General features: G+C 35.0%; 4 protein-coding genes across 8 annotated transcripts in view; 1 reads left to right on the forward strand and 3 right to left on the reverse strand.

The window, feature by feature from the left end:
- The first annotated feature begins 24,265 nt into the window (after positions 1 to 24,265).
- On the forward strand, positions 24,266 to 71,736 carry LOC128557179 (E3 ubiquitin-protein ligase XIAP-like). Of its 4 annotated transcripts, none has more exons than XM_053544115.1 (7): positions 24,266 to 24,370; positions 66,144 to 66,232; positions 66,775 to 66,828; positions 67,137 to 67,223; positions 69,200 to 69,259; positions 70,290 to 70,518; positions 71,473 to 71,736. In XM_053544115.1, the coding sequence occupies exons 2-7, from the start codon at positions 66,209 to 66,211 to the stop codon at positions 71,586 to 71,588; spliced, it is 570 nt and encodes a 189-aa protein (XP_053400090.1). In that variant the 5' UTR covers positions 24,266 to 24,370; positions 66,144 to 66,208; the 3' UTR covers positions 71,589 to 71,736. The 4 variants fall into 4 exon arrangements, with proteins under 4 accessions (XP_053400090.1, XP_053400088.1, XP_053400091.1 ...); XM_053544113.1 differs by lacking the exon at positions 24,266 to 24,370 and adding an exon at positions 52,498 to 52,669; XM_053544116.1 differs by lacking the exon at positions 24,266 to 24,370 and adding an exon at positions 52,498 to 52,669 and having other exon boundaries at positions 67,137 to 67,211.
- Positions 71,737 to 79,314: 7,578 nt separating this feature from the next.
- On the reverse strand, positions 79,315 to 91,598 carry LOC123557757 (proline-rich transmembrane protein 1-like). Its single transcript, XM_045349425.2, has 4 exons — positions 91,459 to 91,598; positions 82,746 to 82,921; positions 82,136 to 82,270; positions 79,315 to 80,128 (listed from the first exon to the last, which is right to left on the reverse strand). Exons 1-4 carry the CDS (start codon positions 91,472 to 91,474, stop codon positions 79,967 to 79,969), a joined length of 489 nt encoding a protein of 162 aa, XP_045205360.2. The 5' UTR covers positions 91,475 to 91,598; the 3' UTR covers positions 79,315 to 79,966.
- A 27,832-nt stretch (positions 91,599 to 119,430) lies between these two features.
- LOC123557758 (proline-rich transmembrane protein 1-like) lies at positions 119,431 to 123,943 on the reverse strand. Its single transcript, XM_045349426.2, has 4 exons — positions 123,773 to 123,943; positions 122,375 to 122,559; positions 120,868 to 120,999; positions 119,431 to 120,512 (listed from the first exon to the last, which is right to left on the reverse strand). Exons 1-4 carry the CDS (start codon positions 123,786 to 123,788, stop codon positions 120,345 to 120,347), a joined length of 501 nt encoding a protein of 166 aa, XP_045205361.1. The 5' UTR covers positions 123,789 to 123,943; the 3' UTR covers positions 119,431 to 120,344.
- Positions 123,944 to 139,125: 15,182 nt separating this feature from the next.
- Positions 139,126 to 144,179, reverse strand: part of LOC123557759 (proline-rich transmembrane protein 1-like) — a 21,351-nt gene continuing 16,297 nt past the window's right edge. For both annotated transcript variants that reach the window (XM_045349427.2, XM_045349429.2), the window contains exons 2-4: positions 141,476 to 141,660; positions 140,883 to 141,017; positions 139,126 to 140,668 (exon numbers count right to left, since the gene is read on the reverse strand). In XM_045349427.2, the coding sequence (XP_045205362.1) occupies positions 140,501 to 140,668; positions 140,883 to 141,017; positions 141,476 to 141,660 (488 nt within the window). In that variant the 3' untranslated portion in view covers positions 139,126 to 140,500. The remainder of the gene's footprint in view (positions 140,669 to 140,882; positions 141,018 to 141,475; positions 141,661 to 144,179) is intronic.

Below are 144,179 nucleotides of genomic sequence, written 5' to 3' on the forward strand. Positions count from 1 at the left end.
TCTTTTCTTGTCTTGCAACCACTCAGAAACCTTGAAACGCAGCTATAAAGTACAGACAGTACCTAACTGTTTCAAAACAAAGGTTTGATGTTAAAAAGCTTTGAAATGGATGCTAACATTCATATTTTTCTCAAGAATGTGTGTGTGTGTCTGTGTGTGTGTGTTGGTGTGCGTGTGCGTGTGTGTGCGTGTGTGTGTGTGTGTGTTCGTGTTTAACGTCTTTTTCAACATTTTTTTAGTCATATAAACCACGGTGTCTACTTGTAGCAGTGAGCACAATACCGTTCTTTATAGTGCTGCTTCACTGGAATATCACGCCGTAGACACGTGACATGATACCCCACCCAGTCATATCATACTGACACCGGGCTGACCAGTCCAAGCACTATCCTCTTAATGTTGAGCGCCAAGTGAGGAAGCTACTAGGTGTCATTTTTTACGTCTTTGGTATGACGCGGCCATGGATCGAACCCACGACCTCCCGCTGTCGAAGCGGACGCTATCACTAGGTTACCGAGGCGGTATAATTCTTAAAATGAATATATTTATAGTAATTAAACTAAAATTGCATAGTTATAAATATTAATTTTGATATTTTCGTATAAAAGAAAATTTTTTGATCCAGGAAATTTAACTCTTCTTGAACATGTACATCAAATGGATATAATATATTGGATACTTTCTATTCGGGTGTATTTTAGTTTACATTCAGCAGTGACCTTAACTGCTAACCCAGAGAGCTATATCACGATGTTAAACTATCCTTCAGAAAAACTTTTAAGGGTGGATGTCGGTCTGAATTACATGTCTGTAACATTAAATGACGATTTTAAAAACGTTGGTGTCTAATGAATGCAATTTAGCAACGTTGATCCTGATGGTCAAAATGTAATTTTTGTGATATTTCTTATCACAAATTATATATTTTATTGCATCGAATAATCAATATTTTACATGCTACTTTACTTTTCACATACTGAATACAAAGCAAACTGGCAGGGTCAATGTACCCCGCTCACCACATTAGTACATGTACCTTTTAGCAAAATCTTAAAGATTTTCTACCGACTTATATAAAGAAACATTATCCTCCGATAAAATATTTAAGTAACCGTTGAAAAGAAGAAAACAAATTTCTTTACATCCTAATATCAGTCGGCTTATACTATGGTTCGTGTTTCTGTTTGGGACGTTACTGGTAGGGTAAAGTTATAACGTTTGTGCAAAAACTGATACAAGTGCAAAACTTGCAAGACATCATCATCAGCGCATGGAAACATCAAAAGGTAATCAAATCCAAATGAATTAGTCTTTATTCATGATGACAGCTATCTTATCAATTTTGTTAGTTATTAAAACTGCCAAAATGTAGGTAGAAATCGTTAAAATTGGGACCAACTGTCACAAATAGCTTTCAGTTGTTTATGAAAATTTAAATATTCAAAAAATTAATGTTGAGAGTCAGTATCGAGACAACTTCTTGAAATTTCTTTTATAACCAGTAATGATTTCCAAACGAGATAATTCCGTATTTTTCATAAACCAGAATAATCAAAATATGTATAATTGCTGTTTGAAATGCGGTAGAAATGATCCCACCATGAACGTACCTATGACTGTGTCACGGTACGGACTAGGTCACGTAAGAGGAGAATATGTGTCAAGCAGCCGGTTAGCTGAGTCGGTAGAGCACTCGCCCTGTAAGCGAACGGTCCCTGCACATTTTTCTCACACTTCGACATTTGGCGCACAAGGTGGGACCGTGGCATTCGTGCTTGGTCCATGCAAGCAATATTATGTACCTCCGGAACTCGAGGACGAGTTTTCAATCTGTGAGGGTGTATGTCACGAAAAGGATAAGGTCACGTAATACCCCAGTCACACATACGGCGCGGCTGACTACGTCTAGCCACGGATAGAAACGTAGTAATCCGTATCGATCGGTACCTGAGCCTTACCTCAAAGTAGTAATCCGTATTAATCCGTACCAATCCGTACGGCTCAGGTACGAATAGATACGGATTACTAAGTTTCTATCCGTGGCTCGTCGTAGCTATCCGCGCCGTATGTGTGACTGGGGTATAAGGGGAGAATATGTATCAGGCAGCTGGTTAGCTCAGTCTGTAGAACACTCGCCCTGTAAGCAAGGGGTCCCGGGTTCGAGCCCCGGAATGACAGCACATTTTTCTCACCCTATAACAGCTGGAACAGATGAACCATTGCTTAATATTGGTAATGAAATTGAAAAGTAGATGACTTACAATAGTTGGCCCACACTTATTTAATATTCATGCCAAATATAAACAATATTGCTTCAGGCATGTCAAAGTTATGGTCCGGACAAACAAATCAGGACATACACCAAACAGTCATTTGGACAAGTATGTCTTCACATCCGTAAGCGGTCTCAACAAAAACAACACTGTGGGGTACCATCCAAGACACACACTGACACACACACATACAAGCAGGAAAAACAACAGTCGGGCACGGCCTGCGGCCTGCGGCTAAAATTATACTGGTCACGATAACGTACTTACAGTAAAAGGCGAAGCTCTTTATAAGTAAATGATCTCATGTGATCCATGGCTTACGTCCATCTTTGATGTGATCGTGCACCGGATTTTGTGATAATGTACACGATTGTTGATCATTTAATCAGTCATAAAATGTCGTATAATCTTAAAAATGTTAATATAATAGTTAAAAATGTGATATAAGTCTCACTTGATGATTTGAATACATATCAAGCAGACTTCCTAGGGTAAATGTTCATTTGAGGAATATATTACCATGTTATGTAACTTTAGTGCGATTCAGTATTATTGATATGTCGAACTACATCACAAACATCAGATAGGCCTTTCGATCGGGAATGGAAAAGATACAAGTTAGTGTATTAAGCAACGTACGCTGATCTTGATCACCATAGGGTGATCATTTACATGATTGTGATACAAGTCGAATTTTGATTTTAGAGACAGTATTTTGTTGATACCCACATTTAAAAATTACCAGTTGTTCGTACTTCGACGTTTTATGTAACAAAAATCCTGACATATAATTCAGTGCCCGTAAGAAGCGTACCAAGCCCTCAGTTTCCAGAAAAAGGCATTTACTATGCGAAAGCTGACCATTGCTACACAGTTAAACTGAAAGGACTGACAGGGATTGCTCTTAACGTCAGCCCATTTCGCTATGCTATTCCTAATCCGCTAGCTACTGCCGTCGAAAAAGATACATGACTTCCGAACTTTTCTGAAGCCGACTGATCCAGATAGTTCAGTTACGTAGATTTAGCACGGTGTAGAGGGATGAAGGTGAATTATTTTCATTTCACTCCCTACATTACGCCTAGCAGCGATGACCTGCCGAGCTTCCGTATGGCAGGCACGACGGAAATCGGAGTGGTATAGATTTTACAGAGATGATTGCCTTCACAATGCCCATTTTTTGTACTTTGACATTTTATGTAACAGAAATACTGACATATTTTGTAAGAAGCGTTTCAGTTTCCTGAACAAGGCATTCACTAGGAGACAGCTGGCCAATGCTGCACAGCTAAATTGAAAGGACAGACAGGGATTGTTCCTACAGTCAATGCATTCACTAGGCGAAAGCTGGCCAATGCTACACAGCTAAATTGAAAAGACAGACAGGAATTGTTCCTAGGGTCAAGGCATTCACTAGGCGAAAGCTGGCCAATGCTACACAGCTAAATTGAAAAGACAGACAGGAATTGTTCCTAGGGTCAAGGCATTCACTAGGCGAAAGCTGGCCAATGCTACACAGCTAAAGTGAAAAGACAGACAGGAATTGTTTCTAGGGTCAAGGCATTCACTAGGCGAAAGCTGGCTAATGCTGAACAGCTTGATTTAAAGGACAGACAGGGATTTTTCCTAGAGTCAGCCAATTTCACCATGCTAGGCTTACACTGCTAGCTACTGCCGTCGAGCAAGATACCTATGGCTGTCTTTTTTTCAGGGACTCACTGTCTCCCATATGAGGGCGCGGGGTCTTTGGCGTGTTTGTTATTTAAAGATAAGTGATTGTTGACACCTACATTATGCTGATGCACACATTTAATATGTATTTATCGTCTGTCTGTTGGCCAGTCACATTAAAATATGACTGTTCACCCTTGCACCACGTTGAGGTCGACAGACATCGCAAGGGTATCAGTGTTTTCCATAACTTATATTCTGACATTTTTCATCTTAAATATAAACTTTAGTGCACATGACTCAAAGGTGTGTGCATTTTAAATAAACTCAACCTAACTCAATATTCTGTATGCAAGCCAAATGCAAACTCATATTTTTATGTGCAAGCCAAATGCAAAATAATTTGTAAAAGTTCCCGGGAAAACACTGATAGTCGTCGCACAAACTGTAGTTAGTATCATTATCATATCAGATTTATTCAACAGACTTTTGAGTTGATATGCATGTTCCCTTATCAGAAATATTATACATTTGTATAGCACTACTTTCCTGTAGACTTTCAAAAGCTACTTGTGAAAATATATGGCCAGTTATCCATTTAAACTGTGCACCATAGTGAATAATCACAAGAGTATATGTGGGTGTGTTTGGGTTTAACGTCCTTTTCAAAAATATTTCAGTCATACAAACGTCGGTAATCACAGGAGTACGTGATCGCTTGAGATGATACGTCGTCGACCAAAATCACATAAATGTCAATATTGAACATACATGTCCATTTACAAGAAGTAAGAAACCACATTTATATAGCACTCCTTTTATGTAGACGTTCAGAAAATCGTTTTAAAACAAGCCGGTAAATAATATGTGCTGCTGTCAATTTGATATTTACACCATAGTACATAATCATAAGAGTACATAATACGTCGTTGATCGATTCACATAAATGTCAATATTAAACGTACATGTTCCGCTATCAGACGTATTATACCACATTTATATAACACTCACTTCATGTAGACGTCAACGTTGAAAAGTGTATTGGAAACATAAACAGCGCCCTATTAACAAAAAGTACTTGTTCATACTGTTTATGGTAAGTACTTGCTCACAGGATGTCAAAGATAATGTAAAGATCACATCATGTGATACAATGTCTTAAATGTGGAAAGTCAGCATGACACACTAACTGTGCCGTTTTAAATGTAAGACTAAAACAGTGTCACATACCTACAGCACATTCCATTTCATGACGAACTGATATTTCTGCTGTGCGATTCACAGGTGCTCGTATATTACCACTATTTGTGCGACGACGACAACGACCCAATTAATCAGGCTTTTCACTACATCATATCCGACTCTACTTTTTCCCCTGCTTCTTGTGGGCTTCGGCAGGCTGTTTCTCCTTGCCACTATATCTGGCTCTCTTCTTAAAAAAGTACTTAGGCAACACAGTTTTCTTACGTTTTGTCTTCTCGGTGTCGGTACTATAAGGAATTAAATGACATTAAACAAGTACGGGTCATTCTAACTCAGCATAACAGATAACGAACATTGACAAATTGCTAAAAGAAAAACACCAATGTGATAAATTGTTTGTAAGTATCCAATGTGATAGGCGATTATATATTATATCACCACGACTTGATCCTGCTTTTGATGGTGCCTTCTTCCATACCTTCTGTTTTCGTTGGCCTGATCTTGCTCCATGGCCTTCAGTGACGTCCCTTTCCTCATATTTTCCTTAAATTTAGATAGATAGTCATGTAGCTCTGCACCACATAAGTCAATAAAGTTTATTTACAAATTTAAAGTAGTATTACTTCTAGGAAATTTCTAGGTTATGAATCCCCAAGCAGGCTGCTTTAACACAGGCCAAGGAAAATACTGTGATAATTTCACCTTCAAGTGTGGCCTTTACCACGGACCTTGTGCTGTGGGTTTCGTTTTGAGGAGGCTGCGTTTTTAGTGCGTGGCATTCCCTGTTTGATATTTGTCTTTGTTTTTTGGGTTGTGCAATCTGCATGTTGTCCCGATGAGGATTACAGCTGAGATTAGTTTTACGAAAGTCCATCAATCCGTTAAGAATATAAGCAGCGACTAGGAAAATTATTCGATCTTTGATTTATAAGTGTTACTATGACCTTAAATGTAGTGACCCGGGTCATGTGCTCTGTACCTCCTCTTGATAAGGTAAACATTTGTATCATTTTCATGAAAACCCTACAGGCCGTAGAGCGGACACCAAGCATATTCTTTGCCTTTTACCTCCAAGTGTGACCATAACATTGGACCTAGTGACGCGGGTAGTGCGTTCTGTGATATTAACGATTGATGGAAAATTTTCTGAAAATCTTCAGAACATAAGGAACAGACAGGAGAGATGAACGTATAGGCAGACAGACATGCGTGACTCTAATGTTATACCGTATACTTTGTATATGTAATTTTATTAAAAGTTTAAAAATGTTACAGATAAATATTTTATAAATATTTACTAAGAAATGTCAACAATGAAAATTCTACCACTCTGTTATCACTGTGGACAAGATGATCAAACATATCATGTAGATAAGTCATTACCAATTACGTAAAATCCTGCAATTTCATAATATTATTTTAAAAAATCATGTTTGAAAGAAGTAATATATCCTATGAAATACTTATGTAATAAATCATATTTTGCATAAAAATTATTTATGACACAAATATATTTAGCTCAATAATTTTAGAATAAACTATACAAGAAACAGAAAAGAAAATTCAACGATTGATGAAAAATTGATAATTAGATAAACATTCAGAATTTCTTACCTAAATAAAAAATACGACATGCTTGAAAGACATTATACCGTTCTGGAACAAAGCGAAGGTATTATTAGCCCACTAGCGAATGATCTGTCCTCAGTGACTGCGAGACTTGCTGTTCCTCGTCTTGACCACGGGAAGCAAGAGGATGAAGGTATGCGGAAGAGCCACACACTTGCTATGATGAAGACTATCCTCCGGAAACATGGACTCATGTCTATACAGATGGATCAGCCACATCAAAAATGGAGGAGCAGGAGTTGTCATTCAATACCCATCTGGCAAGAGAGAAATTCTACATGCAGCCTCAGGAAAACGCTGCAGTAGTTACAAGGCAGAGACTGAAGCACACATGAAGGCCGTCTCAATGGTTGAAGACTCGGCAGAAAAAAAGCTCCTCAGTCGTCTTTCTCAAGATGCACTGTCTCTCATGGAAGCTCTGATCAACAATAAAGCTCCGCAACTAGCCAATAAAATGCAGAGCCTGGGTATAACCTGAAAAGTAGCACTTCAGTTGATTCCATCCTATTGTAGACTTCCAGGCAATGAAGAGGCAGACCAACTGGCTAAGCTAGGAGTTCAGAGCAACCAAGAAAACTTGTGAGTTACAAAGAGAAAGTCACCAAAGCACTAACGAAACCAAGGATAGAGGAAAATGCTTTTCATCTCCTTGGTCGGTCTGAACAAGTGATGCTGGTCAGGCTTCGCTCAGGGAACAACAAGCTCAATGCTCACATGTACAAGAAATACAGACTTGCACTATCGCTAATTTGTCCATGTGATGAGGAAGATCAGACTGCGGAGCATGTACTTCAGAGATGTAAAAGGCATGACCAGGAGCTAGCTGTGACTTGGCCGATTGATACCTCAATCCACCTGAAACTGTATGAAGGCATTTAGAATCTGCGGCAAACCACAAGTTTCATCAAGGCTGCTGGTCGGACAGTGTAGTTGCGAAAGAAGAAGAAGAAGGAACAAAGAACAATGGTGTGAAAATACTTGAAAATAGCACCAACGATTTCAGCGGATAAGATTTTGATTTTGTTTTCCAAATAGCTATACAAGGAAAACTAGCCCCGCACCATTGCATCCATGTTTTAAACAAAACAAAATAATTTGAATGAATGTAGAAAAGGATTACCCAATGAACAATGCTTTGAAGTAATACTGAAATCAGTCCAGAAGTTTCAGAGGAAAAAAACTTTTTCAAAAGTTTTCCTTACAGTCATATAGATTTAACTAACCCGCTCCCAGCAGACAGAACAAACTAATAAGGCTTGAAGAAATTTGGTATAGGGGCGCCCAATAACTGTTTGGATAGCCAGCAGTTTTATAGGAGAATACATAAAAAAAATTCCATGAAAAACAAGGTTTAATATCCAACAGCGAAATCCTCGTTTCAAAATCGCAGCCTCCCAAACATTAACACTTTCATACAAAGAAAACACATCAACACACACTCTAGCACAAAGAAAACACACTTTGACAAAACCTGTTATCATTACTAGGGTTCTTAAAAGCTACATATACAAGGCACCCACACAATAAGGAGACATATGAGAAATAAAACTTTTTATTTCACAAGAATAGAGGCTTCCATATACATGATACATATAGCTTTAAACACTTTAACAGCATAGTTTTGTTATTTATGTAGCCATTTTTATCCTTTCTGATTCAGTAACACAGCGATAAAAATCATATTAAAGTTTGAACTAGTTTGATGTTATTTCAGTTTCAAACGTTTTTCACAAAAGCAGTTTTGAAGAAAAGTTCTAATTTGATTATTAGTATAATTTGTAATAATGATCTTAAAAATGAAATATAACATTCATAACATATACAGGATATTTGTTTGTTTGTGTGTAAGATTGAAATATCTTTCATAAATGAACACCAGATGCAAAATTTTCATGAGTGGCAAAGCCACGAGTGAACATGTAAAATATTGTGTTCAGGAGTGAAAGATATTTTTATCTAAAACAATTACATGTAAATGTAAAACAAACATATTTTCTTTTTATTTCATGTTTTGACTAAATTTACCTATTTTCTAGTTTTTCATCAGTGAAAAATATATTTGTTATTTTTCTCTGAAAATACCGGATGAATTTCACTCCAATATTTCGATTATTTACTGAAAAGCATGTAAAAACACTATATATCTTAATACTTACATTCTGTATATGGCTGGTTCCCTTTTGATTCACTACGTATCTAGTAAGATTCGTGCTATTCTCTGGATTATGGTGATCTTGAAATGAAAGGTTAAAATTAGCTTGATTCAAAACAATACACATAGAAAAATAAAAGTGTGTATTTCACATTAAGATTTTCACATGGAAGTATTCTTTAGATTCTTCTGTTTTTAAAGTCTTAGAAAAATTAGACAATTGGAAAGGATATTTCAATGTTTGCTGATAATCTCATAAAAAAGAAGAAAAAACGATTCGCCAGATTATCATTATCGTTAAAACTAATGTTAACCGTTGACACACACTTATATAGAGTACGCACTTAATACTTTAATATTACACAAGCACTTAAGATATCTAAAAGACTTAAAGAGAATTCCTATAGTTTTTTTCCTTTCATAGAATTTTTTTAAATTCACATATATGATAGGAAAATTTGTGCTGAAAAACAATGAACAAATAAAAACAATTGGTCACCAGACTTGTTTTTGTGAAAAATTGTTTTGAACACACCCACTGTTGCTGAAACTGCCAGCGATTTTTCAACATTTTCATAATTTTCTGCTTTTTTATAAATACCAACCAAAATATACATCAAGACAACACAATACGTTTTTTTTTTCTTTTTACAGATTTTATTATATACTTATTTGATATCATAGTCATATTTGTAAAACTCTATCCTTACAATAATGGGTGCAATTAAAAAAAATTGTTTCATATTTACCTTATTTGTGAACTTTTTTCAATGAAAAATACCCATTGTGAAGAATATGTTTTTAAATTTTGAGAAAAACTCTTTCATAGAATTTTTTCCTGTTTTTCTGTGTATAGATAATTGTATTGTGAGCATAAAAATGGCTAAAAATGTATGGGTCACTAGGCTAAATTTTGTCAAGACTGCTAGAATACAACACCTGTTCGGACGGAAATGGCGCGAACCTGGCCAAATTGATTACATGTATGTCTGCTAAAAGTTAAAAAAAAAGTTTTAAAAATTCTTAATTCTTTCTATAATTGAATACTAAATAATCTGAAAGGTGATACTGTCTTATCAGTACTAAGTCAATTATCTTACATTATACACTGTCTTTGTATTAAAATCCGATGTGAAAACACAACCACAAAAATAGCAAGATACCTGTCAGGCATGATACCTGTCAATACAACATAAACCAGTATCAACATTTGATTACTGATAAAACTTATTAAAAATGTTATTTCATTCAAGATTCATCATATTTAAGATTGTCTGTAACATGTTTCAACAAATGTTGACTTCAGTTCAGTTTTCCATAGAAAGTGCCGGCTGCGCAGAAAGATGCGCATAAAAAACTATAGGAATTCCCTTTAAACAAACAGATAACTGATAAAGCTAGTAGGACAAAATTAAATATTGATGCTCTGCATAAAAGTCCTCGAAAACAATTCGATTAAGAATTATAGAATTTCTCTATTCACTAAAATGTATTTCAAAAGGAAAAAGCGTTAAATGAAATTATTGAATAAAGAAGGTGGATAAAAATATGGATCAACCGATATTTGAGCCGTGCCATGAGAAAACCAACATAGTGCGTTTGCGACCAGCATGGATCCAGACCAGCCTGCGCATCCATGCTGTTCGCTTTCAAAGCCTATCGGAATTAGAGAAACTGTTGGCGAACAGCATGGATCCTGACTAGACTGCGCGGATGCGCAGGATGGTCTGGATCCATGCTGGTCGCAAAGCCACTATGTTGGTTTTCTCATGGCACGGCTCATTTATATTTAATGGATATTCTTCCATGGTTGTTACTATGAGCTTTAAAGTGGGAAGTATGTGCACATTAACTACATGTTACAAAATGTCCTTACATATGCATTTCATATACTGTAACAACAAAAATAAAGTGAACACTGCATTTCTAAGAAAGTAAAGGGAGTCTTAGTCCTACTCTAAGCTAAATAGGCAAATCATGTCAATATTTGTAAATATTTGTAAAGTAGTCGTGTAAATATAACTGGGTACAGTATGTTTACATGATTTTCCAATCTTTAGAATTTTCGAAGAACTGAAAATGGTGTGTGTTGATGTAATCATTTTTATGAAATAAAGAAGGTAATAAATTAGTATAAATATAAATTATAAATTAAATCATACAACCTATACGACATTAGGGTGACGTCGTCGTTTCTTTTTCAAATAATACTGAAAAAGCCATACAGTTCAAGCATTGCAAAAATACTCTGGACTCATTTTCTAATTTTATCACAGTATCTGTTTGGTGCCATTTCGAACAATAATAGATTAATTATTATATAAACATTCCCCCCTAAAATATTTCTCCTAAATATTTCAATACTTGTATCCTAGTTAAAGCCGTCCATAGCTGTCAGGCTTACATTATACATTTTCACATAAAAATACGTTTACTTCGTGATGTAATTAATTATAAATCGCGATATTATCTTGTAAAAGTGTTTTCCTGTAAAGTTTTACATCTTCCTTGTTTAGTAATTAAAGACTAAAGCCGCCGACTAGCGACTTTTACAGCAATACACATGCCTATATGCAACATGTAAAAGATAATTTAATCCAGCAGGCAATACTTTCAATTTACGGTGGCATAAACGATAAAACCCTAAAAAAGTATCTCAGAATTCAATAAACTTCATGACCTTTTAACAGATAAAAGTCATGTTTACCTATTTCGTGGATGAATGTTATAAGCGGACAGCTTAACATGAGGATAAACTTTTTGAACAAGTATCTAAGTTTTGATATAGATACTGTTATTTTTCGATGTTTAAACATAAATTAACTTTCTACTATATTCTGTTACGTCTATATTAGTAAATAGTGTTCTTACGTCAGAGGGTAACAATTTCTTGTTACAATAAAGAAAAGTAACAGAAAGACAAACCAGCAACTATTAACAATAATAAAATTTTATTCATGAATTTAAGTAACAATTTAAATACCTTCAAAAATGTCAAAGAGCCGTAAAATCCAATCTTATATGTAAAAATAGTCCAAATCCTGTCCAAGTCAAATTTAAATTCAATCAGAATAAATTCCACAATATTTCACACAGTTCAAAAGTAACTTTAGTATATCCAAAAAGTAGAATTCCTCCCGCCAAAGATAGCTTTTTAAATCCACAGATGTTTAGTACATTTGTAAATCCTTCAAATAATCCTTCAAAATATCAAATATCCAAACTGGTAATATTTTGTTATTAAGAAATACAGGAAAGTTTCATCAATATTTACAATCTAAGTTCTAATCTGACAACACACAGTTCTCTATATAAAGTATCAGGGAAGGTTCAAGAACTTTCAAGTAATACTAAGAATAAAAAGAACATTCTGGAAAAATAAATGTTTGTCAGTATTGTTACAGAACACAATAGAATATTCTTGGCTACAGTAGAAAAGAAATTATTTAAATGATGTCTTAAAACTAGGTAAGTAAAGAATAATTTGTCTCGGGGGAATATAACATAAACATAACAGTGTCAACTATAAAAATAGGAAAAAACATGTACAAAATTTGATATTTTACCAAACTGCAAGCTAGAACAAAGTTGAAACTGAATAGTACACCAAACAGCTGTATTTCAAATAAGAAACAAATTCAGTTTCTAAATTAACGTTGAATTCATTACAAAGATACCTATGTTTGACTTCTTATTGCTTTAACTGTTTGAGAAATAAATATTTGGAAAATAGTCCCTGAAATATTTGCAAAATAAGTCCTTGATGTTTTCAACAAAACAGGCTGTATATCACCCAAACTCGAATGAGTCACACAAAATTTTATTTCTTTCGAAAATCGAAAGGTTGTGGGTGCTTTGAAAGTGCTCAGTGGTACTATGTTATAAATGTAAAAATATTACTTGACATCCGAACAAATTACCAAACATATTGTACCTTTGTCAGGCTTTTAAATAATGGAGAAAATCAATATTCTGCTTGCTATTTAACCTATATATGTGATACTTATTTTATCTAAATTTATCATTGTTCAATGTCATTTGAAAATTATACATTCTGTGCCACGCTTGGGAGAAATGAGCGTATTGACAGATTTCAACCCATCTGTGAGCGAGTGACTTTAAGGCAAACAATACCAAATACTTTTAAAAGTTTCTCAAACGTCTGCTGAACATTAATGCTCTGCATCGAGATTAACACTGTAGTATAAAAAATTACAATAAACATCTCATTGACAATGAGACTTTTAAAACACAAAACATCAGTAGAAGTTTAAAATACGTTTTAATGGAGAACCATTCAATTTTAGATCGACAGGCACAAAATCACAATATTAGAGAAATACAATAATATATCACTTAACCCATGTTTTGATATCAAGAGTAGTAAACATTCTTCTATTCTCCATTATTAATCCCCCGCCGTGGCGGAGGGATTATAGGAATGGTCTGCGTCCGTCTTTCCGTCCTTCCGTCTGTCCTTCCGTCCGTAACAAAATCGTGTCCGGTCCATTCTCCTAAACCCCTTGAAGGATTTTCATGAAACTTGGGTCAAATGATCACCTCATCAAGACGATGTGCAGAACCCATGGGTCAGCCTTGTCGGCTCAAGGTCAAGGTCACAACTCAAGGTCAAACGTTTGAGCCTTCCATTTTGTGTCCGCTCTATATCTCCTAAACCCCTTGAAGGAATTTTATCAAACTTGGGTCAAATGATCACCTCATCAAGACGATGTGCAGAACCCATGAGTCAGTCATGCCGGCTCAAGGTCAAGGTCACAACTTAGGGTCAAAGGTTTCAGCCTTCCATTTTGTGTCGCTCTATATCTCCTAAACTCCTTGAAGGATTTTCATCAAACTTGGGTCAAACGATCACCTCATCAAGGCGATGTGCAGAACTTATGAGTCAGCCATGTCGGCTCAAGATCAAGGTCACAATTGAAGGTCAAAGGTTTGAGCCTTCCATTTCGTGTCCGCTAAACCCCTTGAATGTATGATATTAAGCAACTGCTTGTCTGACAAGGAGATTATTTTTTTACACATATTGAGGCTTTTAGAATGTATATCGCTATCTAAATAACAAGTCTCTTAACTGATATCTACTTTTGAATGTTCTGAATGGTCAACATGTTGGCAAACCGTTTAGTGGGATTTTTTTTTTCATTTGAATACTTTGAACTTATTAGAACCTCTCTGTATTTAAACGGAACAAAATTAAAACATAGTTTGACATATTGCTTATCTTCTAAGTATATTCTGAAATTTCTAAAAACAGGGTTTAATCAAATTGTAATTGTAGAACGTTTTTTGTACAAGTGTGCAGATATAAATTAAAACAGACTACACATTTTTTAATTATTTAAGCATTCATTAACAAACAAAATCACAATTATCAGTTTCAGTAACTGAAGCATTTACAAAAGCATTGTTTGGATAGTTGTCAGTGTTATGACAAAAAAATCTACCAACAATACCAAGTAGTTCTTAACAGCTGAAATGTAATGAAATACAAATGCAGTACTGTTTCTCATTTGCATATAAGTATGTTATTTACTACATCATTAAATGCTGCACATATTTGACACTTCAATTCTATACTGATTAAGAATTAGAATCTGTGTTTATTCAAAAAAGATGTTTTCATATTGGATATTTGTTTATAATTTCATATACTCTCACGGAAAAAGAAATATAAAATGGGGGAAACATCTGCTTATTTGACCTACTAATAATGTAAAACGCGACCAATCATCTCATGTTCTTGGTTAGGTATTTCCGTATTTGGGCAAATGTCGCCTTTAATCTTTAGATTCTATCTTTAGATTGAACACCTCAGTGGGTTTGAAAACGTTAAAATACCTCAAATCAGACAAAATAAGTAAACATGAATATTTAGGTTTATACTCGTAAAACTTTCATAATTTATGTATTATAATCATATCAATAAATGATAAAATGATATATTAAATTTAATAATGTGTAGTACCAATGAATAATAAACTAATATATATTACAGTTTCTCACAAGGAGAGTATCAACTTTTATGTATCTGGTACCGAACTGTACCAGACCGCATAATAGTATGAATTATTATTTCCTACTTGCGGAACAAATCCTCTACTCTAGAAACTGTAAATGACTTGCTTTAAATCCAGCTTATCCAGGATTTCAAGGTACATAATTATTTCTTGCATCACTTCAGCGGTTGGCCAGAAGTGTATTGTTGACGATTTAATAGAGTGTTTGTTTTGTTTTTGTTGGGTTCAACGCCGCACCGACACAGTTATAGGTTATATGGCAACTTTCCGGCTTTGATGGTGGAGGAAGGCTCTAGGTGCACCTCCATACATTATTTCATCACGAGCGGGTACCTGGAAAAAACCACCGACCTTCCGTAAGCCAGCTGGATGGTTTCCTCACATAAAGAATTCAACGCCCGAGTGAGGCTCGAACCCACAAATGATTGGAAGTTAGTGACCTTAACCACTCGGCCTCGGAAGCCCCTTAACCGAGACTGAGTGATCATGAATAGTTCGAAAGTTATTGGGTTATCCAATCGAAAGATCAGACCATACAGATACGCATGTATGTGAAATAAAAATATTTTACGTTTAAAAAAAGTTGTTTTAAATAATAATTTCATTAAATGCACACACTAATTACGATAATGAAAAAGTATAAACGTGCATAGACCACAATACATATGATCACCGAAGCAAGAACATAGTGGTGCATGGGTTGAGAATATAAGATTATTTCACTGGCTGTATGTGCAGATCGGAATATCCGGCTCAAGGGTATCTGTTTAGGAGGTAAGAGACTCCGCGTAAACAATTACCCGAGAGCCGGATATTCCCATCCGCACCTACAACCAGTGATAGAATCTTTTTCTCGCATGCCATTTTCAAGACACAATAGTAAAGTTAAAATAAAAGGAGGAACTACTGTTTTTATAGCACAACACAGGTGAGAACGACATTGACCAAAGTCTCATCAATCCTTTATCAAGGGCTGAGAACTGGTAAAAAATGATGGAGCATATTGACATACATTGCGAAAACTTTTTATAAAATATTATAAAATGTAAAATGTTATCTTATATAACTAAATTCATGGACATTGGCATAATTATCATGAACATAAAGATGAAGAGCACTTTTCGTGCGTCTAAAATCAAACATACATTTTAGTTAATAAAAAAGCCAAGTAGAAAGAAAAAAACCGACAAACGAATAAAATATTTATATAAACAATGTCAAACTCGTGAGTTGATGAGGTTGGAATTAGTTTTCGCATTGCCATTGTTAAAGATTATCTCAATCATACAAAATAATTTAGCTGGCGTTATCGTAATAGAATGTTTTATAGAAATAGAATGTTTTTTAGAAATAGAATTTTTTTTTAGAAATAGAATATGTGCGTTTTTTAGCTATTTCTTTTTTAAAAGTTTATCTCTATAGTTTCCTATTTTTATCACTAAGAATTCATAAAAAGCATTGCGGTAACACAGAGAAGTCCATGGCAAATGGATAAATAATAGAAATCAAGAATGATATTTTTATGTCAGTCTACCAAAATGCCATCTGGTAATTAGATCCTATAATATAATGAAGATAAATGCAAAATAAGACACAATTATATTTACCTGTTCTTCCCTCCATTTTATTGCACAACTTTGTTTTAAGGGCAGAATATGTTTTCCGCACTGCTACACATATTTACTTGAACACGTATCAATTTTGTATTTTAACACGTCGGCTGTCATCGATGACTAAAGCGAATATAGACTTCCAGTTTTATAATCACAGTACACGAGATTTAAAGCAACTAGATGACAGTTATATATATATTTCTAGTGTTACCAACAAACATTTGGGGTCAAGACCTCAACATTTTCTAAATAAACATGGTTTGTTACAATTTGCGCATGTTTTAAAAATATACCTTTACCATCAATTCACGCTAGATACCCGCTCTGTATCGCGTGTGCCCTTGGTACCAAAATTAAAACAATGTAAAATAAGATATACTATTGAGGCAAGCAAATAAATAGAGTTATACTCTCACTAAAGTTCCCTTGAGTGCGTTGTAATCGCGATCTTCCGAGTATTTTGTTAAATATATTAAAGAATTGACTTTAAAACAAAAAGACAAATTCATAAGTAATTCGAAACGTCTTTTCTTTCTACACATGCTGAACAGACGTTGAATGAATATATTAATTCAACGAAATTTGACAAATCTTCTACACTTTTGATTTGTATTTAAACTTTATGTAAGTAGAAATAATCTCGAAACCTGTGCGTAATTCAGGATGGGCTGAACGTCAGAAACATTCCTTGATAACTTTAGTATACGGTGGGCATCTCTGCTATTATTTTGTTTCTTTCGCACTCTGGTTCCAAATGATATTCTTAAAAGTTATTTCACATTCAACAATTTGAATACTTTGATGAGATTTAAACATTTCTTTTACATTTTAAAATGATGTGCAGCCTTGAACAGTTTTCCTGAACGAGGAAGAATAAGATTAATCACCAATTCGTAATAAAATTCAATTTGAAAAGTAAAAGTACAAATATACATGTATATACCATGGAGAAATAGATAAATATTATAAAGTATTACAAATATTCTAAAGTTGTTTAAACTCGCTTTGTTGACCCGTCAGAATTATTCACATAACAATTGACTGTTTAAAATATGATTCAATTTGGAAGATGAAGAAGAGAATTTGAAATAATACATAGAAATTTTAACAGTCCTGTATGAATTGTCTTTCTTTTACTTTGTTGACAAATATGTAAGACATTTATCACTATTACTAATTTATCAACATAATATACTTCTGGGGACAAAATCATTAGCTCAATCGTTGGCTCATTCGGTTTGACTCTTTTAAGTTCACAGGTTAACTGTCATAAGTGCACTCTCGATTGAGCATCGTACTTTCTATATTAATCTATGTATAGTGGACCCGATACAACATACCATTAGGTATAGCATATTAGTTTAAAGTTGTATTCCAAGGCTCATTTTATTTGTAAAAGCTCTTACGTTTATAGGAATACTATTATATATCGTGTCACGAATTAAAGTTTACATCGAAAAGTAACAAATATATATCCAGCAAAACTTGAAAGCTCTGGACATGAAACAATTGAACTTGCAAGATTGAATCAAAATCTGAAATGATGTATTGGTAAATGTAATGATTACATGTCAGTGGGGAACCTTTGTCGGTACTGATTCGTGTAAGATAACAGCGGAAGCCTTCTTACTTTTCAAGGAAAAATATCCTCTAATATTGAGAAAAAATATTTCGAGCTAGTAAAATAGTATTCTGCCAGAGTCATATTTCAGACAAGATAAATAAAGAAACAGCATTTAGAAAATACAGTTTCATTACTTTAATCAACTTGAATGCATTCTAATTGTGTCAGTCACACTACACCGTAAAGCGTTAACGGACGCCAAACGTATAGAAATATTGCGGCAGAAAGTTATCCGGTGACGAAAGGCATCTCCCGCTGCTGCTCGGTGCTCTCGCGATAGGTGCACGGGGCGCATAAAACGCACAAAGACCGCAAGATTAACGCACATATATAGGACGAACAACGTTCAGTTAACGGATATCACCGTACTGGTAACGGATTTGTACCGCGTAAAACGTAAGCACAACGCATGAGAAACTGACAAAACGTTATTGTCAGTTATCGTCCGTTGAACATACATACGTTACATCCGTTGCATGCCCGGTAGTAGTCCGGCCGTGAATCTGGTCCATCGGACAAGAACGGATGTGAACCGGACAAGTATAGAATAGGGAACGCACGAGTAACGAACAAAACGCATAGAGAACGCACGAGTAACGAACAAAACGCATATCAGCGCATTGCTACCGTACATCTAACGGACAACATTGTTGGGTGGGGTACGTTCTAAATGAACATGCTCAAAACCTTCCACCGGATGGAACGAACGTCGCCGGACAAGAAGCGCAGCCGCTGCATGAAAAACGGAAAAGAAACGCATGCGAACGGGCACGAACGGATTGAAAATTTTGCTATACGTTGGACGTCCGTTAACGCTATACGGTGTAGTGTGACTAAGACTTATGAAATTAAACCAATTTTCGGAAAAGAAATCCTGTTACTATTTTTAGTAACATGACCGTCTGCACCTCGGGAAAAACTAAACGGACGATTCTGCCAGTATATTTTTTATTTCAAACACATAGACATATTATTATCTATTGAAAAAAGTGCCCTAAAATTGTTGACAACACGTTCTTCCACCAATAAAATCACGTTATTTCGCGAACCGATATTATCTACAATTTTGGACCCTTCCGTTGCAGTTGTGTTAAAAACTTCCCGAAAAAAACTTACTTAATGTAAACTAAATGTTACACATGACAAGTAAAAAGTTGGACTATTTCTGCAAGCTCTGCTAAGAATCAGCAACTTGAAATATAGATAGAAAAAAAAACAACAATATTTGTAATTCTTTTGAGTGATTCGCTTAAACATGTTTGAAATTATTATAATTAAATGTTAAAAAGTCCTAATTTGGCCATGTAGGTGCCTTTCTCAAACCAAAACCTAGAAAGAAGCCCTGGCAACTCTGCCTTAGTGTGATAGTTTATTTGTCGTTCAGTAACAACTCTGCTTTATCACGCATCAAAAAATGAAGCAGGAAGGGTGTCGGTACTTCAAACTGCCCAAATGTTGCTATGTTTCTAAAACAGACTGCATCGATTTCATCATGTTTATTGGCAATATTCTACACAAGTGTCGTCTGCAAAAACTATTGGACATTGAAAAATAACAGGATTAGTAAACTGTTGCAGGACGAGTAACAGTTTAAACAAACATGTAAATCAAAACAGTCTTTTGCCTAAGGTCTAGTCTGCATAAATTTTTGTCCCACATCTACTTCCGTAGAATAACAAGCGGGCGGAGACCTTGAACGATCCGCAGTTACAATCAATGACTAGATAAATAGAAACAAACTGAAAATGAACATTTCAAAAACTGAATTTAATATTATGTTTGGTAGCAGACCTCAATTGAACAAATGTTTTACAAAGTTGATTAGCATTGCTGCCGATGATATCAGACGTGAAACGCACAATTATCTTGGTCATTATTTGATGAAACCTTGAACTTTAAAGATTATGTAAATAGCAAATATCGTACAGCCATGAATTGAGAACATCCGTAAATATTTAACCAAAGCAGCCACTGAAACTTTATTTTTGTCTCTAGTTATTTCACATTTGGATTACTGCAATGCCATAGTGTATGGTGTAGCTATTTGCGAGGTGCGTGAGATGAATGATAGAAGTTTCTGCACTATTGGTCCAAAACGGTGGAATGAACTGCCGTCAACATTACACAGAAGTGAATCACGTGATACATTCAAACAAAATCTTTAGACACTGTATTTTAGAGACTTTATGGTATTGTTTTACTTTTTATTTTTTGATAATTGTTTTAAATGCGATAACAGAAGGTGTTAATTTTGAAATTATTGTGAGATTTTACATTTCATCATTTATATTTTAAGGCTTGTTAGATTAAATATACAACGCCACTGAATATGTCATTGTGTAAAAACAGGCGTTCAAACAAATTAATCAGTTTAAGTTCCGGTTGTTGTGTCATGTCGTGCAGGATGAATTGTCTCTGAAAAAAAAACTATCATGTTAAAGATAACATCCCCTTGATATATCTTTAACACTTAATTATGTTCCTTAATTTCGTTAAGACAACCGAACAGCGGTACAAAATATAGTGCATTGTTAACTGTTAGTTGATTTGTTCTAGGAGTAGACTTACTGAACTTTTGGCAGGTTAACAGCTTACGTTCTAACGGCCCAAATGGAAAGGTATATGTTCAAAAGTTGGATCCTGGCTGGATCAAAATTTAGACAAAATTATGCATGAAACTGATAAGACATTCTCAGAAAAGATTGACTATTCAAATTGTGTTGAATTAAGTGTCGACCGGTTGGTCATGGATTAAACATAACCTCCAAAAGTAACAAAATTCATGTACATCCAGAAAGAAAAAGAACTAATAAGCAAAGAGGTTGTCAAACTCGTCGAGCTATTACATATCCGTTCAATAGGACTACTCGCAGGCCAAAACTTAACAGTGATCTTAACCACTTCTTCATGAAGGCCCCAACAGTTGAATGTGTACATAAAACAATTGAACCTGCAAATAAAATTAGAGACTGATATAATTTGTTTTGTAAATTGAATGATTTTATGCCAATCATACCGATTCAAGAGGGCTTCTACAATAGAAATTATCTGTACACACCTTGGTCTAAACAGTTTTTTTAGGATACCGATGTGTCCCACTGTGGGTTAATAAAAATATGTTGTGAATCAACAAACAAACTGAGGTTATTTATAAAGGGGAGTGTATAAACCCATTCGTTATACATTATTAACGGCGTGTGTTCTGATTGTCTGCAAAGTTTAATTTTCATTCAAAGACGACTTCTACAGTTCCATTCCTTTGAATTTCGATCATAAATGTTCCTGAAACCTTTCATCAACAACCTTTCAAACTAACTTATAAACATACAAACTATTTGGGTATCTTTTAAATGTATGGCTTATTCCAGAGCAGAACTGCCGAAAATGCAATTAATGTTCCTATATTTCTAATGTTTAGAAATTTAGATTTCCAAATACAACGTCTTTTGGTTTGATATTAAGATTTGATCTGTCCAAAATCATCCTACATCAAACCTGGTGACATGTTTGAGATAAAAAATTAGAAATGGTCTAGAATATGGTCTTTTATTAGAGACTGTAGTGATTTCCGTGTGCTTTGATTTTTTTACAATAATCTGTTGTATATACGAGCACAGGTAACAAATAAATAGACCGATGTATATCTAGGAATGATTTGTAGTCATACTACTGATTGACAGTGAATGCTTATGATTTTATATGATGCATTGCAAAGATTGAAATCTTATTACAACTTGTAATTATCTTGAAATTGGGACTTCTTTGCATTTCGCCCACTGCTTAAAGGGCAAATATAAAAGATCTAATGATAATTCGATTTAATTGGTACTGCCAGTTAGTAAGTTCATACTCTTAACATTTGTCAGAGGTATTTAAACAGTTTTAACCGATTAAAAATGTTAGAAATCTAGATTATATTTCTGGTTACACAAAAATTGTCGCTAGATAACAAAGTGAATAATCCCGGGTACCCTGAAGATGTTACTATCACAGAGTCGTTCCAGGTCACGTAATCTAGTATGGTAGAGTTAAAGTGTTGAATTACTCTACCTAGCTGTAAAATCTGATGCCAAAGCAACTTGGTCGAGTGTCTGCCTGGCTTCGAGACACGGTCAGAATTTAATATTTGTAGTCTGTAACAAAACATATTTGAATGGGACCGGACAATTCTTCTGTTTCACATTTTAGCAAACAGAATATTGGACAATAGTTTAGCAATGAAATCCACCGAAACAGAAAATATCCAATGTATTACATCTCTTTGATGGTTCTGCTGTGTATGTCTACAATGAGTTACATTTCCTGGATCACACTTTCTATATGAAAATATTAAATCCTCATACGCACGTGTGGTCTAGAATAATAAACATTTTTAGGACACCGGCATGCAGTTCAAAGCATTTTAACATTACTATCCCTATTTCATAGAAGTGTTTCAAATTCTTCTATGTGTTACATGTAAGAGCATGAAGGGAAAGGATAAGCAAGACGTATATGCCAAATATAAATTTCGGTTATTATACTATAGTATATTATTTACAGGCGGACAAATTGTGCATATGCGGCTTCTACAGAAGGAACACATACAGCCCACTAAAATCCTGGATATGCTCATATTCCAGCAATATTTGTAAGTATGTAGCCTTCAAAGTAGGCTTAACCGTTATTAATGAGCCGTGCCATGAGAAAACCAACATAGTGGGTTTGCGACCAGCATGGATCCAGACCAGCCTGAGCATCCGCGCAGTCTGGTCAGGATCCATGCTGTTCGCTAACAGTTTCTCTAATTGCAATAGGCTTTGAAAGTGAACAGCATGGATCCTGACCAGACTGCGCGGATGCGCAGGCTGGTCTGGATCCATGCCGGTCGCAAACCCACTATGTTGGTTTTCTCTTTTCTCGTGGCACGGCTCAATTTATTATTTTGGATATAGAGTGTGTTTTAATGATGAAAGAAACCATGTTAGTCCTTTAAGATAAAATCATGCACTGCCAAGTAATGTCTCCGGCATCTTTTAGGTCTCTTTATACTGTTGGTTAAGGTACAAATACACTAGATGTTGACTATGTTCAACTGACTACTTGGAAAACACAATTGCACGCCAGTTACGTGTGACAGTGAGATGAATCTCCGAAGGAGAAATATAAAGTTCTTTCTTTTAGAGAACATGAAAAAAGTAATTCAATTTCAGTTTTATCATTGCCGCATCTAAAATCAGATTTATATTTCAAGCTATCTTTAATAATGGCTTTCAATTTACTTCGGGCTAGATTTAGACAGCTCAGCGTTCATTTACAAGATAAATGGCAATTTATTACATCTGACATGGGAACCTTTTAGTAGACCTTTCTAACGTAAACGTAATTACGAAACGGAATACTGAATCCTTAAAATTTTAGGCTAATTTGTGGTCTATAGGAGACAATTTCATCCAATAATAATGCAATAGTATCTCCCTTAGACCATTATTTGCAAATAACATTTACGGATTCCGTAATCCGTTTCTGATTTACGTTTACGTTAGAAAGGTCTAATACTCGTGTCACACTGTCCGAAACGTAAAATAGAAAAAGCGGTTATTTTGCAGGTCGCTTAACACGACAAAATATATAGCTACTTTTTTCTGTCTTTATTTCAAATGTTACGGATCCACTTTTGTCCGTACAATATAATTTTCAACCGTGCACATGCTTGATTGGTTGAAACGACCTTTGTTCACTTTTAAATTGATAGACAATGGCGACCTCATTTTAAAATCACAGTACTCAAAAAATTGAATCAATGTCTAATTGCACATACTTATTTAACCAACTGACTAATTCCATGGAACGGCCCCGCAACAACCGTTGATGAGATGTTATTGAGACATGAATTGTGTTGTAACGTATCTCTGTCAATCATCGCTCTCTATTGTTCTCATTCGCGCATGTTTTTAATGGAAAATTCTTTAAACAGTGAAATACAATCTCATTTCGCTCCGTCTCTGATATTTATATTTTAACTGCCACTGTAAAAATACCCGATAGTTTATTGGCAAATTCCCAAATATGCAACTGCGCAATATATCATTAATGTCCAAGTGCTAAATATTGATAGTGATTAGATTTTATTGGGCAAGGGACTGTTTAGAACATTAATATCTCATAAATATACTGATATATTTGATACTGTAAGTAAAATTATTTTTATACTGAGTTGTCTGTAGTTAAAGTTTCAAGGAAGTTAAAATAACATTTGTAAAGATTATGTGCATACAACTTTAAAAATGTTGTACATGTAATATACTTATTATATTTTTATAGCATTAACCATGACTTAATTTAAATTTTTGGGGAAAAATGTCTGAAATATTCAGTTGTATTAAAATACAATTGTTTTTGTTGTACAAAATATGTGATTCAGTATATCAATTAATGTAAAGTTAGAATACACTAGATCCTCCTAAAAAGAAGCTTTTTCCGAAAATTAAAGTATACATTATATAGGTCAGTGTGTCATGTTAGTTATTGTCCTTAAAATGATATATCGTACGTACTACAACACAAACATCGATATCTCTTCGTGGAAAAGTATCTATTTTTAGATTTAAACGCTTCCGTGTACGTGTAAACAGTTTCATATACTGGTATTTTCCATGTGGACTACGTTCTTTGCATGTTGCTTTTCCCATGGACTTTCGTCCTTGCTTTTTAATTGTTGCCGTATAATGCTGTCAGTTTCGTCTTTTTGTGCGACAATTAAACGTTATCAAACAACTATTTAAAATTGAGAGCTGTGGAAGCATTTTTAAGAAAATATCTAGGTTTAAGGTCCATGGCGAATTGATTAAATGTTCACTATATTGCATAGTTCGGATCTCACTTGGCTTGTCAAATTATTTCATGTTTGGAAACAATCAAACTGTCTTCTAGAAAGTCATAAGTTCTTTCATAGTCCATCGAAATTCAGAATTAACACTCAACAGTGCAACTAGCCATTCAAACGAATTAACACTGACATACATTTTTGAAAAGAATTCTTATTTGATTGTCTTACAGTTTGGCCTTTTCATTCGTCTCTATTGTGTAGTTATACCCTAATGTTAGCTATATTTGTTTCATGGTATCTAACTTACATATGTAACCCAAAATCTCCAGGTTTTCAGCACGCATTGCCATTTTATCATCTTAGTATGTAACGCTATGCACGTTACCAAGTTCTATAAACCTACCTTAACCCTTTACCCCATATAGATACAACAGTATTGATTACTGATAACCAATACACTCTGTAGCATTATCTGTACACCATCCCAATACAGGTTATTAGAGAAAAATGAAAAATTTATACATGAGTTACTCAGATCAAAATTAGTCTATGAATACTTATTTTAACCATTTAGTATCCAATACAATATTTTTTTCAGAATTAAATTTTCTTCATGATGGTATATTTTTCATACTTTTGTGATAAGTAGTTTTCAAGATAGAAAGCTACAAACCTATAACCTTAGAAAATTATTGTAATTTAGCTGTTTTCAGCATGTTATGCTACAGAAAAAAAATTACTGCTACAAATACACAATTTTATTAATTGAAGGTAAATGTAAGTCTAGAAAGGATTATATTAAGTGATTTTCAAAATAAACAAACTCATCTAATCAGTCATTAAAATCTACACTTGGACCAAATTTGCAGAACATGATAGGTCATAGATCATAAAATTAATTAATTACATAATGTTTTGATAAGAAACATTGATCAAAGACACTTTCTATAAAACTGTGTTGGTCCATATATTAAAATATGATGCAAACAACACTTTAATTGCCTTGTTTTGACAGCTGTGCCCAATAAACAGACTTCCTAGGGGTCCAGGTCAATTAGCATAAATTCCACAAGTGACCTATGGATTTTAGTGGTTGTTATGGTAACCACACCTTTTATTACACTGACCTAAGCTCCAATCTAATGTCTCACTTTTACATAATTTGCCATAATTGAATGTTAGAATGCAAACAATAACATGCTTTTGGGTCACCTGTGTACTTTTCCATTCACCAATAGCCCCTTATTATAAATAAAGTCAATGTGATTTTCAAAAAATGCCACCTGAATTTAAACTGAAAATTACCAATGAATATTAATTATAACAACATGTTTTTCTGAAATTGATCTTTTATTAATAGTTTAAACATCACATATATTATTTTGTTGGTTTCATTGCTGAGATATTTTATTGGTATTTTGCATTTAAATTATCAGTGTACTTAAGTGTGTTAAAACGAGTATCTATGGGGTAATGGATAGATGTGTTAAAATGAGTATCTATGGGGTAAAGGGTTAATTTCATTACAACACTATTGTTGTATCATTTCATAAAGTCTAAGACGATCAGTTGATGAAAGGATTACACGCAACCACAAATACTAATAGCAGATTCGGTTAAGGAGAGGTAATGTCATGTGTTACACCCACGCCATTCTGTAGCCTTCTAAACGTCACCGTATACGAACAAATCGCTTTAACAATTCAATAAGCAGTTAGTTAATTGTAATGGCAGGCATAAAAAGCATGCACTGAATAATGTGCAATTAGGTCAAAACAAGGAAATTGAATTATCTTAATACTAGAGCAATGCATATTATATAACGGAATATAACAGATACTAGAGCATAGCACATACCTAATCTACCTAATAACGGAACATAGCAAATACAAGAGCAACGCAAATACATATTGTCTATCTAATAACAGAATATAACAGATACTAGAGCAATGCATAGATATTGTTTATTTATTACAGAACATAACAGATACTAGAGTAATGCATACATATTGTCTATCTAATTACAGAACATAACAGATACTAGAGCAATGCATACATATTGTCTATCTAATTACAGAACATAACAGATACTAGAGCAATGCATACATATTGTCTATCTAATTACAGAACATAAAAGATACTAGAGCACTGCATAGACATTGCTTTTGCTGTAACTCTGTGATTCCATACCTAATGTTTTTATTTCGATGTAAATGAGATGTGAAACCAAAACTTGTAGTCCTGTTTGGCGCCATATAACCTATACTGTGTTGGTGCGCCGTAAAACCCAAACAAATAAATTGTTTATCTAATTATAACATAACATAACAGAAAATAAAATTGTAGACAGAAATATAATATCCACATATAATGACATATAGCGCAAAATACGGGATACCTAACCCCATGTAACAATTTAATAGTCTTAAGTTGACATACACAGAATGACACACGGTTTTCAAAAAGGACTTTAGGTTTAACTTTGTACACCAACAATGCGTGTTTGAACTAATTTTAATACCAAGCAAGAAGAATTACTCATTCAACACACATATCATTTTTTTTTCTGAAAAGCATTTTATAAATCTTCTTACAATTCCAAAACAGTTACCTCTGTTAAATTCTGTCTAAATTTACTTTCTGTGTGAAATTTTATGCAACTATATTTTTCTCCACAAACACCATTTTATGCATAGTAAGTCAACGCGTTTTCTAAAAAGCAAATAAATATGCATACACATATAATTGAGTTCAATCCATGTCACGCAATGCATAAATAATTAATACATTTTTGGCAAAATTTCTCACTTTGAAATACTTTTATCAATAAAATTATTTAATGTTGAAATTATATATAGGATATTTATTTGTTTCGGTTCTTATTTAAAATATTTTTCACAAACTAGAGGCATGCTTCCTTTCTTTTGAAAAAAAAAAACATTTTGTTTTACTTTGAAAATATCAAATCGTGGGCTTGGTGCATGAATGTTGTAACTACGATTTTTTGTGAAAATCATTTTTTTGCATTAAATATATTATTTTAGACATGTTCACTATATGACAAAATATCATAAACATATTCTCAATGTAACTAGCAAATTTCAGAAAATGCACAAAAGTTGTATCTCAGCTCATATTATTTTTATTGTGCATGAATGTTGTATCTCAACTTACAACATATGTGCACACTGGTACTTCCCAATTGTTCTGTGCATGATTGTTGTAAGTAGGTAAATAGAGTTATAAATAGCACAAAAATCAATAAAATAGTGGACATGAGTGTAGATAATACAGTCATGACTACTTATGACATCATCACTCTACTTATGATTTATGATGTCATAACTTGACCTTATAAGTCCAGATGTATTTAACTTTTATCCTCATAAGTCCAGACAAGACATTTTTTTATCAAGCAAGAAAAAGAGTGGTAACTGGTAAGTTTACTTTAAATTCATTTTATAAAGAATTTTTAATCAGTATAATTATATTTATAATCTTACTATTTAATAAGTTAAAAAGTGATCAACAATTAAAAAGAGGGTGGGTACCTATACTAAGTGTTAGATCTATACTGTAAATTTAGAAACAGATTTGATTTTTTTTTAAGATCATTGCCTTGTATTACTCAATCTTGACGTTATTAAATTATTTATTAGTACTTATGAATACCTTAAATTTAATTGGAAACAAATCCGAATTCAGATTTAAATTAAAATCTGTTCCTTTGCTTTTGATTTAAATTGAGTAATATATAATATAATTATATAATAAATATTATTTTACAGACTGTCTTGCTCCAAGAAGAATTAAAATGCTACTGTGAGACAGTCTATTCAAAGCTAAATAAACACCAGGTACCCAGATTAAATTTAAATCATCTACAGATAATATTTCCACAAATGTATAATCAGTTCTGTTTACTTTCATATTCATAGTTTAATTTTGTACTTCAAGATTTTCTTAACCACTCTGTAACTGGAAAAAAGTACATTTTTAATACATTTTTAAAAAGGCATACATTGTTAAATTCTAGAACTGATATAACACACAAAGTACAAAAATAAATACTGCATTTTTAAAAACAGCTCTTTTTTTAATACTTCAATAATACATCAAAATATATGAGCCACACCATGAGAAAACCAACAAAGTGCATTTGCAGTCTGATCAGGATCCATACTGTACAATTTCAAAATCTACAGAAGTTAGAGAAACTGTAGCAAACAGAATAGATCCTGATTAGACTGTGCATCTGGATTCATGGTTGTCGCAATTGCACTATGTTGGTTTTTTCATGACGTGGCTCATGTTGCTTTACTGCAATCCGTATTAAGGAAAAAAAATTGATTCCAGATCAAAATGTTGGCAACATACCACCAGGGTCACCCACGGTACACTGGAAATGGTAGACAATGTATGGCGAATGCAGTTCAGTGCCTTCTTAAATCAAGGCAAATTGCTCCATCTAAATGGAACAGATCAACAATGGATACAATTCTAGATGGTGGTGACAAACTGTTTTCAAAAATATCAAAGGATAATTCATACTTATGTATTGATGATATACCTAAAGAAATTGATGGTACCTCAATTCGGGTTTCTGAACCTGTTCATGGGACTTTAACACAAAAAGTGTCTGGTCCTGTATTTCTGACACTAGAAGATGGCTTTAGTAGGTTATCATGTGACAATGAGCCCTCTGGATATATACTTACCATGGGATCATCAATACCTTATTACTCGGGTGCCATTATAAAAGAAGAAGAAAAGTATTACTTCTTTGACCCACACAGTCGTTTTGACACTGGCATGTTACATCCTGATGGTTTTGCATGTATGACTACACATAAAACTCTAGTAGCACTTTGTCTCTTCCTAAGACATTTATCTGCTTCACTAGACTGTAAAAATGCACAATTTGAGTTGGCTTCTTTAAACTTCTGGAATTTAGATTACAGCTCTGGGTCAGAGTTTTCTGGATTTGACTCTGAAGATGAAAATATTGCAAAGAGGAAATTGCTCATTGCACAGAATAGGCTTTTAGAAAACACAGACATTTCAGAGATGTCTGATGTAACTGTAGATATCTCGGAAAACTCTGACACAGAATCATTTGATTCTAATTATGTTGATCAAGTATTGGAGACATTGAATGATAGCTCACTGTTCTTACAGTCTATTGATGTCAATGAGTTTGATAATATGTCTGACAATGAAAATGATGATGATGATGAAGGAGCTAATGATGCTGGTGATCAGAAGAATGATGATGATGATAATGATGATGATAATAGTAATGTTGATGAAAATTATGATTACTTTACTGATTTGAAGAATGTAAGTGACACTGATGAGTCAGAGTTAGATGACAATATTCCATTAAGTAGATTAAAGTCTAGATATAATGGCAATGCTAGTACCCCAAACTATAATACCAATTATGACACTGAAGATGAGATACCACTAGCTGCATTACGTTCTGCAGTTCAGCCTAGCAAAACTGTAGATGAATGTATAGAATCTCAAAGGGTAAGTTCTGTAAATCAATGTGAAAACAGTAATTTAAATACTCATCAGCTGCCGAGAACTGAAAATGAAATAATATGTAATATAGAACAAGAGAACATACAAGAGCCTGTACAAGCTAGCTGTGGTCTGTCTTGCTCAGATGAAGGTAATACGGGCCGATTAACATTTCGTAAACGGAAGAGAGATCCAAGCAGTTGGAAACGAAATGTAAGAATGAGAAGAAGAAATGAAGGTAAAAGTTATATTGATAAAACAGGTAAAGTAAGGCCTGCTAAAATCATGGGACAAGGGTGTGGTTTGAAATGCCGTTACAGATGCCATGACAACTTCTCATTTGAAGATAGACAAACTATGTTTCATGCTTATTATCATTTAGACAGCATACAAAGTAAAAGGCATTTCATACAACTAAACACAATCAGAAAAGAAAGGAAGATAAAAACAAAGGAGGTAAGTAGGCGTAATGTTACATATGAGTGGTTCTTGCCAAAACCTGACGGTAGCAAAAAAAAGGTTTGTAAAAAAATGTTTCTTGATACCATTAGGGTTTCAGATGCGACTGTTAGAACAGCCTATGAAAAAGCTGAACTTGCAGGTATTTCAAAAGACAGTAGAGGTAAACACCTGAACAGGCCAAATAAGGTCAGTGAATCACGCAAACAGGCAGTACGAGATCACATTAACTCTTATGAAACTGTGGAAAGTCATTACTGTAGAAAAAACAGCAAGAAAAAGTATCTGCCTTCTGAACTAAGTGTTTCTATAATGCATAAGGCTTATGAAAAAAAATGTTTCAATGCTGGTATTTTTCCAGTTAAAGAGTCCTATTACAGATATATTTTTAATAATGAGTTCAATCTAGCATTCCACAAGCCTCTTAAGGACCAATGTGATCTCTGTAACTCGTACGAAAATGCACCGGAGCATGAAAAAGTCAAACTAAAGGCTGAAATTGAGAGACACTTGAGTAATAAAGAACTTGCTAAAAAAGAAAAGGAAATTGATAAGCAAAGTGCTACAAAAGAAGACAGCCTTTCTGTTGCTGTTTTTGACTTGCAAGAAATATTGCTCACACCCAATGCCTTTGATGGATGCATGTATTATAAAAGAAGACTCAACACTTATAATTTTACAATATATGATCTAGCCACAAAAGATGGGCATTGTTATGTATGGCATGAATCTGTTGCAAGCCGCGGTGGCTGTGAAATAGCATCCTGTGTTTTTTCTTTTCTCAAAACTATGTCCGAAAAGGGAAAGAAGGATTTTATTCTGTACAGTGATAATTGCACATCACAGAATAAAAACAGATTTTTTGTTACCATGCTGTGGTTTGCAATTAACACTTTACAAATTAATTCCATACGTCATAAATACCTAGAAAAGGGACATACTTTCAATGAGGGAGATTCAATACATTCATCTATTGAAAGAGCCACGGCTGGCAGAAAGCCAATTTACTCATCTCCAGAATGGGCAGCCTCTATCAGAATGGCTAGATTGAAGCAGCCTTACATTGTCAAAGAAATGTCCTTAGAGGACTTTTATGATTTTAAAGGAATGTCTGTGCACATTAAAAATTTTGAAGTCAATTCCAATAACGAAAAGGTGTACTGGAATTCAATCAAGAAGTTAAAACTTGAAGCATCACTCCCACATCAGTTTGAGTACCAGAAAAACTATGATGGAGTGTCGTATCAGGTTAACTTGTTTCAAAGGTTGCGGCTTAGAGAAATACCAAACCCCCTCACTCTGCATCTTCAGCAACTTCGATCTGAGTACATCCAAATCCCTTTGGCAAAATATGCTGATCTGTTAAGTTTGTGTAAAAAAAAATACAATTCCAGGCATGCATCATTCATTTTATCTGTTCCTCCCTCACGAGCTTCCTTCCAAAAGGTAATCTTGTTTTGTGAATATATAGTCACATTATGTGCAGTCCCAGATATACTGACTGATAACGTTATTGTATTTATAACAAAAGCAAAGACTTTAAACTTAGTTTTAAGTCAATTTGATGCAAGCTGATTAAACATTTTTTTGAAATGTAATAAGAGATGTTTCTAATCAGTGCTATGTTTAAATAACTTGACGTGACATGTTTCTTGTTGCTATAACAGTGTTAAAATTGTGTTTTAAAGTAACTTTAAAAGCTAGTTTTACTTAATGACTATAAGTTTTGTTACTTAGATTAAACAAAATTAATACAGCTGCTGTTTTGCAATGATTTGTTTGTTTCATTGTTCTTTTTCAGTGCTTTTAGGCATTTTGTACTTTTTACCTTACTGTAATTCTTGGAATTAATCAGGGACAGACCCTTGTATAGGGTACATACAACTTACTAATAGTTACTGGCTGTTCTAAGGACTTAAGTCAGTCACGACTGCAATTATTTCTCTTGATAAAAATGAAAATTTTCCATTCATTGCTGAATTTTGTCAGATATTGTCTGAAATTTTGATGGTTTTAGCAGTGTCTGATATTTTTGCGTGTGACCCTTCCAAGAAACATTTGTATAGTTTTCTTGGCATTGGTTTCCTAATTTTGGTAGTTTATATTGCTAAAAAAAGGATAGAAGTACAATTGTATCAAAACTGTGTACAGAAGTATTTGATTTGTTACTTTTTTAAGGTTTTCCTTGAAACATGAAATACATTTTGAAGAGCTGAACAGACTTTTTTGTCAAAATACATATTTGAATGATCTTAATTATGTCATTCTCATGTCTAATCTGTTTATATTTTATTCCCTGTGATACTCCTGAAATGAGTTGGTTTTAAAATTAAGTTCCACTAGAAAAATGCACACTTGATTTTGTCTTGAGTTTTAGTTACAACATTTGTGCACAATATTTTTCATTAGGATTTCGGCGCACCAATGTTGTATCTAAGTTATATTTAAATATATCAGTTTTGGTGGAAATAATCTGTGTTCTCTGTTTTCTGTTAATAAGCATTTATGATAAAACAATAAATGAATAAAAAAAAACTTTAGTTTTAAATTGATATTTTAAAATAAAAATGTTTTTTCTCTCTCCTGTAAAGTTTTCAAAATATGACTTACAACATTCATGCACCAAGCCCACGAAATATATTCTACAACTGTATCAAAAAGTATTTGAAAATATGTAAAGAATCTGTTTGTGTTTTGAGCTGCAATGTATATGATTCACATAAAATTCCACACAGGGTATGGTGTTAATAAGGTTTACAGTTATATGTATTTTCTAAAAATCTACCGATATCGTTATCATATAGGTCAGTGATATTGTACTTTTTAAATATCAATACTGAAGCCTAAAATAGACATGCATGTGGTATGATATAAAAATAAACAACGTATTTTCGGAAAAATAAAACAGAATATTTGATTTCGCTTTTGCGTTTAATTTTGCAATCTAAATTGGCCAGTTTTAGAGGGTATATGTTTGTTTCAGTGAAACACTGAAGTATTTTCTCCGAGAGAACATTAAGTTTAAGATCACATAGAGAAAAGTCAAATATCATTGTCTGTCATGTTATTCATACATGTCTCATGCTGTTATTTATATGCATTTAAAGATATTGTCCTATCATTTCGGACCTCACATGATTACCTCAGCAGATTAACTTAGAGCAGTTTCAATAATTACGCGTTGACCAGGTCATTTGGCTACAAAATTAATTTTGCATGAAACAAAACAGCCAAGCTTAGTACAAATTCAAAAACAAAAAGTACAAAGTCTAAATTTTAATACTGTTACAAATATTTTATGAATAATGTTCTTTCGATTGCATGAATTGAAGAACAATGTATTGTCAACAGGTACGCAATCGATATCGATTACCGGGTAGTATATTTTGTTATCTTATAATATATCAAAGTATAAAAGGCTTTATACAATGAACATTATTGTCAAATTAACCTTACTGTGAGACTGCGCTTTATATTGCTTTTGATATAACGTCGGCGACAGGTAAAATATCAATATGCTTTTGGGTTTTTTTTGGGTAATTTTCTGTCACTTAGTTTGTTGTTATATATAACTAATATTTTATGAAATTGACAACTTGATATGTATAATTTATTATCTTCAGTTCATGCACACGGAGTAAGTAATGTTTTGATTTCTTGACGATTCAATATTTGAGGTCAATAATAGAAGACACTTTTACGACATAAATTGCAGTTTGTAAGTACCAAGTGTTGATTTGAATACAAAGTCATCTTAAGACGTTTTATATGAAACAAAATATTTTTCTGGTAAAAAATTCAAAGTATTCGAAATTTTAAGTTCATGTTTAAAATTGATAACGAAACAGCTTAAAAAGGAAGTTCATTGGTTTACAGATGAATGCACGTCAGACTCTATTGATTGTTTAAACCAAACAATAAAACAGGCAAAGAAAATTACACTAAAAGTCATTTTGATGATAATTATTCGCTGATTTGATCAGTATTTCAGGCGGAAGTCATTTATAGAGTTTTATGTTATTTCGTGAAGCACACTGTGATGCTCATAAATAAATGTTTGTCAAGTATTATTTACATTTTAATAGAAAATTTGAATGGCTAAAATATGAACTAAATAAACCTTTGTAGGTGTTGCGTTTTTAAAAACGGATCATTGAAGTATAGTCGACAGACCATTTGCATTAAGTTACCTCTTTTTCAATTCCCTTTGTGCTGCTAAAGAACAAATTGTTGTATAATGAGACAAGCTTGTTAGGAGATCACCTTTTGCCATGCCCTTAGGTGATCACTCAGTACAAGTTTAATTGCATATTTTGTTTTATCATAATTATATATCTAAAATTGTCAGAATCTTTCTGTAATATACGAGTCATTCTTTGCAGCTTTAAGCATGTAAATATAAGAGCAATTTCCAAAAGCCTATCGAAATATTTTGTATACTTGCCAGTTTGTCATTCCTAAAATAACAAATACTTATTATGTAGCCTAAATGTATGCCTCAGAATGAGAAAAAAGCATATATTACCTCATTCGTTTGATCCGCTTTGTGTATATGTTATATACAAACATCAAAATATATTCAAAGCAACGACAAGACTTGGACAATCTGACGTAGAAATCTACTCTTACACATTATACCCTGTAGTAAATAATAACGATTAGTTACATAAAATCAACTATCTGGTATTGTTCTCTCAGCGTTCCCGCACGCGTCAGTTGAGTGGCACAAACAAATAAACAGCGGAATAATCCTTGCTCAAAATACATGAAATTACTTAATTCAACTTCTTTTATTAAAAAATATATTTACAAATTGCTTAGCGTTATTTACAATTCCATAAAGCTTTGGCTAGTGGTATACATACATTATGAAGAAGTGTACTAAGGCAGTAAAGTAAAATGCATGTGATATTAAAAAATGCAGAAGACTCCGAACGCACACACATAATTTAATGTGAATGCCATATTACTGACAATTCCAATCGCTATGTTCATCATAACATCAATCCACTTTCGTTTTAAGGAGAAATAATTTCTCTCAGATATGCATAAAACGTTTGTACTCTGAAAGTGACTAGTGTTACAAACGTATTGTCATAAGAATTTTGCAAGATATTATTATAGGTAACAAAAATATTGTGCAGAAAGTAGTAAACCATTGCAAAGCTTTAAGATAATAATACAGAAAATTTACATTTTTTTCATTTTATTTTTACCAATATCTAACCTATTTGCACCCACTTTATCATTTTAAAAAAGTCATATATACATTATATGCCAATCTAGGTGGAAATGAACATGTTGAAAAAATTCAAACAAACTGTGGGCGAGTATCTTTAATAATACACAAACAAATATCCAATACCTGCTGTCTGATGTCACGTAAATGCTCACTTATTCCCTCAGTTTCCCCAACATACATGTATACTGTTTTATCGTATGGTTTGCATAGTAATCCATACACCAGATTGGTATCACTACAACTGGTATGTTCTACTGTCTTGTATGTGTATCTGGCTGTGGTGTCAGATACCTCCTCTTTAAATATCAGCGGGCAAATATGGCAGGAACATGTATCAAGAGAAAATCTAAAAGCCCTGTCAGTTTTGCCATGTACCAACACATCACCATTTTTTTTATCTCTTCTGAAGGCTAACAACGGTGGTTCCTGGAAGACAGTTCTCATACGTTCTGAACTATAGAGTACTTTTGAAGTTTTCACAGGATGTTTCGTATATATGGTAACATTCTGGAATAGGTCAGCACTCATAGGACTCCCTTTTCTTCTGGTTCAGTCTTTTTTGTTTGTAATAATTCCTGCGTATCTAATTTATCGACCCCTTTGCAGCTGTTATTCAAGGTCTTTACAAGTGTATCCTCTTTTTCTTAGGTGTTGTTTAAGTTCTCCTCTGTGTTTAATATGGTCAAATTCTTTTCTAAAAGTTCTTTTAATTCTTATACCTAGGCCATAGGCTAATGCTTTCTTCGTATGTGCCGGGTGACATGAAGTTGTAGAGCTCTCTGATGCTTTTTGTACCGTTCAGTAAACTCTAAACTAACCAGAATGTCTAAAAATTCCAATTTCTGATAACTCAATCTCAGTTCAACTGTTCTGTTCTGGTTAATTCATTTGCAAATTCACTAAATTGCTTCAGCTTTTCATTGCCACCTGTCCATAGCCCAAATCCATCATTAATAAATCTTTTGTAGAACAATAACTGTACCTCGATATTCATCGGTTAAATCTGTTTCTTTATCATTTTCAGCATAATATATTACTTCAGTCAATTGTCTCCCGTGAAGATTCAATATATGGAAGCCACTAATGGAAATGCTCAGGTAAGCTCTTATTTATTTTTTTGTTCTTTTTATTTGTTTGTTCTGTTTGTTGACATACTTTATGTCATATGGTGACTTTCCTACATTTTATGGTAGAAGGAGACCCTAGGTTACCCTCCTGACATGACTTCAGGTATTGGCAGTTATCTTGGGAAAACAAAAATCCTTTCATAAACCAACATCAAATTATCAAAAAAATGTTGGAGTGAAAACAACAGGTCACCGACAATAATCGAGTAAAAATCAGCCTCTGCATTTAATAAAATTTGTAGCATATGTTCCTAAAATATTACCGTTAGACAGTAACAGTTAAATGGTACAAATGTACCATTATGAGAACAATACCACAACTAATATACTGCATGTAGCCTACATTCAGTAAATGTTCTTATTGCTTTTATACGTTGTTGCTTTGATAATTCGTTAATCGTTTTACTATATTTTATTTTAGGATCCGTCCGGTCCAAGTCGGCCTTCCCAGCCGAGCGAAGGCCAGAACAATCAAGAAGTATGTTGTTATATTCATTGAGTTGACATGTTAATTATATTTCTTTGATATTTCAATGCATGTGTATTTTCGTTCAATACATAAGTCTTTAAACAATTTGGCACTGTTATATAATTTTCTATGGATGCGGAAACACAATAATAATGGAATGTGTAGAAATACAAAACGTACTACTTCAGTTACTTACAAGGGTTTAAAAAGTAAAATGCAAAGATGCCTAAAATACCAGCCTATAATTTAGTTCTATGAAAATTGTGATTACATGTATTTCTATTCCATTTTAGGATCCTAGATTGGCTATGCAGCAGCTAAACTCCCCAGCGGTCACTTTTAACTGGAGAGATATAAAATCTAGGACACCCACAGCTAGTGTAAGCGCATATATATTTAAATTATATATCCCGTTTAACATGGTACCTAATGTTATTAATGATTTTATGAACTGTCTGTCGATTGATAATTACCAAATATTCTCTTATTAACGCCCTCGAGGAAGTGGCGGGAGAGGGAGTGCGTTTATCATACTTCTATTGAATAAATTTTAACAATTTATTATAGCACTAAGTGCTGGAAATTGCTTATGGCCTTACTTATTTTACTTTTTAAATATGTGGGGTATGTTAATTAGTGGAATGGCCTGTGTCTTCACTTCTTCATTACTGTTTGTCCTCCCGTTTTTATTTCGACGATAGTGTGTGTGTGTCGGGGAGGAGGAAGGGACGGTAGGGCAACAGTTGAATAATTCTAAATGTACAAAAAATAAAGAAGCAGATAGACTTATTTCGCTTTCAATTCCTGATTTGTGATTTGTGCTATAGTGTTTTGTTTTATGGTCTTCCCTGTTCCAAACAAGAAGAGGCTGCCAGAATCAAAATGTATGTTGTTATTTCGTCTGAAAATAGACAAGCATTTGATTTAAACGTCCGCCCGCTTTTTCTTTATCCTTCAAATAGGTATTCAAGCAATACCTTTCAGCCATATTCAGTAAAGCGGATGTTTTGTGTGTTAGATTTACTTTAATATTCAATTTCCTTTTATACGCTCTGGATTTCCATCCCAATATTGATTAGGTTGAGCATATTCTAGAGGTATTCTTATAGCTATTATTAGTCAGAGATACGAACCCTTGGCGTGACCATTCGTGTTCCTTTCTTAGGATATCGTATTAGGATTGCAGCCGCAGACCGACCAAAATGTCCATTTCAGCAGAGAGGGATTCGTGACGACCGTATTTCATGTAAGTGCTAGTTATAAGATTGAATATTGCGTATACACTTGTAATGCTATTAATAATTATATATAAGCTATTCTTTGAAAATTATGCACACACAGTATTTCGTTTGCAAAAATATATAGATCCAATGCGTTAGTGTGCTTAATTCTAATAGAGGTTTGACCATTTAGATTTTAAATTTAATTTAAAATTCCATTTCCTTTCACAGCCCTGGCTTTCCCTTGCAGTATTGATGAGGTTTATACTATTGTATTTGTATACTTGTTGAAACGTGTTAAGTTGAGCATGTTGTAAATTAATAAATGATATCCTTTTAGCAGATATTAGACAGAGATACGGTTCTATTGTTGCACCAAATACAGGTTATTATTCGTATTCCTTTTTAGCCCTGCAGCAGCAATCCGGACGAATATTCTTTTTCAATGTTCAGACGGATAGTTTCCACAGGCATAGCTGCCATAAGTGCATCATTATGCGGACTATAATTCGCATGATTAACGCATACAGGCTAGAAATGCTATCATTGATTTATCAGTTTATTAATATGATACTTTAATCTTTGTTATTTCCTTTTAAACATTTCTTCTTTTGTATTTTGATTTAGGATTTACCAGAACCGAACCTACCGTATCGGCCATTTCAGTGGCAGTTGAGTCAAGAAGTATGTGCTTACCTTCCTTTCATTATTCTGCAATAATTCAAACGTGATTTATCATGCTCTGTGGGTGGAAGTCTTTGTGTGTGTGTGTGTGGGGGGGGGGGGTGATTTACGTTGCAGTTTTAATGTAATGCATAACTGCCATAAGTGTATCAATATGCAGACTATAATTCGCATTAATAACGCATATAGGCTAGAAATGCCATCATTAATTTATTAATTTGTTAATATAATACTTTGAAATCTTCATCATTTCCTTTTTAACATTTCTTCTTTTGTATTTTGATTTAGGATTTACCAGAACCGAACCTGCCATGTCGGCCAAGTCAGCGGCAGTGGAATCAAGAAGTATGTGCCTACCTTCTTTTTATTATTTTGCAATAATTCAAACGTGATTTATTATGCTCTGTGGGTGGACGTCTTTGTGTGTGTGTGTGTGTATGTGTGTGTGTGTGCTGGGCGGTGGGGGGTGGGGGGGGGGGGGTGAGGATTTACGTTGCAATTTTAGTGTAATGTAGTTCAGATTATTTTATTTATGTATCTGTTACTGATAAAGGTAAAAGCTACAGCAATCTGACTTAAGTACTTGATCTTCTAAACGAAGATCTGAGAACGACCCATTCACATACGTCTTCTGTATATTTTGGATTTCCAGTATTGCTATTTTTATTTTAACCAATCAGACTACTTGTTCGAATGTCAAAGAGTAAGAAAAATGTGCAATCATTCCAGGGCTCGAACCCATGATCCCACGCTTACAATGCAAGTGGCCTACATACTGAGCTACCCGGCTATCTGACACATTACGAGATAAGAATTGTAAATATCAAAAGTCAAGGCTACAGGTAGGCTTGCAAAATGTTGTAAGTTAAGCTCTGATTGGCTAGCGGAATTGTCGTCAGAACGAGGCTATGAATAGGTCGTTCTCAGATCCTATGCGTAGCGTAATAGGAGATGTACTTTAGTCAGATTGAAGCTACAGTTGCCTACATGTATATAGGGTAGAATTTCTTTAAACTTTGTGTACTGACTGAGGGTCAAGGTTAAAGCGGAAATATGTATTAAAAAGCATAGGTGCTCAGGCCTGATCTTGAATTACCTGCCCTTGAAAATCAGAAAATAAAAAAAAGAAACCAATTTTCAAGGGCAGGTTATTCCAGATCAAGGCAAGAGAACCGTGCATTTTAATTGTTATTTCTATTTCAGACTTCATTTGCAGTTAGTATACAAAATCTAAAGAAATTCGGTCCATAGGAAAGACTAGGACTTTGCAGTATCATTTTGTCATGTTCATAAGGATATTTGCAACAGTCTCTATATTGACACGGCTAAAAATTTCTCACTGAAAGAATTCCTTCTTTAAACTTTTTTACTAACAGAGAATCGAATCTAAAACAGAAATATGAAATAAAACAAATCATAGGAACCCATCCTTGGTCATGAATTATCTGCTCTTGAAATTTGGAAAATGCCGAAAAACAATCTACTTTCAAGGGCAGATAATTCAAATCAAGCCTCATTAAAGTGAGAAATGTAACTGATAATGATATTTCATTCTGGGACGAACTAGCATTGCTATAATAAAACTGCTATTACAGAGGGATAGTATCCTTCACAATCATATATTACGTGAAAACATTATTGTGAAACTTTTGGTTTTAGAGTTTTCATTTCAACGATTTTTTCTTTAAAACTTTAGAACTTGTAGAACTCGCATACATTTGCAATTTCTTGTCAGGGCTTTCTCAAAGGTATACGATTATGTATACCGTTGGGAATTTTTTTTTTATGATTCATGGGATATTTCTATAATAATGTCTTAAAGAACCTAAAACAGTGACTTCGCTCAGATCATAGCAAATAATATTTCTACCACTTTGAAACTCTAAATATATAATAAATTACCTTTTATAGACAGACTTTGCATTACAGCCGCCTACATACCTTCGTCACGAAGACTTCAATTTTCTATATTTGCGAAGCTTTCCTACATTTCCAAGTTCGGTGTCAGCCACTCCTTACCTTCGACGACAAAAAACAAGAAGTGCATTGTATAGTATCTTCAGCTACGAAGGACGATTGGCAACATACTTTGACTGGCCAGTACCTTTTCTTGCTAAAGAGGCCTTAGCTGAGGCAGGATTTTGGTATTATGGTACGATTTGGTATTTTCAAATTCGAAATAGATTTATCTGTACAGTGTATGGAATGCTTCTATCAGCTTAGAAGTTACAGCTCTACTTAATTCAATTGATTTTTTATTTCTTAGTGTTTACATTTTAACTATTAAAGTGATAGTTCTATTAGTAAACATGCGTTTCTGGAATTTATTTTATTTTACATAATTTATCTAAAACATAAAATGCCACTAACTGAAATAAATACGTTTTTTTTTTCATTGAAATGCTTGCTAATGCGTTAGCTTGCCTATAATCCAACGATGTACTATGCTCACCTTTCACTTAAATTATGTATCTTTAGATTCCTCATTAAATGTGTTTAATTAGGCTTAGGTTTTGTAAGTAGAACTGCAACCTTTATAAATGTCATATCTATTTATAGCAGATTGGGCCTCCGTGGCCGAGTGGTTAAGGTCGCTGACTTCAAATCACTTGCCCCTCATCGATGTGGGTTCGAGCCATCCAGCTGGCTTACGGAAGATCGGTGGTTCTACCCAGGTGCCCCATCGTGATGAAATAATGCACGGAGGGGCACCTGGGGTCTTTCTCCACCATTAAAGCTGGAAAGTCGCCATATGACCTATCATGTGTCGGTGCGACGTAAAATCCAAAAAAAAAAGAGAAAAAAAATTATAGCAGTTTGCTAAAAGCTTCCAGTATTGTTAGTAGTATTACGTATTCCTAAGTTATGCATTTATTAGTGTATAGTGTGTTAAAATAGAAAATAGGGTGAACAACCGATCAAACATAGCGACAAAAATGAAAATGTTGCAGGATCGGTTTGATTGAGTATTAGACGATATTGGACATAGATGTTTCCGACCACGCCTTAAAACCGAACTTAAAATTGGATAGTGGAAATGGATGCTACCGTCTTTGCACTCTTATATACAAACTATAGTATCTAGTAATTGATAATATTTTTAAATACATGTATGACACTTGGGTATAATATATCTTTATTACACCTTTTTAACCATTTTCTTCAGGCATGGATGATTACGTTGTTTGCACAAGATGTGGAAACGGATTACGCAACTGGCAATCTGGAGACGACCCACGTCAACAACACTTGGAGCTATTTAAATCCATTTGTTTTTGAAGTTTCGTGTTTAAATGAAATGCCAAAATAAAAAGTTGACATTTTTAATTTTCTACTCATTATGTTTTATTTTATAATCGGTTATCCAGTCTCATTTATTTTGTTGTTGTTGGATTTAACGTCGCACCGACACATGATAAATCATATGGCGATTTTCCAGCATTAATGGTGGAGGAAAAGCCTAGGTGTCCCTCCGTGAATTATTTCATCACGAGCGGGCACCTTGGTAGAACCACCGACCTTCCGTAAGCCAGCTGGATGGCTTCCTCACTTGAAGAATTCAACACCCCTAGTGAGGCTCGAACTCACATAGACGAGGGGCAAGTGATCTGAAGTCAGCGACCTTAACCATTCGGCCACGGAGGACGCTAGGAACAATTCCTGACAGCCCTTTCAACTTTACTGTGCAGTAATGACCAACTTTTGCATAGTAAATGCCTTTTTCTGGAAACTGAAGGCTTGGTACGCTTCTTACGGACACTGAGAAATATGTCAGGATTTTTGTTACATAACACGTCGAAATACGAACAACAGGCATTTTTTTAAATGTAGGTATCAACAAAATCCTCTCTCTTAAATCAAAATTCGACTTCAAAATCCTGTAAATGATCACCCTATGGTGATCAAGATCAGCACGTGTAGCTTAATACACTTGTATCTTTTCATTTACGATCGAAATGCCTAACTGATGTTTGTGATCTAGTCCGACATATAAATAATAACAAATCGCACTAAAGTTACATAATGAACATGGTTATAAATTCCTCCAGTGAACATTTACCCTTTGAAGTCTGCTTGATATGCATTCAAATCATCAAGTGTTTTTGTTTGTTTCATTCGGGTTTAACGCCGTTTTTCAACAGTATTTCAGTTATTTAACGACAGGCAGTTAACCTAACCAGTGTTCCTGGATTCTGTACCAGTACAAACCTGTTCTCCGCAATTAACTGCCTACTTCCCCACATGGATCAGAGGTGGAGGATTAATCATTTCACGAATATTAAATAAGTGTGGGCCAATTTCTGTAAGTCATCTACATTTTTGATTTTGTAACCAAGCAGTTAAGCAAAAGGGCATCTGCTCCAGCTGTCACAGGGTGAGAAAACTGTGCAGTCCGTCCGGGGCTCGAACCCGCTACCCCTCGCTTACAGGGCCAGTGCTCTACCGACTGAGCTTACCGGCTGTCTGACACATATTCTCCACTTACATGACCTTGTCCGTACCGTGACATAAACCCTCACAAATTGAAAACTCGTCCTCGAGTTCCGGACGTACATAATATTGTATGCGTGGTAAGATGGACCAAGCAAGCATGCCATGGTCCCACGTTTTGCGCCAAATGTCACAGTGTGAGAAAAATGTGCAGTCAGTCAAGGGCTCGAACCCGGAACAGTTCGCTTACAGGGCGAGTACTCTACCGACTGAGCTAACCGGCTGCTTGACACATATATTCTTCCCTAACGTTTACGTGACCTAGTCCGTACCGTGACACAGTCATAGGTACGTTCATGATCATTTCTACCGTATTTCAAACAGCAATTACACATATTTTGATTATTCTGGTTTTTTTAAAAATACGGAATTCTCGCTTTGAAATCATTTTTGTTATAAAAGAAATTTTACGAAGTTGTCTCGATGCTGACTCTCAATATGACCCTTTTGACAATTTGTGACATTTTGTCCCAATTTTAACGATTTCTACCTATATTTCGGAAGTTTTGATAACTAACAAAATTGATAAGATAACTGTCATTATGTATAAATAAAATCTGGAAAGTAGATCCCTCGGAAGCACCGAGAACAAGGCAAACAGTGAAAATTGCAGACTCGGTTTGATTGAGTCGGTTCATGAGCAGTAATGGAGAATGCAACACTGCCCACGCCCCCTAGCTCACGCAGTATTCAATCTTCAAATCTAAATGAGTTGAAATCAATGATCCCGAAGGACCAGAAACACAGCACTTAACACCCGCTGTTGTGAGGTAAATAAAATCTGGAAAGTAGATCCCTCTGAAGCCTAATTCATTTGAGCATGATGCGCTGACGATGATGTCTTGAAAGTTTAGCACTAGTATCAGTTTTTGCACAAACGTTATAACTTCTACCCTTCCAGTAAAGTCCCAAACCAAAACAAGAACCATAGTCTAAGCCGACTGATATTAGGATGTACAGAAATTTGTTTTCTTCTTTTCAATGGTAACTTATTTTTTGTCGTAGGATAATGTTTCTTTTAATAAATGAATAGAAAATCTTTAAGATTTTGCTAAAAGATATTATATGTACTAATGTGGTGAGCAGGGTACATTGACCCCGCCATTTTACTTTGTATTCAGTATGAGAAAAGTAATGTAGTATGTAAAATTAATATTGATTATTCCACGTAATAAAAGATCAGATTTGTGATAAGAAATGTCACAAAAAATACATTGTCAATATCAAGTTCAATCAACGTTATGCCAATATATGGCTAAATTGCATTCATTAGATACCGTATATCGGTTTAGTTAATTCTGTGGGTTTTTATTTCTGCTAAATCTGCGGATCGAAGCTGTCACGCAGAAATAAATTCCGCACATTTAAACTATCAGCAGAATTTTTTGACGCAGAAATAAACTTTGATATTTCGCTTAATATAAATGACCCGTTATCTTTATATCACAAGATTTTCGTCTGCTGTCAAGTTATTAACACCGTATCGATGGTGGTTGATTGCTTTTGTTATTGTATCAATCTATTGAAAAATTAAGTAGACTTAATTATTTATGTGTGTTGCAATTGTTGTTACTGAATGGACTGTGAACGGACTATGTACTAGATTTTGCATTTGTATAGATTTGTAAATAAATCGTACTTTTTTCTACCAGCAGTGTTACATTTTATGAAAATGTCTTTCAAAATGAATAACCAGTACAAGACCTACAGTATTTATTTTTAACTCTGATATTTGACCATGCACGGTAATGAAAAGAAATCAGATTTAAATACAAGTCAGCCTCGCCAACTTCACTGACCTAGATTCAGACCAAGATAATGCCACTAACACATAACTGACGAGAACGATGTGCATTTGAGTCGTTAATCAGGACGTTGTAAATGCGATAGCCATTTCCCATGCACAGAATTTACTTCCGGTTTATGAAAACCGCAAAAATTAATTCCTGCTTTTCTCGAAGGTCGCAGAAATAAAAAAAAAAACGCAAAAATAAACTAGGCCCATTTTAGAACAAAAACGCAGACTGTTTTGCCCGCAGAATTAACCCGCTATACATTAGCAACGTTTTTAAAATCGTCATTTAATGTTACAAACATGTTGTTCACGCTTAAAATTTTCCTATTTCCTAACGGATAGTTTAACATCGTGATAGTTCTCAACCTTTGTCTAATCAGAGAAGGTCATTACTGAATGTAAAAAAAAAACACTCAAACAGAAAATATCTTTATATTAGATGCCTTTGATGTACATGTCAAAGAAGATTTACATTTTCTGGATCAAACAATCTACAAAAGGGACACATAAAATTGAATGACTTATTGAATTACTTATCTGTGTAATTGCTTAAAATGTTGTCTTGTTATATTTTTTTTTCAAAACTGTAAGGCATACAGCTCTGTGTAATCGTTTAACATGTTTTTTTTTCAAAACTGTAAGGCATACAGCCCTGACATTTTGTATGTAACCTTGTGTAGCGTTCTCTACTTTGATAATTATCATGGCACTAGATTCTACATATGAAGAGTTAAATTTAAAAATACATAAATTATCTGTATTTTTTTAAAAAAAAATTCGTGTCAAAATGTATGCGGATATTTTGAATGTTAACTGCCCAGTTTATTCAAATCTAACTTCCCCCTGCTATTCTGTATCAATTATTTCATATAGTGTAGTAAATATGTGGCTTAACTTTCCTTTTTTTCTTTCTTTTTTTTTGTTTTGTTTTGGTTTTTCTTGCCAAAATATGAAATGACGATGTTACCCAAGTTCTTCTTTATATCTTTTCAGAAATGACTATGTCTCAGATATTTGTATATAGCATCATCGAATGGTCCTCTACCATGTTTATTAAAATCATGTCACTTAGATTTTACATATTAAAGCTGAATATATTCTAGAGACATCTGTCTTTTTGAATAGTCTTAAAATACAGACTTTGTGCGTAATATTATGTACTGTCCACCACGTAATGTGTACTGTACTTAATCAATCTATGTATTTATTTTGTTTTGTTTTGTTTTTATTTTATTGTTGTGTGTGTTCTTTCTTTCACGTAGTAATTGTAACATGTAAATATCTTTATTGACAAAAATTCAAAAATCAGACATACATAAAATCAGTATAGTATATATGTTACACTGCGTACAATAGCTCCCCGTATTTTTTCATTTATAATAACCTTCAGCTGAATCTGAAAGTGTATTAACTATAAAATTAAGTGCACAACTAAAATACTTCGCACGCAATATCTATATCAGCTCCGCTCATTTTTTATAAAAAAAAAACCCTGTGGGGTGTTGTCGTCACTTGATCGTCGGCGTCGGCGTTCGGTGTCGGCGTTGGTCAAGTTTTTTGTTTAGCTTTTTCAACCAGTGTAAGAAGTACAGCTTCGAAACTTTGCACACTTGTTTACCATCAACCAAGACCTATAACTCTTATACGTATTTTCTGAGAATTATGGTCCTTTTCGTACTTTGAGTTTCTTGGTTAGAATTTTGTTTGTTTAAGTTCACCTTTTCTCAAAAGCTATAAAAGCTACAGCTTTGAAACGTTGCACACTTGTTGAACACCATTGGGAGTCTATGTAGATTAAGACCCATAACTCTGATATGCATTTTGTCAAATTATGGCCGTTTTTATACTTTGAAAATTTGAGTTTATTGTTAAAGGTTTTGTTTACCTCGACTTTTCTCTAAAACTAAGAGCTACAGCTTTGAAACTGTGTACCTTTGCTTATCACCATAAGTAACAATGTAGTTAAATGTAAAAATATTAGAGGCGATCTTATTTTACTTTAAACAATTAGAATTATGTTTTGTGTTACTATTACTAATAGTACTCTTAGAAATACTTCTTAGAGATTTGAACATGCTATAAATCTGACCTATGCTGGAGTTGGACATTTTAGATACGTTATTTAAGAAACATGACATAAAAATAAGATAGAAATTGGTCAAACTCCCGAAATTCATATAATAAGCAAATTAAAACTGTTCACTATAACAACTTCGAAGCTACATTAATTTTATTATTATTATTATTATCATTATCATTATTTACTCCGTATTAACTTGTCCTGGCATTACGCCTTTACATTAATCTCTCACGGTATGTTTTTTATCCCTCAATCATTTTCATAGTTATATGTCACGATGTCACGCGGGATTTTGTGGTGTTTCCATATATGAGTTCCACCAGTTTTTCTCCGTCCTGGTCATTGTATTACCGTTTGGTTTCAGGGATGTTCCATTATCATTTTCTTCAATCATGAATATCATATTACTACTTTATTCATTCCCTGACGCCAATCAACATATGACACGTTTTTGAAATGTGTACGTCTTTTCTTACAACCACGTCTCTTTGATGGTTTACCTTTTTCTTCCCTGTCTGAAATTTTATTGTCTGGAAATGTCGAGTTAAATCCAGGCCCAGTAAGTCCAAACTCAGATCCTTACACCAAACTTACTGGCGCCGGTTATGCATCTAAATATTCAAAGTCTGAAGCCGAAGACTGACATTCTTACTGTTGAAGCCGAACCATATGACATACTAGTTTTCTCAGAAACTTGGCTAAACTCTAATGTAACAGATGAAGATCTTTACATTCAAAATTTCAAACCACCTTTCAGATGCGACAGAAGGGATCGAGACGGCGGAGGGGGTCGCCATTTATGTCCGTGACACGACACACGCTGTTGAACGTAAAGACCCACATATGGATAACATTGAGGCCCTTTGGGTAGAAGTCTATGTTAACCAGCGAAAACTCCTCATAGGTGGAATTTACCGTCCTCCGAATTCTAATAACACTCAGTGGCTTAACATGGTACATAGTCTTGACCAAGCGTTCAATTGTCATTTCGATGACATGCTAGTTACAGGCGACTTCAACGTCAACATCTTGGCCTCTCCTTCAATAAAATGAGCAGAATCATTGACTCTTATAACGCCGAGCAATTGATTTCGACTCCTACATATTTTACTGAACACTCTTCATCTTTTCTCGATCTTATGTTTGTCAGGAACCCCTGCCACATTCTTTATAGTTTTGTCGCTGATCCCTTTATTCCGGATCTATCCCGCTTTCACTGCCCTACTGTTACTGTTTTCAAATTCCACAAACCCAAACAGTCAACTTATAAACGGCACATTTGGTTATATGATAAAGGGGACCATCCTAAATATAGAAACAATCTAAACACAACGGACTGAAACTCCTTGTTAGATTGCGATAATCTTTATGAAACTGCCGATAAGATAGCTGATGCTATTCTTAGCGCAGCTGCTGACAGCATTCCGAACAAATCGATAACAGTTAGACCTGACGACGTCCCATGGATCAATAAAGATGTTCGTTTGATGATACGTAAACGAAATCGGGCTCACACACTAGCAAAGACTTCCAATAATGAAAGAGCATGGGCCAATTTTCGCAAAATTAGAAATGATACTACCAACCTTATCCGAAAAACAAAGAAAGAATACACAGAAAAATTAATGGATGAAATTAATTCCGAAAATACTAATGTTAAAAGATGGTTTAAACTTGCTAAAATGTTCTCAAACAAAAAATCTCCCCTAATTTCTACATTAATAGACAACGGTACTGAAGTATAATTAGACAAAGATAAAGCTGAACTACTTAACACTTTCTTTTGTAATCAGTCTACTTTAGATGACAGAAATCACACACCTCCTACTATACCTAACTCCACTCATTCGGTCTTGTCAAATATTTCTGTAACAGCCGAGAGGCAGCTTTAATAATAGATCCTTCTAAAGCTAGTGGTCCAGACCTTGTCAGCCCAAGAATGATCAAAGAAGGCATCCAGAAATTAGCCGGTCCACTGTCATCCTTTTTTAACACACTTATCTCTAACTCAGTCTTCCCAACTTCTTGGAAATGTGCAAACGTTTCTCCAATGTTCAAAAAGTCTGACTCATCAAAACCAGCTAACTATCGAACAATATCTCTTTTCAGCTGCCTAGGAAAACTAATGGAGCGTTGTATCCATAAATACTTCTACAATTACCTTATTTCTAATAACTTCATCACACCATTCCAGTCTGGATTTGTTAAAGGCGACTCTACAACAAACCAATTATCGTATCTCTACAACGTTATTATAAAGCTTTAGACGAGGGCAAAGAAGTTCGTGATGTCTTCTGTGACATCTCTAAAGCATCTGATCGGGTGTGGCATCGGGGACTCCTAACTAAACTATCGTCTATTGGAGTACAAGGCAATCTCTTGAACTGGTTCGAATCTTATTTATATGATAGAAAGCAACGAGTAGTTCTTGCTAATGCTTCATCTGATTGGTCTTCAATAAATGCCGGAGTCAAACAAGGATCTGTCTTAGGCCTTCTTCTCTTTTTGCTCTACATAAACATAAACGACATTGTTGTTGACATAAAATCCAATATTCACCTATTCACCGACGACACAAGTCTTTACATTGTCGTGGAAGATCCTTTCATCCCTGCTGCTGCTCTAAATGAAGACCTGTCTCGAATCACCTCTTGGTCAAAATTATAGCTTGTTTCTTTTAATCCAGCCAAAACAGAATCTATTGTCTTCTCACGGAAACGAAACAGACCTTTCCGTCCAACTATTTTCATGGACCAGATTCCAGTAAACATGGTAAGAACACACAAACATCTTGGCCTCACTTTGTCTGACGACGCCAAATGGTCTTCCCATCTTTCATCGTGTCTAAACAAGGCATGGCAGAGAATCGGAATACTCCGATCGCTGAAATCTCACTTGTCAAGAATAGTCTTGAAAAAATGTATATTTCATTTATAAGACTACTCTTGGAATACGGAGACATTGTTTGGGATAACTGCACGAACGAGCTTAAAAACGATCTAGAAGCGGTACAGATAGTAGCAGGAAGAATTGTAACAGGGGCTACGCAATATTGCAACTCAGAACGTCTCTTGAAAGAATTAAACTGGGAAACTTTGTCTGAACGGAGAAGAAAACATTGGCTAATACAGTTCTATAAGATGAAAAACAGCCTCATTCCTATGTATCTACGAGATCTCATTCCCAGCCATAATATTCAACCTTACCATCTCCGTTCGATTCACAGCATACCTTTGATCCATACAAACACCCAGTCTTATGCAAGTTCTTTTTTGCCCACAACAATCTGTCAGTGGAACGCGCTCTCTTCAGATGTCCAAAACGCCTCCTCTTTTTCTGAATTTAAAAACAAACTTTCTATTTGTAAGAATAGCTCCAAACCACTCTTTAACATCGGGGTACGTAAGTACCAAATTCAGCATACTCGCTTACGACTCGGATGCAGTTCTCTAAACTTTGAGCTTCATCGTAGAAATATTGTTGAATCTCTTCTGTGTGAATGTGGTTCAGTCGAAACTCCGCTTCAATTTCTCCTTCATTGTCCGAGGATTCACCTCCCACGTCAACGGTACTTATCTGATCTCCCATGTGGAATTACACTCAATAATCTTTTTCATGGAGACGAGCATCTTGCATACGAAACCAACAACTTAATCTTCCTACGTGTCCAGAGCTACATATCGGCAACTAAAAGATCTGACATATGACGGGGACATATTTGATGGTTTTCTGCATTCCTTTTATCCCTTGAGTGACATCATGACCCATACCAATTCACAAAATTTTGTTTCTTTTTATATCATATTCACCTCATCTCCTAGTTTACCTTACACAAAGGAATAACAAAGATAAAGTTATTATAATAGTTTTTGCGGTAAACGTAATGATATAAATCCTTTTTGCGAAAGTTTCAATTAATAACTACTTTCACTAATTTACATTACTTTCCGGTCGAATAAGTGCGATGATAATTAGGCCAACTCCACCATAGAAAGGAATTAATATAAGCATTTACTTGTTTGTTTTCCAGTCCAACATTTCACAAATGTATTTGGCACATGTATTTGATTATGTAACTTTATCAAAAGAAGTAAAAATATGTTTAAACTAAAATTGAATGAATTAGTTCACATGGAGCGTTACCGCAACAGCCGTCGATCAGATGTTTTTGAGACACGACTTGCGTTGTAACGTACATGTACCTCTAGTCTTTCTAGTTTTCACCTCCGCCCATAATTTTCTAATGAAAGGTAAGACAATTTTTTTTTGAAACAGTTAAACACTTAGTCTATCTCATTTCATTCAATCCTCGATATACATACACCGGGTAGCTTATTGGCAAAGTTCCTAAGTTTGCTACTGCGCAATATATTTTTAATGTCCACGTCATGCAATGTTTGCTTAACATGGATAGCATTTAGATTTTATTGAGAAAGGATCTGTTCAAGAAATTGATATCTCATAATAAACTGATATATTTGATACTATAAGTATATAAATCATTTTGTAATGTGTTATCTTGAGTAAAGAGCATTTCAAGGAACTAGCTTATATAAGATTTGTAAAGGGTATGTACACACAACTTACGTAGTTATTTTCATTACTTTTGTATTATCATGAGCCATTGTTGTAACGATACTGCTTTGAAATGTGTACATGTTGTTTATAGATAATGTGTCTTCCAATATCAATGACTTCATTTAAATCTTTGGAAAAATTAAATGTCTGAAATATTCAGGTCTATTTAAAATTATATTATTTGATTTTTTTCTGCAGTAAATAGTGCATGATACAGTTTATTAATACATATAAAGTTATAGTACACTAAGATCTTCATATAGCCAAAAACATTTTCCGAAATTCATATAGGTCAGTGTGCCAAGTTTATGATTATACTCTAAAAATAACGACGCATTTGATATATAAATATCGATATCTATTTCCTGAAAAATATATTTTTAGATTTAAACATTTTATTTCGTCCGTTCGTGTTGTTTGCCAGAATACCGACTAGATATGATGTTTTAAAAGTCTGTTTTAACAAATTAAATATATGGTGACTCGCAAATAATCACCCTGGACGGGAAAATCCAGTCTCACGCATTTACATCAACTGGCAGCCAAGTACGCAAATCTGCATTTTCATCACATCACAGTTTCTACAATTGTGAATGGGTGTTCGTTAAGTTATACAAACACGATACGACACTCAACAACTTTTCTAACTCCACACCCTTTTATCTTTGCTTAATATACTGATTTAATTGAAAATAGGAGGCAGTGCTCAATAATAGTTTTATTATGATTAAACATAAAAATGATAACTCATTTTTTTGCGGTTTGATGCAGCCTCGCTTATGTCGTGAAAAGACTGCAGGACTCGTGAATATATCTCAGTACAAATTTGATAATCTACTAAATAAAACTAGAAGATGCTTTTGTAGAAAAGCGCATGTCTTCCCGAATGCATAGTCATATAGGCAGGAAGTCAGTAGGGGACAGGAGCAAAAGTCTAAACGACACTGATGGCTGGCTGCAATAGGAATCATCTATTTGGCATGTCCATCAAGTTTCAACATTCTGGGCTAAGTGGTTCTTAAGTGATGAATTGGAAACTGTTTTTCATGTTCAAGCCACTGTGACCTTGACCTTTAATCGGGTGACCCTAAAATCAGTAGGGGTCATCTACTCTGGATGTCCAATCATCCTATGTAGTTATGTAGTTATGTAGTTTGAACATTCTGGATCAAGTGGTTCTTAAGTTATTGATTGAAAATAATTTTCTTTGTTCAGCCCCCTGTGACCTTGAATTTGATGGTGTGACCCTAAAAACAAAAGGGGTCATCTACTCTGTAACTTCTATCAACCAATGAAATTTGAAGGTTCGAGGTCAAATGGTTCTCAAGTTCTTGACTGGAAATGGATTTTCATGTTCTGTTTTTTGCAACCTTGACCTTTTATAGAGTGACCCCAAAAACGATAGAGGTCATCTCCTATGTAAGTCTTATCACCATATGAAGTTTCAACATTCTGGGTCAAACGGTTATCAAGTAATTAAACGGAAATGGATGTCCATGTTCTGTTTGCTGCGACCTTGACCTTTTATAGAGTGACTCCAAATTCAATAGGGGTCATCTACTCTGCATGACCAATCATCCTATGAAGTACAATTCTGGGTCAAAAAGTCCTCAATCTACTGACCGGAAATGTTTTTCCATGTTCTGGTCCCTGTGACCTTGACCTTTAACGGAGTGACCCAAAAATAGGGGTCATCTACTTTGCATGACCAATTATCCTATTAATTTTCAACATTCTGGGTCAATTGGTTCTCAAGTTATTGATTGGAAATGGTTTTCCATGTTCACGCCACTGTGACCTTGACCTTTAACAGAGTGACCCAAAATCAATAGAGGTCATCTACTCTGCATGACCAATCATCCTATAAAGTTTCAACATTCTGTGTCAAGTAGTCCTCAAGTTATTGATTGGAAATGGTTTTCCATGTTCAGGTCCCTGTTGCCTTGACCTTCAATGGAGTGACCCCAAAATCAACAGAGGTCATCTACTCTGCATGACTAATTATCTTATGAATTTTCAACATTGTAGGTCAAGTGGTTCTCAAGTCATTGATCGGAAATGGTTTTCCATGTCCAGGCCCAGTGACCTTGACCTTTAACGGAGTACCCCATAATCAATAGGAGTCATCTACTCTACATGACCAATCATCTTATGAAGTTTCAACATTCTGGGTCAAGTGGTTCTCAAGTTATTGATCAGAAATGGTTTTCCATGTTCAGGTCTCTGTGAGCTTGACCTTCAATGGAGTGATTCCAAAATCAACAGAGGTCATCTACTCTACATGACCAATCATCCTATGAATTTTCACCATTCTGGGTCAAGTAGTTCTCAAGTTATTGATCGGAAATTGTTTTCCATGTTCAGGCCCCTGTGACCTTAACCTTTAACGGAGTGACCCAAAATCAATAGGGGTCATCTACTCTGCATGACCAATCATCCTATTAAGTTTCAACATTCTGCGTCAAGTGGTTCTCAAGTTATTGACCGGAAATACTTTTCCATGTTCAGGCCCCTGTGACCTTGACCTTTGACGGAGTGATCCCAAAAGCTATTGGGGTCGTCTACTCCATAAGTCCTTCACCCTATGATGTTTGAAGGTTCTAGGTCAAATGATTCTCCAGTTATTGATCGGAAAAGAAGTGTGACGTACGGACGGACGGACAGTGCAAAAACAACATGTCTCCCCCAGAGGGGGGCGGGGGCTGGGGAAGGGAGACATAATTAGTATTCGATGTCAGGATAAGAGCATACTATATCCCTTGAAGGCTGTATGGTTGGAGGAAAAAATTTTAATCTCGCAGATGGCACCACTTACCGCATAGCGGCCAGCAGGAAGTTGCACTTCCTTTTTAGGTAACCATCACACTGGCCATAGCTTTATCAGATCAAGTGGTGTCAACGTTGTTTGAGCGACTAACTTTACCTAGAATAATGGAGAAATATAGCCGATTGTATAACTTTTCGGTCTTGTAAATATGATTTAAAGGAAATTCTACCCGTTATATACCGAACTGAATGAAAATGGTGGGTGCACCTGGAGCGTAAATGTCTCCGTTTCTTAGCACATGTGCACATTGTGCCGTTTTTTCAAACACTTCTGTACAGACCGGCGGAAATTTTTGTCAGGTTTTTTTTTTGACAATATCGCATTAAATATAGTGCTTATCGGGAACAAGTTATTATTAAAACACTTCTTATCTAAAAGGCTAGGTTTTAAAAGAAAACATGTTTATTTTCATAGAATTATTCGGGATTGTTTCAGAAAAAAAACGGCCGAAAACTGACTGCAACGCAATCAAGTGGATGCCGTTCTGTGTCTTACTTGCACGGTCTTTTGTTTGTTTTGGGTTTAACGCCGTTTTTCAACAGCATTTCAGTCATGTAACGGCGGGCATTTAACCTAACCAGTGTTCCTGGATTCTGTACCAATGCAAACCTGTTCTCCGCATGTAACTGCCAACTTCCCCACATAAATTATCAGAGGTGGAGGTCGAACGATTTCAGACACAATGTCTTTTATCAAATCGTCACGGAGAACATACGCCCCGCCCGAGGATCGAACTCGCGACCCTGCGATCCGTAGACCGATTTCGGAATAACGTTTTGATGTATTGTCTCTGCAAGACGGGTTTTATATGAACTTAAAATACATGTCATACATCATCATTCACATGGCTTAAGATACATAAAACTAAAAGGTGATGAATTTGGTCCCATTTTTTACTTTGAATTTCGGGATAAATGTTTGATGCACGTCAATAGTAAAAGGATTTGACCTAAACCTAAACTGTTTTCCAAGTTTGTTGTATTGATCACATTTCAATTAATGCTCTAGTTTCCTCAAATATGTCTCATTTTACAAATATAAATAGATATAGTCGAGCGAACCGTCTCCTTTGACATCTCTTGTTGGTATTTCGAATATTCAAAAGTTTCAATATACTGTTAATTGAACAAAGTAAAATACAGCTATTACGGTAATTGCATGATTTTCGTTATTAATTCGCAATTTATATCGAATGTATCTACTTTTCTAATACCGATATCAGTTTTTGACTTTACAACAACACTAATTAATCGATATTTCAGATTTTATTCGTATTAAGAATAGTATAACGTCACATTTACTTCTTTTATTATGGATGTGTCGGAATTTCATATTTCCGATATTCCGGTCTCAGCATAAAAATCCCAGCCTGGTATTTATTTTCTGATTATCCCGGAACTGTACCGGGAATTCCGCTACATACATCGCGATCCCACTATGCTATACGGGAATCCCACTAATATCCCGGTTCTTTGCAAAATAATCCCGGTGAATGAATGAATTCCCGGCGGGATTCCGACATCCCGGTGGAATCCCAGTGAATTCCACTGGGATTCCACTGGGATCCCGCATGAATTTTCTATAGGGAACGCTCTCCTTATCCGTCGTAAAGGTCATTAGAACCTCACACAGAATAACTTTAGAACGTTCTATATAATTCATTTCTAATATATTGCACTTTTGCATTTTAATGTTCGCTTAACATTTAGACACATATTTTTGCAGACATTGTCAAAATATCAAATGAAGCAAAAATGAATGTATCATCAACTCCCTTTAAACAATGCACTGTTATTTTAAAAACTGACAAAAATTTCCTCCCCCCGCCGGCAGATATCTCAGCTAAATGGACACATGTGCTAAAAAACGGAGACATCTGCGCTCCGGGTGCATCCATCGTTTTCATACAATTCGTTATAAAACGGGTAGAAATTCCGTTAAGACTGTAAATTTATACAATTGGTCGTATTTATCCATCAGTTCTGCGTACAATTCGCCGCTCAAACAACGTTGGAACCACTTGATCTGATAAAGTCATGGCCAGAGGGATCATATATTAACATCTACATGAATTTACATCCAACTGTTTTTCATTGTTGTTTTTTATAATCTATGTTTGTTTGTTTGTTTTGGGTTTAACGCCGTTTTTCAACAGTATTTCAGTTATAACTGATCATCCTGATCATCTAATAATTTGTCTTATGTCATTGCTAATCTTCAATAGTTTATAGAAGAGGTAATAGAGGTAACTACAAACAAGAGCACCGCCATGCGGGTGCTGATGCTCTTCTGATTTTTTTTGTGTAATAGAAATATTGTCCTACCCATGATTTTCTAAGTCTAAAAAGGGCCATCATTCTTGCAAAAAGCAGGATAGAGTTATGTTTCTTGATGTTTAGTGTCCACTTATGATGGTGAAAAACTGTTGCAAGTGTTAAAGCAATAGCTTTGATAGTTTATGAGAAAAGTTGACTTAAACATAATACTCAACCAAGAAAATGATTTTCTAAGTCCAAAAGGGGCAGTAATTATTGCAAAAAGCAGGATGGAGTTATGTTGCTTGCTGTACAGGGTCAGCTTATGATGGTCAACAAGTGTTGCAAGTTTCAAAGCAATAGCTTTGATAGTTTAAGAGAAAAAGTTGACCTATACATAAAACTTAACCAAGAAAACTGATTTTCTAAGTCCAAAAGGGGCAATAAATCTTGCAAAAAGCAAGATGGAGTTATGTTTCTTGATGTACAGGGTCTGCTTATGATGGTGAACAAGTATTCCAAGTTTCAAAGCAATAGCTTTGATAGTTTAGGAGAAAAGTGGACCTAAACATAAAACTTAACCAAGAAATCTGATATTTTCTAAGTACAAAAGGGGCCATAAATCTTGCAAAAAGCAAGATGGAGTTATGTTTCTTGCTATACAGGGTCAGCTTATGATGGTGAACAAGTATTCCAAGTTTCAAAGCAATAGCTTTGATAGTTTAGGAGAAAAGCTGACCTAAACATAAAACTTAACCAGGCAACGCCGACGCCGACGCCGACGCCGACGCCGACAACCGCTCAAGTGATGACAATAACTCATCATTTCTTTTTCAAAAAATCAGATGAGCTAAAAAGTGTGGTGTGGGTATATTTTAAGTACGATAATGACAATAAACTATTGTACGTTGAATGAAAAATATGAAATTTAATAAAAACGTAATCATACATAATGTAGGTCATATCCCAGTGACTTCTCAGTATATTATACACATTCAGTGTCACTGGAATGAAAAAAGTAATGTTCTAGAATGTTTTAGAATGTATGCAGACTGACGAGAATGCCTGTTACATGTATCGATACCTAGTTGATCAGGGTTCATACAACCAGACAAAAAATTCAAGGGGTTTTCAAGGAGTTTTCAAGGACTTTTATTACGTTTTCAAGGATAAGCAAAAAATTGAACAAGCACTTATTACACACGAAATGACTGGCTTACAATTGGTGAACACTTCATACATCCAAAATGACTATCACGTGATATAAGTTTTTCTATAAAGTTCCAATTTGCAATTGATCAACACTTTATCACACACAAAATAACTGGCAAACAATTGATCAACACTTCTTACATCAACAGCGACTTATCATGTCATATAAGATCGTTTTAGGTGCCTCTGGCTGCTGGGGGCGAAGGTGGAATAGTAAACATAAAGAGTGGCCGTGGGTGACTCTCGATCAGGTACATTTTTCTTGTGCTTCTCAGACTTGACGTGCGATTTCAGCGCCGAGTCACCCATTGAACTGTCAATAACTTTGTTACAATATTTGCACATGGCTTTCCGTTCGTTTTCGAGCTCGAGCAGCCATGGATAGGATACAAGCCACTTTTTGTTGAAAATACACGACATTTTCTTCGATATCGGTAACGGAAATGGTGTCCGTAATTTTTAAACGTCGTAATTTTCCTAGTCCCGGTCTATTTAAAACCCGTATCGTACGGTACACATAGGTTATGTAGACATAAAACTTGGCGATGCGTACATATAACAAAGCGTCTTTTACGATCCTTTTTTATTAAGGTGACCAAAATTTCTGAAGAAGGAAATTCAAGGACTTTTATCATAAAATCAAGCACTTTTCAAGCAGTTTTCAAGGCAAGAAACGAATTCAAGGAGTTTTAAGGAGGTTTTTGCAAATTCAAGCACTTTTCATCTAGCAGCTTGAAATTCAAGGAGTTTTCAAGTCTGTGCGAACCCTGTTGATAGATTTTTATAATGTTCCGTCAATTGGATTATTATATTTCATGGAATTGACTTTCTTTATTTGGCCATTCGAAAAGGTGTTTTTATAGCTTTTAAAATATGTCCGGTCTCATACTATCATATCTGTATTATGTGTGTTGAAATAGGTATACAATCGGGGTCATTTCTCACTTTTTGAATTCCGTTTTCTCAAATTTGGCTCAATGCATTAGATTTAAACAATACATAACGATATTTGGCTGCATTATACCGTGTTCACACTAGCAGAACGGTTTTATTTTTATTAGGCACTAATTGGTTATAATTGGTATTTGACATTCAAAACCCATCAAAATATAATCTAGTTTGCGTCCACACTAGGCAAAGAAATGTGGTTTAAATATATACATGCAATGTTGGAAGTTAACAAATATCTTGCAATAAGCAAAAAAGGTTACAAAGAATTGAGGCTAACAGAAACAAGAAGGGGTCATCAATATTTAAACTTCTGTGTTCATCTAAGAATTTCTGTTCATTCCATCTATTGTCCATTTTGAGCGTCAGCATGACTCCATATTCTCAATTTAATGTTTTTGTTTCAACAATAGTCCAATTACTTATGCCAGCCACAGCATCAATTGTTTGATACAAAGAGAAACACATGGTATTCTTCCTGCAAAAGGTAAGATCTGTGGATTTGGGATTGTAAAACCAGTTATAACCCACATTTGCGTTCACATTTGTAAAATAATGTAGCATTACTTTTTAATGTAGTATTAAAACCACCTCCCGGGGTAGTTTTAATGCTACATTACAGAAACCACTTGACCTTTACAAAATTCACGTTTTACACCACATATAGTGTGAACGCAAACAAGTTTAAAAAATAAACCCAAGTTAATGTAGGATTAAAAACGTAGTCTGAACACGGTATTAGTTTCATAGAAATTATAAAATCTTTCAACCGTGACATGTGCGGCTTTAATACCTTGCTAGAGCGAGAAATATCAATTTTTATTTTATTTTTGTAGTTATTCTAGCATTTTATTCACCCTGAGAAAACAACAACAACAACAACAACATAATTTATCTATTAAAATTGCAATGGTTACTAGGACAAATATGCAAGAGTGCGATCGCGCAATCTGCAAATTTCAAGCCGGACATTCACTCAGACACGTAAGTAAATCAGCTTTTATTTATATAACGATATCATGGCTTGAAGTATTTACAAAATGAATCTATTCACAATAGATTATAATACAAATGTACATTTATCTGTGAAGTTTTAGTATTAGGTTATTTTCTTTACAGATGGTCCGAGACTTTGGCAGACATGTGTCCACTTTGGATAGCCTTCGACAGTACTTTCAGGGCACAGGCCAAGTTGATGATGAGCCAAGGCTGCCTCGCAGAAAGGTGACAACGCCTGCACAAAATGTGCGGATCGTTACAGGTTATCTTCGAGATCGTTCTAGACCGCGACATGCACTGCGAGGGCAACTAATGGAAATCATACTTGACCCGTATGTCGTCAAACAGTCGTCAGCCGGTTCCGCGAACAGGGAATAAGGGTAGGCGGCCTTTCAAGGGAATTTTTCTGACACCACGTCACCGGCAACAGCGGGAGGGATGGGCCCGGCGGTACCAGCGTATGACACGGGCTGAGTAGTCAAATCTCCTGTTTATGGATGAGAGTCTGTTTTACTTGTACCACAAGGACGGAAAGATGCGAATGTACAGACGTCTAGGTAAAAGATTGAACGACGCGTGTGTGTTTCAACGAGACCAGTATAGTGGTTGTATGGGCCGGAGTGTCGTTACACACCAAGACAGACTTAATAGTTGTTCGCTGGAATCTTTTGTGTTTGATCCATTGTGTTCGTGCATAAAGATTATTGAACTCTTACATACAAACAATCGGTAAATGAACACTAAAATATTTATTCAACACTCTCAAATATTGTTTCATTCGATTTTGGACGTTTGGTAACACTTTTTTGTCACGCCACTAAAATATTTTTTTCTTTACGTCAACTTGTTTTCTAATAATCCTACATCAAATTATTTAACAGGTATCGATGAGAAACTGAAGGCTTTTCCGTATTAAGTTAAATCAGATTTAGGTATAACATCGCCGGCTTTGATAACATACCTGTGGATTTATCAAAAACGACACAGCTACTGTAACCCTTATACTATCTTAATTAATGTACTAGAAGTACTAGAACATTTCGAACAAATTGGTTGAAACGGGTTATCGCTTCTGTTCTTAAATTATCTACGCTACGTGATTCCATTTTAAACAGATGCATCGGCTCAGCACCGACAATGGTTAAATTTCATTGTAGTATTTCAATGATATAATTAGTAAATGCTGCGATAAAAATCAAATTAAACGTGTGAAAAAAAAAACAACCCTTCAGTAAAGTGAAAAGCGCAAAAGATCGTTTTAAAGCTTTTCATACATTATAGAAAGAAGAACACTAAGAGAGTCAAGAAAGCTAAAAAACAGGACATATTTACAGCTAAAAATGAAATATTTTAGAAAAAGCGTGACCATATTATGCAAATACACTAAAAATGTGGTTTAAAGTTGTTTAGTGCAGTGGTGTCGTTATATAAGTATGTACATTGATATATTAGACTGAATGCTTTTGACTCTTCATAGTTTGATGTTAAATATGGCCGAAAGCAAGACTGACCTTTAGCTCACAATCTGTTCATTTATATCATTAAATTACTGCCGTCAAAGAGCTACATATCGGAGGTATTACTGTTGATGCAGTAGTATGCTTGATACAATATGTGGTTACTGAAACTACAGGTACTTTACAAAAGTCTTTAAATGTTTGATGTAACAGCAACAACATGACTGTTAATACTAAAATATTAAATAGTGTGCATTTCAGGACAAAAGCTGTTTCATTAAAAGGTATGTGATTACTCTAGGCACAGTATCACTAAATTTCGTTGGTAAATACTTCTAGCTTGAAATGTATTGAATGCTTCTATTTAACTATCAGCAGTTTGAGATCTTGGACTTATTATTTCTAACTGTAAATGTTTAAGGTTTTATTTTGCAACTTCTCAAAGTTATTTGACTCTGTGGTGTGGTAGGTATTTAGTTATACAGTATCAATAAAGGGAGATGGTTCTCATCCATCTATTCATGCCATCTACAATAGGACGATGCGGTACTTTTAGGGGGCGGAAAATGTACTCCTGACGAAAACATGGGATGGAAGCCATTCATAGTTAGAAAATGGGGCACTATTGTAAGACAGCAATGTACAATTTTACGTATGGATGAATCGATGCAAAATAAGGCTTTTTGTTGAGTTAATGAAGCTTCAGGTATAGATTTTAAAAATAATACATTTCTAGTAAAAAAATATCAAGTATTAATTTTGAGCAGTTCTATAATTTAACATTTGGCTTTTGATGTTATTTGGTGAACATATCTGTAAATAATGAACCTTTACGTACAATTACTGAAGAAACAAACTTAAGCAAAACTTAGAACATAAAATTTGTTTGGGACGTACTTTATTATTGAAAGTTATACGACACTTGTTGTGCCTCCCTATTATTGAGGTGCAAATGGCCAAATTTAGGTGTGGAGTTGCATCGATTGGTTAGGACGTGGGATTTATCAAAACCTTTATGTGAATGAGAGAACTTGTTTTGATTGTATAAATACAGTTGAAGATGAAAAACATGCTATGTTACACTGCAATATGTGTACAATATAGAAACAAAAACTTTTCATAAGAATGGTTTTAATTAGTTGTCTGACAATGACAAACTTCACCAATGAAAATTTAGTAAAATTTACAGCCAGGCAATGTCTGCTATAGTATGTAGTAGTTTAAAACAAAGAATACTTGTATTATATTCTAAATAATAGTTGTCGTTTATTTGATACATTTACGTAGTTATCACTGTCAGTTTTTCATTGATAGGAAAACAACACATGTCCAACGCATATGACCATTTGGTAATTATGCCCCTTCTTAAATAGTTCTGTTAAAGACTTACATATAAACTTATAAGATTTGGTTTGAGCTCTATATGTAACCCGGCTACAAAATATTTGGAGTACCTTAATGTCTGTTTCTGGCAGGAGTGTGTCAGATAGTCGTGCATACTGTTTTATGGCAGTTTCTGATGTGATTTTATGGAATTTAAACATGATAACTGTTGTAATAGAATTTTATAGGTATGAGAAAAGGCGCGTACTGTCAAATTCCAGATCAGTTTCTAGTACCTGAAAATGAACTTTTATATCCTTATAAGTTTAGATCTAGGTGTATGTTATGCACTTGCATGAACTGTTGTAACTTTTAAATATGGATAGTTGTACAGCTTTACTTCATGCGTTTTAGAACTTTCAATTTAACAATTAGTATAAAATAGGGTTATCATAAGTAGCTAAATCCTGGTTGCTGTATTCGGCTTAAGTGCATTTTTTGCCAGATTTGATCTCACGCGGCGCGAAAGCGCCAAGTGTGATCCGACCTTGCAAAATCCATGAGAGTCGAGTTCAAAATCCCAGATCTAGATAATGTTATAATGACCCTTTTATTATATAACTCCACCTTTTTGTTTGGTGTTTTGTTATTGAACGAAATCTTCAATGATTATCGATGTTAAAATTGAACTTGCAGTTTTTATATGTGCTATCTATAGAACTGTGTCAGGTCATGCAATTTAATGAAAGTAGTCCGGCAACATACAAAACAAAAAGTACAATACGGAATTTGTTTCTGCCAGTTCAAATTTACTTTTTCAAAATATGGATTTTTACAGAATTTATATAGATATATAATAAATGCTGATATTTGAAGTCAGTTGAGTTAATCGCATCCGTATTTCTTTGTATTCGCACACTGTACCCACATTTTCCCAGTACAACCAATAGCCTCAGATTTGGTCAGCATTTTGAAGTTGCATACAAAACTGTTAAATGACTGCAAAAGTGCTTGATGTTTTAAATCGGTTGTGTAATCAATATGTTGGTGCGTAGATTGTTTATCTGTTTTATTAACTTTCATCTAACATTCCCCGTTCGTATATAATTGTATCTTATCAATTAATTTTTCTCAATTTTTTATTATATGTTAAATCATTAATTTCTTTGTAATCAGACGTTACATATATACGAAATATACCACTGATTATATCATTCGCGAAGTGTTTAAAGTGCCCTATTGAAATACAATTAATTATTGTTAAAATCGAACACAGCATATATCTAGTTATAATTCGAAGGGTTAAAAACATTTTCCGAAAATGTATCGAACTCTTATTATATAGGTTAGTGTGTCAAGCATATGTTTGTTCTCCAGAAAAATAAGTCATGTAACAAAAGTAACTACGCATGGAAATGATATTGATATCAATATCTCTTCCTTTAAAAAACGTTTTCTCTTATTTGAGTTTGTATTTTTAATCATTCCACTCTCCATATGTTGAAGCCAGAACAATTTTTTTTCAAGCAAAACCAAAGTGATGGTTTTTCTTTAAATCCCAGCACCCACTCTACCATCCTCCTCCCTCTCCCAGAATAACAAATGGTCGTCCCCTTACAAACAATCATCCGAGCTTAGAATACCTCGTAGACGTGATATTTTACCCTCAAATACGTAATAACTGAGTAACACACAATAGAAATTCATCGTAATGATATCTATACAACGATACATAGCTCGTTCAATAACTTAGAATCACATGAGACTCAGGAGTAACGAAATTCACAATGTTCCAAACAATAAAATATACAAAGCAATGTGTTGCGACAAGACAACCGAATTTCTATTTTCTTCATATCATACAAAATGTGAGTGACTTAACGTTTTGTAAATTTTAACACAATTTTATCTCTAATAAACACTAACTTGATTGCTGTTAAAAACTTATCTCGTGTGCCCTTGGTACTAATGAGCAACACAATTTCTCAGCTCGGACTTTCATGTTAACTTTGAAAATAATTTAGTGTTCTTGTTGAAGTTCGAGAGATGTATGAAAGTTTAAGTCAGTGCATGTGTAGCTGTGCCATAAAACGAATAAATAGCTGGAGGATTCTTTGAAAAATTCAAAGTCGTTAATTGAAACATAAATCGTTATTATTTTTCAGTTAAGCTTTTGAATACCATCAACATTTTATTTGCCAATCTAATAGGAGGTAAACTTACATAAAATATTTCATTTGATCAAGCTATATTTTAGTCGTTAACAAATATATTATAATTGCTGCCATTCAGTATTAATATCTCTATATTGTCTTGAATAGTTAAGAAATGTTTAAATGATATTGCATTTCTTGTATAACTGCATAGTCTTCAAACATTTCTACAGCGCTTTCTTAAGTAACTTTGACATGACTGTAGTAATATTAATTTTCATCCATTACAGACAAAGTACATTTGGAGAAAAAGATAATATTACGTGTACAATAAAAAGCCTACAGCATTGGTAAAATGACGGCACCGGATGCAAACCAGGTTAGATTTTATCATATCTTTCCTTGATTCTAATGGAACAGTTATAGTTGTACAGGAACTGGTTTATCTAAGAATATTGGTATAACCCTTCGGTTTTAATACTACTTAATTTCATCCTCCACCTCTGATTCATGTGGGAAAGTTGACAGTTACCTATGGAGAACAGGCTTGTTACGGTACACATTTCAGGAACACTGGTTAGATTAACTGCCCGCCGTAACATAACTGAAATATTGTTGAAAAACGGCGTTAAACCAAAAACAAACAAACGTCTCTTCTTTTTTTTTTGATTATTTAAACAATAAAACTTTCGAGTATCCATCAATATTCAAAATCAATTAATCATTTATACCACATGTTCTGCCAATTTCTGTTTCTGTTAACTATTTTCTTTAAGGAAAACTACAGGGCATGAAATTATAAATGCTGAAACATTTTTTGGCATGTGGTCAAGACATTTTATCATTGATCTTGTAAGTAATTGATTTTATACGTAAGATTACAGCTTAAGATTTAGTTCAGTGATACATTTTTTATTTCAGGATCTTCTAGGTATGCCTTCTTCTCACCCAATAGTAGAAGGGCAAGAACAGGAAGTAAGTTGTTCAATATCTCCTTTTATAATAGACAAAATAGTAAATGTCATACCTGACATTTCAGTTGTAAGTAACTTGTTGAATTAATTGAAGATTTGAAATTTTGTAAGTAATAAGGCACTATTTGTATGTTTTATAGAAGAGATTTATATGGAGATTTTAGGGACTGAGAAAGTGAGAGCATGTAAATATTTTAAGCTGTATGTTGTGTTTATCTACTGAAAATATTAATGTGCATGAATAGCTGATACCAAAGCTTCCTCAAAAGCATTTAAATTTAGTTTAATATGTCTGTTTTTATTTCTTAGGGTCTTCATCTGGAATTGCAGCAACCAAACGGCCAATTGGTCTCTTCCACCAGAACGTGGACGAACATAGCTTCTGTACGTGCAAATGTATGTAACAGGTGTCTATAGACTTTGTTCTGAATCAGCTTAAGGTAGTTCTTCACGTTCGGATCGAATTTTTTTCTACAATGTAGAATTTTATTAAACCTTCATTTTTCAAAACTTCAGAATGTACTTAGAAAATTCAGCCAATGAAACAGATAGGGTCATGTGCTCGATTTTTTGCTAGGCTGATTTTTTATTTTTTTGACCTCACACAAGTTTTCATGGGAAAAAGCAGTCTATTGGAAAATCACAATTTTGATAACATTTTCGTGAATAGACTTTTTTCTACATTGATTTTAATGAAACTTCCCACAATCGTAAATGAACACATGACCTATAATATGTTGAAATGATATGTATAGGCCCGTGTCCTTGTTTTTGAGATGTTTGTCCATGATTAAATAGATCCGCACATTTCAAGCTGACTCTAAGACATTTTTGTTTAGAATTATTGAACGCATCAGACGTTTAATATCATATTATAACTTTAGAAAGATACTAGTATTGTTACCGTTGTAATAAATTTACTCATCAGTTGCCAGGTATTCATAAAATGATTTTCATTTCCTTACGCCGAGTCCAGGCTTTATCCTAGTACGTTATCCGGATAAATGACGTTACGCCATTACTTCCAGTTTATCAAACGTGCAGAACTACCTTAAATAGATACCATAACGATATATGGTCTAACTGTTTAAAGCTCCGTTATAATATATCCTGACAATATAGATACTTGACCTAGTTTGATCATATTTTGATTATAAATGTTGCCATGAAACGTAATACACGTAGTTAATAATAAGATTAATAAGCCAAACAAAAGTCTATAATGAATTTAGACAGAATTATGACCTCCTTTTAAACTCAGAAATTAAATCATATTTTGTATTTATGTGCTTAATACTAAGACACATCAATTGTGCCAGCTTTAAGCAATATAACTTGTAAAATTGAAACTAACATCTCATGCACTTGGATATGAATTTGACTGTTCAGTTATACTTATTCGAAGTAAGCAATATTAAACATTTCGTACACTGAGTCGTGAGTAGCTGTGTAAACATTTTCAAATATCATTTGGGTCCAAAATTGTTTTGTTTTTGGAGATCACAATGCACAGTAAATATTTTTCCTAGTTTATGACGTCAATTTCTGCATACTGACATAAAAATAAGATACATCTGTATGGTAGCATCCCAATTAAGTTTCCATTTCTAGAAATTCTAGAATTTAAATTAAAAAATATATATATTTAAAATTCTAATTGTTGCAAATATAGATTGACATGTCAGGATAACAATACTGACATATTGTATACTCTAATGCATCCAGCCTTTTGAAGGAATTATGTCAAAAATGGTGAATTTACTTCATAAACAACATTCGCTTTCGGAAAGTAGGGAAAACTGTTCATGAAAAGTTAGGATTATGATATTATGTGTTATAGTAGTAGATTCAATCAAGTATGTTGTCTTTAGTGTTATTTATTTATTTATTTTATTGGGTTTAACGTCGCATCGACACAATTTTAGGTCATAAGGCGACTTTCCAGCTTTAATGGTGGAGGAAGACCCCAGGTGCCCCTCCGTGCATTATTTCATCTCGAGTGGGCACCTGGGTAGAACCACCGACCTTCCGTAAGCCAGCTGGATGGCTTCCTCACATGAAGAATTCAACGCCCCGAGTGAGGCTCGAATTCACATCGATGAGGGGCAATTGATTTGAAGTCTGCGACCTTAACCACTCGGCCACGGAGGCCCCTTTAGTGTTATTATCTTAAAAGTCAATATATATCAAAATACTGCTGCACATGAAAGAAATGTATATTTGAACTAGACTAGTGTAATCACTTAAATAACTTGATTGAACATTATTGAACATTATGAAATGTAAAGTAAATCAAAACGCACATTTGCTAGCAAGCAAGAAGACAAATATCCTTGAATGTTATTGGCTAGGATTTTCTACTTGCACTGCAGCAACAAAACGACCCACTGGTTTCTTCCAACAGAGGCATATCCTGGACAAGCATAGCTTCGGTACGTAGTTTTTGTATATCTTTTATAATGCTATAGGGAAAGGCAATGCTATTCTTGTGTTAATTTCATCTGCCAGAATTTCTAAAATCATTCAAAGAAGTGAAAGAATTTTCAAAATCGGCTTAAGAATGAGACAGTTATAAGCGTTTTAATATCTGATCAAAATGGCGACCATTTTGTTTCCATGGCAACAAAAATCAAAATGGAGGATTTATTAAATTTCTAGATACATGTTTGACCTGTATTTACATATTTCTGTAAAATTTCCAGCTATAAAGAAAGAAATTACCATGTTTTACATCTGACACTCAAGAAACATATGAAAATAATCAATTTAAAAGGTTATTTGCTAAATAAAGATTTCAGCAGTGTGTATATGACGCCACAAACACACTAAAATGGCTGTCTCCATGATCAAACTGCCATATCTTTTTTTTCAAAAGTGGTCCGATTTTAAAAAGTCTTTCAGCGTTATGAAATGCTTGAAGTTGGCTTTCATATTAAATCAACTCATTGTCAGATATTCCTTGTCCTTTAACAGTTATTGTGCAATAGTAACATTAATAAGAACTTGCACTGACAAACAGTCAGGCTTAATCTAACGGTTGAAAATGTTTAGTTAAACATTTTAAATTTCAGTAACATAATATGATTGTTCACATAGCTAATGCATCAATAAAATCATGGTTTCTATATGTTTCGGAAACTGTCAAAATCTAAATAGTTATGCAAATATGTTGGCGTTACGGGTGCGGAGACACGGTAACACAGTAAAACGACAACTAGAATGACATTTTTGCCCGCCATAAAGAAACCTCGACAGATAAATCCACCGTGTTGATGACCTTTAGTCGTTATAATTTTGTGTGAAACAACCGACAAGACAAAGTTATAATGTCATTTTTCATGACCAAACTTATCCCATTTTCATTTACATGGGTTATCCAAAACTATTAGTTATTTTTCAGCTTATCTGTCACGATTTATATCAATCACCTGTCAGTCACAACTTTTTTAATAACATACACAGAGAAACTATGTACAGCCTCCATTCACTCGATCTGACTACTTGACTCAGCCTGAATTGGGAAATGTACAAACACTCAGCAATTTGAACGCTCCGAGCCTTCATGAACGAAATCGAAGATGTGAATTGTATGATATTTCCAGCTACGAAGGAAGACTTGACACATTCTTCGACTGGAAAGTACCTTTCCTTGATAAGGAAGTCTTGGCTGAGGCTGGATTTTGGTATACTGGTAAGCTTTCATTGATAATTTAAAAAGGTATACTAGTACAAATTCATCCTCATTGAGTTATATTTACCTACTTGTAGCGAAAACGAAATGATGCTGTATTGGCTGTACTATTTTACGTTGTTTTATACGATATTTTAAATCAAACTAATGCGAAGCAAATGTGTGCTTTAATCAATTAAAATACATCGAATTGGTTATACGCCGTGCACGAAATAACTCACTCGAACTACACCCTCGTGATCTTATTCTGTTGGACTTATTACCATTTTGTTGCGTTTATATTAATTATATCTCACTATTGCCATAGACTGCTTAAAATAAAACACTTGTGCAACCAAATTAGGGATATGATCTCAATTGTAATTTTCTAAACCACACTTATGCAACTTCACAAACAGGAACGTAGTACTACAATATTTAACGGGAAACTCTTTCCGTTTGTAACGTGTTGATGTCACTGACCTTGTATAAATTCCTGTGTTCAGTACCAGTAGTCACTTATTTAACAGTTAACCCTTACATGCTGGACATGATTGATTCTACCTTTGCGACCAGTGTAGATCATGATCAGCCTGCACATCCGTGCAGTCTGATTACGCTATTCAGTCAGTATCTTTTTAGTAAGCCCCCCTTTTAACAGTTAATGGAACTGTCCAAATGGAAGGATGGACAAGTTCATTATTATAGAAATTTAGCAGGGTGAGGATTAACTTGAATACATGTTTCAGAGATAGAAGATGAATTCCTTCAGATGTAATTCAAATCGTCACCTCGGGTCTCCTGGGGATCAAACTTGCGATCATTAGACATATGTACTCTCCCTGCTCTACCGAATTTCTAATCCACCAACGTTTACAAAATTAAATTTAATTTGTTTATGCATATACCTTATTGAGTTACTTCAAACATTTAAGCAAATCTAACAGCCATCTTTTAATGGTAATTTTTTTTCAGGAATAAATGACCGTGTCGTATGTGCTGAATGCGAAGGAGAATTATGCGAATGGCAGTTGGGTGAAGATCCTAGACAACAACATGATCAGCTGTTTAAATTCATTTGCTTTGAATGAAAAAAGCTTTAAAAGCAGAGAAAAATTTAAAGCGGTTCTCGGAACAGAGAATCATTTTATCATTTATTAGAAAAATTAAACCAAAATCTTAGTATTATTTAAGAAAATTTTTAATGCAAAAGTTTATTTGAAAATAAAACTGTAGCCATTAAACAAATAGTGTTTCCTCTTAACCTTTTATCTATGTGGCGTTAAGAAACTAATACCAGACCCCCAAACACGATTATCATCGTTCGCCTCTATATAATGTGGTGTCTGTATAAAGGTGTCCGTATAACCGTTTTCTCTGGGATCGTCAGATTTAATGACTCTTTAACGTAAAGAGTCACCCGTAATTCGACTTCGTGTTGTTATTATATCTAGTCTTTTGGGATCATTGAATCAATTCAATGTTCATTTATAATACCCGAGTATCAAGAATATATTACCAATGTGGTTGATGCATTACAAGTTGTACAAAATATGTTTTACGTATCAGGTTGACATAATCTTAGATTCCACCAATACTTGACAGAGATTTACTTTGACGTGAACACATTAGTAGAGATATGTACACAACTTCCGAGAACGAAAGGATAACCACGGAAGAGGTTTGACCATGAACAGGCTCCACTTGACTTACGGAAAGTCGATAGTTAATCCAGACAACTGTCTGCAATTGATTTTAGCAAAGAGCCTTGGGTGTTCCGTAACCTTTAATGATGAAAAAGCGTCAAAGTAATACGCGTAGCATGCTGAACTCATAAATATACTTAATACATAATATCTCTAGATAATAAAAGTAAAGAATAGTTCATGCCCTATATTTTGAAGATATTAAGCTTTATTTTGTTGGGTTTAACGTCACCCCAACACAATTTTAAGTCATAGTGCGACTTTCCAGCGTTGATGGTGGAGAAAGACCCCGGATGCCCCTTCGGGCATTAATTCAGGCATTAATGGATGGCCTCCGCACGTGAAAAAGATTCTACACCCAACGCGAGGTATAGAACCCACAGCGGTGGCGTACAAGTGAGTCCCCAATATTTAGCTTTATATAAAATACGTTATTCCATATTCGGAAGATGTTAAGATATGGCAAACAAGCATACAATCGCAGTAATCTGCATGTGGACAACGCGAGAGGCAAATCACGTTCTCCTTCCCAATAAAGTTGAATGAGTCATTGCTTGGTGTGAATTTATTTGAATTAGTAATGTAAATTTTGTGAAACTATACCGTTTGTTTTTAAATTTACTGCAGGTCTCATTCAAACTTATATACTGACCTTTGCTTTACACAAACAAGTTTTCAGGTTAACAACGTTTATAACGTTGAGTAGTGCATGATTTTTATAGTGCTATTTACCCGATTCATTATTACAGCATTAGACTATTTATTCGGGCCCATGTAAAGTTACTGTAGTGGTTATCTCCCATTCAGTGTATGTTAATGTGAATCTCAATATATTCTATATAATTCTGCTTATAGATTATTTCAATTGTTCCGAAACGGCTGTATAACATTCTATGGAGTTATTAAACAAAAATTGTAGAGAACAAATAGTATCAAATAACTGCAGGATTTCTTAATTTAAAGTGAAAGTAGAACTGTCAAATTTAAAATTACAAAAATGTGCAGCTATCATGATTTAATCGATTAGTGAAGGAGCAAAATGATCAGTCATTAAATCCATTACTTTTACTAGCAAATGAACCCATGTTACTAGAGCATTAGAACGTTATTGAGTCCTGGTCTGGCTGCACATGTTTCTCATCTTGTGGCAGAAAGAAAATTGGATGTTACCCTCTTTTTACGTTTTAAATATTTGCTGTCAGCTATGAGTGTGTCGCGATATATAATTATTGTTTATAAATTCATATAAATTTAGGATAGTCATATCGTTATATATCATGATTTATGAATAGAAAGATTGTTTTAATTTAAGTATTGCAAATTTCTCCTCATTCAGGAGGGGATGTACAAAGTGCAATAATTATTTCTCAATAATTAAGATTTACTAGAGCGTGTAGTGAAGTTGCAAAATTCTAGAACGCAATCAGTGTAACACCAACTACGCAACTATCATAAACTGCAAATGATTTAATGAATTCTAATATCGTAACTAAGACTTACTTTTAACACATTTAAAGACAATTTCGCAACAAGGTAAACAGTCTAGTCAGTATTCTTAAGTTAACGTTTCTTCGGCGGTCTCAAAAGTTATCCCGGTACTTAAGGTGGTGCTAGTGCGCGTAAGGGGTACCTTCTCTCATGAACAGACTCAAGCAAAAAGTATATTCATTATACACTATTACAACAGAAGTCTGTAAATGTCGTGTAGCGATCGTTAAAAGTCTTCCTGTATAAGGACTTAGTGCAGTTAAGTTTTCTATATATATTTTCTGGTCTTTATAAATAAAACAATACAGCCAATGTTTCTAAATGTAGAGTCGTTTAAGATGATGAAAGAGGGCGTAAAGGTGTTTCTTGTTGCATTGATTCAAGTTAATCGGGCCTGCGATCATTTACTTGCGAGAGCTCTTCTATGCTCCTGACAGATCTTCTTAGACATGCTGCGGGTATGTTATATGAGAATTATATATTATTCTTCGCCAAAAGCAATGTTCTTATTGTCTTTGATTGCCTCTGACGAAACCGGTGAAAGATTTCATAATATGTAATTCTTTATGCCCACAAGATGAGTCGAACCCTTAATGGAGTTTCTCTTCTGCCTTCTGCAAATGCATAGACTACATGCGTATATTATTTATTAGGTTTTTGTTTTTCATGTTGTTGTACACGAACATTTTTGTGGTTTACATATCGCACCTGTTGGTATCACCACGTTTGTTATGATATCACATGGCGGGGATTACGTTTATTTACATTGGCCTTTACCTTCGGGACGTGGGTTAAGATGTGCGTTAGGAGGGATGTGCGTACGATTTTCTGATTACCCTGTTAAACTGCCATGTGGACTTTTCCTAGGCGTGTCCCACGGTGCTCGTTTCTTTGTTTTCTAACTGTGACATATGGTTTATGTTTTTTGTGTAAAACTTAATCATTAACACATTCATACATACAATTTTCGTTGAGGCTGTGTTTTTGCAGCTTTCGAAAAATTGACTATGTATTTTTCATATGAACATTTTCTATTACTATAATCTAAAATTAAACTTTCTGAAAAGACGAAGGGCAAATGTAATAGGTATCTACAAATTCGCTATCTAAAAGTCTATATAACGATTCATACTTCCTTGTTGCTTAATACTAAACACACGTCTTAATGGTGGATCCCCGAATCGACCTTGTTATATCAAGTTTTCATGGAAGACACGCCTGACATGCTCGCAGGTATGAGATAAACTGTTGCAATCATTAAAACACCGAGTAATAAATCAAACTTAGGCATGTTTACAAAATGCATTTACATCGACGTGCAAAAAAAACACTAACCTGTTGATATTACAATATTTACCAAACGCTTAACATTATATGTGGAAGTACTTTGTTTTTGTCGGTCACAAGAGTCAAATCGCCTCAGTTTTAGTCATACGGGGACTCTTCTAGCTTTTGGCGGTGGAGGAAGACCCTAGGTCCCGCTCCTAGCGGTGTTTTAGGCATGGTTGTGCCGCCTGCCGTAAGCCAGCTGTATGACTTCCTCACAAAACAAACTTCTGCACTCAACACTAACCATTCCGCCAAGGAGACCCCTACTTTGGTATTGATGTGTTCATTAATTCTGCTACGATTGTTTTTAAAATAAATATTTTTATTTTTTTTGTGCGAAAAATCATCATCATCATCATCATTGTCGTCGACGTCGTCAGTAGCAGTAATAACAATATTATAATAAACAGCAACAGCATTGCAACTAAATGTATGACAGTTATAATTAATATCGGATTGGTTGACATCGTAGTACAATGTCACTGTGTGAAGAATTTCGATGATAACATAAATTAACAATCTCCTATGACATATGACTGTAATGGGTTATCTTTGTTAACAGTCACGCTTTCATTCAGCACAAAATCTCTTTATCTCAACATCCAGTGACTTTACTCTTCCCAATTATACAACCTTATTTTTTACCTCATAGATTGTGTACTTTCTTATTCGTGACGTGACAAGAATCATCGTTAAAGAAAACCAAGCAAAACCAGTAAAACCGGAATATTATCTGTACCACGCTCGTATGTCCAACATTATTCTGGAGGATAATTCCATAAGAGCAACCGGTGGCGATAACATATAAACTCAGATAAAACAAAAATCAGATATGTTTGTATAAAAAATTGATGAAATCAGTAGCAAGGTGATGAAGTTCATTTGTTTGTATCGAGGTTTTCGTCACAACGGCGTAAATTTAGGTCGTAATTATGGCGAGTGTTTACAAAAGTATGTGTAGGATGTTCCAGGGTAACCATGCGAAAATTATTTCAGGCAGTGATATCATCTGGGTAGAACCACCGACCTTCTGTCAGCCAGCGGGTTGTTACGTTCTCACATGGAATACAAATGTAATTCTATACCCCAAGCGTGGTTTCAATCCTATGGCGATAAGGGATATGTTTCTTGCCGTGAGAGACCTTAACCAGTTGTCCAAGGAAGCCCCCATAAAGCAATGATTTAGATGATTAAGATAACGACAAATATGATTTTAACATTTTATTCATAAAAAATGGTATTTGGAAAGTACTAGCTTACAAGATAATTTTCTACATGTACTGATTTATCAAAGGACGTGACATGTAGCACTTTTATTGAAGCTGTAAGACCCTCAGAAGCTATAAATGTACTTGACAATGTAGGGCAAATAACATTGATTCAAGTCTATTATGTTTTCGTTGCATGTTTCTAATGTTTATGCAGAGCATATAGGCACATACATTTCTAGTATTATATGTATCATATTGACCAAAACATTTTCATTATAGAAAAGCCATTACAAAGCGACTGGTTTATCTTAATTCTAATAATGTATTTAGACAAATGTAGTTGGAGGGTCCGAAGAAAAGTTCTGTCATTGCGTTCGGTTTTTTAGTGCTACGTTTAATATTTTTTTATATAACAATCCTTCAAAGTTTTTCCCCTTTACCGAAACATATTCTTGCTGCCAAGAGAACTTCTGGGCTTATATTTCTTTCCTGAAAGCATTTTGTTAAGCCTTGGAAATACAAAATCACATGGACTCAGGTCAGGTGAATAAGGCAGATGGTTTACAACTTCCCTCTTTTCAGAAGCCCAAAAAACAAAAAAACTTCACAAACTCGCACTTGTGAGAGGAGGCGTTGTCGTGTATAAGATGGACTACTGACTATCCTTTGCTTGGACGTTTCTTATTGTAAAACTATTTCACTTTCTTCACTACGGAGATCTTGTAAAATCGTCCAGTGACTGTATGACCAGATGGACAAGGCACTTGAACGACTGCCCACTAGAATTGAAGAAAATTGCGTATCTTTTTCGAACTTATGGTTCTCTTGGCAATACAGTGGCGGTTTTGATCTTTTCGCTTCCATTGCTTATTATCAGCCCTCCTTTGTGACTCAAACATGTGCACCCAGGCTTCGTAACCTGTTAGCAAGTTCAAAATAACCCGACTATCACAGCTTTTGTATGTTTTCAAAAATTTCCCGGCACATTTAAGGCGTTGTTTCTTTTGCTGTTTAGTTAGCAAACCTTTCTCAGATCCAAACGCTCTTTCAGAATTGTTTTCACACTACCTTCTGATATGCCAGTACAACTGGCTATATCTTTCACCGCATCCTGTTCGACTACAGCTTTTACAGCAGCGATGTTTGCCTTGGTAACAGAGGTTTCAGGCCTACCAGAACGGGTATCATCTTTGACAGATAATTTCCCACCGCAAAACTGTGCGCATTGAAATGGCCTGAGGTCCATATATACCACACAATTAATCAATGATATGCTTTGAATCTATATCAAGCCTAATGCGGCATTTGATATAGCAACGAATTTCAATCTTTTCGTTGATTTTACAATGTGACAAGTAAATTTGGTCCGTGTATACGACTGCATGTGATAGATACAGTACGAGTTTTTCTTTGAAGAAAAACGAGTAACTGTATCTGACTTATGCGACGATAATTGTACAGAATATATTAATGAATGAATGAATGAATAAACAGATAGAAATATTTTTTTTCGAAAGATAAACATTAAATTATTATCGTGTGCCTTTCTAAATATACTGTATCAGCTAGTGGTATAACCCGAAATTTTCGTGCATTCAAATTTTAAACGGATGGCTGTACATGTTTGTACATTGGTATACACATGATACATCACAACATAATATACAAGTTCTTAAAAATGACAGACGCTTTTTTTGACGAGGAAACGAACGAACAGGACGAAATCCTAGACCTCATAGTACCATCCCTGACTGTTTACATTGAGGCATCGGAGCTCCGTTGCTGGATGTGTCTTTTTGTAATGTAGTTACGATATATTTTCTGTTTATAGATATTACGTTTAAACAGTTTAATAGGGGTTTGTTGCGAATTTAACAGGTCTAGGAAAGTGGTATATTTACAGATGTTCTGTAAATTTACAGATAATCTATAAATTTACAGATTTTTCAATCTATAAATTTACAGACTGCGTGTATGAAAACAGATGAAATTATATTTATTCTCAAAACCGCAGATTGGAATCAAATGGTTTATTTACAGTATGCATAAATTAAGGTCATTTGTGAGTTTCAGCGATTTTAGTTGACTTTGAGTTTTTGGCATTTTCAGAAAAATCAATGTCAACAGAAATGACTGAAAGTTTACAACTGCATACCATAAGTAAATCAATTAATTTCAAGCTGCGATTTTGTGTCTAAATATAATTTCAACAGTTTTCAAACACTTGATCTGTAATTTATAGATTAGAAAAAAATCTGTTAATTTATAGATTATCTGTAAATATACAACTAACCTGTCTAATCTTGGACTTCGTAAAAGGGGTCTATAATATCTATTAGCAATACACTCGCCTTAAATGTTTTAAAAACAGCCTGTTAAACGGGAAAAGGCCACAAGAGGTAAAGTGAGCTATGTAGGCTCACAAAAAAGAATGATTACTAAGCTGGTCGCGGGTTTTACAAGTGTGTAAAGCAAAACACTATGACATTCATTCCTTTAATATGAATAATATTTGATTAGGTCTAGAAAACAGTTGTTTGTTTTCGCTAATCTTTTGGTAATCTGTGTTCCTTCAGTAAAGTTCGGTTATGTTCTGTTCTGTTTAATAAGATTGGATTTTTCTTGTAAATTTACGTTACACAAGATTATTAGTAATTCTAATATGCTTGTCTCTGTTAAAACAAGCTTATCCTAGAATGACATCACGTTAACGTGCGGTGACGTCAACGTTTATGTTGCCACCAAAATGAGCGCTACTACATTTTATTTATTGTTTTAGATTAAGGGCATATTAGAATCGAAATAATATATAGCAAACCGTGTTTTAACACTATTTATACACTCGGGCGGTAATACGTCGTACAAATAAGTTTTGCGCGTGATTGACAGGAAGGCAACAGTACGATGGTGAAGAACGAAGATGCGATGGCGAAGCGCGACAGTACGATGGACTGTCACCATCATACTGTCGCGCTCCGCCATCGGACTGTCGTGTTATCGTCATCGTACTGTCGCGCTTCGTCATCGTACACTAGTACATTCGCCTTCTTAGGGAGCAGTCGCTGGCCTTAACGGAACATAGTAGTTTTCACATGGCGCGGCTCACTTAATTTTTAATTTGTCAGGTATTGCAGATGTTCTATGCCGACTGCGGTCTAAAGCTATCATTGCCGTTCTGTTTATAAGTTGAAATTAATAACTCTTTCTTGTGTTGTTTAAAAAGCTTTATTTGCATTGCAATTCTAAAATATTGATACCTTCAACAGAAGATAGCCAAACATTAATTCACCTTGAAATGGGACATTCTTCCATCAGGCACAGTTTATGACTTCGTTCACGATTTTCACGTGCAGGTAGTTAACTGATAGAGTCCGTTCATACAAGACAGTTCTATTTATAAAGTGTCCGCTTACAACCGTAAGAAGACACTTTTACAATAGCTCTGCTGTGGGGTATAGTCGTATAAAAATATTTTACACAATTATCTCTTATTGATAAAGAAAAAAATGATGGTATTTCCTTTCTTGACGTGAAAGAAATGATTAGTGAAAATCCGTCATCATAAAGTTCATATTAGCAGTATTTCCAAACAAGAAACAATCGGTATGAACCTACCAGCCGTAACACGTCTTTATGAAGTCAAAAATCCATCCACATATGTAAAATTTTATTGTGATAAAAGAGGTCTGGTTCTTCGTATGTTTGTCTGATATATTGTCATATCACAGCTCGCAATTAATAATTATATCTTTCATTTGCATAAAGAGACACTCGAAGGACAACAACAAGGGTTATCCAAATAACCCCTATGATAACGCTGGAAATCATTAGGTTTCTCGCTTTATTCGACATGCTTGTTGCTCCAGTCATATCACCCTCAGCCGCCAATTGTCTTGCCTTCAAAATGGTAGAAATAATAAGAGGGTCATTATGACTCTGGATCGCTTACCTGGGTAATATGAGCTACATGTACGAAATGTCAATCTGATGTTTAAATATTTAGAAAGTAGGTCAGTAGGTCACATTCATCGTCACTTATAGTCAGTTTTAATGTCGGTGGGCAAAACTGTACATGTCATTCAAATTTCAAGACTGTTTCTTCATAAAGCAAGAAAGCAGGTAAGTAGGTCACTTTCATGGTCACTGAAAGTCAGTTTTTAGATTGATGTGCAAAAATGTACATGTCATCCAAATTTCAAGACTTATCTTAAAAAAAAACAACAGTATTTTAACTGACCAAAATTAGGTAAGAAAGCCAAGGTCACAGCCAAGTGATCCCTAATCACTTGGCTACATCAGATTATTATATTAAAGAAACAGTCTAGAAAATATGATTTGATGATTTTCAAAGTATTTTCCTATAATTGACCTGCGGAGCGGAGCCTCTTTTCACCCCAGGGGCATAATTCGAACAATCTTGTTAGATATAAACTAGGCCATGATAAAACCACATATCAAAGGCCTATGCATTGAACTTTCAGACTAGAATACTTTTTAACTTTTATTCCTATTTAAGTCTTTGTAAATCTTAGGACACCCTTGGTGGGACCTCTTTCCTTCTTAGGGACATAATTTGAAAAATTGATGTAGAGGACCATTAGGCAATGCAAATATAAAAAAAACTAGGCCTTGCAGTTACAGACTTGAAGATTCTTAAAGTTTTTACCCATATCAGTATAATATTATGTAAAATGTTTGACCCCTGGGGCAGTGCCTCTTTTCACCCCAGGGTGATAATTTCAATATTTCTGGTAGAGGACCGTAAGGCAATGCTACATACACAATATCAAAGGCCTAGGTCTAGTTGTTTCCTATTCAAGTCTATATAAACCACTGGACCAAGACCTTTTCCCTATATAATCCCATGTTAACCATGTGATCATACTTGACCTAGGCCAAGAAGATTTTCTATTTCTTTCCATGTATAAGACCATATAAACCATGAGACCCCCGAGCGGGGCAACATTTAAACCGAGGGAGATAATTTGAAAAATTTTAGTCGGGGACAATTAGATGATATAATATACAAAATGTCAAATCCCTAAGCCCTGTGGTTTTGGACAAGAATATATTTTAAAAGTTTTTCGTACGTAAGTCTTGGTAACCCGTATGACCCTAAGGGCGGGGCCATATTTGCCCTAGCAATTTTGATAGGGGCCATCCAAGGATCATTTCTGTGAAGGTAAGTGTAAATCCGCCCAGTGGTTTTAAAGAAGAAAAGTTTTGAAATTTACAATGTAGTTATATAGGGAAAACAAGCCCCGCCCCTTTGATGGCCATATATTTAACCGAAATAGAATGCCTTTAACAATTTTGGTAGTGGGTCAGCTAGAAATCATTATTAATGTTAAAAGTATTTTTGAAACAGTTTCTGACAAGAAGATTTTTCTTTCGGTTGCCATGGCAGCGAATGTTCTGCTTGTATTTCAATTGTTTAAGCAAGTTTTAAATGGGGCTACCCAAGGATCATTCCTTTGAAGTTTGTCGTTACGGTATGTCTTCCTAGTGGTTTTGAAAAAAAAAAAAGTTTTTTGTTTTACAAATCGTTGACACATGACGCACGTCGGACATCGAGCGGTCACAAAAGCTCACCTTGGGCCTTTTGCTTACGTAGCTAATGAAAAGAGATCACATAAATTAATCTTCATTTAATAAACTTTAATAAACATAAAGTTATTATTAAAGTTATAGACAAAAAGTTAAACTTTTTAAGACAAATCTTGTATAACAAAAAATGTGCCTTTGAACAATGAATTAATTATATTTAGCTCTCTGCTCGTTATTGATACTTTAACGTTCAAATTACGTTCCTTAATAGGTTCTTTTGTTTATAGAGTAGTTTGTTACACGAACGGTTGTGTCTATAGCATCAGTTTTAAAAACTGTGTTTCAAATGCTACTTACCTGTGATGCGTAATATATAGCACAAAGACCAGTTGGCCAGAAACAACAAAGACAAGCAAAAATAGACCCGATCATGTAATCTGGGGTCCGTGGCGTTATAACAATGTGCCCGGTATAGCCTGGCTGAGTCACCACCTGCAAAAAGCATAACCAATGTTTAATAAATAAAAAAATAAATCAGTTTAAGTTTTTACATGACTCTGATTTATACACTTATCATCACTCCGATCAAAGTTCTACAATTGCATTTCAAAGCACTACCTGCTCCCCAAATAGACATTTTTGTCTTCAGTTTGTTCAGTCATATCTGATATTATACCGGTATGATGCATTATGTTCGTAGTAAACGTCGTATAACTTGTAGATCTACCTGCGCCTGCGCATCTGCTAAAAAGTTTGTAAACAGTTACCACTGTGATGTTGAAAACCATAGTTTTCACAGAGAGCAGTAGCCTGAGTACTTGTAACTTTCTAGAATTGCACAGAACTTGTATTAGTAAAGAAGAAACTAGTTTCATTAAATAGCATTTCATTATTTTGTGAAATAATTCGGAGAAAATAACTGACATAGTTTTCTTTTGCATAGGAAAACTAATTGACATTAACAAACCACTGCTGTTGTCGAGTTTTGCGAAAACCCGTATCCTGGCTGTGCTGGATAAGCTCCACCGTGTGGAGGATACGCCCCGGTCTGTGGTGGATATGCATTGTCTTGTGTTGTGTAAGCTCCCCCAACATCTGTTCCAGAAAAACCCTTGCTAGGGTCAGGGTATGGTGGAGGATTACCTAATTAGAAAGAAACAAAAAATAGAATGAAACATGAATCTAAATGAATATGTCGTCGCACTTTTAATAAATGTTAAACACCTCTTTAATCTGTTAATTGGTTGATTCATTAAATTCGAAATTTTATTTTTATATAAGCAATATATTGTCTTATAAGTATATACATCATTCTTAATTATTTTCAATAATCGACTACGTTTACAAATCCGGTGCTAATGGGGTCGCCATATGACAGACTTAAAAGTAAATCTTTTCCTACTTTAACTCAGGAATGTTATTGCTGGTCCACTGCGGAATTGAAATTTATTCTATGTAGATGTGAACTAGCATTCCACTTGAGTTGATTTGTTGGGGGCAAGAAGGTTGTTGCACATTCTAATGTCTCTCATGACCTAACCAAGAACTGGCTCAGTCTAACCGAGATAACTGACGTTTTGCTTCCGAAACATATTCCTGTTAGTTCTTCTAAATGAGTGCATAAAATGCAACCTCTGAAGAGAAACATACTTTTGGAGATACAAATATTGAGTGGTATGTAGAGGTTAATGTTCTGGAGAGGTAAAGTTAAAAAAAAAATTTCAGTTTAGGGAACTTTTGATGATGTTGTTATAGAAAGTTTTGTTTTTTCTTAAGTGAGGGCCGATCTGGAGAGGTTGTATGGTATGTTTAAATGGTATATTGATCATAAATACGTGAACTTGATCAGAATTTTAAATGTAAAAGGTTTTAGGTGTCGTTTTATATCTATAGATCGCAGTAACTCTGCATCACACGTCTGGTCACTAGAAGTAATCTTCATAATTATTCAAGTGTGTTTATTTTTCTCAGATTCATTAGAGCTGACAAATATTTCACCTAGGTAACACGCACATCTTTACATTTTAAATAGCATTGCTAGATTTAAGTATCTTAGGCAGGTTGTAAAACATTGATTTCTGGCTACTTCACTAGGTACTTTTACATTGGCCTTAATTCTGCATGGTAAACATGTACCTCCAGCACCCAGTTGTATAAAGCTTGGTCAAATTGGTTAAACACTAATAGGTAGGGGGCCAATAGGGTCTACCATGCACCCCCCCTCCCCACTAGACTTTTTTTCATAGGTACCAAATTGTCCGGCAGGACCAACCCTTTCGAAATAAAAAATGTTCCCATGAAAAAAACTCTTTTGAACTATATAAGATTTCACTGTTTCCATAGCAACCGTTCATTTTTGGAAAATACGACCATATCTAGAGGATAATCAGTCATATCTTGGTCAGTTTTGGTGATAAAGCAATAAAAATGGTGTCAAAATGGAGCTAAGACATTGGCGTTTAAAAATCAGTATTTTTTTTATTAATTAACTAATTTGCATATTCATGAATATTAATGAGATTGTTACAAAATGACAACATTTTATTAGAAAATAATATTTTTTTAAGTTTTAAATCAGTTTAAATGTATCGAACGGTTTTGATTTGTTCTGAAAGTCTCTCAGTGTTTTCTTAAATAGTATTTTGTAACACTGATGGTAACATTTTTACTCCAAAGTAGGTATGTTTAGCTAATTTGCATAATATTAACCATAACCATAACCAACATCTTAGGAAACAAGATACCAATAAAATTATCATTAACCAATTCTAATTAGCTAACCAGTTCATTTACCGAATTGTATAAACCAAGATAACCAAATTGGTAAAAACTAACCACTGGTTAATTTAACCAATCCGTCCCGTCATATATGGTATTTTGATGCTTCCGGTGACGTAATTTCCGCGGAAATGTCAAGGCAGAAGACAAAACAAAACATGGAAGCTCCAGCAGCAAAGAAACCAAGAGTCAGAGCAAAATGCATTATGGACATATATGTATTATGATCATTAAGACCAACCACAACCTAGTGGCATACTTTCCTCTCCTACATGAACTGCGTGAAAATCATTCTGATAATCATGATTTGTATAATACTGCTTCTTTAAGACGATATGTAGACAAATAAGGCACTGCCTGAGTTAATGAATGTTATCAACTTAATCTCCAAACTTCTTCAGTCAATCGTTTTCAGTATAGTGGCTTCGGTTCTTAAAACATAGATAGATAGGCTAACTGTTACACTGCAGAAACGAAATGCGGTCTAAACTCTGTGTATATATTGCTATAAATCTGAGCCGCGCCATGAGAAAACCAACTTAGTGCGTTTGCGACCAGCATGGATCCAGACCAGCCTGTTGCAATCAGAGAAACCGTTAGCGAACAGCATGGATCCTAACCAGACTGTGCACAATGTTGGTTTTCTTATGGTGCGGTTCATATTATTTCAATTATAATACATTTAGAAATTCAACACATTGTGTCCTGGCCTTATATAATATTATGTCACTGTCAATTAGAAACTATATACTGTTTGTGTAAATCAATTACCATCATGAATACAAAAGAATGGGCTACAGTTATTATAAGTTAAGTACTGCGGCTCTTCAAAGCCTATTGCAATTCGAGAAACCGTAAGCGAACAGCATGGACCCTGACCCTATTGCGTGGATACACAGGCTTGACTGGATCCGTGCTGATCGCAAAACCACTATGTTGGTTTTCTCATGACACGGCTTCTCTTAATTGATATATCATAGATAGATGTATGTGAATTTTCCCATTTGAAAATAACTGTTTAAGAAGAATTACACTGCAAACAATATCACTCAGAAACAACATATGCACAGTCATAACTGAAATGAAGTTAGTTTTAATATTGCGTCTTAAAAGTTTTCTTTCAACTCTTTATAACTGCAAAAAGCACCCAGATGCCAAAAAAAAAAGTTGAGTGCGATCAGTATTTGCTGTCGTACAGTCGATTCATTCATCCCATGTCGAAGTCGATCCCCAATGAGGTCCTCCAGTCTTACCAAATTATCAGATCCAAATCTGTAGCGTCGTCGAAGTTCCTCGTTGACCAATGTGTCAGTTTGTCTGTTTATTCGCCTAAACTGTCTAGGCGTTTGGTATAAAGGCAGCCATTTTGTATCTTGGTTAACTTTTAACCAGTGTCAGAGAGGTTGGTTAAACTTAACCAGAAACTTGCTCTGGTTAAATCTAACCAAAGTTTTGTAGAATAGGAAAACGAGGATTTTAAACAAAATGATAATCTAACCAGCAGGTTAACCTACTGGCTAAACTTAGCCAGGCTTTATACAATTGGGTGCAGGACGTCAACTTACTATTAAAATGATTTTGGTGGTATTTCTTTGCCTTAATCAATCTTAATTATGTTATCTGACTTACGAACATCATTTAAGGATTTAAAAAAGCGATCGAAAAAACATAAAAGTACTAAAGTACTATTTTACCTACAGTAACAGGTTATTGAATAATTTATCTGGCTTGTAAGTAGGTGTTTTGCTATCATCAATATTGTCAAACTTGTATTAAAGACCACCTCTGAACAGAGACCACCTGGTTATAAAGACCACATGTTTTGTTTCCCATTTTAACATTTACAGTTTATTTCAACCTGTGAATAAAGACCATCTCCCAATAAAGGCCACGTCTTGGCTCTCCCAGTGGTGGTCTATATAGACAGGTTTGACTGTTAAATTTCATAAACAATAACCAGGCCATTGTTCACATACTGAAATTATCAACAATTAATGTTCATGATTGCATAATTGTTCTAATACATGGACTTTGTTCTTTACAATTAATTAGATCTTGGATCTACTGTTTTAGTTTAAATTTACATTAAAAAGAAGGGTCGACCAGGATAGTGTGTCAGTAAGCAAATAGGACTTGAAGAACTGTGAAATCGTGAGATATCTTGGAGGATTTCCAAGTTTCATGAAGGCGGACATGCCCCATGAAACTGCATTTTTTTAATTATTTTTACTGGTCCACTTCCGCCAAAAAATTGAACTAGAACTATTGAGCTAATCTTGCGAACTTACATATTTTCATGTAATCTTGAAGTGTATTGTTGCACCCGTCTAATAAAAAAAGCGTTGCAGCTTATTATCTGAACATTTGTATTCAAAGACTACATTAAATTTTTAATCGTCACACATTCAGTTAAAGACAACAATTTTCAAGCGACTAGGAAGTTTGCATAAATATATTATCATCATACTTTTTGTTAAAAAATTTCATGAGTAAAAACTTAAGCTTAATGTCACTTCATATTTTAGTCAGTCGCAAAAAGGTAATAAAGTGTACTACCAAATTTAAAAAGCACTCCTTTATGATGCTCCGATGAGGTCATCATACTGTTTCAGCGTTTTGAATCCTGCAGAGGGCAACGATCGACAGTGCGATTACACTATTCGACCACACAAGAACACGATGTCGCAGAACAGCATTAATATCGCGTCATCACATCGTCTTGCCGTGCTATCCTATCGTGATGTCATGCTGTCGTGTTCCCGTTCTATAAACAATACCGTAGAAGTGGGCAGATGCACGTTTGATCTTTAGAATTATTGCGAAAATACCGTAGAAGTGGACAAATATACCGTAAAATTGGGCAGATTGGAATTCAAAAGCATCTGCCCAGGATTACGAAGTCTAGTGCATATCGTCGACTTCAGCATCGTGGCAACATTACACTATCGCGTGATACTATTGTGGTACTGCCTCGACCGCGACGTTAAAGCATCACGATATGACAGTCCGGCAACATAGGCGAATGCACAAAAACACGATTCGACAACACAAACATTATGATACAATAACTTGTAATTTGTTATGTCGCATCGTGTTATCGTGTTGTTTCATAGTGTTGTACTGTCCCGGCGCCTTATAGTTTTATCGCCCTGAATTATTCAGCACACGACAATATGATGGCCCTTTTGGAACTTCATACTCAAATTTTCTAGTCTTTTGAAACGAGATTTAGTGTCAACGTAATCAAGAATTCTCGTATTGTTATCGTATTCTGTCCTTGTGGAATAATAATTTTCAAAAAAAACCTTTACAAAACAGGTTTGAAATTCAGTGTTATGGTAAGTTATACAATCACTGCGGATATCATATTTTGTCTTTGCATTGGAGACCTGCCATCTAATTAAGTTATTTTTATTGAAAATTGCCTGACCCACATTGATAGTTGAACATACACTATTGGATCCATTATCAATCAGCACACAATTAACGATTTTTATTGTTTATATTATATTCATACATTTGGAAAAAATATGTCATGCTTATGGGAATTATTTTCTATTTGACTAAATTGTGTAACGTTCTGAAATTAGAGAGCCGCTTCGTTTTCACACATCTTTACATTAAAGCCTGTTTTACGACAACGTCTATTTTATCTACTATCTTTAGTGAAGAATTATGCCAAAACTATTCAATATATACTCTTATCTCTTCCTAAACATTTTAGGTTATTTGTTAATGTCAACCGATATCATATGTACTGTGTCTATAGCCTACTTTTGCTTCACCTATTAAATGATTATCACTACAACGTAAACTTTATCGTAAATAAATGTGTGGGAGTAATGGGGGCAAGGGACAGTAGATTTCAAAACTTCAAAAATCTGCGCTGATACCAGTGCGAAAAAAAACCCCATAAAAAATCCAATTTTGATCAATTCAAGGCAAGTGTTGAGCGAATGTATTGCATAGACTTAGCACTTCCATATGTGACATTTTCAGCCTGCCGATTTTGTTGCTTCTGTGATAAAAATGAGTAAAACGCAAGTTTCAGGACACTAAATTTTGAGACAAAAATGGCCAAAAATGCACACTGTGCGCGACCTGTTCCGTATTATCTGCAAATGACTGACCTAAAACACATGCATATTTTAAAAGCATGTGGCCAGTCGAAAATAATGGTGGGAAGAAAAGTGTCTCATACCGTTTACTTTTTCCGCAAATTTGAGCTGAAGCTGGATGGATGGATGAACGTTTCCATTTCGTCTGACTTCGTTACGTCAGGTAAGGATTTAGACCCGGCCGTCTACACGGAGCTAGGAAAATCGATTCAAGCACATATTTATTTTACACAATAATCACTCATACGCAGGAATCCTTAGTTCTATAAACATCATAAATAATTAGTTGAATATATATGCCTAAAAGTACATCTGTCTATTTTATTTAAAAAACGTACCCGGGCCAAATGCGAAACTGGCCCCTGCCACTTTAAGATTTTTCAATTTATGACCAGAAGCGGATTTTACTGGTTCTGAACTTTAATACATCTTTTGCGAATACAACCAGACAAAAATAATTTCAGTAGCATGAAAAGATGTCTGTATGTGAGCGTCTAAATTAGCATACCCCTCTCGCGCAAAATGAGCCAAAATTTGCAATTTGTCACTACGAGACAAAAAATGTAAAATACGTCCCTTTTTATCATTTGCTGGCGTAATTTAACGTATTCCGTCATTTAAAATGATATAAAGTAATTTTCGCATCATTTTGCGAAAACAAAATGCCCCACCCCCTATTTGCCTATTTCATGGGGTCCCTACCCTCAAAGCATCCCTCTGATTGACGAAATGCAGAGCCGATTGGTTAAATATGCGCTACGTGGGTTAAGAATAATGAAAACGATATTTTTACCGTACTAAAACACTGTTAATGGTGGTAGAATTCTAAAATAACGGATGTGCAGATATTGACTTTCATACCTTGATGTGTCCTCATCGTAACATCTTTGAGCTGCTGTGCCGTCAGTTAGCGTTTTAAGTCCCTAGAAAGTTTAAGATATCGATCTAGAGGTTCTAAACTATGTAAAACCGTGAAAAATTAGGAGATTTTTCGAAATTTAATTTTGGCCGAATTCACTTACGTGGGCAAGGGACAGTAGATATCAAAATTCCGAAAATCTGCGCTGATACCAGTGCGAAATAAAAACCCATAAAAAAATCCAGTTTTGATCAATTCAAGGCAAGTGTTGAGCGAATGTATTGCATAGACTTAGCAATTCAATATGTGACATTTTCAGCCTGCCGATTTTGTTGCTTCTGTGATAAAAATGAGTAAAACGCAAGTTTCAGGACACTAAATTTTGAGACAAAAATGGCCCAAAATGCACACTTTGCGCGTCCTGTACCGTATTATCTACAAATGACTGACCTAAAACACATGCATATTTTAAAACCATTTGGCCAGACGAAAAAAATGGTGGGAAAAAAAGTGTCTCATACCGTTTACTTTTTCCGCAAATTTGAGCTGAAGCTGGATGGATGGATGACCGTTTCCATTTTGTCTGACTTCCGTTACGTCAGGTAAGGTTTTAGACTCGGCCGTCTACACGGAGCTAGGAAAATCGATTCAAGCACATATTTATTTTACACAATAATCACTCGTACGCAGGAATCTTTAGTTCTATAAACATCATAAATAACTAGTTGAATATATATGCCTGTAAAGTACATCTGTCTATTTTATTTAAGAAACGTACCCGGCCCCTGCCACTTAAATGTAAAACACTCAACCCAACATGTTATAGATATTTGAAGAAAAGAACAAAAAATATAATATTAGAAGTATTTTCAAGTATACATAATTAAATTTCGTTTGCAAATTTGTTTGTTTCAAGTTTGATTATGTCCCAGAGAAGTACTCAGTAAATGACACATTTAGGCATTTGAATAGTCATTCGTGCACAGATTTATTCGGTTATTTCGCTAAACATAATTATTAAGTGTAAATAAGTTGCATTCACAAAAATAATTAAAGAAATCTATAACATTTTCATTGTTTTAATTAATTATCTTTTGGCTATATATCCGCCCCATGTGGTTCTGGGACGATCTGTATATGAAAAGAATTGGAACCACTGCCTTACCCTTGCATGATCGTAAGAGGCGACTAATAGGGTCTTAACACTTGGTTTCGCAGTAACTCTGTGATTCCAGCAGGTATGCAAATTTTGATTCCATACCTTATGTTTTTATTTCGATGTAAATGAGATGTGGAACCAAAATTTGTAGTCCTGTTTGGCGCCATATAACCTATACTGTGTTGGTGCGCCGTAAAACCCAAATAAATAAATAAATAAATTTGGCTATATATATTAAAAGTGACAATATTTACATTCGCCCTATTCTTTCCATTGAAAATGAACAGCAAAAGAAAGGCGCGAAGTTTACGTCCTCGCTGCTTAGTGAAAACCGACCGCGGTATTGAAGTCAGGAAGAACGTTCCTTAGATGACATCGCAGTCATTCCGTGTGTTGAACAGAATGACCGGGAAGCTGATTTTAATGTTTAATATCACAAAATATGTGCATTTTATAATATTATCTTGTTTACAAATGGAAAGGAGACATAAGGTAAAGATAAGAAGTGAAGTTAATTTTTGGTGTTCTTGCAACATAAACATGATTCGCGATTCATGAATTTGTCAATCCTATTCTGTTGCTAATTTCGCATGAACGCCGAAAAATAAAAAAAAAAATCGTTTCTTAATTGGTTGATATTTCTATAGACATATTGTCATATTTAGCTATCTAGTTAAATACTAGTTATATTTTTGTGAATGTCCATATTGAAATATGAACATATTTATTAACATCCTTTACTTTAAATTGTGTGTAGTTAACCAACCTGATCTGTCTGTCATTTTTTTTAATGCATCCGGAATTTAGTAAGCAATCTATATCTTATAACGACACTGTATAACTGCGTTCGGTTGCAGCGCTATTTTTTAAGTAAAAAAGTATTTCGCAATGAAATGGGACAGTCACGGAATATCTTTTATCGTCAAAAATCGCTGATACAGGCTGGCAGATACTACCCGTACATAAATGATTGATAACAATATCACTGATAATGAGGACATTTTTCGTTCTGAGTGAAAATAAATTTAAAATGTAAAAAGTATTGTGATTAAATAAAATCTGACTATAAAAGCTACCTGTTTCGCCTTAATACAGAGCGAAGCTGATCCCTTACCACGTGAGCAGTAATCACTACAGCACTAACTGTGTAAAGTGGTTCCATCATAGTTATTGATAATGGGAACTTGTTTCCTTTTAAAGTTACAGCTTTTTAATAACATATTTTGAAACAAGACGATAAGCGTATCGCCTCCAAGATTTTTGAAGTATATCCTTGTAACATGAGCAAACAATCTATGCGCTGTAAGGTCTAAATCATAGTAACATGTATCTAAATTATAAATGAATCATTACAATAATAATAATTATAGCAATAATAAAAACTTTATTAAAGGAGAATATCATATTCTGTTAAGCAAATTTAACAAAGGATCCATTAAATATGTTACATAGACATGCAGCTAAGTGAAATACATGAATTTAAATAACGTAACCGTAATGAATATACTTTTTGGTGGTATAAACAGTATGTAGTACAACGAAATTCGTTTCTTGTAACCCTAATTTTTTTTTGTGAAAGCGTTGAATTACAAAATTAGCATTCGGAATTTGCTGATTATTTTCATTTTCAAACTACGAGATATTTCGCACAGCCAAATTATTGATTTTGTTTAATTTGTGTTAATTCCGAAATTTAACCTTTTCCACGTTCTAAATATATGTCATTTCTTCAGTTTACTATACTTCAGTGCTCTGAACAGATTACTTGTTTAGAAGATACTCCGAGAGAATAGCTTCAACTCTTGAAAATTGTGATTTAAAACTGGTACATTATACTAGCAAGCCCAGGTTAAGCATACTAAGGAAAAAAATCAACGGCAAACACAGTAAAAAAGGCGAAAGACCTTCTGTTTAGTTGCAAAAGTACCGTAATGAAACGACTAAGGAGATACAGAAAATATGAACAACTCCATCAATACCTCCGTGATATAAAGAGATCATTCTGTTTGAGATTTTGAATAAAAACAATTCCATTGTAAACTTTCACTAGATTAATTTTCACATATGTTTTTTTTTGTCATAATGAATCCATTGTGCCTTATACTATTTGATAAACCCTGGGATTCGCGTGTTTACCAAAACGAGAGTAGTTCTGCATAACCCCGTGGACATAAAACTGTCAATTATGAAATTACCAATATACCATGTTGGTCTTAACAAAAATATTTTCAAATTAGTTTTCTAATTAGTAGGAAATTGTACTGGCCATAAGTCTCATTAAAGTGGTCCTTTTAGATAAAAATTGCCACTCTACTGCGTTTATCCCATATAATGATATATTATATACAATAGGTGCAATAGGTTCATCAGATAGTAACAACAACATTGAGAGGCAAAACAAAATTAATTTGTGTTCCTTGAATATTCGAAACGTAATTTGGTTGTGTTTAAAAGGCCGTTTTGACTTTTATACATCCCTGGGTAAAGTTTATCTTGTTTGTTTCTCATCAGTACAAATAAACCCTTACCCTGCTAAATATCTATTATGTACTTGTCCATTTTCAATTGGACACTACCAGTAACTGTTAAAAGGGGTGCATACCAAAATGGTACTGACTGAATGGCAAACAGTGTAGATGAAAGACCAACCTGCACAGTGTAGATCATGATCAGACTGCACGGATGTGCAGGCTGGTCTTGGTCTACACTGGTCGCAAAGACAGATCAGCCGTTGCCCAGCATGATAATGGTTAAAGTTCTCTTTGTAACGACTTGAAAGCTGCTATCAATTTTATATATATTTACATAGTTATTTTTCTCTTATCTTATACCGTTAAACATATTCCTAGTTCTCCTTCATTTTGACATGTCCTTAGATTTCAATGAAAACATTTTTGTAACATTCTTCAAATAAAACTCACAAGAAATACAAGCAGTCTAAATGTTAGAGGTTGATATTTCGCTTTTTTTTGTCAACATCCATGATTAAAATGATTTTATATTTCGCAATTTTTTTTATCAACATCCATGATTAAAATGATTTTATATTTCGCAATTTTTTTTATCAACATCCATGATTAAAATGATTTTATATTTCGCAATTTTTTTTATCAACATTCATGATTAAAATGATTTTATATTTCGCAATTTTTTTTACCAACATCCATGATTAAAATGATTTTAAAAGTGTTGGTTGGATGGATGAACACCAATGCATATGGACAGAATTTGTTAATTTTGTGAACAAACATATTCAGCATTCAATTATTTGAAATGAAGAGCATAAATAACCTAAAAAACAAATGTACCTCAGTATTAGAGTGTTTTAAAGCAGCAAAAATATAATTTAGCCGTGCCATGGGAAAACCAACATAGTGGGTTTGCGACCAGCATGGATCCAGACCAGCCTGCGCATCCGCGCAGTCTGGTCAGGATCCATGCTGTTCGTTAACAGTTACTCTAATTGCAATAGGCTTTGAAAGCGAACAGCATGGATCCTGACCAGAATGCGCGGAAGCGGCTGATATCCCGGTCGCGGCTGATATCCCGACAAGTATTCAGTGCTGGGTGATTTACTAAAATTGGTACTGTTTCCAGCAGTATCGGCCTAGACTGGATGCTGGGGAGATAAATATGACACCTGCCGTGGGCTCGGCTGGAAATAAGTTGTTCCGTCCATTCCAGGTGGGGGCTTTCGTCGACTACCCACGTTAAACAAGAAACTTTACCTTTTTACCTTTGTAATTGGTTGCTTATTACAGATGACCGCTAGAACAGGTACAACTGTGGTAGTAGATACAATGCTTTTGAGATCCATGAACAAAATAAATTTTCTGTAACGACTTGATTTATCCATGAAAATCGCATTTGTAAATTTGATATATACAATAATAGTCTATTGTTTAAAAGTCAAGATCAAATAGTCAAAACCCACAAGTAGGAAAGTTATTCATGACAGGTATGCTCAGTAAATTTTATTTATTTTAACAATTCAAATCACACTTGTATGGTGGTATATTTAAAATATCTTTGCGAACAAATAAAACCTAAAACGATTTGATGATGAAGTAGGTCCATTCCATTGTTATCATGTATAGCAAAAAATGAGTTCGTGATACATTCCCGCCCCTGCTTCTTGCTACCCGTAGCCCCCGCAAAAAAAAAGGATTAAATTCGGGATAGATTTGAATTGTAACACGTCACACTATGCTTGCCAATGAACATGAAACAGGAAGTTCTTGAGGTGCTTAAACGTGGATAAATATAAATTACCGTATATTAAGTACTTTTTTCTGCGGGAACTTTATTTCTGCGTTTTCTGCAGAAGACAACAAGACTGCAGATTTAAAATCCGCAGAAAATGTTTTCCTGACATGCCGTGATACGATGATACAAGCCACCATGATTATAATCAGGTTAAGTATAAGACGATGTCCGATAGCGTTATCGGCTTTTGTCCCACATGTAACCGAAGGCCGACTAAGCAAGTTTCAAAAGTTTAGTAGTAACGGTTATATGATAGAACTGTTTTATTATTGTTTTGCTGTTGAATGAACATAATAAAAATATCAAATTTGTTTAGATTTTCGTTCACTATTGAGCAGTCAGCTGCCAGTTTCAACTTTCTTGAATTATGTGACAAACACAATCCATTGTATCCTTTGTGTCTGTTGTTAACCGATCCGTCTGGTGTTGGTCATATTTACCGTTATTTGTATGGGACTTGTAAAATGCGTGATTAACAAAAATTATCATACTGTTACAAGGCACAGATGAAAATGTTTGCAAAATATAGATTCAAGCATTTTTCGTGTCTGTTTGGCATGACTGTATTTTATAAAAATGACTGTTTTTCTTGCGTTTATATTTAACACGCTACATTATGTTATGATGACGATGTCACATTCGTATTCGTCAACTTTTATTTTCAATCCGGAAGCCAACATAATTGTCAAAATAACAACAAAATACGTACCTGTCCATTTGAAATTAATGAAACAACCGGTGAATACAGAACCGCAGAAATAAATCATATCAACGTGAGAAAGAAGACACTGCAGAAATAAGGTACGCAGAAATTTAATACCACCTCATTTTTGAAAAAAATCGCAGAATAAGCACGCAGAAATAAGTACTTATACGGTAGTGCATAATACAAGTGGATGCGTGTTGATTTAAGTTTGCAATCGAAAATGTTTTAGAAACAAACTTTAAAGAATGTAAATGGCATTGAACCATCTCGCATTTACCGATCTGGGATTGAAATCTAGCACTCATTATATGAGGCTGTTATTACGTTGACTTTATTTTTGTTGACAATGTGTAGTATTACATCTATACTTTCACCTTTATTGTTCGTTTGATTTTTTCTTGTTCAAAGCTCGTAGCAAAGAAACGGAGTTACTTTTGATAATGCATCTGTCAATCTGTATATATCTGCTGGACTTTTTAACATAATTATTTCTTTTAATTACGATGTGCGGATAATTTATCTGTCATCTTAAAAAAAAAATATCCGAAACGTAGCAGTTTAATCTGTCATTAAACGAGATCATGGTTGTAGTATGTTAACATCCGTATTCATTCTCTCCCATGTGCCGCAATTGTTTGTTTGAAGTGTAATTTGTTTTTAAATCGATTCGTTCATATCTTTATTTCAGATCTTTATGATCTCAATAAAATTGAAATGTTTATTTAAGACGTTTTTGAGTTTGTTTTTCGAAGGTACACGTACATTACTTTTTATTTACTCCATTTCACTTATTTGTAAAGAGGATCTTTCAAAAGTTCTGATATTTATCAATTTTAGAATTATGAAAACTTGTTCTTTTATATAAAATCATGTCTTAGTTGTAATTACACCATTTAATGTCTGCTATGTCTTGTTAAACCTTAATTATAATTTCGATAAACATTCTAAATAAATGACAATAGAGACTTATATGATGTAAAAAAACAAAGACAAATATCAAACGGAATGCCACGTACCAAAAACGCAGCCTCCCCAAAACGAAACCCACAGCACGCAGACGTGCACACGCATACATGTAAACGCTACCAATCGGGGATTTAAGTTATAAACCTACCAACTGGGAACTTCTTTATTTCTGCAGCTACAGTCATCATATTTCTATCAACTCTTATTCTTATTATTTTTAAATTATCCGAGGCTTTAGATTAAAGCTATCTTCAATTGTTAAGCAATGAGTTTTTTTCACATTCAAAACGGGGAATTTTGTGTTTAAACCAACTGAGGTAAATGTGTAACAAACCGGGTGTTTGTGTATCGACGAAATGTGGAACTGTGTGTTTCAACAAAACGGGGAATTAGTGTAAAGACTAAATGAGGTACAATTGTATAACTAAACCGGTGCGTGTGTATAGTTGAAACGAGGAACTAGCTAGTAAATATGGGATACGAACTGGTCCAAAACTCTCAAAAACCGCATCTTGCGGTTTAAAAGCGCATCATGCGGTTTATAAAGCGCATCTTGCGGTGCCTAAAACGCAAGATGAGCTGGAACAGTTTTGAACCGTTTGTGCGTGAAATACTGACCCGCATGACCCGCATCATGCGGTTTACCCGGCTTTAACCGGATGCAGTATAGTACGGTAGGGTATTGTTTTTCTATCAACCAATGAGAAAGCTCGTTATTCATTTGAGCGCGATTTGCGAAAGACTGAACAAAAAAAAAACAACAAAAAAACAAACAAAAACAGCCAGCTAATATCAAATAATGACAAATCAAAGTAATGGACATCGGAAACTTCCTTGTGCGAGTTCGAGTTGTATGGGATCGATCAATAGGTCACTAGAAGTGTCACAGTCTCTAGATGCTTTAGACAGCGCCATTGTCCGGATGGACGCGTTGATTAGAAATGTCAACAGAATGACTGTATCCTATCCCGGATTAGTCCAAATAAATTTTACTCGCGAGTTGAATATCCAGGCCCGTAGCCAGAGGTAAAAAAATAGGGAGGCATTTGGTAGGGGGGCCGGGGGTGTGCTCCCCTTGATTTTCTTTTCGAGGGTGCCATTTCGTGCGTTTTTCTGCATTTCAAACACGTTTTTGTTACTTTTAAGATACCGATTTCGGAAAAAAATAAATGACGTTAAAAAGATTCGCGTACATTTTAATTAATATAGTTAATACAGATCTACAGAAAAATAAGAGTTTTGAAATAGCCAACGTATTTGCGATTATTGTCACTCTAAAACGCTAATTTAAAGGCATATGGTCATGTTTGCTTGGTTCTTACATCTTCAGTTGAGTAAATGTATATATGTTCATGTATAAACTTTTTAGCATGGCTGACGTGAAACGAAAATTTGAAAGAAGCAACACAGTTTTTGCATATACAAATACAATACAGAAATGTAATACAAAATTAATGTACTTAGTACATAATATATTTTGTCAATCTTCTTAAAATAATATTACATCTTTGAAATTCACCACTTGGATAAATAGTGCGTATCACATGTCAGATCTAAAAGATCAAATGTTGTCATAACGTTATACTTATAAGTTAATCGAAATCTAAATTGTCACCCATTTATATAAAAAAAGTATAAACGGGAAGATTCCATACTTACGAACAATCAATAAGTGTATCTGATATAAATTCTTAACTTTTAAGTGACCATATATTTTTGAGAGAAATCTTACAACGATGTTTTGAAATGCTGTACGTAGATCTATAATCGTAACTGTTTAGAAATGATATGTTCAAAGGCGTGTTAAGAACAAAACCGCATGATTGCAAGACTTCATTCTGTTGTAATGTCAAAATGAATCAATTTAGAAAATATATCAACATTCAGTCAGATAAACGCCACGTTTTATTTAGGTATGCATAACATAAAACTTCTTTCGCAAGAACATGAACTAACTGACAGCGACAGTGTAAGCTGGAATATAAACTAACGGGCGCATAGGTTGTGCGAAAACTATGCTATATAGCATGGCCGTAGCGACTATTGGGGCGACCGAGGCACTTGCCTCGGTCATAGAAATGACACTCTGCCAAATATTTATGTTTTTTATTACTCGAACAGTACTGTTATAGTATTTTAATTTTTCCATGTATTTTTCCATATTCCGGTTTGTCGTATACAGCTCCTCTGTCCCAAGGAGCTATATACGAAAACGTGTGTCGAATACAGCACCCCGGGAACTATACCCGAAGGGAGCTATATGGGATGTGACAAATATGTCTTCAATTTTCATTTTCGAATAGGTATGTTATATGACAACAGCGTAAAACACGATACGACGTTATAACTATGTGGTATTTGTGAGATATTTCAGTATCATACTTCAGTTGGTGGTCATGTGATATATTACTGAATGTATGTATTATAGAAATGTATATGCTGATGCTGCCCACATAAAGTGGGACTCATGCTTATTTGTAAATAAACTAAACTAAACTAAACTGCGCGCATTTTAGATATCTTAATGAAAGTGGTCTCATATTATAGAGATAGTATCCAAATTTTAAATTATGAAAAGCAATTGAAAAATTCTTGTTTGTTGCTTATATATAACATGCAAGACCAAAAAATCTTGAATTGATCATTTTGAGCATGTTGTTTTAATGTTTTTTAATTTCCATGTAGCCGCTCCTGCAGATAGTCCTACCTATCAAGCTATTGATAATTATTGCGGGAATAACTTCTCTCAATGACGGAAAATTGTGAGATACATGCATATTGTATGATATCAGAAAATGGTGTAAGTCTAATAAAATAAATTCAGAGCCACTATTTAATCTGAAATTTAGATATGATGTTATTCGAACCATATCATATATAAAAATAAGAAAAACTATTCAATATTTACTATAAAATTAACATTACATTGAAATTACTTTTCACTAAGCTGTGACATACAGATGTATGGATGAATGCAAGATAGGATTATTATCTGAGTCATTGAGTGTTGTGGTCTCTCAAGCAAGTTTGACTGTACTTAAAATTCTAAGTATAGCACTGAAGGCTATGTCAGCTTGACATATTAAGATATAATTTCATGATTCAGACACGAAAGTATAGAAAAGAAATTTTAATTATCTTCAAACGATTTACCAAATATAATACTAAATCAAGTTTTGCAGTCATTAAGTTACACTTGCATCGTAATCTAAACACGCTAAATGAAACAATATCCCTATCCACAAGTGGCTACCTCTAGTCCGGTTTCCGGACCTCCAAACAACCCGTACTGGGCAGGCTAGAGGTCTGGTAATCAATATACATGTACTATTATAAACTGTAATACAGTACCAGCGTATAAGGTACGTAATTGCTGGTAAGGTAATTGCTGCTAAAAGTTATGATTAGTTGTCTTCAAGTTGCCTTTATTACGTTTTTTTTTGTAAATATTTTATGTATAATAAGCTCTCACTTGAGTTCGATACATATTGAATATGAAACTTTAACAGCGATTTCCGGTAGTCACCGTTATTTATTTCCTCTCACTGTTTGGAAAAAGTAGCTAAAAATCCTATATGACAATGGGAAAATCGGAGTCTTCTATGACAAAGAGTTATCACTTGCAAAGGCCGTGCAATATGTAGTTCAAAGCTCAAATTATGATGTCAAAGAAGTAATCTTGAAAGGTCATGAGTGTGTTCCTGAGGCAAATAGTACCAAATGACCCATGCTGAATTTGCCCGAGTTAAACAGCACTTATTTGATAGTTTGAGTACCTTAAAGAAGATTGTTTAATTTATTATATGCTGAGACAGCTAATGTTAACTTAAGAATTTAAAAGGTGTATTAGCACCGAGGCTTCATCCTTTTTACAGGAGGTGCAAAATTGTTGCACAAATTCTTGCACTAAAAGGTCCACGCATACAAATATACATGCACGTACGCACGCACGAACACGCAAAGCAAAGCAAGACGGTGCCCAACTAGTTTGTTCTTTGTGCCCACTTGTTTTATTTTTTGTTTACCGCTTTGTTAATGTGTTTCTTGATTATTAGATCCTAAAGAGTGAGGTTGTTCACTGTTCAAGCTTTCTGACCATTTCTAAACGATGTTCCCATTTTCAGCGTGCCTTTTGTCCGTAGAGGTTTATATGTTATGTATATGTTTATTGTATTGTGGTGTGCACTGGTATACCGACTCCACGTTTAGATACTGAATTAATTTTAGATATTATTAAACATTTTAATTTGAACATTTGGTAAATTTCGTTTAATTCGGGACCAAAGGAGTAACAACGACTAAGCCGTTTTAATTGCCACGTTTTCACCAACAGGCGTAAGACGAATCCAAAGCTAGGCGTAAACAGGCGTAACCTGGTTATAACAATGAGTACAAGTTGTCAAACAATACATATTTCTAAAGTAGAAATCAATATATTTTGCTAGAATGTGTTTTGTATAATAATTTATCTGAAAAATCTTAAGCCGTATTTTTATATAAAAAAAAAAGACCGAACATACACAAATCAACTGAATTGAAAAAATCTGAAAACATAACTTAGGTCATTAAAAATATATCGCGACGTTGAAAACAAAAAGTCTTATGTTTCATTGTTTAACCCACGATGAGTAGTCTCAATTCAAATTTCATATTTTGTCTTTGTAATTGCACTTTTAACGTACTAGAACTAAAATACATGGTCTCCTGTCACAACTTTGCATTTGTTAGGAAAACATTTGTGAAACTAAATACTAAAACAGCGAAACTATTTGACACAGCGAGGTTTATTTCTCATGAATGTACCCTTTAAGCGTATATCCGCCATTGACAATCATTTTCGGAATGTGTTGATAATTGTCAAGTTTTTAACTCTGTATCCGGGATTATTAACTCTTTTTGTTCACTTCATTGAAAACAGAATCCGGGATCATTAACTCTTTTTGTTCACTTTATTTAAAACAGAATCCGGGATCATTAACCCTTTTTGTTCATTTCATTGAAAACAGAAATTTTGTAAACGCATCTACCCACTCGGTTGCAAACGACCTTTAGAACATATTTTATTTTGTTTTCCCATACAAATCACAATATTTTACTGACGTATGTAATTTAGAAATATTAGATATTTACGGATAAACGCTGAATATAATCTCTATTTTGCAAATGCGTCTACCCGGATGAAATTTTATTAAAGTGTCTTGCAAACTATTCAAAGCCTGCAATAGCTGTATCATGTAATGGATCTTGAGTATACATGCAATGAGATGTTGATATAAATAATACAAATATATGCTGTAATCCTGGTTGAATGAAATATTTTAGAAGAACCTTTGCAAGCAAAGAAAATAATACCAGACTCGATTTAATTAAGTCTAATAATAGGAGGTATTGAAATATATAACACCCCTCATGCACCCTTATACTGGCTTAATCGGAGTTTACATTGAATGGAATCTGCAACACTGCAAGTACGCCCACCTTGCGCAACCAAGCAGACATAAAACATACTTGGTTTAATAAATTCTGACCATGAAGTAATGAAATGTTGTGCACAACCCTCATGCACATGAGTAGTGAATAGTTTCTTTGTAATAGGGTCTAATATATTGTTCCCAAGTTTTGCAATAATTATCTTCCTTGAAACAAACTAGCAGACATTTAATGTACCGAGTTTCTAAATATATTATAGGGATAGTTTACAAAATTAGCCAATAACAAAATAGTAAAGATATAAAGACAGTAAGTCTTGGTATAATTCTTTAAACATTTAAAGATTACATACATTATTTGTCAATAAATAAAATTTCATGGCACTGTGAGGAACTTTTCCCTAATCTGTAGTAAGTTTAAGGTTAGGAATGACCCTCAAAATGGAAGCTTGGAGAGATAATGTGTACAGTGTAAGAAGCATCTATGCAATAATTATTCCAGATATGTATTTGTCTGTCAAGCAACAACTTAAAATAAAAGATGTTTCTTAACATAACTGGTTATTTAACTGAAATGTTTAAATTCTTTATTAACCCGAACAAAATACTCTAATGTAAAGGATATGAATCTGCCATGACCTAGCTGCACGTTTTTTTTATCATAAATTGTTACTTGAAACCTTGAAAACATAATATAAAGATGGTAAAGAGACAAAGGGTCGCCTTTATATACGTTAGACCAATTTGAGATGTCGCCATTAAATGTAACATAGGATCCAAGGTCCTTATCTCACTTGATCCATTTACGGATGTACGATCGAATTTTTTCTAACGTTAAGAATTTTTTCATACTCTGTGAGCTTGAAGAACATTAGTTTTCAAGACAAACAAGAGAAGGAAAAACATAGGTCACCGAACTCGTTTTAATTTTATAGGGCATTTACTACACCCACTGTTTAAGAATTTCTGAAATTTTGTAAAATTGAAAAAATGGTTGTACTTTATAAAACATATAATATCCCATTTAATGTCATAGGGATTTCATGTCTTACAGGTTAATATGAATACAAGGTGATGTCAGTATTATATAAGCATAAATGTCACAAACAAATCTCTTTCATTTTTACATGTTGACATAATTACCCCACCCACTTTGTTTTCAATGGAAAAAATATATTTAGATCTACAAAAAAATTTCTGACGGTAAGATTTTAAAAATTATTTTGCAGCTTTAATAACGCACAAAAATGCTTTAAAATGGAAAGAAAAAAAGTAGGGGTCACCGTGCATCTAAGAGATTTGTTAAGAAAAAACGGTCAAAAACTGGTGAATTTTGATATTTTGTGTTCTTTTTTATTTAATCAATATTTTCCAGATAAAATAAAGAGATATCTTGATTTTTTTTATTTCAATTATAGCTTATAATTATATGTATCAGTTAGGAAAATATCAAAACGAAACCTGATCTACTTTCATAGATATTTAAAATTACCTACACCTACCCCGTTGTAAAACTTACGTCAATTTTAGACAAATGCCAGCCAAAAATAAGAGTGAATTTTTTTTTTGCAAAAAGCAGAATCTATTTGCTTAAATGGTACTTAATTAGCCATATTTTAATGATTTAGCATTAATTTTCGGCAAAACTTCTGTTGGAAGGCAATATTTAAAGAAACATTTTTCAAAATGGCGGATATCCTGAAAAAAACGCTCGTACATCCTTAAGGAGACGTCACGACTGAGATAGTTTAGCATTATTACAATACACAGTCGGTATTGAAATTGTGTTTCCAATACATGTGATAATTAGATAAATCCTCAATATCTATGTGAAAATAAGGGATGTGTTTTGTATGATTGCAACACTGTGAGTTGCTCTAATTACTGACAAATGACTGAAACAATAGGAATTCGTACGAGAGATGGATAGACAAAACAACAGAGAGGTAAAAATATATTCTTTTATTGTTTAAATGTATGAGTTGTAAGCTACAATAAAGAATACCCATTTTATGAAAATCAAACTGGAAGTTAGAAATAACAGAAAAAAATTAATTAGGTCATGAGTCATCATATACCTGTCAAAATTTGTCATTAGTTTTCGCGAGCTGTCAAACTTATTTTTATCTCTCTATTCTGCAAATGCATTGTTTTTGAAAGTATCTTGGACGGATATTGTAATGTGCAACTTACTTTATATTCCACATTAATATTTGTGCTTGAAATTGCTTTGTTGAGCTCACCGATGTCACATATGAATGTCTATTGTTTTAGTTTATTGTCTGTTATAAAGGTATCAAATCTCAATATTAAGATATAAGAATTGTTCCTTTCTGGTAGACAAAGGAAACTATTTGGTTGAATCATGATATAACGGTTTTTGGAAAGAACTGAATATTCTTTGTTTTTTTGTTATTCACCGGAAATTCAAAAAGTGACATCACCTTAAGCTTGGTTGAACCGTAATTTTCACACAAATGAATTCGTCACACGTGTGAAAATTTTGTACGAATTCCCCACACACTGCGTAACAAATACGTACGAATATGTCACAAGTAGGTATTGTGAAATTTTCGAGCCCCATTTTTAACCACCTCTTAGTACCAACGAAATTTTCACAAATATGTCACACATGTGTGAGGAATTCGTACGAGTTTTTCACACATGTGACGAATCTGTGTGTGAAAATTACGGATCAACAGAGGGTCAGAATAGCAGAATAGCAAAACAACTCCAGCAGAATAGCAGAATAACTCCAGCAAAATAGCAGAACGACAAATTTCAAGGGCATATTTGGGGGGAGAGGGATCAAGGTCAAATTTATTTGTTTATTTATTTAATAGCAACATTCTTGGTCGCAAAGAATTGCAACAAGGATTATAATTAACATTTTATGTATAAGAGTATTTATTTTATCATATTAATTACCGCCAACAATAAATCTGATTTTTTTTCCCTGAAAATGTCCAATCGGATCTTTTTCCAGCTTTTAAAATGGGATTTTTTTTATTTATCGCTGAATTCGTCTCAAACCCAGACAAAATTACTGTACAACAGAAAACTTAGTTAAATATACAATTATAATTCTTTGATAAAAATTCGGAAAAAATCCAGCACGCCGAAAATTGGGAAAAATGTCCGACTGGATTTTCAAAAACTCATATCGGACACCATATATCCAATCGAATTTTCGATCGTACAACATTTTTAATTGATTTCTTTTTGTACATAAATAATTTTGAAATATTACAAAACTCATTCATTTATTGCTCAATGGTCCATAAACTATCATCCAAACATAAATAGAAGTTTCTAAGTCACTTAGAAATGGTAGTGAAGTTTGCCAAAATCCTGGTTTTGCAAAGATATCCTGGTGGCTGTTAATAATAACTGAATGTGGCGCCAACTGCTTTTCGGCGCCATAAAAATGTAAAAGGCATTCTGATTGGCTGATCGTAAAATTGGTAACATCACCGGAAATGGAAGATAAAAAACCGCATGATGCGGTTTATAAAAAGAACATGCATACAGGTTCAAATGTATAAAAAGCGCATCTTGCGGTTTAAAAGCGCATCTTGCAGTTTTAAAACCGCAAGATGCGCTTTTAAACCGGAAGATGCGGTTTCTAAACCGCAAGATGCGGTTTTGAGAATTTTGAACCAGTTCGTACACCATAATTACAATGGTGTATGCGGAAGCACCTGTTACATAACATATATGAGTAAGTCAGTCGAGGGATTTAATTTGATTTGATGGGTTTAACGCCATTTTTTAACAGTGTTTCAGTTATGTCAAGTGGGCAGTTTACCCAACAAGCGTTCCTGGAAAGATCCACTACTTGTACCCATCCTCCGTAAGAAACTGTCATCTTCCCTACATGAAGTGATACGGTCGGTTGCAGGGATCGATCCCATGCCCCTTAATCAGTGAGAGATTACAGTGATTTTAAGTCAGCGACTCTAACCACCCTAACATAGAGGCGGTCAGTCAATAGAGGAAATTCTATATTCTGTTTGAAAGTACATGTAGTACGTCAATCCTTCGACATTCAATCAAAATTGTCTATGTCAAATGTTTACATTGATAGAGCACAAAACAGTATCTATTTGTATCAATTTCATGTTTCAGTCACTTTGCATTGCTTACAAGAATTGCTGAACTTCGATATTAAGTAATATTGTATATTGTAGTTCCTTCTTCATGTTTTAACTAAAATTTTCCATCAGGCATTTACAAAGCTGTGCTAAGCAGACAATTTTTCCTTCAATTCTGTCTAAATATAAGAATTGATTTACAGACACAATATTGCAGACCAACATGCTACCATTTGCAGTTGTATTCTACTCGTTCCAATGACAGGTGTTGTGTTCCTACCTTTGAAATATTGTATTATTATACAACTGTATATACACTGTATACATTATATGGATTTAAACTCTAGTGCCGTTTGCTATTTAATCATGATACGTTTCAAAAAGTAAGATATTACAAAATGGTAAAAAATGACGTTCCCAGAGTAGGATATGAACCTATGACCCTCGCTGAGAGTGAAGGCAAATTTGTGTTAAAATTAAGACGAAAACAATAGAGTTATCGAGGTAATTAATTTGAATAAGATAGTACGTTACCTTAAATCAGGAAGAATAACAGTGACAAAGCATTTATTTTTATCCGACAACAGGCTAACGAAAACTTGATTTTCTTAGAAAAAGACTTTTGCGCATATTTGCAAAGTAAAATTTCAGGTTTGATATGTGGAAACAAGAATCAAATATCGGGGAATCGTTCATTCAACCTCCGCAATGATACGCAGTCCCTGATTTTGACATGAAAATCGTTACTTCTTGCCTGAGAAAATCGCAGTTAATATTAACAAGGAATTAAAGAAACAGCATTTTTGGTTACCAATATATTTTCGTATAAGAAGTTTTTGTTTCTATCTTATTTTTAGAAAACCAGGCTTCACTAGTACGTTTACTTTACACAGTTAATCTTTCAGAATTTGTGAGGGTCATAGGTTCGGATCCCACACTAGGAAAATCTTTTTCCCAATTTTGTGTCGATTTTCCTTTTTGAAACTGAACATGATTTAATTGCAAGCAATACTTACTAGAGTTTTAATCACGAAAAGGTATATATAGTATAATTACAAAAGTAGGAGAATGAAAACTGAAGAAACAGATGAATTTACCGCAATACAAAGTATATTAGTATTTTCTATCAAATGCTTTCATGTAGTAATGCTCGTGTAAAAATCATTCTGATCAAGGAAGAGTGAAATGAATCAATCATAGGTATTTTAAATGCATTTGATATTGTTTTTGTTTTATCTAAACTTTTATGTCCTAAGTATTTTCATGATTATGACATATTTGTGTTTCCCAGAAAAAAGAAGTATTTCAATGCTATTAATACCAGTAAAGCATATGTATGTCACTGTCAAAACTAAAATAAATGTACTTGCACCCATAATAAATACAGCGTTAGTGTGTCATCGAATAGGGAAATGTCTTATTTTGTGGTCAGATACATGAATAAAGTATGAAATAATCTTAATATATGTAACAATAAATAATGTCGTTATGTATTTGAAAGCTTTCTACTCAATAAAAATCTATATGCATTCCGGGGCATTTTAGGAGCATTTAAGAACACTTTTTTCCACTGCAATTCTATATAAAGTATACCCCTTATGTTCCATTTTTATGAGCTCACCTGTTGAATTGGGAAAAATGATGAAATTTAGTTTCCTTTAAGGTAATTATTTCGAAAAAACAACATTTTCTTTCCTTCTTCTCTTTCTTCCCTATTTTTAGGATTTTCCGGTGATGGGGGAAGTGGGGATGGGTCCGGACCCCCGGTCCCCCCTCTGCATCCGCGCATGAACTTTTTTGTTTGTATAATTCTAAAAGCGATAGTTTACAAAGGTATAGTAGTCGCAACTTGACCGCGATGGTTGACCTTTGGCTGATTATTCATATCGATTATTTCATTGTAGAAATAAGGGGTGCTTAGGGTAACCGTGTGTATTTATATGGAATTAGTTTGTATACAGTGCAGTATCAAAGTATGTATACTTACATTTGACCAGTTAAAACTTTCCAATACACTAATTTATATTTACACAAATCTATATTTCCATTTTCTCGTGCAGCTCGTGTTTTCACTACACTCCTTTTCAATATTAGGTTGTGCCTTATTATGTATTTTAATACAAAGGTCAACCATCGGGGTCAAGTTGCGTCCACTTTTTTTTTTTTTTTTTTTTTTTTATAAGACGTTTATTAAAATACAGCAAATTATAGACGGTTCTGTAGAACTGACAATTTTTCCACAGGATATATCTGTCCGTAACGTGAACATCTAATTTTATTAAGTTTTTTTTTGTATTTTTTTTTTTGCATAAGAATATAAGCTTAATATTGTTTTGTTGTTGGTTTTCATGTGTTTAGTTGATGTCTCACGATCTCCATATTTTGACAAATGTTAATAAACCCGTGCAGCCGCAGCATTATCATTTTATTAGAACCGTCGTAAACTACAAATATTGTAACACATTCGGCGCCATAAATGTGCAACACATTTCGTAGCCTATGCTTTGCTGAAACATTTTTGTAACATGAATATCTATACATGGCGATCGCTGAACAAAAACCGCGCGAAAATAGCATGAAATTCCGTGTTAAGATAATTGCATGAGTTAGTTATGATCTAGGCTTGTTTAAACAGTATTAACAACGTACTGGAGTCAGATCCTTGTGACCTTTTCTTTGATTTGTGGTAGATAATATCACTCAGATAATGTACTAGTGTTATGATTTATGTGGTCTCTAAATTCTACAAATACTTCATAAATAAAACTTTGTTAAAATATCTCGGCTTTGCAGTGTTTATTACTGTTGACATAGATAATTGCATTACTAGTAGACAGCTGATTATATAAAAATCGTAGGAGGTAATGAACATAAAAAATGCAGCCGTTTTGAAAATGCAGCACAGTAATTTGGGAGGTGTAAGTATTATATCTACTTTACTTTTGGGAGACCAAAAACTCTGTACTTTATTGCTAAACTGTTGGAGTGAAGTTAGAGGTACGAAACTTATTTCTTTCCCTTAACCAAAAGAAGGCCTTGAGAGACATGCAAACTTTGGCCTTTTAACAATAATAAGCATCTATGTCGGCTGAAGATGAAAAAACCCGAGACCCTAAATTAAACGGTATTAAAAAGGCAACATATGCAATGTAAAACTCAACTTTGTACTCAAAGAAACCGCTATTTGGCGGAGACAAATATAAGTTAGTGCGAATATTTACAAAATACATGAATAAAACATAGCTGAAAATATAATTATTGCATTTCAAAAAAACTAAGGTACTGGCTTTGTGAATGAACAAGTATTGTTCAATTAGTAGTCTTATATGGCCAAATTAAAAGAATTGATTTGGCCGACAACCTTTTTTTTTCGCTAGAAATTTAGTGTAAGGTTTATTTTCTATCGAAAAATCTTAAAGTACTGCTGTACCTATACAGGAAATAATTAAGATTATTCGATAGCTTTTATTGATATGATCAAAATACCACTCAATTGTTTTATATATAGATGAAGGTTTGTAATGTTGAAGAATTTAAAAAGAATTGGCTTAATTATGAAATCACACATAATCCCCAAACAGGGCACAGGAACCGTGTGAATCTCGCTGAAATACCAGTGACTGTTCGGGTGCCCCTACCTGACCCTATAAATAATACATAGCAAGTTCATTGAAAATAAGTATTCATGCCGGATTTAAGTTGCAAGTCATAAATTTCAGTTTACAGGTAACAGGCCGTTTGTATACCGAATAAATTACCACAAGTAAACTTAAAATGAAGAAATAACTGATATCAATAATTTAGAAGAATTAACGAAATATAAATAAAGATATACATGATATCAGGAATTTAGAAGAGGTAACGAAATGCAAATAAAGTGGAAAAAGTATATTTATTCGAACAAAATTTGTTCAATATATTCATATTGCTTTTCTTTTAGCGGGTTCAAACGATCTTTTTAACAACTATAGACTTTGAAATATAGCTGTAGTGGTGTCATCTGTCAACATATTGCATTAACCGTTGTGAATTCTTTATAAATCTAATACTGACAGATATTTCCGGAAAAAGCAATGTATATATAAGCACCGCTTGAAGTATGAATATATATTGATAGATCATAAATAAACTATATTTTTTGAGTGATGCGCCTGAATATTATAATATTTTCAATTCAATATTTCTATTATCAAACATTTAATTAACATGGCAATAACAGCGAAATGATGAAACGATAAGCCGGACAAGACATTCGGAAACACAGATATATAATATCGTCTTGTGAAGGTGAAAACATATATAATTGGTAACTCATTAATTATCAACATTATAATTTCACCCATGAGCTTAAAATGACGAAAACATGTGTAAGATCAGTGATAATGATTTAAACGTTGGAGTGTATGTACTACGAGTTGTATACAGGTCAACTGGGGAACTGCAGAAAATTGCGAAGGATACACACTCAGGTAAAATTCTAATTGTGTGTAAGATATGTGTATGACTAGAACCTGCAAACCGGGGAATAAATTTCTATCGCTCAGAATAGGCTCAAATTCCGAGAGATGACTAATTTTAAGGTCGGGATTAACATGGCATTGTTAGATTGAACTGGGGAATTCCCCGGTTCGTGGCGTATCCCCGGTTTGTTGGTGTGTATTCATACGAAATTACCCAGTTGGCTATGTTTACAAACACACCACAAACACACACACACACACATACACGCACACACACACACAAAGCCAACACAAGAGGACAAAACGAACAAACAAAGGAACACAGTGGGGCACCGCCTTGGAACGATCAGTGGCTAAAACACCACTGGGGAGCTTAAACCGATTTATGGTGCGCATCCAACCTCACTCTTACCCCCACCATGTTCCAAAGACACGGGACAGTGTAAACAAGCAAATTCGATGAATTGGTATCCCCCGCCAAAAGGGCTTGTGGTGAGGAATGGCAACAAAATATATCCTGCAAAAAGTTCAGGATGTTACTTAGAAGCAAATAATTTCATTATTGATTATAAATATTGATGGAAAATTAAAAATGAATTATTTTTTTTTAAATGGGTGGGGGGGGGGGGAGCGGGGTGGTGCGGGGCGGATGCATGATCGGGATGGTGGGCATGACTGAGTGGAGAGTGAGGTTGGGCAACGGTACAACTTTGCATGTTGATAAAATATTCATGGAAGATTTGAAAAAAAAAATAAAAAGGAATGATTTTTTTTTGGGGGGGAGGGGGGGAGGGGGATGGGGGTACCAAGGCAAGGTGGTGACCAGGTGTGGTTACACAACTTCACATGTTTATAATAAATGTTCATGGAAATTTAATGAAATTCTACCAATTGGTTGGTTTCTTATGTACAAATCTGTGTATTTTTTTAACAATTAAAGGGCAATAACTCTAAGGGAAACTGAATCCAAAAAAAAAAAAAAAAAAAAAAAAAACGGACGGACATTTTAGGGCATTTTTCAGTAAATAAAGGGCAATAACTCTAAGGAAAATTGACCAATCAAAAAAAGAAAAGAAAAAAACTTGACAGGCATCATCGCAGTATGTTGGTTCATGTTTATTTCAAGTTTCTTGAAATTCTACCTGCTAGTTACTTAGAAATGGCTGCGGACGGACGGACGCACGCACGCACGGACGGACAACGCCATTTCAATACCCCCCTCCCGATTTCATCGGCGGGGGATAATAAAAGTAATCCCCTCCAGGTGAATCTGTAACACACGTAATGGAAACAAAAAGGCATAGCATGTAAAACACAAAAATGCTCGTGTATAAATATATAAAAAGCAAACCTTTAGAACCAAAAACGTAAGTCATTTTGTTGACCAACTATAGACGAGGTATTGTGGTCACTAAGGTATGATGCAAGGAGTCAAGAAAAGTGCTTAAATTTCATAATGCAGGATTACCAAAATTGAACAGGATCGTCTTTCTTTGCATTTGAATAAATATTGCCCTCTACAATTTTAGTTGTTACTTTAACACTTCTATTTCGCTATGAGCCCAACCGCTTAGCTCAATAGGGAGAGCGCATATCGACGGATCTCGGGGTCGTGAGTTCGATACTCGGACTGGGCGGATGTTCCCTGTAACGATTTGATAAAATACATTGCGTCTGAAATCTTTTGTCCTCCACCTCTGATTCATGTGGAGAAGTTGGCTGTTACTTGCAGAGAACAGGTTTGTACTAGTACACAAAAATGTACAGAATCGAGGAACATTGATTTAGTAAACTGCCCGCCGTAGGTACATAACTGAAATATTGTTGAAAAATGGTTTTAATCCAAAACAAACAAACAAACAAACAAACAAATCTATTTCGCTATTTAGAGCAATATCGATAAGGTAAAAGTGTTCTGCAGAGTTAAAAGTCCTAATTGATATTGATTAACTACAATAAAATACGAATACAAATACATATAAATTATTCAAGCAGAAAACATTTCATGACAATGTTTCTAGCCTACACAAATATATGTACAGTGTAAACATAGATCTCCGAAAAACTAGAACTAGGTGGTGCAAAGAAGAATTTTCAGGACAGATATATTCAGTGAAACATTACCAGTCATATAATGGCAATAAGTTTCTATGTTTTAACAAATCAACAACATTTATATAGTTATTACTATTTTGGAAAACCCTAAGAAATACGAAACTTGTCATAGTGACAAAGCTCTATCCCTTGACAAAGTTACAACTGTGAAACCAGGTTCATCACTGTAGGAGACTTTAACAGTCACTCACAAAGCTGGGGATATGACCACCTGGATAAACGTGGAGAGGAAGTGGAGACCTGGCAAGATGATAACAAGCTCAACCTCATCAACAAGCCAGATGATCCCCCAACTTTTTACTCCAGAAGCTTGCGAACAACATCAACCCCTGATCTTGCTTTATGTACTGATGACATACATGGACATGTCAAGCGGGAAGTCAATGAACAACTAGGAGGTAGCGACCATCGCTCAGTCCAACTTACTATGGACCGTATAGCCTCTACTTCACCTAACATCCCCAGATGGAACTACAAGAAGGCCAGGTGGACCTTTACCAAAGTCTGAGTGATAGCTCTGTAAAGACATCAAGTGGAAGGTAGAGACATCAACCGGTTGTCAAAGACTTCAACGCCATATACTTAAGGCTGCTTACAGCGTCTTTCCCAAAGGGGGAACAAGAAAGGACTATAAGCCCTATTGGAGTGATGAGTTGGAGAATCTACAGGCAAAGTTATCAGAAGCCAGGGAGGAAGCAGAAAATAGTCCCTCACAAGAAAGTAACCTCTCTGTACAGCAAGCCAAGGCCAAATTCCTCAGGCACAAACGGGAAGCACAGAGGAAGAGCTGGAGAAACAAAACAGCCTCGCTCAACCTAGAGCGAGATGGCCAAAAGCTGTGGAGATTGACGAGACAGCTGAACGATGAAGAAACAGGAAGATACTCAGTAGCTCTAAAAGAGAATGGTGAACTGTTGATGAGTAAACAAGCGGCATACACTTTTGCCTCTAACTATAAAGATGTTTCCAACATCCACATCAACAGGGAACGGCAAAAGGAAGTCCGAAGAGAAAAAAGGGAAAGGCAGACAAGCCAAGTGACACCAGAATGCATGAAGCAGGGTCTTAAACTGCATGAGCTACAGACAGCTCTTAGCCAGTTGAAGACAACGAAGTCTCCTGGACCAGATGGAGTCACAAATGAAATGCTGACCCATCTAGGCAGTGAAGCAATTTGCAAACTAATGGAAATCTACAACTACAGCTGGACACAAGGACTGCTTGTACAGATATGGAAAGAGGCAGTCATGATCCCCATCCTAAAGAAAGGGAAGGATCCAAAGAAGGCTGCAAGCTACCGCCCAAGCAGCCTAACCAGCTGTGTTGGAAAGACCATGGAGAGGATTGTGAATGCACGCCTGAAGTGGTACATGGAGACTAACAACCTATTCGCAACGCAACAAGCTGGCTTCAGACAATTCTGCTCCACTGAGGACCAGACCACTTACCTATCGCAAGAGATAGAGGACGCCTTCCAAGAGCAGAAAGTCGTGCTTACAGCATGGATTGATCTGCAGAGGGCGTTTGACAAAGTCTGGACTGATGGCCTCCTCGTCAAGCTGATGAGGACTGGAGTAGGAGGTCACATGCTGAGGTGGATTAAGTCATACCTCCACAACAGGAGAGCAAGAGTCAGTTTAGAACATGCCAGTAGGAAGTTCCTGTTGCGTCATGGTGTCCCACAAGACGGAGTCTTATCCCCTACACTCTTCTTGCTTTTCATCAATGATCTGGTGTCTGAACTACCGAAAGGAGTAAAGGCTGCTCTCTACGCTGACGATCTGGTGTTATGGTGTAAGGAAGAACATGCCACTACAGCCACATACAGGATGCAAGAAGCCATCAACAAGCTTTCAGCTTGGGCTGAAGACTGGTGTGTATCGATCAATACAGAAAAATCGTCCACCACACTATTCTACCTGTTGTCAAAGCAGAGGGCGGGAAAAATCAAGATGGGAAATACTTAGCTGATTAAAATACCTCGGAGTGACCTTTGACAAACGGCTAACCTGGAAGCCCCACTTTAAATTCAAGCAGAAGGGAAGGCCCGTAGGAAGCTTGCCATGATGCGCAAACTTGCTGGAACAACGGGGGGAGCAAATGAGCAAATACTCAAGACAGTATATCAGGGAACAGTGAGACCCCATTTAGAGTATAGCTCAACTGCCTGTCCACAAACTGCCAAAACTAACCAACAGGCTTTAGACAAGGTCAAGAACCAAGCACTGCGGATCATGACAGGTGCTACAAAGTCTACACTAATCTCCTTCATGGAGAAGCTAACAGGCACACAGCCGTTACAAGACAGAAGACATGCAAAGGTTTTGCTTCAAGCAGAGAAGTTCAGGTCTTTTCAAGACCATCCCATGAAAGCCAAGCTAGATGGCTACACAAAGAATCGGCTCAAACGTAGCAGCTTCGTACATGAGGCAAAGAAACTCAACCGAGAGTTCAAAACTGAGCTGAACATACCAACGACTCCCCTAGGTTATGAATACATTATAAACCCACTAGCGAATGATCTGTCCTCACTGACTGTGAGACTTGCTGTTCCTCGTCTTGACCGCGGGAAGCAAGAGGATGAAGGCATTCGGAAGAGCCTCACACTTGCTATGATCAATGAAGACTATCCTCCGGAATCATGGACTAATGTCTATACAGACGGATCAGCCACATGCGCCGTCAAATATGGAGGAGCAGGAGTTTTCATTCAATACCCATCTGGCAAGAGAGAAACACTACATGCAGCCACAGGAAAACACTGCAGCAATTACAAGGCAGAGACTAAAGCACTCATGAAGGCCGTCTCAATGGTTGAAGACTCGGCAGAAGAAAGCTCCTTAGTCGTCTTTCTCACAGATGCACTGTCTGTCATGGAAGCTCTGATCAACAATAAAGCTCCGCAGCTAGCTAGGAGAATGTAGAGCCTGAGTATAACCTGCAAAGTAGCACTTCAGTGGGTTCCATCCCATTGTGGACTTGCAGGCAATGAAGAGGCAGACAAACTGGCTAAGCTAGGAGCTCAGTCAGAACAACCAACAGAACCTGTGAATTACAAGGAGAAAGTCACCATCATCAAGGCACTAACGAGACCATGCTTTTTATCTCCTTGATCGGTCTGAACAAGTGATGATGGTCAGGCTCCGCTCAGGGCACAACAAGCTCAATGCTCACGTGTACAAGAAATACAGACTGACATTATCGCCAACTTGTCCATGTGGTGAAGAAGATCAGACTGCGGAGCATATACTTCAGACATGTAAAAGGCATGACCAGGAGCGAGCTGCGACTTGGCCGATAGATACCTCAATCCACCAGAAATTGTATGGAGGCATTGAGGATCTGCGGCAAACCACAAGTTCCATCGAGGCTACTGGTCTGACAGTGTAGTCGCGAACGATAAGAAGAAAGAAGAAGAACGAAGCTTGTAAGCAAAATATATGAATTTAGCCAGGTTGTAAATAAACTTTTGAGATGCTGCAGACATTATAGATTCAAACTAAATGTTGGCCAATGACAGTAATAATGTTTGAAAAATTTTCTTATAAGATCATGATAACAGATAACGTTTAACACATTAACTCAACAGATTTCATTGATTCTACAAGAAATATAAGGTGCCTTTTCCTGCTACATCCAATTCACTAACAGTATTTGTATTCTAGTGCACAGATTCACTTGGAATGATCTACATACACCTGTTTGCTATCAACTGGCAAGACAAAATGAGACAACCTGATGATTAAATGGGTATAAGGAAAGGTGAAATGGAGATTCTAACTCCGTGCAAATACTAGTTTACGTTTTAACAGCTTTCGAGAAGTGTACATAACTTCCTTATTTTTTTATGATTGTAATGAATCATCATTATCATCGTAAGTAGCAGTAATAAAAGCATTATCAACAACAGCATTGCGACTAAATGGAAGACAGCTAAAATATCGAATTTGTTGACATCGTAGTGAAATGTCACTGTGCTCTGTGACGTATTTCAATGATATCTTAAATTGAGATAAGACTGCGATGAGTTATCTTTGTTAAAAGTATAAAATCTATTCTGTCTCAATTTCCTGTTACCACACTCTTCACATTAAAACAACCTTATTTTTTACCCCATAGATTGTGTATTTCCTTATTTGTGACGTGACAAGAATCATCGTTAAAGAAAACCAAGCAAACCAAGTGAAACCGGACTATTGTATGTACCATGCTCTAGAATGAATAACATTTCTTCTGGAGGATAGGTCCGTAAGGGCAACCGGTGGCGATAACATCAGATATGTTTGTATGAAAACTTGATGAAATCAGTAGCAAGGTGATAAAATTCATGTGTTTGTATCGATTTTTTAATCACAACGGGGTAAATTTAGGTCATAATTATGGCGAGTGTTTACAAAAGTATGTGTAGGATGTTCCAGGGTAACCATGCGAAAATTCTTTCAGGCAGTGATATCATCTGGGTTGAACCACCGACCTTCTGTCAGCCAGCGGGATGCTACTTTCTCACATGGAATACAAATGTAATTCTATACACCAAGCGTGGTTTCAATCCTATGGCAATAAGGGTTATGTTACTTGCAGTGAGAGACCTTTACCAGTTGTCAAAGGAAGCCCCCATAAAGCAATGATTAAAGCTACAGTCACACATACGGATATGTCCGTGCATTGAAGTACGGTTGGGATTGGTCTGTGGGGGCGGACACGAATAAGACACTAAAATTGAAGAAAATTGCGTACAACATCCTTTTTGAAATTATGGTTCTCTTGGCAATACAGTGGCGGTTTTGGTATTTTTGGCTTCCATTGCTTATTATCAGCCCTTCCCTGTGGCTCAAACATGTTCACCCAGGCTTCGTCACCTGTTAGCAAGTTCGACATAACCCGACTTTCACAGCTTTTGTATGTTTCCAAAAATTTCCAGGCACATTTAAGGCCTTGTTTCTTTTGCTCCTGTTAGCAAACTTTTCTCAGGTCCAAACGCTTTTTCAGAATTGTTTGCACACTGCCTTCTGATATGCCAGTACAAACGGCTATATCTTTCACCGACAATCGCGCATTCTGTTCGACCACAGCTTTCACAGCAGCGATGTTTGCCTTGGTAACAGAGGTTTTAGGCCTACCAGAAAAGGTATCATCTTCGACAGATAATTTCCAACCTAAAAACTGTGCGCATTGAAATGACCTGAGGTCCATATATACCACACAATTCATAAAATATATACTATGAATCTATATCAAGCCTAATGCGGCATTAAATATAGCTACCAATTTTAGTCTTTTCGTTGATTTTACAACGTGAAAAGTAAATTTGGTCAGTGTATACGACTGCGTGTTTTTCAATTTCAAACAAGAAAATTCGATGAATTGGTATCCCCCGCCGAAAGGGTTTGTGGTGAGGAATGGCAAAAAAATATATCCGGCAAAAAGTTAAGGATATTACTAAGAAGCAAATAATTTCATTAGTCAAAATCAATTTAACAGAAAATGAATGCTATTTTTTGGTGGGGGGGGTTTGGGGGGGTGAGGGGGGGGGGGGGTGACCGGGTGAGGGTACAAAACATCACATGTTGATTATAAATATTGATGGAAAATTTAAAATGAAAAAAAAAAGGGGGTGGAGGGGGGGGGGGGGGGGGGGGGGGGGGGGTAGCTGGGTGATGCAGGATCGGGGTGGTGGACATGACTGGGTGGAGGAATGAAGTGGGGGAACGGTACAACTTTGCATGTGGATAAATATGTTTGAAGGTTTGAAAAAAAAAATAATAAAAAGGAATGATATTTTTTTTAGGGTGGGGTGGGTGGGGGGTGGGGGTTGGGATGGGGAGAGGGTGTGACCAAGGCAAGGTGGTGACCAGGTGCGGGTATACAACTTGTTTATAATAGATGTTCATGGAAAAGAATGAAAGAAGTTTAATGAAATTCTACCAATTGGTTGGTTTGTTATGTACAAACCTGTGGATTTTTAAACAATTTAAGGTCAATAACTCTAAGGAAAATTGACCAATTAAAGGAAAAATTGCAGGCATCATCGAAGTATGTTGGTTCATATTTATTTCAAGTTTCATGAAATTCTACCTGATAGTTACTGAGAAATGGCTGCAGACTTGGATTTTTCATTAAATCAAGGGCAATAACTCTAAGAGAAATTGACCAATCAAAAAAACTTGACGGGCATCATCACAGTATGGACATTTTTGGGCATTTTTCATTAAATCTAGGGCAATAACTCTAAGGGAAATAACCAATCAATAAACAAAAAACTTGACGGACATCATCGCAGTAGGTTGGTTCATGTTTATTTTAAGTTTCATGAAATTCTACCTGCTAGTAACTGAGAAATGGCTTCGGACGGACGGACGTGACGGACGGACAACGCCATTTCAATAACCCCCTCCCGATTTTATCGGCGGGGGATAAAAACTCGGTCATTTGAAAAGCAATTTGCACGAAATAAACGGATATCGTTAGCTATTGGACACACCAGTAAAGTGCAATGAAGCGTTTTAAAAAATTGGGATAAAACTACGGACGTCTATTAGTGACAGAACTTTCTGCAGGATCCTTGTATTCACATTTTGTATGATTTTAATAACAATATTTTTGCAAAATAAGGGATGGTTGCTATCAACATTAACTATACCGAGTTGAAATAAAACAACTAAAAGTTGACAACCATGTGCAAATCAAACATAAGTCAAACAATGATGAATAAAAAAATTAGTAATACATCTTTAATGGATCTCAAACAGAAGCCTTGAACGTCTTTAACTATCAATGAATGTCTTATGAACATTTTTGTCATACACCATTCTTATGGATAGTTTTAACTATAGTAATAACTATGAATTATTTTACTATGTCGGCGTACCAGACATTATTAATGAATAATATTTTACTGTAACATAGTTACGTTAAACGCCATCCACAGCAAACACGTGCTTTTATAAAATTTGAACCATGACGAAATATCTCAAAGCACATAAAATGCATTACATTTCCAAACTTTGAGAAATAAACGAAATGTACTGGGCATATTTCAAAGATGCTCTAAAAAGAATGAAAACTATAAAACACAAACAGTATCACAGAATGAAAGATGTATTTACGAAATGATTTAGGACTTCAAGTAACAAGGGCTTCAGTTGAAATTCTATCTATGAAGACTGAATATTGGCTAACACATAAAAAGTTATTCTTTTTCAGAGATATGTTTAGATAAGATTTCTTATATATATTTGACTTACTTTAATTAGTGATTTGTGTGAATTATAAAATTAATAAAGGCTATGTTTTGAAATATTCCTTTAATACAAAATTCTAAATCATTCCGTAAGTGACGGTTTATTCATTTATCTCTTATCTAACAACAAAATTACTGAATGGCATTCCCTTTCTTGACGTGAAAGAAATGATTAGTGCAAAACCGACACCATAGTGTTCAATTACCAGACAAAAACAATCACTATCAAGTGACTAGCTGTAGCGCGTCTTTATGAAGTACGAAGGCCATCTAAATATGTACTTTTGATTGTGCTGAAAGAAAGGTCGACTGTGAGTACGTATTCTTGATATGTCTGTCTGATGTATTCTAGTAGTACCATGGTAAAAGATCCCATTTAATAACCATACCTGTCATAAGTATTTGAATAAACAACCACTTGCAGAACAATAACAAGGGCTATCCAAATAACTCCTATGACAATGCTGGAAATCATAAGGTTTCTCGCGTTATTTGACATGCTTGTTGCAGCAGCCATATCACCTTCCGCCGCCAATCTGCTTGCCTGCAAAATGGTAGAAAGAATACGTTTGCGAGATCCCACAAAAAGGTAACATGATGACAAAAATAATAAAAAAAGATCACATGCAAACATTAATCTTTATTTAATGAAAATAAAATAATTACAAAAGTTATAACAAAGATTAAAAGACAAATCTTGTATTATAAAACGTGCCTTTGAATGATGAATTAATTAATTTATATTTTACTGTCTGCTCGTTATTGATACCGTAACTTTAAAAGTACGTTATTTATGTGTCATTGTTTATAGAGTTTGTTCCACGAATGGTATTGCCTGTTTTATGGATTAAAAAAAAAACAACATTTTCTTTGAAAGTGCTGTTTCGAAAGCTACTTACCTGTGCTGCATAATATATAGCACATAGACCAGTGGGCCAGAAACAGCAAAGGCAAGCAAAAATAGAGGCGACCATGTAATCTGGGGGCCTAGGCATTGCAACAACCTGCCTTGTATTAGGCTGTGTCATTACCTGAAAATACAGGAACCAATTTATAAAAAACGAAACTATATACGAGGGGAGTTCGAAAACTTGCAAATGACACGTTTTCTCCGAGATATTAACGACAAATTGCTAACTTTTTGTCTAGTTACCTTTGAAATATTCCCCTTTAGCCAGAGCACATTGTTTCAATATTTTAATCCAATTTTTGAAACCATTTTTATACTCATCTTTTAGTACATTCATAAAAAATCTAGAGAACTGCAGACCCAAGTGCGCTTCTGGACCTATATCTACTACATGAAAGGAGCTTTTTTTTCAATTTCATAAAGAGGAATAAATCGCACGGGGATAGGTTTGGGCAGTATGGAGGGTGCGACAATACATTGACCCTCAAAAACTGTACTACAGTAGAGAATTTGTGGGACGTAGCATTGCCTGGTAACAAATTGACATGTTTGTGACCGGTTTTGGACGTACTTCTTCATTTTTGTTAGCATTTGTTTTTCAGAACCACATTCTTATAGACGCTACCAGACACACCTCTAGCTTTTGAAACAGCAAATTACATGTTGTCCCACAATTTCTGAGAAAATGGCGTAAAACACCTTCTTTGTTATCAGTGTTCGTTTAGCAATACTTAGCACTTTTGGCATGTTTCAGAGCCTGTATCCTGACGTACAGTGGACTTTTATATAACCCCTGATTTTAGCAACAGTTTCTATTCGTTTACGAACCATTTTCAACGCAGTGTCTATGAATGCACCTAAAACAATCGAAATTGCAAAATATACCGGTCGGTGTATTTCAATTATATTTATACACAATGTACAGTGATGAGCAATCATGCGTTTCGTATTGGTTTTATACAGGTAAATCTCGTGATATTCAAGTATACAGTGCGTTTGCAAAAGTGTTCGAACTCTCCTCGTAAGGTAAAGCTAATACATGACTACGATTGGTACAGCTTTCATCACTCCGATCAAAGTTCTATAATAATTACATTTCACAGTCATAGTTGCTCTCCAAATAGATACTTTAGTCCTAAAATTGTTCAGTCATAATTATTTGATTTTATATGTGGCACTATATTCCTAGAAAAAATCAAATAAATTGTAGATCTACATGTGCATCTGCACAAAAAGTCAGTGAACATTTTTTACAATTTGATGTCGAAAACCATAGCTTTCACGGAGAGCAGCCGGAGTACATGCGACTCGACTTGCCAGGATTGCAAGGTCCCTTACAAACTACATGCTTATATTAGTACTGTAACAGAAGAAATTTGTTTTATTTAAACAAATGACATTTTATGGTCATGTTTAAAATATTTTGTTGAGTCTTTTGAGAAAATAGATAACTCAGCTTTCTTTTGAATAAGAAAATAAATGTATCATTCACTCACCACTGCTGTTGTCGTTTGTTGCGAAAAACCGTATCCTGACTGTGCTGGATATGCTCCACCTTGTGAAGGATACGCCCCAGTCTGTGGTGGATATGCATTGCCTTGTGTTGTGTTAGCCCCTCCAAAATCTGTTCCATATTGACCTGAAAAGCCTTTGCTAGGCTCAGGGTATAGTGGAGGATTACCTAATATGAGAGAAATGAATATCATTACATACGGAACTAAATAATTATATTGTTGCACTCCTGATAAAAGGTGATAAAAAGTAAACGCCTCTTTAATCTGTCAAAAAGAAAATTTATATTTTTAATCGGATGATTCATTGAATTAGAATCTTATTATTTTATCACCAATATATTGCCGTGCAAGAATATGTAAAATTATTTATACTTTTGGATAATCGTCTACAACATGTATGTAAATCCGCTAATGGAGAGTGTGGGCGGGGGAGGAGGGGGAAGGGGGGGGGGGGGGGTCATCAGGGGTTCTGTATTTGTCATTGCCTCTTAGATTCAGTCAATCAAAGTCTGCATTTTGTTTGATTGAATGCAATCCATGCTTTGATAGGATCTACTTATAAATGTTAATATGTGTCACAACGGCAGTCTTTGAGTGCCATATGACGGTTATAAAAACTCTTCGCGTACTTTAATTCTGCAATATTATTTCTTGTCCATTGCGGCATTCCATTCAATGTAGATGTGTAATAGCATTCCACTTGACTTGATTTATAGGGGGCGTGAGGGGTGTTACACATTCCACTACCTCTCATAAACTGACTCAGCCAAACCGAGACCACAGCGGTTTTGCTTCCAAAACATATTTCTGTTGATTCTACTAAATGTGTATATATATATTTCAGTGGTATGTTAATTATATTTAAGTGAACTTGATCAATCTCTTAAAAATAAAAACGCTTAGGTGTGTTGTCCTATAGATCACCATTCATCACTCAGTAACTCTGAATCTTAAATTTGGTAAGTTATCTTAATTTACACATATTTCACCTAGGAAACACGCGCATATTTCCATCTTAAATACCATTGATAAATTTAAGTATCTTACGCAGGTTGTAATATATTGATTTCTGACTACTCCATGACTTTGATGACTAGTTTGCCTTTAAAACTATTATTTTCGGTTATTTCGCTTAAACATATTATTATAAGTGAAAAAAAATGTTGCATTCACTGAAATAATTCAATAAATCTATAACAGTTTCATAATTTTTGTTTCGCTAAACTGACATAGTTTGATATTTCTTTAGACATAATGTTATATTTCTATAGCTCGTTAAATATTATTTATATTTTCGTGAATGTCCATATTGAAATATCAAAACTTTACATATGTATTAAATTAAATATTATTTGATTTAAATTAGTGTAGTTAACAAACCTGATCTGTCTGTCATTTTATAGAAAAAAAGAATCTATCCGTAGCTAAGTAAGTAAAACAATTTATATCTTGTGACAACACTATATAACTCCGTTCTGTTGCAGCGGAGATTATTTCGCAATGAAATAGGTCTGTCACGGTAGATGAACAAACAGCCTTTATCGTCACAAATCCCTGATACTTGTTTGCAGCTATTAAACCATGTAATAAGATACTGTCCGGCATTGATAATAAGGAAGTGGGAATGGAGTTACCTGTTAAAATACTGTTACGTTAAACGAAACTGACTAAACTACCTGGTACACCTGCACGTGACCTGTGATCACTACAGCACAAACTTTGTAAAGTAGTTCCATTAGAGTTATTAATAAAATAATAAAAACACTACAGCACAAACTTTGTAAAGTAGTTCCATTAGAATTATTAAAAAAATATTAAAAACGGTGTTTCTATTTAAAATTGCAGCTTTTTTAATAATATATTTTCGAAGTATACCTTAGTAAAAGGAACAAAAAACTATGTTTTGTAAGCTCACATCTTAGTAACACATCTTAATTAAATTAATATAATAATATTATAGCAATAATAATAGCTTTATCTAAGCTGGATAACATATTTTGCATAGCCAGTCTTACAAATATTACATAGACAGCGAAAGACATGAATTTAAATAACGTATAATGAGCAGACTTATTTTTTGTGGCATAAACAGTATGTTGTACAATGTAAAGAGTTTAAAATCTACGCAGTATCTGAAGTTATGTACAAGTGGTTCAAGACTTTTTTTGGTAAACCCTAAAAACGCTTACGTGAGAAAAGTACAAAAGAGCGTTGGATTACAAAATCAGCTGTCAGTATTTGCAGATCATTTTCAGTTTCAAGCCATACACAACCTCTGATTATCATTGCGGAGAACTTTTCCTGTTGATGTATCCAGAAAATTGACCAATATTATATGTGTTAGAGTTGTCAACATCTACTTTCATATTTTGTCAGGTAGCCCCTTTTGTAAGGCCACCTGCTGTGTTATATTTACAGTCAGATCGTAGTAGATGCCTGTACATGCAACAACAACATTTGGCAGTTGAGAACTTTTCTCATGATTTTTTCTAAAATTCTTCAAAGTTTTCTGACGCATATTCGGGAGAGTTGAGCCAACAACATGATCTTTAGCACTACCGTTTTTTCCGGACAATAGGCCGCTGCACCGTATTGGCCGCAGCCGTATATTTTAACTAATATCAGAAATAAAGTTTAAGGTATAGGCCACTCCGGCATATTGGCCGCGGCCTATACATCGCAATGCGGCGATGTTATTATGTTATGTTATGTTATTTATTTATTTGGGTTTTACGGCGCACCAACACAATATAGGTTATATGGCGCCAAACTAGACTACAAATTTTGGTTCCACATCTCATTTACATTGAAATAATCCGCCGAATGCAGTGAACTGTAAAGTCCGAAACGTAAGTTTTGAGCTGTTTTTAAAGGCCCTCTCGGCAAAATTGTCCATTCTGTACATTTTACTTGATTCGATCGGATAAGCAAAATAGGGCTACACCGACGAGAAAGAGAAAATTGTCTGAAATCGACACTAGAATATCCAGCGCTAGTCCATCTAAAAGAAAACGTTACACCACTGAGTTCAAGCTAAAAGTGGTTGCATACGCTGAAAGGAATGGAAATCGGTCTGCTGGTCGCTACTTTGAGGTATGTACCGGTAAACACTGTCTAAAGTTAACGAGTTTCAATCACCGATAAATGGTTCAGTTTACATATATATATTGTAAATATTTCAAAGATTAAAATTCTTTGTTTATGTAAAATTTCTGCACAACAATTTTTATAAACATGGTAATCAGATTACACATATTTGACGCAATACCGGTAATCGTCTGTTTGTGTCTATTCATCTATTGTCTACAGAACAATAGAGATGCGAAACAACTGGGCTAATTTCACAGTTTGTCTTTTGTTGTCAAATACACGCCGAAATCGTGGAGATTTTACCGAGATGTTTATAACTTTTGAGATTTATAGGCCGATAAAATCGTAACTTGAATTTTAACAGCTTTCAAAATGCAAGTGAAAAATTAAGACTGTTGTACATTTGTATAGGCCCAATGAAAGGCCCATTTAAATAAAAATAAAATGGCGTATAGGCCGCTTCGAACGCAAAGGCCGCTCCCTTGAAAATTTGACTTTTTACGTATAGGCCGCTGTTATGTAACGGCGGGCAGTTAACCTAACCAGTGTTCCTGGATTCTGTATCAGTACAAACCTGTTCTCCGCAAGCAGATCTGCGCTCTCCCTACGAACTAAGCGGGCAGGCTTGAGACTAGTTCAAACTGAAACAGATACCCCACTGTAATTACAGATACTGTAACACCGTCAAATGGTTTTGGATTCTGCATGACTTCAATTAATATCTGGTGAAGAACATTCGTCTAAAACATACTATTGATACTTCATCGATAAGTTTTACACTGCCAATCTCATTCCGCTATCATGTATTTAGATGTCCAGGTCTAAGAGGTTTGTATTATAACTTACTGTTAGCGGGAACTTTCAATGCATTGTGTAGTACTGGCCCTCTGATCTTGTTGGAGCCAGAGGAAGAATTTTTCTAGTACTGTTTATTTATGTATTTCATTGCTGTATTGTACAGGGCTCGAACAACAAAACTTTTTCCCACACCAGTTCCTTCACCAAAATATCTATATACTGGTTCGTCAGAAGTTTTTTAAATGTTGAATAGTGTCACATCTTTACACTGTTAAGGGATTGCATAAATTCTCTTTGTTCATCAGGCAGCTCATGGAATTCATGCAGATCATATTTTAATGTGGAAATTAGCAAGCCAACGTCTCCAGCAATGTTGTGCTTCATCTACTACAGCAGCATATGGATCGAGGTTCTGTCTACAATTCTCTATCTGAGAAGAATGATAACTACTGTTTCCACAATTTGAAAAAAATGTACCTCTAAATGTCAGGTAAATAATCCAATGGAACTGCCGTGGACTAAAAGCAAGTTTTAATGAATTTTTCTCCTGTTGTTAAAATTCAGTCCCTCCTTGATATGTCTTATGAAAGAAAGTGACAATACATCCTTTAAATATTACTCTACTAAATGTATAATTTTATCAATACAGAATACAGAAAGAGCTTTTGGTGGAACATCAAAATTAATAATAAATAACGTGTGTACGCATAGATAAATTATTTTGGTTGCTACTATTCATCAATTGCAATATATGTAACTATGCATTGGTCTATTACAATTTGTGTTGAGAACTATAAAACAAGCAAATAAAAAATTCTGGCATTCGTGCGTGAGTAAACATAATTCTATGTCAACGGTTATAAAAGTCTGGGATATGATTCGTAAAATAATTGGAAAAGCATGAAACTTTCACTGTTTTTCATCTAGTATCTAAATCCGACCGGTCTGTTGTATCTACCGTATTGGAAATACACTTAACCAAGCAAAAAACTCATTGCAATATATTTTGAGGGTTGCTGCCAACAAATCTAACCATTCTCATAAAACCGAAGTACTTCTATTCATATGAAAGAAAACCAAAAAAAAAAAAAAATAAAATAAAACCGTTTAGATTTCGTGACCTTAAATTCAATGATATATAAGAAAAAATCAATTCTGGATACACAACCATGGACCCTTACTTCCCCTACAGTTCTTTTTTGAGATGAAAACTGCCTTCAAAAAGTCTGAAACGAACCCTGAAATATTCAAATTCAAACACACCGTTTCGATTTTTCCTATATGAAATGTATTTATTTCTGTCTTCTCGTAGGAAGTACTAGTGTTGTTTACTTAAGTATGTTCAATGCCAAAATGTTTAAGATAGTTTTCTCATATGATTCTCCGTCTCGTCTCCGAAAAGCTTATCCCCTTTGACAGACCTGTTAAATTAAAGTTCAGAAAGACAGTAAAGCAATATTTTCTATATTTATGTCTGCTAGACGCTGATGTAATATTTCGCTTCTCTCCTAGTACACGTCATATTATGTATAAGTTTGAAGAAACAAACTATAAGTGCGTAATGTTATTAGCGCTTGAATATGAAATGCATAAGTAGCACAAGAAATGCTTGTGATTACGAAACATTTGTCAGTTTTACTGTCAATCATGTATGGTACATGTTTGATTTAATAAAGAAAACAACCAAAGTTTAACACATCAGCTGTATTAAATGAAACATAATCATTCACTCATTACTGTTCGATTGTTCGTTCCCTAGATTTCTCCAGGAATAGCTCCACCTATTTCGAGAAACATACACCGTGTGGAGGAGAGGCATTTGCATGTGTGATATGAGATTTGCCTTAAAATCTGCTCATCTGTTTTCAGTTGGATGATTACTAGACGTGTGTCAATGGGACACTGGTGACCCCGTTTCCTCTCACTAAACGGTCATATACAACATTTTGATAATGCAAAACTGTCCTATATTAACAATGGTTTAGGATCGATTCATCCGGAGGTAGGGTATTGATGTGTGATATAGATACTTCAAAAGATTACAAAGAAACAAAACGATGAAAGAAGCATAAAGATTAAAACATTTTAGGAGTGGAGGGAATTGAGTAGGATGGATTAAATCCTTAATACAAACCCCAATACACAGGCACGTGCAATACAAACGTTTACGCCCTTCAAGAATATTTAAGACTAAGTTTCCGGCCTGGTTCAGAGAAATACTAAACAGAAACCAAGTTGCACTACTTCACATGCTGAATAACAATCCTATATGGTCTCAACGGAAAGCATAAGAAACAAATAGAAAAGTCCAACTGGAACAACCACATTCAAAGAACGCAGCCGTCAACACAACAGTCCACAAGGAAATATTTGTATATAAAACTGTATATACGAACAAAGGAACTGAGCATATATACACAGCAGCACAAACGAACGCTTTAATAACGAAGAAGTGACAAATATACGCGAAAAACATACATAAAGATGGAAATAGGGCACCGCCTTGGAACAGCCGGTGGCAAAACACTACTGGGGAGTTTAAACTACTTTACTGGCACAAAACCTCACTCCTTAATATCCTCTATATGACAAGACAGTGTAAATAAAATTGATCCACACCAAGTGAATCCCTAACACATGAAACAGTAATCACAGGAACTATTCGTAAACACAAAATATTCTAGTTTTTTTTTTGTAAATGTTCTGCTCAACCCGGGTCATAGAGGGTGCGGAAGGTAGCATCCGTTTCCACTACCGTCCATGAACAGATTCAATCAAACCGGGCCTGCAGCATTTTCGTTTATGTCGTGTTTATGTACAAGTAGATTTTTAACTTTTTCTATTTCATGTAAAGATGAGATATATAAATCAAAACACATGTAACTATAAACATATGTACGCAATGATTTGCAGACGCCTGAGCACCAAGGGAAACACCATTAAAGGCATGACCAAGCAGGACAAGGGACAAATATCAAACCAGTCCTTCCCAAGTGTGGAATTTAAGAGCTAGCTACCTGGAGTCCCCCACCTGTCCCGTCATCGCACAATCAAAGAGGAAATAGTAGCGACCAACTGTCAAGGGCTGCAAACTAAACCTGCAGTGTGTCTCAGAACAATAGGTCATAGCCTCTAGCAATAAAACGTTTGATGAACTTGATAAATAATGGTCGGAATTGGCTATGCCCTAGAATCTTACAAAGTTTGTAAATCAAATCTCCATAAATATCTGGTTGTTAAATATCTTGTGGCAGAAGAGTCTTTAGATTACTTTTCAATTTAATCTCTAATTCCGAATTACGGTAATAAAATTTAGCAACGATTTACGAAGTTTATGATAACGGTAGCTTTCCATAAGAAGATAAATAGGTAAGGGTAGATTTCTAGGATGCATAGAGCACCAGAAACACAGCCTTAGAGTCACGCATTTGCAAAGTAGACCCAAAACAAAAAGAACCTGTAACGGAAAAATATTATAAGCTTCAAAACTCAAACATGTACATTTTATAGAGGGAGTTGAAGGGGAAAAATTGAACAAGGATTACTTTTCATAAGGGAATGCTACGTTCCTCAAGAAGCTTTCTGCTTATAGCAATATTACGTAGACTGATGTCTAAACCCCAAAAAGTGTGAGACGGGGTACATCTCCATCAAGGTGAGGGAAGTTGACACTATCAAAAGTCATCCATCTTATCATATACTTTTGTACGTATAATACCACTATTACTGGAGAGAAGTAAATCTAAAAACAAAGCAAGGTGTCACCGTTTTAATTTTATTTAACTGAAGCTCGCTAGGATATACATTAGCACCTGTAGGCGCAAAGTACGGATGATCCATGTTGAAGGCTAGATCTCTTTGTATATGAGATTGGTGAAAATGTTCCCAATAATAGAATGTCTTCAAACTTTGGATATTGAATGACAACCATCCTAGAAACAAAAGTATGCAATAAAAGTCATATGTCACCAGTACTGAAAAAAGAGTTGTCTGCCCTTGAAAACAGCTTCACTCTCCCCCTCCCCCACCCCCCCCACCAAAAAAAAAAACCCGGTTTCCAAGGGCAGATAACTCCTTTTAGCTCACCTGAGCAATGCTCATGTGAGTAATTGTGATCGCTCGATGTCCAGCGTCTGTCAGTCTTTCTGTCGTCTGTCAACATTTAGCTTGTGTATGCGAGAGAGGCTGTATTTTTCAATTGATCTTCATGAAATTTGAGTAGAATAATTGCCTTGATAAAATCTAGGTCAGGTTTGCATATGGGTCATCCGGGGTCAAAATCTAGGGAACTAGGTCATATAAAAGAAAAACCTTGTATAAGCGATAGAGGCTGTATTTTCTAATTGATCTTCATAAAATTTGGTCAGAATGATTGCCTTGATGAAATCTAGGTCGGGTTTGAATATTGGTGTTCTTGGGTCAAAAACCAGGTCACTAGGTCAAATCAAATAAAAACGTTGTGTATGCAATAGGGGCTGCATTTTACACAGGATATTCATAAACTTTGTCAGATTTGCTGCCTTGATGAAATCTAGGTAACGTGCGGCCAAAAACTAGGCACTAGGTCAAACCAAAGAATATAATTGTTTGAGACCACATTTTTTGTCCAATCTTAATGAAAATTTGTCAGAGTATTCGTTTTTATGAAATCACTAGGTCACATATGTTTACACTGTTATTGTATGTTTCTCAAGCAAGTGAGCGACCTAGGGCCATCTTAGCCCTATGACCTTTACTGCATTTCTTTGTTTCTTAGCTGATTTTCCTTCAATATCCAAAGTTTGAAGGAATTTTGGGAAAATTTCGCTCAGAGATCTAGCATACGCCCTTAATATATCGTGAAGTGCTATTAAAGGCATTGATGACTGTTTGTTAATTTTTAATGTAGGCTTTACGTCATATTTTACACATGAAATTAAAATGTAAACACGACAAAATGACGAATGTCCGATTCGAACCTGCATCAAAAAGGTTTTACTTTAGTGACAGGCACTGCTTGTTACCAGTTACCAATGCGCTGTACTTTGTAACTGAATATTACGTAATTGATGCAGGATACACTGATTTACCTATATCGTTTAGTAAACACTGTGGTATCAAGTGACATCATAGTAATTATCGAAAACAAAACACAGTAGGTACCTTGATCTGCCTTGCGCGTTATCGTTTATCATCTTACAGTCAACTTTAAATTAAATTTTCACAACGAACTAATAAACATTTACGGATTAAGTCTACGTGGACTGTGGACACCTAAGGCGATAGGTTTCTCAAGGGGACCGTCTCAACATAGCTTAATTATATTATGTGCGATATGAAAAAGTGTTTATAACGGTAATAGGGTTTGAGTTATTATATCATCACTATGCGGTAGGTGATATAAATTTGGATGTGCCTGTTTTTAGCTCGACTTTTCGAAGAAAAAGTACAGCTATTGCACTCTCTCCGGCGTCGGCGTCGGCGTCTCCATTGGGTTAAAATTTTTGATAAAGTCAAATATCTCTGAAACTGTCAAAGCTATTGACTTGAAACTTAAAATACTTATTTACTATCAAAGTCTACACAAGGAAGAACAATCCCCGTAACTCTGATTGAATTTTTACAGAATTATGCCCCTTTTTAATTTAGCATTTTTAGGTTATAGTTTTTGATAAAGTCAAATATCTCTGTTACTATCAAAGCTATTGACTTGAAACTTATAATATTTATTTACTATCGAAGTCTACACCAGGAGAAATAATCCCCATAACTCTGATTGAATTTTGATAGAATTATGCCCCTTTTAACTTAGAATTTTTGATTAAAGTTTGTGATAAAGTCAAATATCTCTGTTACTATCAAAGCTATTGACTTGAAACTTAAAATAGTTATTTACTATCGAAGTCAACACAAGGAAAATCAATCCCTATAACTCTGATTTGACAAGAAATTATAACTCTATGTGGTCACACCTTTGAATTATCTCCTTTTGACACTTCTTGACCGGATGATAAACTAAATAAGTATTGAAGATACCAAGTCGTAACTTTATACAATGTTAGACCTCATTGAAAGGAAGTGCAGTGACAAGGAACCATAACTGTAGTTGGTCCCATTTTTAATAATCTCCATTTTTAAACCTTCTTTGGGGCATAACTCGAATACTATGCAAGAGAGATTTCATACTTACAAACTGATAGAAGTCAGTGAGAAGGAGTGTAGGGACAAGGAATTATAATCTAGGCCGTCCCATTTTTTAATTATCTACCTTTTTGAAAACTTTATACTTACTCTAGATGCCACATTTTCTTTATGAAATTTAATCCAAAGACAGAACATTTCTCTTTTTAAATGTATAAAAAATTAAAATACAGTTATCTGGGATATAAAAGTCAGTCGATAGGTCATATCATAGAAATACCTTTTCAACAGTCTGAATGCCTAGTTTCTACGTAGATGTCTGTGCATCCCTTGTGTGTAGAAGAAAACATAACGGATTGAGTGTATAAACTGAAAACTGTCAACAAGAAATGAATTTCATTTAATTCATTTTTATGCCATAATACAGTATAAATCGGAAGATTTTTTATTTTGATTATTTTCCTATCTTTGGTTCATTTATCTAGTAAAAAAGCTGTCCATCTCTTCGTCCATCTACTACTGACAAATTAAAACAATAAAGTTATACGAATACAAAGTCTTTAACGCGGATAATACAGAAATAACAAGTGCTCCGCCAAGCGGGGCAATATACGCCAGAAGGATTATATCAGGGGATGGGAGTAAAATTTAAAGAACTTTACTGTTGAAGCCCAAACGAAAAGGACAACAAAGGGAAGAAATTCCCCGAAAAACTCTAAGTCCACTAAATCATTACGGTACAGATATGTCAAAATACACCTTAACTTTGCAGGTACCATCCATGTTGTACCACAGAAAAGTGGTATCGGTTTTTTCCCTACGGCCAATAATAAAAAATGTTACAAAATAACCTATTTATAGTAACATAAAAGGGAAGTAATTCAATAAAAAATATTGTAAGTGAACAAAAAGTGGGTATGCCAAATAAACCCAAGAGCACCGCAATGCAAAGCAACATAAACACAAAACAAAGTCATGTGACCATTGATCCCTAAGTGTGACCTTGACCTTGAAGCGAGCCATGCGCTCTGCACGTCGCCTCAATGTGGTGAACATTTGTGCCAAGTTTCTTTAAAATCCTTCAAGCAGTTCAACAGTTACACATCGCACTCGAAACAAAGTTATATGACTTTTGACCCTTAATGTGACCTTGACCTTGTGTCTAGCCTTCTAAAACATGCGCTCTGCACGTCGACTCGATGTGGTGGACATTTGTGCAATGTTTTCTTAAAATCCCTCATACAGATCAAGAGTTACAGAGCGGACACGAAACAAAGTCATATGACCTTGACCCCTAAGTGTGACCTTGACCTTAAAGCAAACCACCTGATACAGGCACTCTGCACGTCCTCTTGATGTGGATAACGTTCGTTTCAAGTTTGTTTAAAATCCTTCAAGGAGCGGAGTCGACACGAAATTGTTAACGGACAGACGGACAGACAGACAAACAGACAGACAGCCAGAAGAAACCTGTGGTATCCCAAAATACGTCCTTCGGGCGTATAATAACAACAAAGGAATGGAGACGCAAGATATTACGTTTTCTACAGTTTTCACAATGTTTTACTTGCTGACCTACATTTTGATCCCAACTGACCCAGTTTAGATTTTTTCATATTGGACGACGACGATGGAATACGGATACATTACGATCAGACTAGCACATCTTTTCAACTTTGTCGCAGATCTACGCGCAACTTATAATATTGAAGAACATTTCAGGAAAGTGTTATGACGCTAGATCAAATACTTCTTGCGATATGTATAACAAAACATTTCTCTGGCGAACAGACGGACGGACAGACAAATCCAAATATTATCCTGTGCAGTGACATATTAAGCCAGACCTTACCATCATTATAGAAATGTTTTCCTACCAAACACAAATTAAAATTATCATGTTGAGACGGTCCCCTTGAAAAATCGATCGTCCTAGGTGTTCACAGTCCACGTAGACTTAATCCGTAAATGTCTAATAAAAGGAGAAACACTAAATCAGTACAAATTATCTTTGAAATAAATAGATAGGTCATATCCTATTTATACCGTATTTTCAAATTCATGCATGCATTTAAGTTTGGAAATATGCTGGGATGGTAAACAAGTTCACCATGTGCAGAATTTGTCTTCATGAAATGTCGTCTACAAAACTGTCATAAAAACATGTATAGTCATATTGAGTATTCATGTGATTGCTGTGAGTGCTTCCAGTTTGGATTTGCCAGTTTGAAGGAATGTTTCCTCCTGGTTTTACCTATATATTTGTTTCCAAATCTTAACGTCACAGCTATGAAAGAAATATAATCTTTAAGGAGATTCTTTGGAAACACGGTATGCAGCCAAGCAAAATAATAGCAGACCCGGTTTGATCATGTCTGTTTTGAGAGATAATTGAAAGGGCAATACCCATCACACTTAAGCTTTATTGCATGGATACTGAATAGACTCTATGGTCCAAAACACCAAATCCAAGTACCAGGACAAATTATACAATTTACAGCCAACATAAGGCCTTAAAGTATTGTTAAACCTCTGGTTAAAGCCGCGTTAGAATAAGGACGAATATCCTTCAAGAAAAGCCACGTTTCAAAAACGCAGCCTCACCAAATGTTTATCCAGCACACAGACGCACACACGACCAACACACACACACACACACGCGCGCACACACACACGCACGCACGCACACACACCAACACAAAGTTAACACACTAGAACAAAACGAACAAATAAAGGAACACAGTGGTGCACCGCCTCGGAACGGTCTGTGGCAGAAACCACCACTGGGGAGCTTAAAACTTATAACGGACCTTGTATTGCCACAAACACCTTTGGTCTAGAATCAATTGTTTTGATACTATTTGTTCTTTAATCCCTGGGAGCTTCGTTACAAGAATACTGTCAACCTCCTCGGTAGCCTAGAGCGCCCTGTTCGAGTGCAGGAGGTTGTGGATCCGATCTCTGGCCTTGTCAAACCAAAGACGTAAAAACGAAACTAGTTGGCCCGGTGTCAGTAGAATGTAACTGGAATGTGACTTGGTGGGGTATCATATCACGTGTCTACGGCGTGACATTTCAGTGAAGCAGCAATATAAAGTTGGGAATTGTGCTCACTGCTACTAGTATAAGACTGAAAATTTGTTGAAAAAGACGCTTTACAGGAACACACACACAATGCAATGTTTTGAATTTACATCTATATATTTATGATAACTAACAATTTGTGATAAGAAACAGTAAATTTTATTAAGAGGGGATGTATCTCATGCAACATATTGTGAGATATGAATTTTAATAAATAAGGTTACTGCAACGTACGCATTCAGTATATATCACCGCTAAGGTCCTTTGGCTACTGCAAAATAATTCAGCAATTTAATATAGTAATCCAGACTAAATTACTTTTAATCAATCGACCTGAACAGTCAGCTGTTTTGTTTGGTTGCGTTCTATTCTTTCAGATGTTTATTAAATATCACAGCGTCACCCTTGAAGTGATATGTGGCGGTCTCATCTGTTCTGATTATTTGAAAACACATGTTCATTTAGATATTTCCTAATAATGGAGTTCAACTTCTAGGGCCATTTCGTTTGACCCGACCCGGGGCATGTCGGTTACGTGAGCGGCAAGAAAAAATCTTGCCGGTTTATTAATAAACGAACGTTTCGTCGTACGCCGGCCACGTGAACTGTAAATACAAAAAAAATCCAATTTATTATGATTTTCAATTGAGGCCTGTTCCAAATAAATTAGCCAAAAAAATCTTGCAGCATGTTTCTACATTTACTGGTACTAAACCCAAATTTCAAAATGTTTACACGATTTTATATCGCGGAAATAATATTAGTTTATTTAGCTTATTTCGCAAGACCGTCGCACATCGACATACGCCGGATAGACCCGGGCAGTGCCGGGAAGCCAAACGAACGCCCAGCCGGTTTGCCGCGGTGAAACGGCGTACGCCATTGGCCCCTAGAGTGAGTGAGGGATGGTGTACATTATATTGGCTCACTATGACCGAGTATGCTATCACATTTATTGACTGAAAGGATCTTCTTAAAGAAGTTATTACCAAGCACAACAGCAGTCTAAAAATGCCGAGCGGCGTCCGTAATATGTTTGTTCGTACTTGGAATACTTGTAATATCTTCTGGTCTTTAGGAATCAAAGAATCTAGCCAATATATTTATTCGTTTATATCAAACCAAGTCTGTTTTTCTCTATGTTTCAAAAGGATATATGGATGTTTTCTGAACACTTGGTAGTATTATGTTTTATGGCAATGTTCTGATTGTCATTGTTTGTCTCTGACGCAGCAGGTATTCCTTACAGCCCGCTTCGTTACTTATCTTCAGGCATGTTTCTTCTGACACTGAAGTGGCTACGATGTATATATGATTCCTTAGATTTTTGCAGTTCATTTAGTTTTACACGAGCATTTTCGAGGTTTATGCATCGTGTCTTTTGTATCATTTCTATTCTTATGGATTCACCTGGCCGGGATGACGTTGATTTACAGTGTCCAGTACCTCTTGCATATGATGGAGGTTAAAAGTGAGCTTTCGTGTGCACGATTATCATGTTTAAACTCCCATTTGATTTTTATTTCACTGACTACTTCATGGCTGTGCCACCCCCATCCCCGGGGTTCATTAATTTGTTGTTGTTGTTTTTTGTCTTTGTTCTCTAACTGTTTACTGTGTCAATATGGTTTTATAAACTTGTCAGTCATTAACATATCCATATATACACTGTTGTAGCGTTTTAGAAGTTGTGTTCTGGAGCATCCGAAGAATTACTGACAATTTATCTTTCATATGACCATTTTCTATTACTGTATCTAAGTAAAGTTTTCAGTGAAAAAAAGAGGGGGAAATGTAAAGATATTTACAAATTCGCAATCTAAAAATCTATATAAATGCGTCATACTTCCTTGTTGTGCAGTAATAAAATGCGTTTAAACGGTGGATCCTCTAATATACTACGACCTGTTGATATCACGTTTTCATGGAAGTCACTTAAAAGTGCTGTACTTGTCAAACAAGAATAAGTAAATATGACAATAATAATATGCAATATGCACGAACCACTACAGTCATGTCCTTTTGACTACGAAGTGATAAATCTTACACTGTAATAACAGGATCATTGAAAACTATGAAGTAAAAAAAGTCATGTAATTTATATTTTCTTTTTCAGCCGACGATGCACTTTCAAATGATACCAACTTTGTATGAGCTTACCAGGCATCAATATTTGATATAATTCAATAGCACTTTTATATAGAGACCGGGTCGGTGGCCTAGTGGTAGAGCGTCCGCTTTGAGTGCGGGAGGTCGTGGGTTCAATCCCCGGCCGCGTCATACCAAAGACGTAAAAATGGTACTAGTAGCTTCCTCGCTTGGCGCTCAGCATTAAGAGGATAGTTCTAGGACTGGTCAGCCCGGTGTCACTATAATGTGACTGGGTGGGGTATCATGCCACGTGTCTACGGCGTGATATTCCAGTGACGCAGCACTATAAAGTTGGGCATGTGCTCACTGCTACAAGTAGACACCGTCGTTTATATGACTGAAAAATTGTTGAAAAAGACGTTAAACCCGAACACACACACACACTTTTATATAGAACTTGCTTATTTGTGGATCGGATACCTTAAGAGTTTAAGTCATGAGGACTTTTCTAGCTTTTGGCGACGGAGGAAGACCCTAGGTGCCACTCTCGGTAGTGATTCGGGCATGGGTGAGCACCGGCCTTCCGTAAGCCAGCTGTATGACTTCCACACATAATGAATTCTACACTCCAAGTCAGCGGCATTAACCTCTCCACCACGAAGGCCCCTACTTTGGTTCAGTTGACGTCGGTAATAATGGGATGACTATCTTTGTTATGATTATTTTAGACTAGTATTTTTTTTTTAATAACAGCATTATCGTCAACAGCAACAGTATCGCAACTAAATGTAATACAGTTGTAATATAGGATTAGTTGATATCGTAGTGAATGTCACTGTGTGACGCATTTCGATGATAACATAAATTGACAATCTCCTTTGAGATAAGACTGTGATGTGTTATCTTTGTTAACAGTCACGCTTTAATTCAGCATAAAACCTCTTTCGTCTCAACTTCCTGTTACCACAATCTTCACATAAAACTACCTTATTTTTTACCCCATAGATTGTGTATTTCCTTATTCGTGACGTGACAAGAATCATCGTTAAAGAAAACCATGCAAAACCAGTGAAACCGGAATATTATCTGTACCATGCTGTAGAATGAACAACATTATTCTGGAGGATAGATCCATAAGGGCAACCGTTGGCGATAAGATATAAACTTAGATAAAACAAACAATCAGATATGTTTGTAAGAAAACTTGATGAAATCAGTAGCCAGGTGATAAAAGTACCTGTGTTTGTTTAAGGTCATATGGCGCGTGTTTACCTACGTTTTTATATCTACCCTTACCTAAATCTGCCCTTACCTATTATCTTTTATGTGTATGATGTTCTAGGGTGCCCCTGCGAATATTATTTCAGGCAGTGATATCATCGACCTTCTGCCAGCCATCTCACATGGAATACAAATGTAATTCTATACCCCAAGCGTGGTTTTAAATATTATGGCGACAAGGGATATGTTACTTGCAGTGAGAGACCTTAACCAGTTGTCCAAGGATGCCCCCATAAAGCGATGATTTAGATATTTAAGATAACCACAAATACGATTTTAACATTTTATTCATAAAATCTTGATTGGAATGTACTAGCTTAGAAGATAATTTTCTAAATGTACTGATTTATGAAAAGACGTTGAATGTAGCATTTAAATTTAAATTTCATCAAAACAGTATGATTCTCGGAAGCCTTAACTGTAATATGGCAATTTAGGGAAAATATTTATTGATTCAAGTCTATTATATTGTTTTACTTGCATGTTTCTAATTTTTATACAAAATGAGTCCTAACATAGCAGAAAAAGTGTTATAATTTTATATTGGCCCACACATTACTGTTATTACATGTACCATACTGACTAAAACATTTTATTGTAAAAAGGCATTAAAACAGGCGACTGGTTTATCTTACATTCTATTTAGACAAATATATTATTCACTTTCTGTATGATTATCATAACAATACTTATGCAAAATAAGGAATAGATGCTATCAACACAAACTACACCTAGATGAAATTTTTAAAAAAAAATGTTGACAACCATGTACAAATCAAACATAAGAAAAAATAATGACCAATGTTGATAAAATTCTTTAATGAATATTACACAGCAGCCGTCAACGTCTATAACCATCATTGAATTTCTTATGTATATTCACATGGATAGTTTTGAAACTATAAATTATTTTCCTAAGTCCACGTATATGTTATATTTTATTGTAACATAGTTAAATTAAACGCCTGCCACTGTAAAACACGTGGTTTCGTAAAATTTGAACCATGGCGATTTATCTCAAAGAACATGAATGGTATTACATTTCCAAACAATAAATGAATTATACTGGGCATATCTAAAAGACATCCTTAGATGAATGAGGACTAAACTAAAAAAATCTAGCACAGAACGAGAGAATATTTACAAAATGATCAGGATATAAAATGTACAAAGGAGTTCAGTCGGAATTCGTTTTATGACAACTGAAAATTGACTAAGACATAAAAAGATAATCTTTTTCCAAAGATATTTTTAGACAAGACTTATACATATTTGACACTAATTAGTAACTTTTGTGAATTACAAAAGTACCAAAGGTTATGGTTTGAAACTTTCTTTTTATTACGAAATTCTGAAATATTTAATGAACGCCGGTTTATTCATTTATCTCTTATTAAAAAACAAAGACATTTAATGGCATTCCCTTTCTTGACGTGGACGAATTGATTAGGGTAATACCGTCGTCATTAAGTTCAAATCAGCAGTATTACCAAACAAGAAACAATCGGCATGAACTGACAAGCTGTAGCGCGTCTTTATTTATGAATTCAAAAGTCCATCTAAATATGCATTATTTGATTGTGCTGAAAGAATACCGTCTTTATAGTATGTCTGTCTGATATATACTCCCATCACAGCTCGCATTTAATAATTGTAACTGTTATAAGTAGTTGAATAAACAACCACTCGAAGAACAATAACAAGGGTTATCCAAATAACTCCTATGACAATGCTGGAAATCATAAGGTTTCTCGCATTATTTGACATGCTTGTTGCACCAGCCATATCACCCTCAGCCGCCAATTTGCTTGCCTGCAAAATGGTAGAAAGAATACAATTGCGAGAACCCACAAAAAAAGGTAACATGATAATAAAAATAATAAAAAAAGATCAAATGCAAAAGTTAATCTTCATTTAATGAACATAAAATTACTAAAGTTATAAACAAAAAGAGTTTGTTACACGAACGGTAGTGCCTATTCTTGAAAAGTGCTGTTTCCGAAACTGTGTTTCAAAAGCTATTTACCTGTGATGCGTAATATATAGCACATAGACCAGTTGGCCAGAAACAGCAAAGACAAGCAAAAATAGAGGCGACCATGTAATCTGGGGGCCGTGGCATTACAACAACCTGCCCAGTATAACCTGGCTGAGTCACCACCTGAAAAATACAGGTACCAATTTATAATAAACGGAAATATATTATATGGTAAAGTTTATACATGACTCCGATTGGTGCAGCTTTCATCACTCCGATCGAAGTTCTATAATTACATTTCACAGCCATAGTTGCTCTCCAAATAGACACTTTAAATAGTCCTAAATTTGTTCAGTCATATTTAATTTTATATTTGGCATTATATTCCTAGTAAACGTCGTATATTTTGTAGATCTACCTGTGCATCTGCACAAAAAGCATCTTTCAAGGAGAGCAGTAACCGGAGTACATGTGACTTAGCAGGATTGCAAGGTACCATGCAAACTACATGCTGTATTAGAACAGAAGAAACTGGCTTTAACAAATAGCTGTTTATGGCCATGTTTCAAATATTTTGTTTAGTCTTTTTAGAATGGCTCAATTTTCTTTTGAATAAGAACATCAATGTGACATTCACTCACCACTGCTGTTGTCGAATGTTGCGAATACCCGTATCCTGGCTGTGGTTGATAGGCTGCACCTTGTGGAGGATACGCCCCGACCTGTGGTGGATATGCATTGCCTTGTGTTGTGTATGCCCCTCCAAAATCTGCTCCATACTGACCAGAAAAGCCTTTGCTAGGCTCAGAGTATGGTGGAGGATTACCTAATTCAAAAGAAACAAATATAGAATGATATATGGATCTAAATAAATATATTGTCGCATTTTTGATAAAAGATAAACACCTCTTTAATCTGTCAAAAAGAAAATTTATATTTTGAATTGGTTGATTCATTGAATTCGGAATTTTATTTCTTTATAAGTAATATATTGTCTTGCAAAGTATACATCATTCTTAATACTTTTGGATAATCGTCTGTGTTTACAAATCCGGTGCTAATGGGGTCGTGGGCGGGGGAGGATGGGGGCATCAAAGGTTCTGCATTTGTCATTACCTCTTAGGTTCAGTCAAACCTAATCTGCTTTTTGTCTGCTTGATTGCAATCTATGCTCCGAAAGGATCTACTTATAAATGTTAATATCTATCACAACGGCTGTCTTTGAGTGCCATATGACGGTTTTAAAATGTCTTCGCGTACTTTAACTCTGCAATGTTTTTTTCTGGTCCATTGCGCAATTGAAATCCATTCAATGTAGATGTGTAATAGCATTCCACTTGAGTCGATTTGTAGGGGGCGTGAAGGGTGTTACACATTCCACTACCTCTCATGACCTGACTCAGAACTGACTTAATCAAACCGAGATCACTGAGATAATTTGCTTCCGAAACATAAAAATAATTATTAAAGTTGGTTCTACTAAATGTGTACATACATTTCAATGGTATATTAATCATAAATACGTGAACTTGATCAATCTTTTAAATGTAAACGCTTTCAGTTGTCTTGTCATATAGATCGCAGTAACTCTGCATCACACATTTGGTTACTAGAAGTAATCTTCCTAAATATTCAAGTGTGTTTATTTTTCTCAGATGTATTAGAGCGGGTAACTACTTCACCTAGGAAACATGCACATCTTTTCATCTTAAATAGCATTGTTAGATTTAAGTATCTTACGCAGGTTGTAAAACATTGATTTCTGACTACTTCACTAGGCACCTTTACATTGGCCTGATTTCTGCATGATTCACTATATCAGTTATACCTCCAGGACGTCAACTTACTATTAAAATGCCTTTGATGGCTTCTTTGCCTTAATTAACATTAATCATGTTATCTGACTTACAACGAAGAAAAGAACATCATTTTAGGATTTAATAAAACAATCTTAAAAGCATAAAAGTTCTAAAGTACTAATTTCCCCACAGTATATTTATCTGGCTTGTAGATAGGCTTTTTTGATATCATCAATAGTTAAACTTCATAAACAATAACCAGGTCATTGTTCACATTACTGACATTAAAATTAAATTTCACGATTGCATAATTGTTCTAATACATGGACTTTGTTCTAGTATACAAATAATTAGATCTTAGATATACCGTTTTTGATTTCGTTATACATTAAATACAAGGGTATTACACGCCTCAACACGTGTATCATTGAAGGTTCCATGTTCACCGCCGTTTGAATACATCTGCGGATGTCTCTAAATTGCTTTTTGTACTTTTAGCATGTGTAAATGTTGAGTTCTGCTCAACCCGGGGCTAGAGGGCGTGGACGGTAGCATGCATTTCCACTACCGTCCATGAACAGGTTCAATCAAACCGAGCCTGCAACATTTTCGTTTCTGTCGTGTTGAGCGACCTGTGAAGTTTCCACTTTTCTCTATTGTACAGGGTACTGTGATCAATAAGCAGATAAAACTTGTTAACCTGATGTGTTAGCCTGATGTTCTCAATGTTATCTGTGAGGTCATGAGATAACTTGGGCGATTTCCAAGTTTCACTGATGACGGACATGCATTATAAAACTGCATTTCGAAATTATAAAAATCTATTACATATTCACCCCTTGCATATTTGTAATCAGTTGTGTGAGGATATTCCAGAAAATAATCTTTTCTTTAACACTGTCTATGATTTTAGAAGGTTGTGCAATCCATGCGCTTAAACACCTGATACTATGTTTCAAAGTCATAGTGAACGTGATACAGATATATAAGTGAACTAGGTCTATGTATGGCATTTGATTGACAATTTCCATGCGATACACTATTTCGGCATCCTTCTGTCATAATAGAAAGCTCTTTTTTTCATAGCAACCGGAGAATGCCGAAAAGCTTATATACGTTAACGAATGGAAATATCGATTATTGTTACGGGTACACTTCCGTAAATGTTCTGTACTGGAAAAATGGCATATTATCATGTCCGTTGTTGTTCATTTGGGTTTAACGCCGGTTTTTTCAACAGCATTTCAGTTATATAACGGCGGGCAGTTAACCTAGCCAGTGTTCCTGGATTCTGTACCAGTACAAATCTGTTCTCCGCAAGTAACTGCCAACTTCCCCACATGAATCAGAGGTTGAGGACGAATGATTTCAGACACACTTTTCTTTTATCAGATCGTCACGGAAATCATACGCCCCACCCGGGGATCGAACTCACGATACAGCAATCTGTAGATCTGCGCTCTATCTATTGTGCTTAGCTTGCGGACTCATATTATCTTGTCATCTTGCAGTGTTTTGTTGCACCCGTCTGATAAAAAAGCGTTGC

This window comes from Mercenaria mercenaria, chromosome 5 (assembly GCF_021730395.1).
Source record: "Mercenaria mercenaria strain notata chromosome 5, MADL_Memer_1, whole genome shotgun sequence".
In the NCBI taxonomy this organism is placed as follows: Eukaryota; Metazoa; Mollusca; class Bivalvia; order Venerida; family Veneridae; genus Mercenaria; species Mercenaria mercenaria.

What these genes read in the sequence shown, in the direction of transcription:
- LOC128557179 (XM_053544115.1), top strand. Translation starts at nt 66,209, where the DNA reads ATGACGGCACCGGATGCAAACCAG. An exon ending in TAGAAGGGCAAGAACAGGAA is followed by an intron (nt 66,829 to 67,136) that starts GTAAGTTGTTCA and finishes TTTATTTCTTAG; the next exon opens with GGTCTTCATCTGGAATTGCA. An exon ending in CCTGGACAAGCATAGCTTCG is followed by an intron (nt 69,260 to 70,289) that starts GTACGTAGTTTT and finishes TAACATACACAG; the next exon opens with AGAAACTATGTACAGCCTCC.
- LOC123557757 (XM_045349425.2), bottom strand. An exon ending in AAAACTCGACAACAGCAGTG is followed by an intron (nt 82,271 to 82,745) that starts GTTTGTTAATGT and finishes TGCTTTTTGCAG; the next exon opens with GTGGTGACTCAGCCAGGCTA. An exon ending in CTATATATTACGCATCACAG is followed by an intron (nt 80,129 to 82,135) that starts GTAAGTAGCATT and finishes ACCATTTTGAAG; the next exon opens with GCAAGACAATTGGCGGCTGA.
- LOC123557758 (XM_045349426.2), bottom strand. An exon ending in AACAAACGACAACAGCAGTG is followed by an intron (nt 121,000 to 122,374) that starts GTGAGTGAATGA and finishes CTGTATTTTCAG; the next exon opens with GTAATGACACAGCCTAATAC. An exon ending in CTATATATTATGCAGCACAG is followed by an intron (nt 120,513 to 120,867) that starts GTAAGTAGCTTT and finishes ACCATTTTGCAG; the next exon opens with GCAAGCAGATTGGCGGCGGA.